The sequence below is a fragment of the Carettochelys insculpta genome, chromosome 2, assembly GCF_033958435.1.
Source record: "Carettochelys insculpta isolate YL-2023 chromosome 2, ASM3395843v1, whole genome shotgun sequence".
Taxonomy (NCBI): Eukaryota; Metazoa; Chordata; order Testudines; family Carettochelyidae; genus Carettochelys; species Carettochelys insculpta.
The window spans coordinates 139,819,149-139,963,327 of record NC_134138.1 but is presented as its reverse complement, the minus strand read 5'-3'; the positions used below and the strand labels follow the sequence as shown (position 1 = coordinate 139,963,327).

General features: G+C 42.3%; 1 protein-coding gene across 3 annotated transcripts; it reads right to left on the bottom strand.

The window, feature by feature from the left end:
* Positions 1 to 35,105: 35,105 nt before the first annotated feature.
* Positions 35,106 to 143,590, bottom strand: CDH10 (cadherin 10). 3 transcript variants are annotated; one of them, XM_074987802.1, is made up of 12 exons: positions 143,360 to 143,590; positions 101,057 to 101,351; positions 87,479 to 87,598; positions 86,851 to 87,018; positions 71,149 to 71,336; positions 64,872 to 65,125; positions 57,817 to 57,953; positions 55,627 to 55,748; positions 51,658 to 51,672; positions 45,959 to 46,067; positions 43,099 to 43,350; positions 35,106 to 36,023 (listed from the first exon to the last, which is right to left on the bottom strand). In XM_074987802.1, the coding sequence occupies exons 1-12, from the start codon at positions 143,588 to 143,590 to the stop codon at positions 35,530 to 35,532; spliced, it is 2,385 nt and encodes a 794-aa protein (XP_074843903.1). In that variant the 3' UTR covers positions 35,106 to 35,529. The 3 variants fall into 3 exon arrangements, with proteins under 3 accessions (XP_074843903.1, XP_074843902.1, XP_074843904.1); XM_074987801.1 differs by lacking the exon at positions 51,658 to 51,672; XM_074987803.1 differs by lacking the exon at positions 51,658 to 51,672 and having other exon boundaries at positions 35,106 to 36,017.
* Between the last annotated feature and the right edge of the window lie 589 nt (positions 143,591 to 144,179).

Below are 144,179 nucleotides of genomic sequence, written 5' to 3'. Positions count from 1 at the left end.
CAATAAATTAGCTGTGCAGACATACCTAAAAGGTGTTTGACAGCATACCTTTTTATTCAGATAAAGTAATGTTAATAAAGAGACTTTTTTTCAAGGAACTCATACCTTTATACTAAAGTGGGAGCCAAGAGCGGAGATTCCCACAGGTCTATCCACAACACATCATTCAATAGAAAGTACTTGCATACTGTATGGCTGCGTCTACACGTGCACGCTACTTCGAAGTAGCGGCAGTAACTTCGAAATAGCGCCCGTCACGTCTACACGTGTTGGGCGCTATTTCGAAGTTGAAATCGACGTTAGGCGGTGAGACGTCGAAGTCGCTAACCCCATGAGCGGATGGGAATAGCGCCCTACTTCGACGTTCAACATCGAAGTAGGGACGTGTAGACGATCCGCGTCCCGCAACATCGAAATAGCGGGGTCCTCCATGGCGGCCATCAGCTGGGGGGTTGAGAGATACTCTCTCTCCAGCCCTTGCGGGGCTCTGTGGTCACCGTGGGCAGCAGCCCTTAGCCCAGGGCTTCTGGCTGCTGCTGCTGCAGCTGGGGGTCCGTGCTGCATATACAGGGTCTGCAACTAGTTGTTGGCTCTGTGTATCTTGCACTGTTTAATGAAAGTGTGTCTGGGAGGGGCCCTTTAAGGGAGCGGCTTGCTGTTGAGTCCGCCCCGTGACCCTGTCTGCAGCTGTGCCTGGCTCCCTTATTTCGATGTGTGCTACTTTGGCGTGTAGACGTTCCCTCGCTGTGCCTATTTCGATGTTGGGCTGAGCAACGTCGAAGTTGAACATCGACGTTGCCAGCCCTGGAGGACGTGTAGACGTTATTCATCGAAATAGCCTATTTCGATGTCGCAACATCGAAATAAGCTATTTCGAAGTTGGGTGCACGTGTAGACGTAGCCTATGTGTTGTTTTTGTATGTTAGAATTTGAATCCAGTCTGGAGTTGAATTAGCAGTGCCACATACATTATCAATGATAATTGAAATAAGTAGACATCTACAGAATGAGAATCTGGTTCTGAAGAAAACTGTAACAGAAATGAACACAGGCTTTGTCTGCATTGCCAATTTAGTGGCAACAGCTTGTCATTCATAGGTGCTCTCTAGGTCCAGCAAAATACATTTGAAATTGGCAGTTTGGATTATACAAGTGCCAGTTCTGCAGGTAATTCTTACATTTGATCTCATCTGTTCAGTTTTGTGCCAAAACATAATAAATGAACAGCAGAAAAAAAAAACAATGAAGTTTACAGGCACTCAACCCTTAATCAAGGCAAGTTGCATTGCAGCTGGCATTTCAGAGTACTATGGAGAGAACTTGTGGTGACTACTTGAATACAATAGAAAAGGCCTGATTCTCAAAGAGGATGTAGTAAAATGATTGATAAACAGGTCTGATGTGACAGATAAACAGGAGGCAAAGTCAACCACAGAAAAAAAAAACAAGGTCAGAGTCCACAGGCTGTCTTTATTGTCAAGAAAAATAAGATAGCAAATCAAGGGACACTACATCTGCTGGTCAACACCTCCTGATACTTAGAAGTCAGGGCTGCATGGATGCCAAGCCCTTCCTGGAGCAACAGCCCAGACCACTCTGGGTTACATTCCCTGCCCATGCTGAGGCTTGCATACCTCTTGGAGAGATAACAAAGCTAGTGGAGGGCTCCCAGGCTTACAGAGAAAGACTTAGGACTTTTCAGTTCACTATGCTGCTGGAGCTCTCCCTGGCCTTGCTCTTGCACACCCATGGCTGCTGCAGCTTCTGAAGCATGTCATCCCTGCCATCCTCCTCCTCGTCCTTTGGAGGAGGGATGAGCCTGACCTCCCCCATGAGGGGGATGCCATCATCATTGCAGCCTTGCTGAAATGGTGCTTATGGCCCTGAGTCTTCAGGTGCGTCTGGCACTATACCATCAGCTCAGACTGGTGGGACCAACTGGTTATATGTGAGTAAGATGACCAGTTTGGGCTCCAGAACTGCCATTTCCCTGGAGAAGCTGGCTACTCCCGAGAACTACCAATCCATTGGGAACCAGTTCGGCATGGGAAAATCCACTGTTGGCGCCATCCTCAGGCAGGTAAGGTTCTTCCGGGCTGCAGGCCCTGCCCAGCAGGGCAAGAAGTCCTGTCCCAGGGGGACCCTTGGGGAGCAGGGGCAGAGGTGTGAGGGGAACAATGGGAAGCGGGGGGAGCTCCATCCCAAGAAGACTGTGCTGTCCCACCTATTCACAGCCTTGCTGCATGAGAGGTGACCTCCCGGGAGGGTGCCTGAAAGGCCTAGGTGGGCCAAAAGGGATGGGGAACACCCTGGGGCCAAGGGACAAACTATCCCAGTCCCTCACCCATGTGCCCAACCTCCTCCCCTGCAGGTCATGAGGACCATCAATTCCCTGCGGCTGTGGAGGCTCATCTGCCTGGACAATGTAGACACTGCAGTGGCTGGATTCAAGGCCCTGGGGGTCCCTAACTTCTTTGGGGCCATCAATAAGACCCACATCCCCGACCACAGTGCATCATGTTTCATCAATAGGAAGGGGTACTACTCAATCATGCTGAAGGCCCAGGTGAACCACTGCAGGCACTTCATCAGCGTGTACATCAGATGGGCCGGCCAGGCACGTGGCAAAAGGGTGTTCCAGAACTTGAGCCTCTTCCGGAGGATGGAGGAGGATACCTGTGTCTCCTGCCAGAGGCTGGCCCTCGGGGACATGGACATGCCTCTCTGCATGGTGGGAGATGACACATACCCTCTAATGCCCTGGCTCATGTGGCCCTATACTGGACATCTGGACCCCACCCAGGCACTCTTTAGCATGCACCTGAACCAGCCCATTTGCTCGTGGAACAGGCTTTCAGCCATCTGAAGGCCTGGTTCTGGTGTTTACTCATGCACCTGGATGTGGGGGAGGGTAAAGTACCCCAAGTTGAGGGGGCCTGCGGTGCCCTCCACAATCTTCTGGAGGGGAAAAGGATGGCCCTGCTCCCACTGGGGGCCCACACTACAGCCACAACTACGAGGAGCCTTGCACAACCCCCCATTTTCCAGGCCCACTGAGATGGACTGCACATCTGAGAGGCCCTGAGGAAGCAATTGTCCCAGAAACCCCAATAACCCACCCATCCCCTCCAGGGCACCTCCTGTGGGGATTTCAGGTCTACTGCTCCACCCTATCCCCATCTTGGCTCCTTCCTTTGCCCACCCATCCCTCCTCTGCCCCTCCCCAATAATTAGAATCCTAGAATCATAGAGTTAGAAGGGACTTCAGGAGGTCATCTAGTCCAGCCCCCTGCTTCAAGCAGGATCAACCCCCACTAAGTCAAATCTCTTGGGATGGAGAATCCACCACCTCTCTAGGTAGCACATTCCAGTGCTTCACTACCCTCCTGGTGAAGTAGTTTTTCCTAATATCGAACCTACACCTCTCCCTATTTAAATTCATGCCATTACTCCTTGTTCTGCCATCTGACACCACTGAGAACAGTTTCTCACCATCCTCTTTAGAGCTCCCCTTCAGGAAGTTGAAGGTTGCTATTAAATCACTGCTCAGTCTTCTCTTCTGTAAACTAAACAAGCCCAAATCCCTCAGCATCTCCTCATAGATCATGTGCTGCAGACCCTTAATCATTTTTGTTGCCCTCCACTGAACCTGCTCCAGCACATCCATATCCTTTTTATACTAGGGACGGGGAACAAAAAAACTGCACACAATATTCCAGATGTGGCCTCACCAGTGTCGAAAAGATGGGAACTACCACTTCTCTAGATCTGCTCAAAATGCTTCTCCTAATGCACCTTAATATGCTGTTAGACTTCTTGGCTACAAGGGCACACTGTTTACTCATACCCAGCCTTTTAACCATCGTAATCCCTAGGTCCCTTTCTGCTGTACTGCTACTTAGCCAGTTAGTTCCCAGGCTATAAGAATGCCTGGTGTTCTTCCGCCCCAAGTGCGGGACTCTACACTTCTCCTTGTTGATCCTCATCAGATATCTTTTGGCTCAATCCTCCAATATATCCAGGTCACTCTGGATCCTATCTCTACCCTCCAACGTACCTACCTCTCTCCCCAGCTTTGTGTCATCTGCAAGTTTGCTGCAGGTGCAATCCAGTCCCTCATCCACGTCATTAATAAAGATTTTGAACATCATCGGCCCCAGAACCGAGCTTTGCAACACTCTGCTTGAAACTAGAGACACATTGGTTGTGAGCAAGCAAACCTTTCCTTTTAACAGATGAACTTGTGTTCAAAACAACAAGAAAAAGAACTAGTTACAAAGTGCAGTTGTGCTGAACTATGTACAGTTTGGTCAGGGCTTGGAACGGGGGGTGGCAGGCTTCATTCTAGGTAAGGGTTGGTGGGCTACCACCCCACAGGAGAGTGGGACCCCTAGCAGCCCCAGCCATGGGATCCCCTACTACCAGGGGCTGGGTAGGGGCTGGTGGCACAGGGAGGGGCTGTGGCAGGGTCAGGCTGTGCTGTGAGGGCCTCAGGGGCTAGGAGGTTGGGCATAGCTGGGAGAGTGGGGGAGCCTACAGGGCAGGGTTGTTGCTGAGGACAGGATCCATCAGGTGAGGTCCAGAACAGCTGGGGGGAGGTTTGGTAGGGGTAGGACAGAGGGAATGGGGCAGTGGGGGGATGGGGAGCAGTGGGAGGGCAAGGGACTGGCCAAACACAATTGGCTGGGCCAGCTGGTCCCACCAGATGGCGGTGGTGATGTCCATGTGGCACATCGGCTGGTCCCATGCCTGCCCCTGCCACTCCCAGCTCCTTGCCCACTGCAACGCATCAGCCTTCAGCCACCGCTCCATTATGTTGGCAACTCACTGACATGCCCCCTGGTCCTCTTCAACCCAGCAACAGGTCCTCCATCCATGGGGCTGCCTGTACCACTGTGGACCTATGCTCCACCCTGGCACTGGCAGTCCTCTGGGTGTGTGCAGCTCCAGCTCCGGCTCTGGATCCAGGTCCTCCTGGGGGCTGGCTGGCCCCAGCAAAAAGGGGGAGCCAACCCGGCCTGCCAATGGTCCAGCTGGAGGAGTTCATCTGTTAAAAGCTGATGAGGTCAGATATAAGTTTTCCCTCCACATGGACCCCTTGGTCCCCACCACTCCCCCTGCCCCTGCAGGCAGTTCCAGGTGCTGTCCATGGGTGTAGGTGCTGCCTGTGTCCTGCAAGCATGCCTGTGAGCATAGGGTCACAGTCCCTGTGGTGTGTCTGGTGTCAGGTCCTTGCCTGTGTGGCTGTCCCAGCCCCAGCTGGGTCAGGGGCAGAAAGACTGTCCCCCAGGGCCCTGGGATCCTGTCACTCTCCCATAGGTCCTGAGGTGTGTGTGTGTGTCCTATGGGGTACTCACCAGCAGAGACCTCAGAAAGGTCCAGTGAGCCTCAAGAAATGCCCTTTTTGGAAGAGGAGCCCAACTCCAGGCTGATGACCAGGGTCCCATTGCTGGCCAAGGATGCAGTGTTGCCCTTATCATCAGGCTGCTTCTCCCCTGGGTGGAACTTCAGCTCTGTGGGGCAGCCTACTGGGATGTGTCCAGTGAGCTAGTGGTGGAAGAGGTGTCCTCCACTGAAAAGAGCTTGAGTAGCTCCCTATAATAGGGGCAGCTGGGTTGTCATGGCCCAGAGTGGTGGACTTTATCTCAAGCCCGCATATTGCCCTTCTAGAGTTCTTCAATTCTTGTCCAGACCTGCTCTATGGTCCAGACGAGGTGTCCTTGCTCAGCCAGGGCTGTTGCAACCCAGCTGTAGCCTGGGATGGCCCTCCTCTTAGCAGCTGGGCCCAGCAGGACTGTCTCCTCAGTCCAGAAGCCGATGAGGTCTCAGATCTCAGGGTCCATCCAGGATGGGGCATGCCTCCTCCTGGCTGAGGGTGTGTCCTGGGGTGTCTCTCCCTGCTTTCTGGTGGGCCAAGCAGCTGCCATTGCTTTGGAGTGGCTTCAGGGAGCTGCCGTACCAGGAAGCTGGGCTTCTCCCATGCTTCCTGCTTCCTGGTATGGCATTTCCAGGACTTCTGTACCTTTAAGGCTGGCTGGAAGACCTGAGCAAAGAGCTCTGCTTGGGGTGAACAGGCATCTTCTGACTCCAGGTGGCTGACTCTACGCAGGACTCCTCTTTCAACAGAAGAGTGTCTACACTATTTTTTTTTTTGCCTACAGAATCTGTCGACAGAGGCACCATGCCTTGTACCATCAAGACAGAGCTGTGCCAGCTAAAATGCTGTGTTTTGCCAACAGATTCTAGACAGAACACATTTGTAGCATGGACAATCGCTAGTTTTGTCAACAGAAGGCCTCTTCTGTCAACAAAACTTTGTAGTGTAGTGCCAGCTTAAGGCTTCCCCAAAAGCCAGAGCCTGGAGAGGAGGAGGAGGACCAGGAGCAGTCCAGGACCCAACACCCACCAGAGCCAGAGTCTGTTTACTAATGAAGTGCTGCCGTGCATAGGCAGTACTTCATTAAGCAAAATCACCCCACCCCCCCACAGCAAAATTTTGAGGAGTAAGGGGACTTCGAAGTTGCCCCGGCACTTCGAAGTACCGGTGGGTGAGGCGCAGCTAGATGCATGCTGGTACTTCGAAGTTTAAAACTTCGAAGTTGCCGTGTGGGGGGGGGCAGCGGGAATTTGCTTAATGAAGTGCTGCCTATGCATGGCAGCACTTCATTAGTAAACTCCCAATACACTTATTACCATCCTTCCTTTGAAGGAAGGTGGTAGTATAGAGAAGCCCAAGGAGTGGTTCATTTTTGTAAATGTATGATTCAATTAATCTTCATTGACAAGTAACATAATATAAAATGTTGATTTTTCTAGGATAATTAACACTAAAGTGCCATCTGCATGGTAAAATACCTTATGTTTCACTTCCCATATTGCAACTCCCATATTTATACAAGAGACTCCAAGGCTGTTTCAACTAATAATTCTGATAATACTCAGCCAGGGCCCCACAGATTGTTGTGGCCCTGGACAAGGTCAGAGACCCTGCTATTCTTCAATAACAATTCCTGCTACGAAAAGGTACTCGAAGAGTTGGGTTTGGAGATCAGGCCTGTGATGCGCCAACCCTGAAGTGGTGGTTTCTGTCCCTCAGGGTTGGCTCTTACTCTGGACTTTGAAGCCTGGTGGATGAGTCATAGTGCCATTTAAATTTGGTCTGGTTTTAACTCGATCATAGCGAGGGACAGCTGGTCCAAATCTGAAAAAGTAACATTGATACCTGACACACAAGGTCACAGTGTCATTTAGGTTCACTGGAGCTTAGGGAGGTATGGAGGTGGTGGGGATGAAGTAGGGATGTGTCAGGGTCTCAGTCAGCAGGGGAGAGGGGGCACTAGGGAGCAGGGGGTGAGCATGTTCTTCAGCCATTGAGGAGGTCCAGGAATCCCACAGGGATTCCTGGAGTGGGCAGGGCTCCAGGGGCAGGGCTGGGGGGAGCAGCAGTGGCAAGGGGTATGGGGGTGGCAGCCATGGGTATCTGGGCCAAAAATCCAACCAGATGCCAGCAGTGGTGTCAAAGTGGGACATTGATTGGTCCCAGGCCTGTAACTACCACTCTTGTTTCTGTAACCGTCACTCCTGGTCATCCTGCAGCCACCCCTCGAGGAAGTTTGTCAGCCTCCAGAGGGCAGCAGTGTGAGTCCTCTGGAGGTCATCATTGGCAGTGGACTGGTTACATCCCCTCTGGCCATGGGCCCATCTTCTCGGTGGGGGTGTGCTGGTTCACCCTGGTGCTGCCTCAGGGCTGGATTGCTCTGGTGACAGCTTTGGGCTGGCTGGCCCTGGTGGGGAGGTGGGGCTGGCTCAGCCCTCACTCAGTGTGGGTCCAGCTTTAAGGAATACGAGGAGGAGAGACAGTGATTCATTCATGCAGTGCATCCCCTAAGGCCTGCCCCGCAACCACCGTGAGCAGCAACCAACGCCCCCTGGGGCACAGGATGAGGATGTCCCAGGACCACAGGCATGTGCAGCCTGCACAGCAGGCCCCTCTGCATAGGGACTTTGCAGTGACTCAGGAACCAGGCTGACCATTGCTGGCCCCCCACCCCGAGCAATGAGCTAACAGCAAAGAGGGTCTGTCCAGCCACAGAGGGTCCCTGCATGGGTGGCAGGTGAGCCAAGCATAGCCTGACCCTCCCAGCAGCCCCTCACACACATATGGCTTGCAACACTGTTCAAGGGAGCAGATGCTGACTCTCAACTGTGAGCATGCCCAAGTGTCATGATCCACACTCCTCAGTGTGTCTGGGGTCAGGCCAGTGACATATCGATAGCCTGCTTCCAGCAGCGGCAGGGGCTGGCAGGTTCCCCCTCTCCCAGGGCATGGGGCTTGTCTGGGCTCCAGGGAGCCTGGCAGCATGCTGGCACCCTTCCCCAGAATCTGTCTGCTGGGTTCAGATGGGACACACTACTTTGCTCATGGTTCCACATAACAGGCCAGAAGCTTGAGTTCCTTCCTGAGCCAGCCTGGTGAGGCTTGCAGCATGCCTCTGTTAGCCGATGGCCAAGGATGTTTGGTGAGGTGCCAGCTAAGCCCGTTTCACACCATCCGTGACTTCAACCGCTAGGACTCACTGTCCCTTCGCGGCGGGCAGTCAGGATTGACTGACAGGTGCCCCAAGAGTTTGCTCCGTGGAGGCGGCACAACTCAATGCTAGGCTCTTAGTACTCTCACCTAATGGCCAGGCTTTATAGCCAAAACGGCTGAGGTTCTTTGATTGTGTTGGCTGCTTTACAGTAACCCAGGGAAACAACAGTCAGGCTTGTGCATAAACGGACACCAACATTTTTTAAACTAGATTCTAATCATGTGGTTACAAAATTGCTAGTGCCTACTTATTTAAATGTATAGATGTTACACACACAAACAAGTTACAAAACTGAAGCCACGATCCCAAAGAAGAGAGAAAAAAAAAACCCAAAGTATAGAGCTCTATTTCAAAATATGTGTACGCTAAAGACAGGAGATCAGGTGTGGGCGCTTCTTACCCTCCTTGCATCTCTCGATTCCAGCGGTGCCAAGCCAGGATCGGTCACTCAATTCCGCGGAAAGATGAATAAGGGACAAGGCTTAGGGACCCCTTTTGCTGCAGAAGCCTTGGGAGGCTGTCACTTATCTGACCAGCAGATAGATAGTGAAAAGCACTCAAAAATCATGGTGCTGTAGGTCCCATACTTATACGTCTGTAGTCCTGTATTCTCTTTCTCCTTTCTTATGCCAAATTGGGGCTGGTCTGTCTGGGTGACACCAGCTCTTGCAAGAGTAGTGTGAACTTAATTTACACTTGCAAGGGAGAGGAGCAATAAGTTTCGACTACTGGACATTCCTTTTTATTAGGGTAAGTATTTCCCACCTGGGATGTTGGTGTGTGTGCATCACGTTATTAGTAGGGGCTAAGAGCCATGTCTGTCACAGCTCCTCTGTCTGTTGTGAGCCTAATCATTGTATATGTTCCCAGAGGCACATTGTAGCAGCACCTGTGCTTTCTCACAGCCTCAAAGGCTGTGCTGGAATTTACGTTAAGTGCCCTGTTGTCTTGGCTCCCTTGTTTTCCCAGCAATGCTGGTCTGAAGTGGGGCTGTCTGTCTGGCTACAGCCTCATGTGCTCCTGACCCCACAGCCTGGTGCATGTGAAGCATGGGGTACCTGCCAGAGGGTCCCTCGATCAGCTCCAGGGATGTCCTGGCTGGAGGGGTCCAAGTCCAGGGCAATGATCAAGGTGCTGCCACTGGCCTTGGACCCCACTTCATTAGTAAACTCCCAACACCCTGATTATCATCCTTACTTCAAAGGAAGGTGGTAGTGTAGACAAGGCCCTTGTGTTTCAATTCTTCCTCAATAGCTTGCCACATAAATAAACTTTATTACCTACAAGAAGGCATGCTGTTAAACAATAGACTAAAATTATAGATAAAGACAATTTATTTCAGACTTACATTCATTCATGCGGAGCATATTAATGCTCTCATATTTGGGGCTGAACCCAAACTGTCAAACTTATAGCAGTTCTGCAGCTGAATTACGTACATAGTATGCTTCATTTAAAATTTCACTGACTGACTTTAAAATAATTCAGCACATGATCAAACCTTTTTATGAGAAAGGAAAAGTTAAAATAGAAAGATCAGAAGCTCATAAAATAAAAGATAGCTTTGGGCTTCCAAATATAGCTGTGTATTGTATTCCAAATTGCCTCCCTGTCTTGTATCTAATGAATCACTTCCTACCTAGAACTATCTGAAAGGTCTAGACATTTTACATTTTAATCCAGTGCTGGTTAATTGCCCCCAAAGGCAGTAGAGATAGGATGCTTATGTGAGTGCATATATGCTGATACACCTTTTGCCCAGAACCAGCATATTGTTCCATCTGAAACTATGCTAAATAAAATTGCACAATACATTTCTTAATTTGGAATTGTTGGGATTATTCACAGATTTGTATCTGGAGGATTTATCAGTTTTCATTGTATTTTTTGAATGATTTCAGCTAGGGAACACATCAACAATGCAAATTTAGTATAATTTTATCTTGTCTTCTGTGTCAAAAGAAATTTTTATTTTTCTCTCCAGCAGCCACAAAATAGTATCGCATTTTTTATTGGCTTATTTCGACTTGTGAATCTCATACTCTGAAATACAGTGTTGGTGTGGGGGAAAAAGGGAAAAAGAAAAACTGCTGTAGGGGTTAAAATTTTTACCTTTTCAACAATAACCAGACCCCACTCTGTGAGAGGAAATTAGGGGTCATCTGCACCTCTTTGAAGTTGTTACCTTGTCACTTAGAGACAATTTACCCTGAAGACTCCTTTGTTTTGGTCATCATGTACCTTTGTAGGGTAAACTGAAGTCAGCAGAGCTGGTGTTTGCAGACAGATCTCAGGATAACTTGGCTGAGACTTTGGTATGTTAAAGAAGACAATTAATTACCAAACTATCTAAACAAACTGTATAAAAAGGCCTGAAAACTGATTCTCAGGGCTCCCACTTCTCTGGAAGCTGGCAGCCTGCATATATGCAAATAAACTTTCCTTTTGGATCTCTCTCTTGCCTCACTGCTTTGACCTCCAGCCTCGGACCTTTGGGGAGTACTGTACCCCAGGGGAAAGTGGCTTCCCCGACATTGGAAATGAAATTAACTGTGTTTTAATGAGAGATCATGTATATTCCAAAATATTGGAAACTATTACAAGATCTGCTTGAGAATCTAAAATCAATATATTATACTCTGGCCCAATTTTTCAGATGAGGGGTACTGAAATATGTTACTAGAAGTGTGCAAATCAAGGTGATAATTTTATCACAGATTATTGGCAATATCCCAGTTAAAAATGTCACTTATTATAGAAATAGTGTGGCATTATCATTTGTAGTAGCCAGTAGAGTTTTTCTTCTGTGAACAGGACTGCCAAGAATTATAAATATAAAAAATAAACAAACAAACAAACAGTACCCTCACACACATTTATAGTTGCCCTTGATCACAGAAAGAGATATTTTGTTCCATTAATTAATAAGTGACATATTGACATGAGGGAGATACACATAGCTGACCAGTCACAATAGTATTTAAGTTTAAAAAGGGGAAAAATGAGTAAGCTAGATCAATGGTTTTCAACTAAGGTGTCAGGAGAACTGTCCATGTGTGTCATAAAATGTCATTATTTTCCCCTCTGCAATTTCCCCAGAGGAAAACTGATGACCCCATGCTAGCTAGAGCTTAAGCAGCAAGACTGCCTGAGGCCCAGCTGGCATTGGGTTCTTCAGTCCACTCACTACCTGCCGTGTCTCTTTGCAGAGCCACCATGAACAGAAATGCTGACCGCACAAGACCCCACTCACACCAGAAGGCAGCTGAAATGGGTGGCTGCTTCCTGGCCCGTATGACCTGGCGGGGAGCCTGTCCCCACTTCCTGCTGTGGCAAAAGGGAGGAAGGGAAAGTGGGCACTGGTTGGCTCTGGGACTCATTTTAATGCTGCAGCTGAGCTCAGATGGGTTCATGGGGAGAAGAGCCTGCCTTCTGGAGTCATCTCCCCAGCCCATGAGTAACCAAGCAGCTACTGAAATTTTCAGTGGTTACTCATTTACTCAACATCCCTAGGATGACATTCAGCAGATTTTGAGAAGGTATCTGTACTCGCTGTCCAAAAAGGACTATTCTGTGGTGGATTTGAAATATTACTGCATATGATCCTTGTTTAGCTTGTTGTATGCACTACTGTGTTGCAGACCTCTCTAGTAGGACTGTAACCACAGTAAATGTAAGCAAATGTGATATTTATGAGCAATTAGTTCAAGGGAAAAAATGGGTGTCTCATGGAGTTGTCTGTCTCATTGAAGTATGAGCTAGCTAACTGGAGAGGTATATATTTAAAAAGGAATAAAAGCAACAAAAATATATCTTTAAAAGTTGGAAGTCAAATCCTAGTGAGGAAAATAGAGCACAATACAAGCTCTGTCAAGTATTAAAGTATTTGGCAGGGTAAAACAGAATTTGAAACACATTAGGAAAATACACAAATACTAACACCTGCCAAAAACATCAGTGGGACCAAGGAGTACCCATGGAAGACAAAACTGTGCAGAAAAGCCAAATGAATTCTTTTCAGTGATCTTCACTGCAGAGAATGTGGACATTCCACATCTCTATCAGCATTTTCATGTAACAATTCTGAAGAACTGTCCCAGATAGACATCTTACTAGAGTAGGTTTTGGAACTAAATGAGCAATTAAACAGTAATAGTGAACAGGAGCGACGGTATGCACCCATGAGTTCTGAAGAAACTTAAATATGAAATTGCAAAACTACCTATTGTGGTATGTAACCTATTGTTTAAATCAGCCTCTGTACCAGATGATGACAGATAGCTAATATAATGCTGCTTTTTGAAAAATGTTTCTGGGGTGATTCTAGCAATTACAGGACAGTAAGACTAATTTCAGTAACAGGGAAATTGGTTGAAACTGTAGAAAGAACAGAATAACTGGACACCTAGATAAGCCTGATATGTTTGTGAAGAATCAACACACCTTTTTAAAAGGGAAATCACACCTCAGCAGTCCTGTCAGAATTATATGAGAATGTGGGGGAGGAGGGTGTCAATAAATAATTAGGCAAGAGTGATCCAATTGACATAGTATATTTGGACTTTCAGAAAGCCTTTGACAAGGCCCTTTACAAAAGGCTCTTAAGCAAAGTAAAGAGATTTTCAGTAAGAGGGAATGTCCATCATGGATCAGTAAGTGGTGAGAGAAAGAGAAACGAAAGGTTGGAAAAAATGGTCACAGTGAAGAAAGAGATAAATAGGGAGTTCCCTAAATATTTGTGCGGGAACCATTGCTGTTTAACAAACTCAAAAATGATCTACTTCAAAGGGTGAATGGTGAGCTGACAGATGATACCATATTACTCAAAGTAGACTGCAAGGAGTTACAAGGAGATCTCACAAACTGGGTGGCTGGACAAGAAAATGTCAGATGAAATTTGGTGTTGATAAATACAAAGTAATGAACATGAGAAAACTTATCCTAACTATACATGAAAAAGAAAGAGATCTTGAAGTGAGTCTGGGTAGTTCTCTTAAAGCATTGCTTAATGTGCACCAAAAAATAAAAAAATAAAAAAATAAGGTCTAACAGAATGTATGCATCCTGTTAGAAGCTAATACTGTATAGCAGTGGATGAATCACTAAATAAATTGCTCTTTTGTGTTCACTCCCTCTGAAGCATCTAGGGCTATCCATCACTGGAAGACAGAATGCTTTGCTAGATGCACCATGGTCTGACCCAGTATGGCCATTCTGACTTTCTTATCTACTATATATTTGAAAGAATTTGTGCAGCTGTCCATCTATTTGTCCATCAGTCCATCTCTCTCTGAGTCTGTTCAAGAGCTCTTCATGAATATTAAGAGCTAGGACCACAAAATTTGGTATGCTGCTTCCTCTTATCCAATCGTAAAGCGAGCTCAGGGTTTGGCTGTGCCATGGCAATGGGCTGTGTGTAGAATGAGATGGTTTCTCATCAGACAGAAGGGGAGGGCTCTGATAGCAGGGCCAGTTATATTCCAGAATGACTATGGGGGCAGAAAGCACATGGGACAGTTCTATTCCAAATTGATTAGAGGAGGAAAGCAAGCACAACCCTGGACAGCCAGCAACTGGGCAGCACAGCCCCTGCCAGCCTGACAGTCCTGGAGAGGCACCACCTGGGCAGCACAGACCCAACTTCTCCAGACAGCCTCAGAGTGCTATGGATCAGCCACCAGTTGGGCAGTGTGGCCCCCACCATCCCACCTAGCCTCAGGGAGCAGCTGTCAGTCAGCTGGCCTTGGCCCCATGCACATCTTCCAATTCCTTGCCCTGATCCTTGCACACCGCTCCTGCCTAGAGTCCACCTGCACACCTGCCTATTTCTTGCCCTGATTCCTGAATGATCAAGTCCCTGATCTGAGCCTGCCACTCCTCCACACCTCCTGCCCTGAGCCCACCACACAGCCAATCTCCTGCCATGACTTCTCTTTCTCCACAGCATTCCCTGGTCCCCACAACCGCACCAACACACTCCCCACTCCTTGCCCTGAACCTTCACAAGGACCCAAGCAATGCTGGGTAAATGCTGTACAGGTTTAACCTCTCTAATCTGGCATCCTTGTGACCTGACTGGTGCCAAAAGAGAGATGTTTCTGGACCAAGGGAGGTCAATAATGTTCAGCAGCATTATCAACACTTCCACTGTTTACTGGGCTCTTAGAAGACATTCAAGGATAAACTACAGCTAAATAACAGCACAGAACACTGAGCACCAGGAAAAACTTTATGGGACTACAGGAAACTTGACGACACCCATGATAAGGGGTCATCCAACCAACTAAAATCATGTCAGATTAAGGATCTTGACAGATGAGAGAGTGCCAGAGTGAGGGCTTTGCCCTGTAATAAAGATATAACATATAATTCATAACTAAACTGTTTTAATTGTAAACTTCCTACATTGCAACTTGAAGGAAATGGGAAGGAAATTTCACAGGCTCCTGTCCTTACTTGCCTCTCCTATCCTCGCTTGTCATCCGTCACTTTGTGAAATACAGGACACCTGGTAAAATCACTTGGAGTTAAGCAAGTTCAATGACAATCCATGTCTATGTCTACACTAGCCAAAAACTTCAAAATGGCCATGCAAATAGCCATTTCAGAGTTTACTCATGAAGCACTGAAATACATATTCAGTGCCTCATTAGCATGCGGGTGGCCGCGGCGCTTCGAAATTGATGCGGCTTGTCTAGTCGGGGCTCCTTTTCAAAAGGACCCCACCTACTTCGAAGTCCCTTTATTCCTATGAGAAGATGGGAATAAGGGGACTTTGAAGTAGCCGGAGTACTTTCAAAAAGGAGCCCCGTCTGGATGAGCCGCGTGGCGGCGAGCCACATCAATATCGAAGTGCCGTGGCCGCCCACATGCTAATGAGACGTTGAATATGTATTTCAGCACTTCATTAGTAAACTTCGAAATGGCCATTTGCATGGTCATTTTGAAGTTTTTGGCTAGTGTAGACATGGCCCATTAGAATTAGGCAGTGCAAACATTCAGTATAACAGTAAGTTGACTGAGCACCCATTTAATGATATACTGCAGTATTATAACAAAAATAGGTAAAAATTAAAAATATGTACCTACAACTAAGTAGTTATTGCTTGATAGAAGTTCCTGCCTTGTCCTCATCTTGCTGTCCTCCAGAGTGTGGGCTGGTAGTATGGAAAGATTCTCACCAACAGTCACAGACTGTATTAAATAAAGCCACAGTAATATGAATCCTGGAACTTTTCCTTGCAACAAACCCTGGTGCCAACTTTGTCCACATATTTATCCTGGGGATACCATTACTGGACCTAACCATGTTAGTTACAAGATCAAAGGCACATTCTCATGTACTTCCAGCAGCATTATATATGCCATTATATGCCAACAGTGCCCTGCCACTATGTACTTTGGACAGACTGGGCAAAACCTTTGCGAAAGAATAAATGGAGACAGAGCAGACATCAAGAAACTCAATACACATAAACCAGTCAGTGAACACTTCAGTGGAGTGAGCCATTCTGTGACAGACCCAAAAATTTGTGTCCTGGAGCAAAAAGAATTTAAAAACAGATTAGAGCAAGAAGTTTGTGAACTGGAATACATATTCAAATTTGACACATTAAAACATGGTATGAACAAAAAAGTCAGTTATCTCACACATTACAAGGACTGCTTCTCTTCCTTTGATGTGTGTAACTATGTCAGAAGGACAATTAACACCCCCCTATACCGCATCCCTTCAGTCCTATGTATTTGATTTGTCAGTTTTCATTGCAATTTTTTTGGTCCTCTGTGCTTATAAATGAAATTCTGTATTGGAAATTAGATTGATCTGATGAAGTGGTTCCATCCCACAAAAGTTGATCAACAGATATACCATTTTGTTACTCTTCAGAGTGCTACATTTCTGCTGTTTTGTTTTGTTGGAGTACAGACTAATATGGCCTCCTCTCCATTTCTATTTGAATCATTCTAGTCAGATTGATTCCTTCTCAGCCTTAAAAGTCCAAGAGTGACCTTGTTATGGACATATTTTGTTCCATAGAGACAAACAGGCATTCATTCTGTCAGTCATGTTCGTTGTTCTGACTAAAGATAAAAATGTTGCTAAGGATAATGGACTCTTGGAAGTAAGAGTGTCAGGAATGCTGAGCCACACCCAGCTGAAGTGAAACTTTCACAGATACAGAAGACGAAAAAGATGACAGGAGGTCATGGCTGAGCATTTGGAAAAGGCACAGAAGAACATGTGCAAATTACTCTGGAGAAACGGCATGTGCAACAATGGAGAGACAAAATGCTTGAAAATCATGAAAAAGTGCTGTCCCTAATAACAAGACAGGGAGAGCTCATGGAGTCAATAATTGAACACAATAGCTCTAGATCCCCCCCTGCTACTATGCCCCATTTCAGACCTTCCTCCTCATATTCAGCCCCCTCCCCTCAACGGGACCACAGAATGAGAGTGAAGAAGGTCATGGGCATCCATACAGCCAACTCCCACAGAATGCCCCCAAGGCAGAAGGCTCACGTTCCACCATTTGTGAGATCATTAGTCCCTTGTATTCCCTTTGCCAACCCCTGTTGCATTAGAGACCCCTGAATAAAAAAAAAAATAGGTCAAAAAAGAAAGTTTCATGTATCAGTTAACATGCTTTGGGTTCCACACTTTGGGGTTGGGTGTGGTGATATGGGGTGGCATACTGTTAAAGGTGGTTTCAAAAAGGATCAGTACACATCATGGTTGGTGGGGAGAACTACTTCAAGGCAGCAGATTCAGGTACCTGCCTGCTCATTCATAAACATGGTTTTCAAAGCATTCCTGATTTGCATTACACCTTTCTGTGCTCTTCTGATTGCCCTTGAGTCCATCTGCTCCTAATTACTGGCTGGGAGATCTGACTCTGCCCACCACACTTGCATGACATTTTCCCCCTTCGCCTCACAACTATTATGAAGAATAAAGCAGGCCCCTACCTCAAGGGGAATGTTATCTTCATTGAGGCCTAAGCAGGTCAGAAGGCACCTGAACGTGGCTTTTAAACCAAGGGCACATTCTACCACCATTCTGCACCTTCTCGGCCTGTAGTGGAAGATCTCCTTACTGGTGTCCAGTGTCCCTGTGTATGACTTCATGAGGCAAGGGAGCAGAGTCACCAAGAATCAGAATGGGCATTTCCCCATCTCCAGTGGTAATTTTCTGGTCTGTGATACAGTATCTCTCTGGAGCTTCTAAACAGACTACAATTCCCAAAGATATGCACATCAAGCACCTTTCCCGACCACTGCACTTTGATGTTGGTGAAACAACCCTTGTGATCAGCCAACACCTGCAACATCATGGAGAAGTACCCCTTGCGGTTTATGCATTCTAATGCCAGAAGGTCCAGTGCTAGGATGGGGGTATGCGTTCCAGCTATGTACCCATTGCAGTTAGGGAACCACATGACAGCAAAGCAGTCCATTATGTTCTTCACATTCCCCAGAGCCACTATCTTGCACAGGAGAAGTTTGTTGATAGCCCCCGGTTTAGATTTGACCACACCAAATTGATTTCTCACTGATTGGTAGCTGTCTGGCATTGTAAACTTTCACAGTGCAATTGCCATATGCTTGTTAACTGTCAAAGCAAGTCTCAGTGGATGAGAAGCTGGACATGAGTCAACAGTGTGCTCTTGTAGCCAAAAAGGCTAATGGCATATTAGGTTGCATCAAGAGGAGCATTGCCAGTAGACCCAAAGAAGTGATGGTTCCTCTTTATTCAGCTTTGGTAAGGCTGCATCTGGAGTACTGTGTCCAGTTCTGGGCCCCCAACTATAGGAAGGATGTGGATGCACTGGAGAAGGTCCAGCAGAGGGCGACCAAAATAATTAGGGGGCTGGAGAATATGACTTATGAAGAAAGGTTGAGGGAATTGGGACTGTTTAGTCTGCAGAAGAGAAGACTGAGGGGGGACTTGATGACAGCCTTCAACTTACTGAAGGGAGGTTGCAAAGAGGCTGGAGAGAGGTTGTTCACAGTGGTCACCGATGGCAGAACACAGAACAATGGTCTCAAGTTGCGATTGGGATGGTCCAGGTTGAACATTAGGAAAAACTTTTTTACTAGGAGGGTGGTGAAGCATTGGAATGGTCTACCCAGGGAAGTAGTGGAGCCTCCATCCCTGGAGGTGTTTAAGTCTTGCCTTGACAAAGCCCTGGCTGGGCTTATCTGATGGGTTTGGTCCTGATTAGGGCAAGGGGCTGGACTTGATGGCTTTTTTAGGTCTCTTCCAGCTCTATTGTTCTATGATTCTATGATTCCGGTCTCGGAGCACTTCGGGGCAGGAGACAGTAATTCACAAAGTTCCATGAAAGTGAGCTTATGAATGTGAAAGTTTGGCATCCACTGTTGATCATCCTATGCCAGCAAAACAATGCGGTTCCACCAGTATGAGCTTGTTTTGCGGGTCCAGAATCTGCATGCCACAATGTACAGTGCATTCAGTATTGCCACCAACTCTTCCTTTCTCCTCTCCAGCTCTTGATATGCAGAAATACACCCACCTCAAGGTACTCATTGTTCAGGCTCTTTAGGTTCAGAAGATACTGCAGCACAGAGTGGGACATCATCATAGAACACTCTGTAAAAGACTGAAGAGTCTCTGGGTGCATGTTATCCTTGTAATGGCAGGTGACAGGCAATATAAACATGACACAAAAATTCCTTTGGCCTTTTTTTTTTTTTTTTGCTGCAGGAAGTGGTAAGTAAGAGAATTGCACATTGGGATGATGACATCAGACACCCAGAACCCCTTGCTGTGACTTTTTTTCCCATAAGACAATGGCAGAGAAATCCAAAATGCAGTCAGACAGATTTTCACAATGCACTGCTATGTCAATCAAGCTGAGGCAATTTAATGGAAACATATTAAGTCAATTTTGTGAGCAGGTATGGACACTCAACTTTGACTTTACAAAATCTGGTGTTAAAAAGTCAACTTTAATAAATTCAAATTTATTCCCAAGTATAAACATACGCTTAGATCTTCATCCCCAAACCTGAGCATTATTGAATTATGAATTATATTGGGTTGTCTTTAAAATAAGAATGTGAACAACCAAAAAGGAGACTTGGTGATTATATAATAGGATAAAGACCCTTGGGGATACCTAGGCCTGGTCTTAGGTCTAATTTAGCTGACTTAAGTCGATTTTCTAAGCATAATACAAGGTCTGTTCCACTGACTTTAAGGTCCCCTAAGGTCAATTTTTGTACTCCTACTTTTCACTAGAGTTAACGTCAACTTCAGCCTTTGTCATTGACTTTAGGACTGTGCAGATGGAGCATTGTGAAAGTCAACGTATCTACTCTTAGTATTGCCAACTCTGATTGAAGCTGTTCTAGGTTTTTCCCCTCAGCATGAAGTAATGCCATTTTCTTAAAATAGCATATGGAAATCCGGCTTGCTTTCAGTAGTCACCTGGAGACTGAGGCTGACTCTGGGAAACTCCAGGCCAACCCTGCAGGGGTGGCAACCAGTTTGTCTGCCTCTGTGCTTCCTAGACTTGGGTGAGAGCAAAGCCTGTGAGTGAAATATCAAGATGAGCAATTGCAAGACAGCCAGATCTGTTGGCATTTCTGACACAACCAAATAAAGGAACTCAGAGAAATCAGCTAAAAGTCAGATCTCTTGATATTTCCAAGCTGCTTTCCTGACTTAGGGCTCTACTTTCTTTAACTTATTCATTGGAATTTCAGAGCACAGAAAAGCTGCAGGATTTGGCCCGAAGGACGTTCAGGTGAGCTGCACATGTAATCCTTCACTCCTTTCTGTGCTTATCAGAACTGAACATTTGAACTGCTCGAGGTTCACTGCTTGAGGTGGAAGGAATGAAATAGGCTTGACAATAAAAGAAACCATCTGCCATTTCTGTCAGTAAGGTAATATGAACTTCTATTGTTATATTATTCTCCAAGTAGATTTATATTTTAATATTTCATACGGCAGTGCACCACACAACCATTCAGTAGAATTCATTAGCCAGCTTGTATAATTTTGTAAAAAAGAATGGTTTGACTCAAGCTGCAGTTGCAGCATGAATTCCTACTTATTAATTTCACAGTGTTTAAGCACTAGGAGAAAACTACAGAGCTACATACTCCTGCCTGATAAGTATCCAGTGCCATAGTCTTCTAAAAATAATTTCTTTGTTTTATTTATTTAGTTACTTACAGGCTGCATTTACACTACCCCTTCCTTTGGGCACGTAAATGTAGTGGATCAGAAATGCTAATAAGGCACTGATATGACTATTCAGTGCCTCATTTGCATAATGGCAGCCATAAGGGAGAAGGGTGCTTTCAAAAGTGGGCTTCCTTTCAAAGAAAACCCCATCTACGCTGTCTGTCTCTGAGCATGGCAGCTTGCAGAACAGCCACAGGAACCCCTGCTGCGAGCATGCCCCACCTTGTGCACTCCAAGTGGTGCAGTCCAGCCAGCGCTTACCAGAGTAGCATCTTACTGTCACCTCTGCACGTTGTGAAAGTGCAGCACAGTACCCAAGAGGGTTGTTAGCCATACAATCTTCATGTGGACTCAATGTCTCCAGGGAACACGCTGTGGATCTTGAAACTGAACAGTGCCTACCACTGTAAGTTTAACTCACACCCTGCAGACCTCTGAAAATGGAATGTAGGCATGTTGCTACAATCTTCCTCTACTGGGGTCCAGGAGGAACTGGTGGCAGCCCAGCGGAGGGGCAATGAGGGCAGCAGTGGAGCTCGTGAGAGATAGGTGGGGGGAGGGTGGTTTGGGGCTCTGAGGGGGTCTAAGCCTGGGGCTGGGAGGAGGGCAGTTTGAGGCTGCAAGGGATTTAAGCTGGGGGGGTGTTAGTCAGTGGCTGGGTAATGTGCGGTGAGGTATTCCCCTGGGTCCTAAACAACCCAGTTTTTTACTGTTAGAGCAGGGAGCTCCTAGCACTCTCACCTGCAGCCAGGCTGTGGTAACCAAACGGTTAAAGTTCTTTTTGTTGTGCCGGCTGTGTTGCAGTGACAAAAGGGTGAACAGCAGTCAGGCTTGGATCTTAACTAGTTACAGGTTTATTAAGCTACTGTTATAAGCGTGTGGTTACAAAAGGCTATTGTCTACTTCTTATATACTAGCAAAGTACAGGTGTTAACAGGTTACTTTACAATCCAATACAAAGATATCTGTTATCGTCTAACACATAATATCTTGATGCAACGACATCTAGTTACAGAGCTCTAATTCTTTAGCTGTGCACAAAAAGAAAGGAGACCTAGCATAGGTATATCTTACCTTCTCTGCGTCTCTCGATACCAACATAGCCAAGCCGGATCGGTCACTCAATTCCGCAGAAAGACGAATACGAGGATGGGCGTCCCCAGTTGTGGACCTTGGGAGGCAATCACCTGACCTGACCAGCAGGTAGTTGGTGGAATGCACTCAAAGTTAGAGTTCTGCTGGACCCATCCTTTAAACCCCTTTTTGGTTACGTATTCTCTTTCTTATCTAAGGTGCCAGTTCATACTGGTCTGTCTTTTGTGACGCCAGTTTGTTACAAGGGCATTTCTTACTTAATTTGCACTTGTAAGACAGGAGATAAGCAATTTAGGAGTACAGGACATTCTTTTTGTGTGGGCGGGGACTTCCTCTTCTGGGATGGTATGTGTGTGTGCATCATATTCATCAATGCCAGCTGGGGTGATTTCTTGAGCTTCCCCCCACCTCTCTTGTTGACAGTTTGGCCTGTTAGCCTTCTATCTGTACTTTCTGTTTCTCAGGGTCACGATAAGCTAGCACATCTGGGCCTCAATGAGGGCATCAAAGACTGTGCTGTCAGCAGCCGTTTCCGTGCCCTGTGTGCTTCTCAGTGGGGGGGGCAGCGAACAAGCTGGCTTGTAAGGGGGAGACTTTGTCTGGCTACAGGGGGGCAGTTTGGGGTTGTAGGGGGAGGTGCTGTTGAAGGCTGCAGGGTATTAAGCCTGGGAATGAGGGATGGGTTGAGGCTGTGAGGAGGTTTAAGTCTGGGGGGTGGTGGGAAGGGGCAAATCACAATTTATATTTTTCCTCCCCCACACCCCACATTTTGAATTCCCTTGGGTCACAACTTCTTACTGAATTGTCAGAATGAGTCACCATCTCGAAAAGGTTGGGGAATGCTGCTCTGGAGATACCATCACTGGACCTAACCACCTCAGTTACACAATCAGGGGCTCTTATTCCTGTAACTCCACTAATGGTATATATGCCATGTTGTGCCAGCAATGCCCATCTGCTATGTATATTGAACAGATTGGACAATCATTTCATCAAAGAATGACTGGACACAAATCAGACATTAGGAATCTGAATACACGTAAACCTGCCAGTGAGTATTTCAAAGGAGCAGCCCATAGTATTAAAGACCTGGATATCTGTGTCCTAAAACAAAGATATTTTAACACCAGATTAAAAAGGGGGACATCTGAACTGGAGTTTACTCTCAATTTTGACACTTTGAGGCTTGCTCTTAATACAGATAGCAATTACCTTACACATTACAAAGGCAGCTTCCCCATCTTTGATATTGATAGTGATTTCAGGCAAGTCACTTAATAGACATGAACAGTAAGTAATTTTCTTCCCCCTCTTCCCCACCTTTCACCCCTCCTGCCTTCTGTCCTTGTAGCTTATTTGTCAGTTTTCATTTCATTTCTTCTATATCTCTGTTATATTTTCATTGTGCCAGAATTTCCAGATCTGAAGAAGTGGGTCTGTCCCATAAAAGCTCATCACCTAATACATCATTTTGTTAGTTTTTAAAGTGCTACATGACTGCTTTTTTGTTGTAGTTGTTTTGTGAAGATACAAGCTAACACAGCTACCTCTCTGTGTCTACTGTGGTAGGGGGAAGAGGTTATTTTTGTGGAAATGTAACATGAGTATAGTGGTAAATTCAAAGGCTACTCAAACAATTTTGAAGGAAGCAATCACACACAGGAATCTTTGATTAGGGAGGTTTAGGGTGTGGAGGGGTGGGGGAGAGCATGTGAAGCTGTGGGAAGAGAATGGGGCTAAGTAGTGCTGAGTTGCAGGGGAGGAGAGAGTTGTTGGGAGGTAAGTCAGAAGGATAAAGGGGAATTGTGGGGAATAGGAAGAGGATTGGAAAACTGGCAAGGATGACAAGAAGATTGGTATCACTCCTGTGTCTTGTCAAAACTAGCTTTCCTTCCCACTGGTACTGCTATTGTCCCCTCTGCATTTTAATCCAACAATCAAATATGGGTAGATTTTCATGAGAGCAGCAAACACCAAACAGGCTCAATATGGTATATGGCTCAATATTTGGATGGTGGTTGGTTTCAAGGGGAGGGCCGCAAGGCTTGGTTCTGGGTCCGGTGTTGTTCAACATCTTTATTAATGACCTGGATGAGGGACTGGATTGCTTGCTCAGCAAGTTTGCAGATGACACAAAGCAAGGGGGGGAGAGGTAGATATGCTGAAGGATAGAGATAGGATCCAGAGTGACCTGGATAAATAGGAGGATTGGGCCAAAAGAAATCTGATGTGGTTCAACAAGGAGAAGTGTAGAGTCCTGCATTGGGGTGAATGAATCACAAGCATTGTTATAACAGCAGTACAGCAGAAAGGGAACTACGGGTTATGGTGAATGAAAGGCTGGATATGAGTAAACATTGTGCCCTTGTAGCCAAGAAGGTGAACAGCATGTTAGGGTGCATTAGGTGGAGCATTTCGAGCAGACCTAGAGAATGGTTCTCCCACTCTGTTTGGCACTATAGTGAGGCCACATCTGCAATATTGTTTTCACTCTTGGGCCCCCCAGTATAGAAAGAATGTGGATGTGCTGGAGCAGGTACAGCGGAGGGAAACAGAAATGATGAAGTGTCTGGAGCACATGACCTACAAGGAGAGGATGAGGAATTTGGGCTTGTTTAGTTTACAGAAGAGAAGACTGAGGGGTGAGTTAAAAGCAGCCTTCAACTTCCTGAAGGGGAGCTCTGAAAAGCATGATGTTCTTAGTGGTGTCAGATAGCAGAACAAGGAGTAACGGCCTGAAGTTAAAGAGGGAGAGGTGTAGGCTGGATGTTAGGAAAAATTATTTCACCAGGAGGGTGGTGAAGCATTGGAATGCATTGCCTAGAAAGGTGGTGGATTTTCCATCCTGAGAGGTTTTAAAGTCTTGTCTTGACAAGGTCCTGTCTGGGATGACTTAGTGGGGGTTGATCCTGCTTGATCCTGCTTGAAGAAGGGTGCTGGACTTGATGACTTCCTGAGGTCCTTTCCAGCCCTATGATTCTAGGAGTCTATGATTCTGGTCATCCATATCTCCCTTGGACTCTGAGTCCCTACCAAGCCACCTGCATTACCAATTGCTCCAAAGAGAATCCTATCATCCCACACATGGATCTTCCTACACTAAGTTTCTCCACAATTGGATCCTGCTTGGCTCAGCCTACTTGCCTACATCTACTTTCTTTGTTTTTCTTTTAAACCTTCTGCCTATTGATTTAATTGGTTAACCTTACTGAGGTTCTGGCTACACTTCTCTCTGATGCTCCTCATTTATGTACACCCCATCAGGACCTCCCCAAAGTCATATGATCTCTTTGTCGTCATTCTTCTTTTTGCTGACCATCCATCATACCTAGAGAGGGAAGGTGACTGGAGTGGTAAAAAGGTGGTCTGTGACTGTGAGGCCTGTTTCTCATGCCTTGTCCAACTATTAGCAGAATTCCTCTGGACAATGTCCACTGACTTCAGAGATATCTTTGAGAAACACTGAGTGCTGTTAGCAGTTCTGTCTTAGCTGTCTTTATCTGAATATTGTATGTTTAAGCTTTGACCTCACTTCTGTCCCCTTTTCTTTCATTCATGATCACCAATATTCAGTTGTGGCCTGGGTCCAACGGCTGCTCCCACTCATTAAAGTGAACAGTCTTCTATCTTTGGGTGGACCTAGACCCACCTGTCTCAATACCGAGAAATAGTAGGCACCCTCCACCCACTGCAGCATCCCAGAGGGAACAGCCTCTTGTATTACACCACCTTGATTCACCCGCCTAGCAGGCAACAAGGCTCCTGATGAAAATGGAATATCTGATTATATAACAGAAGATTATATGATAGTCCATATGCTTAAAGGGATTGAATCATCTTTATGTGGACAACTGCAATTATAGCAATTTCCTGCCTCATGGGTGGTTGACTTTACAACCCTAATGTTCTTCTAGTGTAGAAAATAGAGATAGAAAAGCACATGCCTGTAAGAACTCCAAGGGTGTAGTCTGACTTTTTGGAGAGAAGAAATGACAAAGCACCACAAGAAGTCAGTGTACTCTGCAGCTTCTTAGTCTTTACTGTTTGGTTTTTTAGCTGATGAGAATGAACCTTAGAAAATTCTGCCTTTCTTCAGTGCATGATCCTATCTCTTAAAAGGCTTCCATGAGCATTGTGGGAGAATGTCTTTGGCTTCTCCTTGCCAAGTGTGCAGTACGAACTAAGTTAAGGTGGCTGGTGCACAGTGGGTAAAGCCCAAGGGTTCCTCCCTCCTGCCCCTTTCTTCCTTTGGAGAGGTGAGAAGCTGGAGAGGTAAGAATGGCTGTTATACTCAGCTCATGCACAGATGAGCAAATACAAGAAAAACTTTCCTCAGATCTGCTGCATGCACACAGAGTAAGACAAAAGTAAGCCCTCAGATAACAGAATTCTGCTTTTATAAGAACTATTCCTCCTATGGTGTAATTAAGGGTCAAAAAACAACCTTCAGAGGGGTCCCCACCCTTTTTTTCAGGCTAATTTACACAGAGGCTGTTCAGGTCACTGCTCTGAGAAGGTGATGTTCAGAAGGGTTTCCATATATCTTTGACATAATTGTGCATAGTTCTTGTCAAGAGTTCTTGTGCTGGAACTGTCATCTAAAAAGGTTACTGTGACATTTCCAAAATTCTCTGTTGCAAATGTGAATTAAAAATATTTCTCTATATTTTTGTATAGAAGCTGGTATTTTAACAAAGCTAAACTTTCTATATTATTTTTATTACATTGCTAAGATTAATTATCTGAAGCTAGTCTGAAGGTTGAATGAAAAATAAAGAAATCAACAAATAATAATTTTCAATTCAGACGTAGATTTAATCACAGCAATATATATTTCAAGCTGACATTCCAATTGCTGAGAAAACTTAGTAGTAACTTTGTCTTTCTACTCTAATTCTATTGTCAATGTATCAAACACACAAATCTCCAGATACATGGCATGGATGGGAGGAGCTGTGTATATTAGTATGTTCCCTAGCACTCACTAGCTTCTTTGCAGAAAAGTTCTATCACCTCCTGCCACAAAAGATAAGGTCCTCATAGCAGACTGTACACAACTTCATGTTCCGAGATTCCATCATCTGATGGACTTTAATCATCAGAGAAATAGTGAAAAGGGTTAATATATGTTGTTATACCCCATTTGAAATTTCTCATAGTCTGAGCACATTCACACTATATCTACAACTGTTGTTTTTAGCTATTTGGAGGCATGGACAGTGCTGATTACAAATAACCTGGATCAGTAAACAAAAGCTTTTCTGCATTTACAACTATTTTTTGTGTCCACACTATTTCTCTGCCCAGTGCTGTTTTGTTTTCTTGCTTGTTTGCTTGCACTGATAGAGGGAGATAAAGTGGCTGAGGTAACGTCTTCCATTGGACCCACATCTTTTAGTGAGGGAGGTAAACTTTCAAGCTACACAGGGCTCTTTAAATGTGATCCTGGAAACTACCCCATTTTGATTCAGCAGAAGATTCATGTGATTTAAAAAAATGTGAGTAAATTAAATGACCCTGGTCCTCAATTTCTGTTAAAAGATTAAAGGATTTCTTGTCAAATTCTCCAAATCACCATTAATATTTCATATCCTGGAGATCTTCATGTCACATTAGACTGCTATATCCCCTGTCTTATGGACTCCTGTGCTTGGTAGCCTGGAAACTAACCAGAACAGAAGTACTAATAGAATCATGGTACCTGAGAATAAGAATGAAGCACATGAAGATGTTTATGTGAAATTAAGGACAGTGTTAACTATGCCAGGGTTAAATAGCTGGTGGTACTGTGTTGAAAGTTGTCCCAATTCAAAGTAACAGACATATCATATAGAAGTTTGATGCCAGGAACCATCATGGTCATCTGGTCTGACCTCCTGCAATCACAGGCCATACAATCCCACCCACTCACTCCTGAAGTTGTTCCATAATCTATGACCAAGCCCACTTCTTATTGTCTGTGAGTAGAGCTGGCTGCAGCCTTACAATACAAAACTACTACTGTTGAGAACTTAAATCCCTGCAACAAACAGGTTTCCAAAGTACAACTGAAAACTATGCGAGACTACAGATGACTCCGATCTTAAGGGCTCTTTGGCCTGTTGATATCCACAGTGGGAGATATCGTTGTGGAGGTATGCACTCTCTTAAGAGATGTGCTCAGTAATATGATTGATCACATCAGTGTTCTTGAGGTAACTGAAAGCTCTGGACACATAATCAACAATTCCAAACCCCTGTTAAGGCTATTGACAGAATTCTCTTCCGAGCTCTTGGCTTTAATAAACAGTCCAGGGTTCTATAGTTACATGCTACCTTGTGGTTATGCAGACATGTAGATCACAGAGGATGTTTGCCAGACATGGTTCGTGGTTTGTCAGACAAGGTTCATGATGCAAAACTGTTAAACAATTTTAGCTTGTATGGAAAGAAAGACTGTCTCTACCCTACCCTCACACAAGAGAGCTATTAGCTAAGCTTTTTGAAGTTTAAAGTAAAATAGTAAATAAAATGCAACTAATGAAAATTTCTTGTTTTTGTAAAAGTAAATTTCATTAAATCATTTAATTTATAGTCAGAATAATTATGCTGTATTTTAATATCAAAAAGGCTGTCCTTAAAAATGTTTTGTTCTAGTTTTTCTTTTCATTTAATATTTTTCAGGTAGGTTTAATTGCTATTTCTGAGGGGCTACCATACTAATATGGTAAGATTGAGGGGTTTCTAGTTTAAAAAATCCAACTTTATAAAACCAAATAATTTTAAATTACATACAGAAAATGTTTGAATGAAAACAGGACCAGTTATAAAAAAAAAAAGTGGGACGAAAATACCTTTTAAATTTCTGTTTGAAGATACAGACTAACTCGGCTACCCTTCTGATACTTGTCGCCAAGGAAGGCACTGTATTTAGCTGTATTGAATATCTGTTAGTCTCTAAGGTGCCACAGGAATTCTTGTTGTGTTTGATATAGTAGATTTTAGACATACTTACTGTCTCAGCACCATGATTCTTGAGGCTGTGATCTGTCCTTTTGCTTCCCAGGTTAAGAGACTGCTGATGAAAATACTTCAGCTCTTCCTTGATCATCCAGTTATGTCACTGGGGAACTAGAGAGGTGATAGAGATAGCTACATGGAGCAAAATGCCACAGACCAATAGTCACAGCTGCTTGCTGTGTGCTCTATACAGCATTTCTTAAACTATGTTTTGTGAGCACTGGTATACCATGAACAACTCACAGGTGCGACGCAGTGGTATAGCAACTAGCAATGGTGTGCAGTGCATGTATAAATTTTCTGATATTAAAACCAGACACAACATTACTTCGTAATTGCCATGATACTTACTTAAATTACTTTATTTTGGTTTTACTGTATATGTTGCCCTTTTTTTATTTTGTTCTGACAATTTTTCACATAAAAATATTATTGTTTTGTGGTCCATGGTCTCCAACAGTTCAGGAAACCCTGCTCTATACCAGCTGGAAATAGACAGTATAGTGTCACTTGGACACAGTGATACTGAGCTGCTTACTGTCCATTTTATTTAGCCCTCTGAGAGCTTGGGGCTTATTATTCTGATCAGGTGAGCATGAGTAAGGGTTGCTCTGTACCCATTGAATTTGGAAACATATTTTGTTGACACTGACCCTTATGGAAAGAGGAAAAGAAGCATAATTTCTAGCTAATGTGTTGCTGTCATGTTCCCTTTATTCATTTGCCTTTTAAAAGCGATTGCTTTGATGTCAGGATGTCACTTGCATCTATAAAAGGAAGTATTCAATTAATCGTATGAGCATGTCTTTCCTATAGCCAGCAAAACATTATTAAAGAACATGACTTTTACTAGCAGGTCAAACCAATTTGGAAAATACAAACTGGGGCAAAAAGTGCAGCCATGTTTCTTGTTTCTATGGTGCCAGGACATTGTGGCTGCGTCTGCACGTGTACGCTACTTCGAAGTAGCGGCACTAACTTCGAAATAGCGCCCGTCACGTCTACACGTGTTGGGCGCTATTTCGAAGTTGAAATCGACGTTAGGCGGCGAGACGTCGAAGTCGCTAACCCCATGAGGGGATGGGAATAGCGCCCTACTTCGACGTTCAACATCGAAGTAGGGACGTGTAGACGATCCGCGTCCCGCAACATCGAAATAGCGGGGTCCTCCATGGCGGCCATCAGCTGGGGGGTTGAGAGATACTCTCTCTCCAGCCCTTGCGGGGCTCTGTGGTCACCGTGGGCAGCAGCCCTTAGCCCAGGGCTTCTGGCTGCTGCTGCTGCAGCTGGGGGTCCGTGCTGCATATACAGGGTCTGCAACTAGTTGTTGGCTCTGTGTATCTTGCACTGTTTAATGAAAGTGTGTCTGGGAGGGGCCCTTTAAGGGAGCGACTTGCTGTTGAGTCCGCCCCGTGACCCTGTCTGCAGCTGTGCCTGGCTCCCTTATTTTGATGTGTGCTACTTTGGCGTGTAGACGTTCCCTCGCTGTGCCTATTTCGATGTTGGGCTGAGCAACGTCGAAGTTGAACATCGACGTTGCCAGCCCTGGAGGAGGTGTAGACGTTATTCATCGAAATAGTCTATTTCGATGTCGCAACATCGAAATAAGCTATTTCGAAGTTGGGTGCACGTGTAGACGTAGCCTACATGTAGCACAATTTGTAATTAGTGCAATAAGCATAGGAACTGTACCATCACTGCAAAGGTTTTTGAAGGTATTGTAGAAGTGAGTTCTAATAAAAAGTTATGTAGCAGCTTTGGATATTTTTGTCAGACCTTTTCATGAGGGGTGGCATGAGAGAAAGCACAGGGTTTTGTTGGGAAAATGTGGCAATAGAGACTGTCATTATAGGTGATGATCAGTAAATCAATACGTAGCAAATAATAGGCACAGGGATGGATGAGTAATGAGAAGTAGTGGGTGTTTCATAGACTCATAGAATCATAAGCCTGGAAGGGACTTCAGAAGGTCAAAGAGTCCAGCCCGCTGCTTCGAGCAGGATCAACCCCAACTAAGTCATTCCAGCCAGGACCTTGTCAAGCTGGGACTTAAAAACTTCTAGGGATAGAGAATCCACCACCTCTCTAGAGAATGCATTCCAATGCTTCAACACGCTCTGATGAAGTAGGTTTTCCTAATATCCAACCTACACCTCTCCTTCTGTAACTTCAACCCATTGCTCCTTGTTCTGCTATCCAACACCACTGAGAACAGTGTCTCACCATCCTCTTTAGAGCTCCCCTTCAGGAGGTTGAAGGCTGCTATTAAATTACCCCTCAGTCCTCTCTTCTGTAAACTAAACAAGCCCACATCCCTCAGCCTCTCCTCATAGGTCATGTGCTCCAGCCCCCTAATCATTTTTGTTGCCCCCAGCTGTACTTGCTCCAGCACATCCACAGTAGTAGTAGTGTTTGAACACTATTGCTGAAGAGTCTGTCAACTGAGACAACAGTCTTTTCACAAAAGGGGTAGATAGGTGGTCTGTGGGGTATAGAAATGAGTGGACAAACAAGATAATGATTCAGTACGTGACTGAACGGATTAATTGATATCTGCATGGGGCTGTGAATGAACAGGCTGGAAAAAATTGTTAGTTGTAGCTAGCCCTGTGCAGTGAAGCACAGTCATCTGGGTATTTCATGTGCATTATATTCCCTACCTCTGGTTTATGATCATCCCTTCCTCCTGAAGCCACCCCAGGAAGCATGTGATCAATAAATTTGTAGAACACTGAGGAAAGAAGGTATGCCCATGAGAAGATCATATTTTATGAATTCCACCTTTCCCACCCTATTTCCTGCAATGGAGGGTTTGGTGTCAGGTTAGTTTCAGAACAGGAGCTCAGTGATTGGAGATGGGGGCACAGGTTTACAGAGTTTATATGGCTATTTCTATTCTTGGATACTGAGCTCAACTAAACTGAAAATCTCTTGAAGTTCCAAGTTCACTGTGATCTGCAAATATTTTTCCTGTGTTGGGACTGCTTTCTTGTATGACCATTTATGTCATATTAGACCAAGACAAGAGCCCTCAACAAGAAAACATTTTTTAATGAAATCTGGGCTGTTACTACATTCTTCTGTAAGAATTTTGACCAAATTTGACTTGAGTCTTACCATGACTACTGGTTTCCTGCTTGCTTCTTTGTGTGTGTGTGTGTGTGTGCGCATGTCTTTAGTTCTGCTCCCCTCTCAAATTTTGGTACTCAACAATTGTGTCACATTTTTTGACAGAGAAAGTGTTCTCAATATTTTTGTAATGATGATTTTCTCTGTTAATATTCATCAATATTGAACACACATTTAATTCACTTTTCATGTGTTTGAAGAGTACTTTTTCCTGTTGTTTGATGACTAAATGCTGGATCTCTTTTTGAATGGGCAATACACAGAAGCATGGGCTGCATTTACACTAGTGTGTGTTTGACTTACATTAAAATGTGTTGTTGTGTATGCTATCGTCTTATCTATGCAATACATCCTGATTTTTTCTGTGTTTGTGGCAACTCTCCTTGATATTAAAAAAGGGATAGAGAATAAGATCAAGAATATCTTATTGCCTCTATATAAATCCATGGTTTGCCCACATCTTGACTACTGTGTGCTGACATGATCATCTCATCTCAAAAAAAATGTCTTGATCTTGGAAAAAGCTTAGAAAATGGCACAAAAATGATCAGGTGTTTGGAACGGCTGCCCTATGAGGAGAGATTAAAAAAAGATTGGGACTTTTTAGATCAGAAAAGAGGAGACTAAGGAGGGATATGATAGAAGTCTATAAAGTTATGACTGGTGTTGAGAACACAAATAAGGAAAAGTTAGTTACTTGTTCCCATAACACAAGAACTAGGGGTCACTAAATAAAATTAATAGCTAGCAGGTTTAAAACAAACAAAAGGAAGTATTTCTTCATGCAACACATGGTCAACCTGTGGAACTTATTGCCAGAAGATGTTGTGAAGACCAGGTCTTTATCAGAGTTAAAGAAAGAGCTAGATAAATTCATGGAGGGTAGGTACATCAATGGCTATTGGCCAGAATGGGTAGGAATGGTGTTCCAAGCCTCTCTAAAGCTGGGAATAAGTGATATGGGAGGGATCACTTGATGCCATCTTGTTCTACTCATCCCTCTGGGTTATCTGGCATTGGCAACTGTTGGAAGACAGGATACTAGGCTAGATGGACCTTTATTCTGACCCAGTATGGCCATTCTTATGATTTTAAGTGGAGTACAGCATTTGAACTCAAGCTCTGGGCATTGTGTCTACATGTAGTTACATGTATGGTATACTTACTGTTATCAGGAAAGTTGGAAAATCTGGATTTGAAATAAAAGTTACCTCAAAGAAACTTTACTGAATGAGGAATTTACTTAGTTCTGCAGATGACCTCTGCATACGGTCATATGGATATGAACATTCCCTTAGTGCTCATAAACCATAATTGGGAAGAGAGACTAAAGATCAAACTTCTTCTTTGTTTCAATGATCTAGATAATGCTTTGAATTGATTATTTTGACGTATTTTACATCAGACACAGTAGAAAATGCTATATATCACTCATCATTTTTCATATGCTAAAATGAATTTAAATAATGGAGTGAGAGCGAAGAATATATGTACCTTCTAAAACTGCATTTTTAGCTCCTTTAAAATGTGATCTTTCAACGCTGAAGGAACTATACAGACTGCCCACTCCAATTTTCTCAGTTGCACTCATTTTAAGCACTTCATTAAGGGAAAGAGATTTCTGCTGTAATAAGAATGTTATATTACATCTATCAGAGATATAGCTTTAAAATATTTGTTGGATTTATGGCAAAAAGAAAATCAGACAAAGCTGCACTGCACAAAAGTTAATTTCATCAAATGTGTATGTTTTCCACTTTAGAAAGTCCAGACAATATTTCACTGTCAAATAATCTTTGATTTTCCCCCAAACAAATGTGTACAATCTGAAATCAGAGGGATACTCAGAGAACTAAGATCTCTTGAGTTTCTGCTCTGTCCTGCAATTTTTGACCCTCATTCCTGTTATTAGATTATAATTTGCAAATGTCCTTTTTAGTTTGACCTCTGGAAAATATCAAAACTAAACTGTGGCATATTAGTAAAAATTACAGGGCATATTTGTACTCTGGATAGATTATTTCACTGCTTCTATCTTGTAAAGATTTTGATGAAGAAATAAAGCTTTAAACTGGCAATCCAATAAACTATAGCTTAGTGATCAGTTCATGAATCAACAGGGTTCATGAATCAACAAAAAATAAGTAACTTTCTTTCATCTGAAGAGTTAGTTGAATGGGAGTTTGGACCAGCAGAAGGCAAGTCATGCAATAGGTTTTGAGGCTCCACATGATCCTAATGCATTTGAGTAGTGCTACTGTTTTACAGTCAAAGGTTACGGTTACACTGCAGCATCTGTCAACAGAAGTTACTGTCAGAAGAGATTTCCTGACAAAACTTCTGTCAACAGAGTGGCCAAAGTGCCTGGCTGCTATTTTGACAAAACATGCAGTGGGAAGCACAGCAGACAAGGCTGCCTATTGCTCTGGATGCCCTGTCTGCCACAATAAGCCCCCACCCCCATGCTGAGCACCCACACAACTTTTACGTTGACAGAATCTGACGACAGCAGCATTATGCCTCACGGCTGAGAGTCAGAATGCTGCCAGCAAAAGTGCTGAGTTTTGTTGACAAACTGTCAATGAAACACATTTTGCGTGTGGACGTTCCACCAGTTTTGTCTACAAAAAGGGGTTTTGTCAGCAAAACTCACTAGTCTAGCCATAGCCTTAATGTTCAGTTACATGACTTGAACCTGCATTCTCAAAATAGAACTTCTCACCTTCCTGGTGACAGTTTCCATGTCAAATGAATGCACGTCCCAAACTGATTCTCTCTGAACATAGTCACTTATAAATCTTGAAAGGAAATGCTTGATTAAATATGGACAGCATAAAAATGGATGGAGTAAGAACTTTTTATAGGAGTAATTACATGCTCTCCTTCAGTCTGAGCATGCAGACAGCTACCTTGGAGGTGGGTGGGGGATTCACTATTAATCTTCTAAAACACGCAAAATAGTTGTAAAAACTGGTTTATTTCTTAAAAATAAATACAAAAATATAAATATAAAACATTGGCAGATATAATTTGATGAAATGAAGTTGCACAAACTTTTTTTTTAAACCAGCTGCATATATCACACTTATTAACACCACATGTACATTTTTTAAAAATTTTAATGTACAGAATTGGATATACTTTTTTCTTTGCCTTCTTAAAAGCTGCACTTGCAAGGGTAGGACATGTACCTAACAAAAGCGGCTTGTACATGAGGTTGCTTAAGGGAATATCACCCTGTTCAAACTTCTCAAAGTACTTTTACTTACTAAAATGGACAACACTGAATTTCCATAGCTTTGGCTCCTGGAATGTGATTAAATAAAATGCTTTATATATTCGGTGACAATGTACTAGAAAGAATGAATGACAACGAAAAAATTAAAAAGAAAACCATTGTGCTGAGTGGCAGGAAAATTTTCCTGGATGTTAAATATTGTCAAGTGGAGAAGGTGTCTATAAAGTTACTTCTTCTTAAATGGACCCTAGTGGAGGTTAAGAATTGTCTTTGTCACTTTCTCCTCCACCATACATTTCAGCTAGCTTATTAAAGTGAGGGCCCCATTCTCTGAGGTAATCATAGTTTTGGTCTCCTTCAGTAGTACCTGACTCTAAGGAGCTCAAGGATTCAGCTATAGAATCATTTCCTTCATAGGCGTAGGTTGCAAGAGAATCATATGGTGGTGCAGAGGGATCAACATCATGCTCCTTTAGCCTCTGGTTAATGAAATCTCGGACATCTGTATTATCTGGTGCTGAAGGAGTCCTCCGTGGTATAAATAATGTTTCAGGAATAATATCTCGTCGAAGCTTCTTATCTTCGATAGCTGCAGGATTTCTCAGTGTGCCAATATCAAAGGCTTGAGTGTCTTCCTCTCCACCGCCTTCATCATTATAACTCACAATGTTATCTCTAATGTCCTCTTTAGACAGGATCAGAGGCTCCTTCTTTCTCTGCCTCTTCAGAGCAGCAAATAGTACCACTATAACTTTAAAAAAACAGAAAAAAACCACACACATATACAAGTGTAGATAGATAAACTGATCTCAGTATAACAATTTCTCAGTGGTAAGTTCAGCAGACACAATAGATTTACTTTACTGATGTTTCAGCAGCTAATCTTAAGAATACCAGAAACATTAAGGACTCCATCCTGTTTTCAGTCTGAAAATAGACATCTACTTTAATGGTGAGGGAGAATATTTTTGCAAGTTTCAAGCAGCTTCATCAAATTGTGCTTTAAAAATCATAATATTTGTTGTTCTTTTCCTTCCATGTGAAAATGTTTTTTTCTGCTCACTTTATGTAAAGTTAAACATTTGTGAACAATGCACAGAAGCCAACTTGAAAAAGACCAGCTGTCAAGATAGTGCTGATTGATGTCTGTATTGTACGTGTGACTGCGAGTGAGAAAAAGTGTATTGCTGTTTGATGGCTGGTTGTAGTTAAAGAAAACATAGGGGTCACTTTTTTATTGTTTATAGAGCATGGTTTTAGTATAACAAAGTGGAATGCCTTCTGATTAACCTGAAAACTACCTTCTTTCTGTCTCCCTTATGAAAACACACTCACCTGAAGGCATATTACCAAGTATACATATGTGATATAATTGCTTCAATTAAGGTGTAATCTTTTACTTCAGAAGAAATTAAACTGTTTCCAAAGACATTGATTACTTTTCTCGATGACTTGACAGCTGTAATGAATAATAGGCCATTCAGCCCTTGGTTGCTGTGCCAGATTTAAGCTTAGGTTGTACTAGTACATTTGCCAGATATTCACAAATTAGCTTAAATAAATAATATTCAGTCATTGTTGTGACTGGTTTACCAATAGTTTTATTTTGTCATTTAAATTATGCCAAGTTACCACCATTTGTGAATTTAACTAAACAGGACAAATACTATTGAATAAATTTATTAATGCTAGATTCATTATTAAAATTTTAGAAAATGTCAATTTTTATGTAGAAGAAAAACTCATAGTTAGATGAACTTTTAGGGCCCCATTCAAAGCCCATTGAAACCAGTTCATTCTGTCATCTAATATGAAAAGTATTAACTTCAGTGAGCTTTCACTTAGACTCTTTGGCTGTTTCTACACAGGCCACTTCCTTCAGAAGTGGCATACTAACACACGGAGCAAAAGATGCTAATGAGAAGCGGATGCAAATTTCCTGTGCCTCATTAGCATAATGTCACGTGATTTGTAGTCCGGAAGACCGTTCTTCTAGACTCCAGAGCACCGTGTAGAAATGCTTCCCTGGGGGGGCTTCCAGAAGAAAGTCCTCCTTCCAGAGGCCCCTTCTTCCCAAAAATTTTTGGGAAGAAGGGGCCTCCGAAAGATGGACTTCCTTCCAGAAGCTCCCCAGGGCTGCGCTTCTACTTGGCATTTTGGAGTCCAGAAGACTGCTCTTCCGGACTCCAAATCATGTGACATTATGCTAATGAGGCATGGGGAATTTGCATCCACTCCTCGTTAGCATCTTTCGCTCCATGTATTATTATGCCACTTCTGAAGGAAGTGGCCTGTGTAGAAACAGCCCAATGTACTCATAAATGACATTTTCTAAGGACTGGGAAATTTTGATGAAACTCCTGACCCAGACTGCAGCATTCATAGTCCAGTTGACTACAGGCTTCTTTGTGGTAAACACTGATCCACCATCCTAATAGGTAAAGCTGGTTCAATTACTTCCACAAACACACCCATTCAGAAAGTGTCTCTTCCTGTAACACTATTCTTTTTCCTGCATAAAAATTGTTATTTTTGATAGGAAAAACTATAAATGTTCTGTTTGGAAGAAAATAAATTGGTTTGAATCAGCATTTCAAAATAAAATTAATGTCTTTCTTTCATGTTTAGAAAATAAGCATATTTATTCCATTTTGCTTTGTGTATTTTCCAGGGGTTTCTCTCCCTGTTAAATTCAATGACTGGGATCTTACTCACATTGCTTTAACTTATCATATCACATCATAATGCAGTTACATTATTTATACCTCTGTTGCTGAATAACCTATCAAACAATGAAGAAGTCTTGTTGAATGTAAATGAATAACTTTAACAGAAATGTGCTAATTTCAAAGCAGGTGGTCATTGTGTGTGTGGATGAGAGATCAAAGACTCAAAATGCATAGCTCACTGGCTATCAAAGGAAAAGCCCACATCAGAAGGGACTGTCATCTTGCACTCTATGAAAAGAGTGGTGAGTAAAGATTTAAGAAAAGATCCTGGATCTCTGGCCTGTTTCAATTCTTACAGTGGGGTATGGCAGTTGCAGAGCAGAGTTCCCCACAGACTATCTGAGTACCATGAAAAGACGTTTGAGAAGCCAGTAGGTTTGAGGGGTCATTTTTACATCTCTGACACCATTCGGAATTATGAACCATCTGTACATGTATTTTACTCACTTTATTTTACTCTTTTCCTTTAGAACTGGCTGCCAGCATTGTCTGGTGAAAGATCTAGAATATCAGTTGACCTGAGGTAAATGACTGTTCTCTCAGGACTGGCAGAAACCCAGTGTGACTTTCTGTTTTGTTTGCTTTTGCCCTTCAAATCACAAAGTGCAGTTTGTCTGGATGATAAGACACAATGGAGAGGCAGTCTGGAACTCAGTGGTACGGCTGGTATGGTGATCCTGGAGTTCATATTTGTTACTGGCTTTGTGAAACCTCATTACAGAGTACACCATCAACTTGGGCTGTCCGCCTTGTCTTCTGACAGTCCATACTGAGGTTGTCACTTACATTTGGGAGCTACTCCAGACAGCAGGACACCATGCAAAGTCGTACTTCGGAGAGTCCTGAACTACAATTCTTTAATGGTTCATCTGTGTCAGCTTTGAAATAAGGTCATATCACTGAGCATGTTTTCTTTACTGATGACTATATTTCAGAATTAATCATAGGACTACTTTCATTTCATCTCTCTGGACCAGATCTGGTGCTATAAGTAACATATTTCTGACTCTAAACTCTAACAGCTTCTGTGCTGTGCCATATAAAATTACACACATTTCAAATGAAAATATGGCATCAATAAATATATAATATAGCAACATAATATTAAGTATTTAAAATTATTTCCTTGATTATCATATGGACTAAAATCATCTTTCTAACTTGATCATCCTTGGTATGCTGCCTGGGGGGAGGGTGAACCTCCCTTCTTGCCCCTCTTCAGCAATATTTAGCAGGGAGAGCTGGCCCTAGATATCAGCTTGAATCGTAAACTGAGTCTGTAAATTTACTGAAGCACCAGCTATAGCAGCTCTTTTCACAGGTCCTGCACTGCAGGCCATGCACTACACCTTAACTACTCTCCTCTCCTCCCCAGCAGATCGACAAATGATCCTGGAAAGTCATGTTACATCACGAAGCCTGAGTGTAGGTGAGTTTTGATTCTCAGAAACGGCTAAAAGAGAGGCGATTCTCAGAAAAGTGACTCTAAAATTACATCAAGGGATTGCTAGCATGCCATCTCCAATGACAACAATTTCAAATAAAGCCTATTTTAAAAATGTATAATAAACATTAAAAACAAACTTCACCAACAGTCAAACAAATAGCAATACTAACTCTGTTAGAAATGGAGGCTCCTCTGCGGCTATGAAACCTTAGCTGTACTTTTTTATTCACACCCATTCATCACCCTATGGTGCTCTTAGTTACACCTATGGAACTATGCTGACTTCAGGGAGTCCGTACAAGTGTATCTGTCTGCAACATGGCAGTGCATTCTTACTTGTCCTGCTCTCCAACACCTGAAAGTCCTTAAGTAGTAATAAGACTAAACAATTATTTTAATCAAAACAAGCAGATGTGTCTGAACAAATCAGCTCCCTGAATATAGAATAAAAATTGCTTAGATTTTTTTTTTCTTCAGCGTTACAATATAAATCATACTGTGATTCCTGACTATATACCCATTTAGGGCAGAGTTAGAAATCAGAAGGAGAATAAATGCAGAGAAGAGAAACTTGAAGATAGCCGCTAAAATGTAATATTCTGCCTAATTTAGATAAGTGGTGAGGTCAATCGTGTCTACATATAATCAGAAATAGGCTGTAATTGGAAATGTTCTTTTATTTGTGGAAAGGGGATAGAGACGTAAGAACTATCTAATGAACAGAAAAACACCCTTTCTTTTTTCAGAGGAAAAATAGCAAGTGTCAAGTTGTGGGATGAATCTCATGCTCCAGTCTGTCCAAGGATACTCTTCCCCAAAACTGCTAACTTCATAGCTTACCCCTCTTTTGACTGGGACAAATATATTGCCCCTTTTGCAGCCCCTCTCAAATGCACTCCTCAAGGGCAGCTCTCCTTTTTCCCAAATGTTTTAGCCCAACAGGCCCACATGTTTTTGTTTTGGGAAGCATATCATTAGCAGCTTGTTAAAGCAGCTTAAAATCAGCCTGTTCAAAACAAGTGCATTGCTTGTTCAATGAAAGGTCCTCAGCTAGCAGGACCCATGCTCACTTGCAGGCATTACTCCCATTGGCTGGTAATTATGGCCAGTGGTAGCTGAGAGGGATGAAGTCTGTAGGCCAGGGCAGTGCCAGGACAGAGCTTCCCTGTGCAGTGCTCATCATGGCTCTGGGGTGTAGTGGGGGATGAATGCCATTGCATGAATCCACCTCCTCCCCAGTCAGGCAGAGCCACCCTGGAACAAAGCATGCAGGAGCTTTCATGGCTGCAATCCAGGACCCCAAACTAAACTTCCCCGCCCTCTTAGGCCAGGGCTGCAGAGCTTGATGTCCCTTTATTAATCCAGCCCTGCTCCTCATAGCATATTGTTGCCATTGTTTTGTTTTCCCTTTAACAGCCTTCTTTGATTCAATCCAATGTAGTTAATCTGGAGAATATCGAGTAGATAAACTGAGCTACATATTATATTAATAAAAATAATAGAGAACTCTTTTTGCTTTCTCAGTTACTTACATCATTTCACCAAATTTCATTATGAAAAAAAATTATATTGGGCAATATTTCATTAGACAAACCCCTGCGGTGATCCTAAAAATTCCTGCCCTTTTTTATGACTAAGGCATCTGCTGAGTTTTTTCTCCTGTTTGTAACACAATTACCATGGATAGAGCCAACTACCATAAAAAAATTTCTACTTGCAGACTAGGGTTTTTAGAACTATCAAGACCCTTCACAAGTTTTCCAACATTATTTCACTCTCCTCTATGCCAATTATCTGGCTAGAGAATAATAAAACGCACTTTTAACAATACAGTAAACCCTCAGGCTGTGATGGACCTTCCAGCCCCAGAAGCCCCAGCCGTTCTGATAGCTCCCCCAAACCCAGTGGAGGCTCTGCTGAATCTTCAGCATTTATTTGGATAGATGGGGGGGGGCGGCTGGCGGACAGCATCCGTTATTTCCAAAGTCTGTTATATCAGGGTCTGTTAAATCAAGGGTTTATTGTAAATTCCAGAAATCAAAATCCCACATCTTTAATTGGACTTTGTTTTCTATTTCAAGCTAGCTATTTGAAGGCAGGGGTGGGAAACATGTAACCTACATGCTGGATCATTCCCCCCAGGTTCATTTCATCCAGCCTCTGGAAAGTCTCTGCACCACCAGGACTGGCTTGCCACCATGTCTCTGTGGCTCCTAAGCAGAGTGGTCATCAGGGAAGCTCAATATGCTCCCCCAGAACCCAGTACTGACTATGAAACTCCCATTGGCTGAGAACCACAGCCAAGGGATCTGTGGAGGCAGTGCCTGCAGGCAGCTCCAATCATGTGGAGTGGGTTGGTCCCTCTACCTAAGGACCAGCCATGATGGATGCTTACATTACAGCACAGCTGTGGGGACTAGTTGTCCAGTTTTCACTCAGAACACCTAGTTGGAAAAGGATACTGGTGGCCCTGGTCAGCACAGGTAAGGGAGCTATTGACTGTCTGGTTGGCAGTGACATATAGCAGAGCAGGCAAGTGCTGTGCTGGTTGGCTTCCACAAGTAGGAGCAACCATGGGACTCTGCACACTGCCCGTGCTCCAAGTACCACTGCTGCAGCTCATGGCATCTGTGGACAGGACAGTGGCCAAAGCTGCAGAGAAGTCAGGTTGCTGTTTCTGAAGCCTGCATGCTGTAAGTACTGCCCAGAGCCTGCATACCTGACCCTCTCCTTGAGCCAGCCAGATAAAAGGGAAGGAGGGAAAGGTGGGGTGTAAACCAAGTGTCAGGGGAGGGAGGAAGAGATATTGTGATGGGGGAGGGTAGAGTAATTCAAAATCCTACTAATAACCCTAAGCACGGAAGGAAGCAAGCAGGGAGCTACACTACCAACCGGGAGCCATTTGAAACTAATGGAGTGCTACAGTTATCAATGGTAAATCCAAGGATCTTACACTGGGAACTGGAGGAAGTAAAAAAAAAACTAATAAAGAATTTCCCAAAAACTAAATTGGTTCGGGTAATCAATACCGAAGGGGATAGAGACTGATTTCCAAGACTAGCAAAAAATGGGACACAGACACCCAGAACTCCCTCCTAGACCCTGCATTCCAGTTTGGAGCCCCCTTCTGCCCCAGAACTCCCTCCCAAACTCCCTCTCTTCTTCCCTCTCAGAACCTGCACTCTGAACCTCCTCCCACACCCCAACCCCTCTCTCAACCCCAGTCCCACCCACTCCTGCACGCCAAACTCCTCCTCCCAAATCTGCCTCAGAGCTATTTCTGGCCCCAAGCTGGAGCCCAGGAAAGGTCCTGCGGTTTTAACTCGCCCTGTCCCAAGCATGCCTCTGATTGATTTTATGTGCGTCACAGGCCCCTAACAGAAAAAAGGGTCCCTGCTCCTGTTCAGAGAGAACAATTTCACAGTAAGTATATCTAAATTTGATGAAACAGTTTAATCACATGAGATTTTTCTTTGTTAGTTGCCTAGAAATAAATGTTTTGCTAAATCTAAATTCACCACAGCATAAGCCATTACCCTTGTATTTTTGTGAAATCTTGTCTGATAAAGCACAAAAAAAGCAACTGGCCAGGTCTGTATCTCTGATATATTAGTTCACTGGGGAAAAGATATATTTTTTCCATAACTTACCTAGCAATATAATGATGCAGAGGAGAATGGCAATTAGAGCTCCAGTGCTGAGGCCAGCAGGAAGGAGCAAGGCCTCAGCATTACACGACTGCATGTTCCCCTGGTTGTCACAGGCGCACACTCGAATTGTCAGAGTGCCGGTGCTACTCTGGATTGGGTAGTCATTGTCCGATATCACCACTGGCAGCAAATAAGTGCTTATTTCATGCCTACTGAAGCCATTTCTTCTTGTCAAAATTCTGGCAGTGTTATCTATACCAGTTAAAATAATAACATACATATTACTCATGTGCACTATGTAAGTATACAATTCATTGTTTATGCAATATGCACAAATGTTTTTAATCATCATTTTTGGTTCACTGTATTATTTTGGAAATTGCATTTCCTTAACATCGGAGACCAAGCTTTTTTTTTCCTACTGCTTTTTTGAACTTGAGCAAAAGGCTGCTTCCCTATTCCTTCACCTCCCTCTTCCTCTGAACATACTGTTGTGCAACACATTATATTCCTTGGTATCTCAAGGCTGAAATGTGTCCAGAAGAGAGATTACTTTAGGCATTCTGAAGATCAATATACAGTATTGTATTCCTAAACTGTTTAGAAACGTGAATGTACTCCAGGTGCAGTGGCTGTGTCAAGAAATACAGAGTCTTACTACACTGTTATGAATCTGTAGTGTAAACAGAATAAAATGCTGTTCAAATAACCTCTGTGAAAGCTAGTGCAGACAGGAAGGCTGCTGCTTTTTCTACTAAAAGGACAACAATGCAGAAAAAAAAACAAATAATTGTAACCTATTCACAAAAAGTTTATAACATAATTAGAAATTAAAAACAGCCAGTCCTTTGCATAAGCAGGAGCGAGTCCCCGTAGTATATCCCCTGTTAAAATGCTGTAGATGGTTTGCACTAGACGGCTGAAAATTGAAGAAGAGCCTTTGTAAGAGTTTTTGAATGTCCTTTTTCTGCTTCTACAATATGATGTCACCCTGGTTTCAGACCTTTTTCATAATTCTAACACAAGCCAAACATATTATTGGTGATAAACTAAAAGAAATCCAAGTGGACATCCACTTGGAGTCATTGTCCGCATTCACACACACAAAGGAATAAAATAGAAGCCTGGAAGTACCAAAGCTATGCCATATAGATCTTAGGGGTGGGGGTGTCATGCTAACACGTGCATCCTTTTCCTGTGTTCCCATTGTCCCCTCATTCCCCCCACAGAAAAAAACAAAACAAAACAAAACAAAACAAGCATTAGATTTAGCCTCTGCTATATATCGCCTCTGATCCAAACATCAGTAAGATTTGATGTTTTGTTTAGATCTTGTTATGTTATTCTCTGTTGCTTTCCCATCCCCAGTTGTTACAGCCTCTCCATTGTTTGTACGTGGGCTGGAGGATCTTTTCTCAGTGGTAGTGTCTTGAAGAGAAAGAGGATGTGCAGATTTACTAACCCTGGAACATTCTTCTTTGAGTCTAGGATTCTGTAAGCTTAAACTGAAGCAGAATCAGTGAACTAAGATAGTATAGAGTGAAATCTGCAGTTTGAGGACAGCTGACAATATGGTAAGTATAGGAGGTATCAAAACCATATTTGAGTTAAGATTCTGCCATTTCCAGTTTATGGCTTACCTCTACACAGCATGTGTTAATTGCCAGATAAGGGTCTTAACAATGAGAACATAACAATGCTATTTGTTTTTGAATGTCCATCGATAAAGAAAACCTCCCATGAATACAGGTCTGTATCCGTTATGTAACTTCAGTGAATTTATATTTTGGTTATGTTCTAAATATTCTATATTTTGGTTATGTTCTAATGTTGATAATGGAGAAGATTCCTAACCATGAAAAAAAGGGGGTTTTGACGACTCCAGATGTCAGACTTTGGTGCTGTTTTCAACCAGATTTTGGCATATGGTTGCTGTGAGTTTCAATGCAGTGCAGCTCATCCTCTAGGCACTTTTGAAAATTTCATCTTGAAACTGTAGCATACAGACATCAAACTCTGATATTTTCATGCTTGTCTCAGTGTTCCTTTCGTTCCCCATTGTCACTTCTAATTACACTGTAAGCTTCTTGAGTTAGGAACTGTCTGTCTGTATGGAGTCTAGTCGTGTTTCTCTGGTGTATGATGGAGGCCATGAGGCACTACCATCTTCTTGGGCTAAAACCAAGTGTTGTGTCCACTTTTGAGAAATTGTTCTAAAAACATAAATAAGAGTGCCTCAAGACACAGCAGTCTTGATTCACAGTCTGAATTATTTCTTTTCCTCATTTTAGATAGTTTGGATTAACATGACTCTCCTGATTGCTCCTTGGGGTCCAGTTGGTAATGATCGCCAAACCAAAAATACAACAAAATCACTGTTTTAAAAACATGCAAAGCCACCAAATATACGCGAAATATGGATTCTGATTTACTTTAGCATTAGCTTACATCCTGGGGTTCTAAAAATATTTAAGTCTTTAATTACTGTAATTATTTTAAAATATTTTAAAATAAAGTAAATTATTGCCATTGTATTGTCCCCCACCCACAAACACTTTGCAGTTAATAATGTAAGTTGTAATCACCCAGTTTTCCAACATATAGCCCTTGAAGTGTTGGCATAGACAAGAAGAAGAAAGGATTGTAAGTATAGTAAGGTTATGGGCAAGTCCACAGTTGTAGCATTAATTTTATCTGCTATCTGCATAAGGTTCAGAGACCAATGAATACCCAAGTCCTTTATTCCAAAAATACAAATACAAGTTACATCATTTTAAAAAAATAACTGTAGCATGTTAGGCATTAGAAACAAAAACAAAAAAACCTAAACATTATACCATGGGCAATCTCCATATTTTACCTTCATTATCTTGAACAGTAAAGTTTGGGTTAACAGCAGCTAGACTGAAGAAAAATTTTTGTCCTCCAAGGGGATCATCTTTGTCTACTGCACTTATGGTCTGTATTAGCTGCAGACAAGGAAAAATACAAACAAGCAGGCAGTGTGATACAGTTATCTGGTTACTACAAGGAACAGTGACAGCTTTCATACAATCTATATTTATAAATCAAAATATGGTATGGATAAAACAATGGAATTTCATAACTGAGCAAATAAACATTATATATTGTTTATTTTCCTGACAAAGTACAAAAAATAAAATGGGAAGTAAAGTAGCTCATTGGTTCATTGTTAGGATTCCAAACAGTGCAAAGCAAAGTTTAAACCCAGTGTTTATAAAATGAAAACAACCACCTCCCCCTAAAATTCTGCACTTTTACTACCTTTATCTTTTACATGTTTCCTCCTGTATATTTTAGAAAGCACATGTAATAATCACTGAGATTTAATTAGTATAGTATAGTATAGTAATTTAATGTTAATGACTCTTGTATGTGCTTGCTGAAAATATACAGGGAAAAACAAATAAAAGGCAAAGGTAGTAAAGATGCAGAATTTTAGGGGGAAGCAATTGTTTTCAGTTTATAAATGCGCACACACACATACGCATGGACAAAAAGCTGGTCAATTTTTTTTCAGGAGAGTGTCAATTTCAAAACAAAATTATTCACTGTACTTCAAACAATATTCAAACTATATTTTAAATATTTGAAAACTGAAAATAAAAGTTACGATTTTCTTGTTTCCTTATTTCCCACACCCCAACTTTGCAACCCTTCTTCAGCTTTCAAAAAGTTAGATTAATAAAGGCAAAAATTAAACATTAATTCTGCCACTAAAACTCTTCCAAATTTGAGTAAGTTGCAAGAGAAAGAGGGATCAAAAGAACCCATCCCCCAACCTTCATTTGATTTCACTCAGAGGCAAAATGGTATCAAATGTGGGAAACAAAAACTGTTCAATGTCAAACACTGCAAAATGGAAACTACTCTGAAGCTTCTAAATTTGTAATCAAATTATTTTATCCATTTCTAAACACAGAAAATAATGCAAATTAAGAGGTTGAGGGGAAAAACATTTACGTTACTCTCAAGCATTCTATTCAAAACGTTAAAGCACAATAAGCTCTAACATCCAAAGCAGGAATCATGGGCAGATTTCACAATTCAAGGACCATCAGAGTTTGCAGATTTCCAAAGAAAGCCTCTTATAGGAGCTGCATGAAGTAATGGTGATTCCCTGTCATCCTTCCATTTAAGTATGCAGCAAAAGCTACTGTAGTTTTTCATTGAAACTTACTGGACTTTAGCTGCAAGTGCCATCTCTTACATGTAAGTTTGAGTTTTTGCAGCTTAATTCCAGTGTGATTTCTTTCAGTCACACAGCCTCAGTTACTACTCTCTGCTCTTGATTACCAGAATGTCCTCTCCAAAGACTGACTTGAGTATTCCATCGTCTACTGAAGCTCAACTCAGCAAAAACTGAAGTTCCTTCTAGAACCTTTCCACAAATCCTCCCTCTGCCAATTTACTGTTCTCAGTTCTACAATCCTAAAGGTATCTTAAGCCTGAAATCTACCTGCCTCCATTTAGCTGGAGCCTGCACACACTCACTGGCATGCCTGGGGAGCCTCCCAGAATAAATCAGAACTCATCTGTGAACTGTTTTTTTTCCCTCAAAAGTACCAATTATTAACAAACTATACCTTTATAATACCAAAACACAATTTATTTGTACAATTTAGAGAAAGAAACGACTTAAAACAGATTGAGATTAATTAAAATGTCAATAAATTAACTGACCAATGAAGTTTACAATTTACAAATAAAACCCAACTAATTTACATGTACATTGACTCTTCCCCAGAATGTGAATGCCACAGAGTTCTAGACACTTCCTTGCATGTATGAAGATTTTAAAAGCAGGGATGGCACTCTGTTGGTCCAGTAAATAATCCCCAACAAGGCAACAAGGGGATAATAATTCAAATTTAGGATCATTCCAAGCTGGACTACCCCTCCTGATGCTTTGGAATGGTTATACCCAGAGGTGTATGCCATGGAGTCTAGCTTGACAATAAGACCACTTCTTCTGTTCTCAGAGTTCCAGAAACTCCTTAAAGTATCTTGGCTACCCCATCCCCACCTTTACCTGAAAACACTTTCCAAAATGGAGAAAAAAAAAGTTCTGGTTGTTCTCCCAACCTGCACTGCAGGACAACCTCTTGTCTGTTCTGGTCACAGCTAGTCTCTGTCCTGGCTCCAGTGTAGCCCAAGAATAGCCAAACTTGGCATCCTGCTTTATCAAACACACAAACGTTTCTCAGTTGCAGCTTCTAGATTTCTAACTGTCCTAGACAGAGCTCCACCAAAGAATCTCCTGTCCCCTTAGTAGCTGACTGGTAACTGTCTCAGCTCCCCATGTAATGAGCCCACAACATGCTGCCTTGGCATCCAAGACAAAGCTTTCTTCCTCCCTGCAAGTCTCTCTTTTCCCTAAAACTGAACTTCTGTACTCAGGATCAGTGAATTTTGATGTGCTTTTGCATCTGTAAATGAAATACACCATTGAAAATATATATATGTCACTACAGACACACTCTTTACAATGTAATGTCACAAAATCAGCATACCGGTGGCTTTATTCTTAAGGAACGAGGCACAAGAGATTTAATAAACCTCTTAGAGTATTTGAATAAGGCAAGAAAAGTCCTCATATATTTAAGCATACAATTCAAGCAAATAGGCAAATGACATTGGGCTTAAGATACTTCTGAATATATACTATGTGTTGGGACACTGGTACGTGGACCAATCATAATATTCCTGCAGATTTATGATTTTATGGTCCCTTCATATTACACATACTTCTGCATGTACCCTCTTTCATAGTAAAGAACTCAAAATGTTTTTCTAGAAATCAGGATCACTCAGTGAGGTACAGATATGTCTTGGGTGACATACTGCAAGCATTCCTTGCTAGAACCACTGCTAAACATGGCTTAGGAATGGGAATTAAACCAGATGAAATATTTTGGGAAACTTAAGTGGGCAGCATTCGGAACTAGGCTCAGTTTGCAAAGGACCAACAACTTGACTCTTTTAAAATGGTGATGAGATCTTCTGTGACAAGCAGTTAGGCTCTTGGTTGTACACCTGATCTGAATGACAGTCCTTCCAACAGAAAAAGAGATGTCTAACACCATTCCATGTGGACTTGTGCCATCTGACTCATCAACAGCACCTCTCGTAACAAGTGAATTTTCCTTGGAGCTCTTCTATCCAAGTATTAGTCACACCTTAGCTTTAGCTGCTCATAAAATGGATTATATTACATTGGAATGATAGAAAGCACATGATTACATGACATGGAGACTAGCCTCTTTTCGAAGTAAAGAATGTTTGCTTTGCTAATTCAAAGTTGTTGGTGTTTTAGTGCACTAAACCCCGCTCAGTTCCAAACTGGGTCTATAACAGTCATGAGGAAAGGGACTGGTGAAACACACAATGAAAATAAATGTGATCATATTTAAAGACTATTTGAATACTAAACCCAATTTGCAAACAATAAATTAAAATATAAACACTGGAGCTACGTCTACACGTGAAGCCTACTTCGAAGTAGCCTATTTCGATGTGGAGACATCGAAATAGGCTATTTCGATGAATAACATCTACCCGTCCTTCAGGGCTGGCAACGTCGACGTTCAACATCGACGTTGGGCAGCACCACATCGAAATAGGCGCTGCGAGGGAATGTCTACACACCAAAGTAGCACACATCGAAATAAGGGTGCCAGGCACAGCTGCAGACAGGGTCACAGGGCGGACTCAACAGCAAGCCGCTCCCTTAAAGGGCCCCTCCCAGACACACTTGCACTAAACAACACAAGATCCCCAGAGCCGACAACTGGTTGTAGACCCTGTGCATGCAGCATGGATCCCCAGCTGCAGCAGCAGCAGCCAGAAGCCCTGGGCTAAGGGCTGCTGCACACGGTGACCATAGAGCCCCGCCAGGGCTGGAGAGAGCGCATCTCTCAACCCCTCAGCTGATGGCCACCATGGCGGACCCCGCTATTTCGATTTTGCGGGACGCGGATCATCTACACGTGCCCTACTTCGATGTTCAACTTCGAAGTAGGGTGCTATTCCCATCCCCTCATGGGGTTAGCGGCTTCAATGTCTCGCCGCCTAACGTCAATGTTAACGTCGAAATAGCGCCCAACACGTGTAGCTGTGACGGGCGCTATTTTGAAGTTAGTGCCGCTAGTTCAAAGTAGCGTGCACGTGTAGACACGGCTTACATGTGATTAATTATTTTTGATTATGTGACTCAAATATTCAATTTCTTCCTATTCCTTAAGATTATCTATTCCTTAAAATTATCTGCATAGGTCACTTGGCATTTCTGTAAAATACAATCACTCTGTATTTCAACAGCAACTAGGAAAGACATGGTAGAATAAACTAACATATTTATTAGCATATTTTGTTAAGTAATAAAGGATGCCTTATGGGCTATAACAAATGGCTTAACTCTACACTGTTCTCTAGAGCTAAAATGCATGGGAAGCTCAGTTATCTCTCTCATCAGAAGAAAACTGGTTTTGTTTGTTTTCTTCTAGGACAGACCATTGAAAATCCATCTTGTTCATTATGACTATGGTTTTTTGGAACAAAACCTTAAAAACAGATTTTATTCAATGCTAGAGCACGTACATAAAGTGAGTTTAAACTAATACTTGAGATGCACCAACCATGGGCTAACTGGTTGAACCTATTTTTTCTTACTACAAATATATCAAAGTAACGTGCAATTTTTTCCCTACAATTCTAAATATAAAACAAAATATATATACTGGAATTAGTAGATGTATTAGATTTTCCAGCAACCCCCCCTCCAATATATTTTGTTTACGTTACATGTTTAATACCCAGAAAACAGAAATCCTAACAGTTTATTTGGATGAGTTGAAAGAATTTCTGCACAGCATTTGACAATGTAATGATATTGATGGCAAAATGGGAAAGTACTCTTAAATTTGATGTTAAATGGGTGCCTTTACTCCATAAATATGTACAACTCTTGTGCATTATTAATAAATTATTGACTATATTTCATTCATAATGGCTATGGTCACATTAGCCCCCTCCCTTCGGAAGGTGCATGGTAATGGGGGATTTTGGCAGATGCTAATCAGGTGCTGACATGAATATGCAGCACCTCATTAGCATAATTGCTGCTGCATGCACTTTGAAAGTGCTGTTTTTGAAACACACACTGCCCGTGTAGCCAGGTGCCTTTTGAAAGGACCCCCCTGATTTTGAAAGACCCTTTGTCCCATTTGCTTTTGGGAAGAAGAGTTTTCAAAATCAGGGGGTCCTTTTGAAAGGACTCCCGCTACATGGGTGGCATGTGGTTCAAAAGTGGCACTTTCAAATGGTGCAGCTGCCATTATGCTTATGAGGAGCTGCATATTCATGTTAGCACCTCAATAGCATCTGCCAAAATCTCAAATTATGATGCTCCTTCTGAAAGGAGGGGGCTAGTGTGGCCACAGCAAGCATGTATACTGTGATCTCCAAGAAGCCAACATGGTGGATTCTAGGCATTATCCAAACATACTTTACTGTCCTGGACCCCGCTTCACAATGCACTGGTTGTTTGCTAAGCTTTTGTGTTTTTAATAGAAAAAGCAGAGACTAAACAACATTGCAATAATTTCAATGTTCTACTCATATTTTTGGGTATTGAGTTTTCAAGAAAAATAGAACCCAAGAAGAAAAATAATAGATAGAAGTCTGAAAATTCCACCAGCGATTACCCACCCATATTGTTATACCCTTCATCGACCCATTTTAGTTGGTGGGGTGGCATATAGCAGAGTTCAACCTTTTTCTTCCTGTGTTGCCTTGTAACATGCTATAAAAACTCGATGGTCAACCTCTGCTACAGTGACTGATTTTCTGCATGTAAGTGCCAAGATCAGCATTAGGAGGTTGCAAACAGGGTAGCCATTCCACAGGGATTCTTCAAGGCTACATTGCTCAGGCTTTTGCTTCCAACGTGGGTGACAAGAATAAGGGTACTGGGCTTCAGCCGCATGGCAAGGTTTTAGCTTTCTACCCTGGGCATCAGCAAGACTTTTTAGAAAATGCCCCTGCATGGCAGCCTGTCTCAAATCCCTGGTTGAGAACCATTAGTACATAGCAACTGCAGTGAAGCCAGAAATCTTGAACACTGGGTACAGTTCTGATCACCATCCCTCCAAAGAGGGAGAGAAACACAAAGGGATCTAGAGATGGGTGAGTGAAATAGTTAGAGGAACGGAGAGTCTGTGAAAAGATTGTGAACATTTAGTTAGTAGATTAATCATAAAGATTTAAAATTGTAATGAATGATACAGAGCATCTGGGTACATAAACCAGCCACCAGCTGATCAGTATTAGAAAGGAACTTCCTCTGTGGGCAGTTTACTTTAAAATAGTTCACCCTTAACCCTTCCTCTGAAGTAACTGGTACTGACCATTGTACTGCAGTGCATAGACCACTGGTCTAAACTCTGGTATGCAGCTCCCTGTGCTCCTACATTCTATTCAGGCTATAGAAACTCTAACATGCGATTTAGATGCCTCATCACACACCAGGCTTAACAGAGTACATTGGCATAGCAGGAGTTCATCACTACCATGTAACAATATAGAACAAATGTTCGAGAGTTGTGAAATCACAGTATTGAAAGAAGAAAGGCTAATCTCAATGCAATTTAAAACACATGGGAAATATAAATAGAAGGAAAGGTCACTGAAGGAAATAAAGTAAGAAAAAAATTGGAAGAGATGAGAGATTAATAAGAAAGATGTTTCAATCATTGAGAACTAATGATAGAAAAAAGTAAAGATATGTTAGGTAAGGAATCAAAGGCAATAAGAATGTCCTATAAATACATCCAGAAAAAGAAGAATAATGGCAGAAACTAAAATCTCTACACTTTGAAAAGGCAAGGACTATGAATTTTTAAATAAATCTATTCGATTTTGGCTTATAATAGAAAGACTAATAATAACGAGGACATGGAAGGATTCTAATCAGGGAAACTTTTGGATATGATACTTTAAGATGTCAAGAGCAAAGAATAAAAGAAACAATAAAAGAACCTTTGATAAAACAAAATGGAAATACATATATTCATCTGGATCAATTGCACTGAACAGTTTGTAAATAATTAGTAGAAAAGACCCAGTGTTTGTTAAGCTGCAATATAGTAAAATCGGGAGAGATGCCTTAAGTTACTGAAGAAAAATACATGAATTAGTCAATGAGATAGGTATGTTTTCAAGTATAATATCTGCACATATGATAAGTGATTCAGTCTATATAGATTTGGTAAGGGAGAGTCTAAAAACTGACAAACTGCTTTGGTTTATTGAGCACTAATTATGAAAGCCAATTTTGAAAGCCTTCTCCATGATAAGACAATCTGCTGTTGAACTATGCGTAGGTAAGGCCATGGTGTCTCCTAAATCCTGCTCTGAGAAGCCTGGTGGAGGAAGCAGCCTGCCCACTTTTAATGGGAGGGGAAAGTGGCAAGTCAGCACATGACAGATTTTGCTGTGCTTGCCTGGGAGGGAGTGAGGGACAGATGGGAATTTGACATTCCATGTTTTAAAGAAAGTCTCCGGGGCCTGCGAGCCCAACCCCACTTACCTGCAACCAGTGCCAGGCCTGGAGGAAGGGGCCTGGCTCAGTGTGGAGGCTGACTAGCAGGGAGGAAGAAGGAAGTTCAGCTGCCTTGGCACAAGTACCACAGCCTCTCTGCTCAGCAGCCGCAGGAGCAATTAAGTCCCCTACTCCTCTGGAAAAAGTGGGGGAACCACTGAGAGACACCAACCAAGAGGGAATCTGGACTAGTGGGGCCATGCCCCAAATTTGAGGATTGGATAGGTTCTGTCTCCTTTCCTTATCTACTCACGTAGTCGGTGATCTAGCTACAAAGCTATCCATTCGCCACAGAGACGATAACATTGCCCTAACCCAATTATTTGCTGCCGAATTCAGTCCTCCTTCACAAAGGGTAGAGGTGCTAGAGACCTGCTGTGAGTAGGTGAAAGCATGTTAAGGTTCCAGCATGTCACAGGACAACTGTCATTATACTCTTCCCTTGGCATGCATACCCTCTCAGTGGCTGTATTAGGTTTATTTCTCTGATTACAATGTGGAGAAGTACAGTCAGCTGGAGCTAGTGTGATAAAGGGGAAGTTGCAGGTGTGGAAGAAGAATGGTTTGGAAAATGAGGAAGATACAAGGGCTGGGTCTACATGTACCCCTTCCTTTTGAAAGGGGCACGTTAATAAGCAGGTTCGAAATATGCTAATGAGGCGCTGCAATGAATATGCAGCACCTCATTAGCATAATGACAGCTGCGGTGTTTCGAAAGTGCAGCTTTTCAAATCACACACCGCCTGTGGAGACGGGACCTTCCAAAAGGACCCCCACAGTTTTCGAAAGCTCTTCTTCCTATCTGGTGATCGGAAGAAGGGCTTTTGAAAACTGGGGGGGGGTACTTTCGGAAGGTCCCATCTCCACGGGCGGCGCATGATTTGAAAAGCCGCACTTTCGAATTGCTGCGGCCGCCATTATGCTAATGAGGCACTGCTTATTCATTGCAGCACCTCATTAGCATCTTTTGAACCTGCTCATTAACATGCCCCTTTCGAAAGGAAGGGGCACGTGTAGACCCAGCCAATGAGAACAAGAAATAAACTAGTGTTGGTAAGTCTGCATTCCTCTTCCAAACTTTCAACATTACTGTCATGCTTAACATACCATTCTGGTGCCAGTGCTGCCACTTTAAAGGCATTTTTATTCTTGGATGAATGTGGTCTGGAACAGACAACACAGTAATCAGGAAACTGATTGGTTTCCAGTAAATCTAATGGGCAGTTCCTACCTAGGAACTAGACAGTGGGCAGCAATCATTTCACATTGATCACAGCATATTTTTCTCTATCATATAAAAGTCAAACAACATAGTGTTGCTAGTTCAGATATTACAATCTTCTATGTTTGTGTTTGATTCTTCCCCAAAAAGTGGGAGATACATTTTTATGAAAGTGACCATGAATGACACTGATGTGTCTAAATGCAATAAATAGGAATTCAAAGTAAAATTGAACTCTGTAGTATTGACCTCTCTGGGAAAAAAAGTCAAATTTGATTGCCAATTATTCGATTACCAAGTTGCTTTCTTCTGGAAAGATAACACTGAATCCAATTAATGGATACATATTTGAGGCTTATATGCTTACACATTGAAAACAAAACAAAAACAGACTCACTGATTTAACAGCATAAGAATAACATGAACTCAGATCTTGCAGAAAATGATTTCTGTAAAACTAAAGAAAAGTAAATTTGAAATGTACATGCTGATGATATTGCAAAATATTATAGTACAGGTCTGAACACTCATTTGCTGGCTATTCTTTGCCTTATTCTGTTTTGTAAACTCTCCTAGCAGCATGCTCTCTCAAGCAGCAGGATTAAAAAATGCTTGAGAAAAGAATAACCTACAAACGAGTGCCTTAGCAAAACCAAATAGTTGCAAATATTTACTGCATACATACCTGTCCAGCTCTTGCATTTTCACATACAAAAGTATCATAGAATATGGCAAATTGTGGGGCATTGTCATTAACATCCAAAATTCTAACATAAACAGAAACACGAGTAGTGTCTTTGGGATTGCCTGCCAAAAGAGATGAAAAAAAAAAAAAAAAGAACAAGAACAAAATTTCTTCTTCTCATTTTTATTACTATTTTCTTTAAAAAGCCTCCAGCATTTACAATTCAAGGCCAGATCCTCAGCTGTTGTGCTCTGGCATAGATCCATGCACTTGTAAGGGGAGGGTCAGGCCACTCAGTGCTCAGAGGAGACTTTGTTTAGTACCAGAAACAAATTAATATACTCATATCAAGTGGGTAATCAGACTTGTTACATGAAGATAAACACTACTTCTGTTAATCAAATAAGCCAGAATAATACATACAAACTATTTTCATTAGAATAATCAAATGACAATTGTTATTGTTGGGCTCCAGAGCATTGATCTTCTGGAAGTTTTTTTTTTCTTCTTTTTTTTTTTTAAAGCAAAACACAGTGGTTGTTACTGAATTTGTCTTACACTGATGAGCAGGCATTTGTTGGCAATGAACATAATTCTAGTGATCTGATTTTCCTTTCACTTTCTCTTTTGTAAATCAGGACACATTTCAAAGTTTAAAATATTATACCACTATAAAATGGTGTGATTTGGAACAGAATCAGAGGGTACATGTTTAAATCACTCCAAGAAGAAACAAATGTATAATCTATTTTTAAAGTAACCAAATAAAGATATTAGATTCTCAGTAACTTCTGTGGGGTAGACTGGGTACAAATTTCCAGCACTAAACTGAATAGGCTTCTTTTTTTTTTCAGTTTGTTTGATTCTTTTTAATTTTTCAGGCACTTACGCTGCAGTTCAAATCAAGTCATGCATACTTCATCCATTTCTGAGAATTCCTCCACTAAACTATATTAAACATTTATATGTTTTTTTCTTTGTTTATGGAACTGGATAGAAAGCAGTGAAGATGGATCCAGAATTACTGTGTTAACTGGGAGTACGACATTTCAGAGTATCTTGTGAGCAAACTCTAAAAATTAGACCTCATGGTGCCTTCCAATCAGGAAATACATAATATATCTACTTACTGAATTTCTTAAAAATGTCAAACTGAGCAAAAATCTGAAAGTCACAAAAAACAACATCCTTAGCATTGCAGTTTAAAATTGCCTTTTCTCTTCAAAGAATGTCAGTGATACATTATAAAGAGATGTTAACTCTACAGTCTGGCAGGTGTGAATTTCAAGCAATGATTATGCAGATTGATTGCCCTTAAAGGACCTGAATTTAAAAAAAAAAAAGAAAAATAGGTTACCTCTTTAGAGAGACCTAATTACTACTCCGAGGTTGTGAAGTTAAATCCAGGTGAGCAATAAGTGGACCGTGGGTGGAACACGATTAAATAGGGTTATTCCTGGTGGGTTTCCAGATGCTTTATTTATCTGAGCATCCAGAGGTAGGACAGCTCAGAGCTCCCACTGGATATGGTTTGCCACAGGCTAGGCCACCACTTCCTACAGCTCCCATTGCCTGGGAATGGCAAACTGCAGCCAAAGAGAGCTGCAAGAAGTTGTACCTGCAGGCACTCAGGGAAATAAAGCATTCAGCTGCCTGCTGAGGGTTAACCCTGGCAAACCGTGTCAGGTCTGCAGATAGCTTCTCACCCACCCTGAGTTAAATTCATAGCCCAGTTTAAACACTTTGAATTTAAGTTTAAAGGCTTTGAGTTTCCACTGTATGAAAATATTTTGGGATAGCACAGTTAACACAGTCTGAAGAATGCGGACATCAGTCATGTCTATCATTGGAAACTACTGCTTTTAGTGTTTATCTTAAAATAGAGAATTTCATGATGAATGATCCTCATGACTTGATTTGAAGAATCACAGATTTAATTTGTCCCCCAGAATCTTTGAACTGGAATTAGCTTCAATGACATAATAATCTTAATGTTTCCTTGCATTTATGCTATTTATTTGTTAAGACAAAATAGCTTATTGTAAACGTCTGAGAAGAATGAGAAGGTGCATAATGCACCAGCAGTTGCACTATTAATTTTTTAGCAAATTTATTCTGATAGACTGGGGATTTTAGTGAAGTATTTAAATCACTTTTTAAAGTAAGGGAAACTAAAAAGATTTGGCTTACTGATCTCGGCGGCTATCACACTAAGATTGTGCCACTGTGATATCTCACGGTCAAGTGGTTTGGAAGTATAGATGGATCCATTTCCAGAGTGTATATTAAATATTCTGTCGAGGTCGGTATGACGATCCAAAGAAAATCTAAACATGACAAAGGAAGAAAAAATGTTATGTAAGTGACTGAAAATAAAAAGAAGTAAATTTAACTTACAATGTATCTGTATAATATTCACATTGCATAAACCTATAAAAATCTTACTTTAGAGGAGGTAAATGTTTAGTACATGCAAGTTTAAGCTTCTTAAAATTCTGTGCAGTTCATCTATTAGTTATGTTGATGACTATGCCTGAAATTTAAAAAAAAAAACCCACAAAATAATTCGTATGGTTAATCTAGTAGATTAAAAAATGCAAATTGGACTTAAGATTCCTAAATCTTTCAAAATATGTCAAATACAAATCTTAAGAATGATCTCAATATGGACTTAGCCAGTGTGTTTACTCTGATTATTTACCCTTTAATTTTTATACTCTATTAATGTTTCTTTTTAACTATGTTAAAATATAATTTATTATATGCAGTTGGGGGGATCAATATGTAAATCAGCAATTAAACATTTTTTTCTCTGAGAAAACCTTTTTTTCCATTTGGAAAAAAGAAAGCAAAAAAAAAGAAAAACAAAAATCAAAACCTGACATCCGACTGACAAAACATTTCTCATCTTTTTGAAACACCTGTTAAAGTTTTCATCTCATAGTTTAATGTAGATTTATCAAGTTTTTCAAATCAAATCAAAAATATTAAAAATGTTAACTAGCTGGATTTCCAGTATTAATGAAGCTACTGATCTAAAGGAATCTTTGTATACTATTGCAAATCCTTTGTCTTACAATACTTACAGAGGCAAATCTTCCAGTGCTTCGTAATGAAAATCATTCTGTCATCTGACGATAAACTGATTCTTCCCATTTCAGACCCAAACCCGCATTTCTCATGCAGCAAAAACAGTAGTGAGTTGCAGTAAATGAAGTACTGATGTCTTTCCATGATTATTTCATGGGTTTTCCAAAAGCATTTAGGTTGGTTCTACACTAGAGCCATCTGTCGACAGTAACATCTGTTGACAGAGTTGTACTGACAGAAGTGTTATGCCTCAAATTTTTAAGTGATAACTCTGTCGAGGCAAAAACAGAGTTCTGTTGAGACTCTACTGACAGAAGGCTTTATGAGTGTAGATGATCCCTGATTTCTGTCAACAGAAGGTCCCTTCTGTTGACAGAACTCTCCAGTGTAGACATAGCCTTGGGCTGGGTCTACATGGAGCTCTGCTCAGCACTGCTGCCAGCAGAGCTATGCAAATTGAGCTTCTCAGGATCACAAATGGCTGCTTATGTGCATACTCTTGAAGCTCATTACCATAACCATGTGAGAGTTCAGTGCTGGCAGAAGGGGGTGCTTTCATTGCAGAGGCTGTGTGAATGTGCCTCTGCCAGCTAAGCCCCCCTCTGTCACTGGTCCCTAATGCTTTATATGTTTTTGAAACCCTGTTGAGTAACTCTAATACCTTTCATTTTCCTTGCAGAATCATGAAAGAGTTCGGGTGTTTTCGTGAATGTATATGAATGATCTAGAACCTTCACAAAAACCTATTTTGTACTTCTAATACTTGACTGATTTAACCCGGACTGGAAATATTGTACCATGGGGATAGTGCTTCATGGTTTTTGATGCTTCTAGTCCTGATTAAAACAGGAAGTGTGGATGTATACAAAAATGACAAAATAAACTGACCTGAAAATTTGGAAGACACATAAAAGGTTTGCTACAAAGTTGGGGTAAAAGCTGTGTGTTAGTTCTCAACTAGGTGGCCAAATCCTACAGTTGTAATTAAGGAAAAAGCCTCAGTGCCTGGCAAGTTTGGGGGAAACTTCATTTCAACAATATATCCATAATGCATAGCAATGATTCTGTAGCAATTTAATTTAGAGAAAAGACAAGGTGATAGTACAGATTTTCAACAGGCAAGTGATGCAGTTGTTTGAGGGATAGTCTCAGAGGGGCAGCCATGTTAGACCTTAGTTTTTTGAGGTGCTACAGGACTGCTTGTTTTTGTGGAGTTTTTTGAGTACGTCTCACATCACTGTTCCACAGATGAATAATGATGAAATTCAAGCTGTATAAGCCCCAAATATTTGGTTATGTGTCTCTTATGGAACCATATACCTTCTACATCAACCCAGAGATGTCAAAGGCCTGGAGATGCTACTGATGGTCTTCTAAATCTAGACAATACCTCGGTGGTTACTCTAGTCAGGGGATCAACAACCAAAATAGTAAGATAAGCAATTTTTTTCCAAATTCAGTAAAAAATAATATTTAAAGAGCCACAATACATGTGAATACATGACAGTTCTTAATAAATAATGTCAAACCACACTTTTTGTAACACCAATTTTAAGAACATATGTCACACAATGATTTGTAATGTGGTACGTGTTTACTGCAGGACATTCACAAACTTCTTTACATATTCTATTTCTTCACACTTTACTGCTAACTTCTTGGCTTTCATTCCACATCTTCTCGATCTCTGGAGGACACTAGATTCTGAACAAAACTAGCCACAGGTATACTACTTGATGGTTTCACCCATTTAGCAAACATGTTCTTGCGTAGCAGTTCCTCCAAGGATTTTTTCCTGGCATCTCCAGCTGGATACTGTTTGGCAAAAGTAGTGTGGGGGGTTGTTTTGTTTTGTTTTGTTTTGTTTTGAGAAAAGGCCTCCCAAAGTTACAGATGTTGGTGGAGAATTTCTCATTGCAAATGAGACATAAAGGGAGCCCTGCCGAACTCCATCTAAATGCAAAGGATTGGATTGATTCAGTTTGAAATTCTTGTTTTCATCTTCAGTTTTCCTCTTTTTTGAAGCCACTCCACCCCAACTCTAATTATGCCAATTTTACTTCATGTTTGATTTCAGTTTTCTTTCTTAAAATGTGTGTTACCCTTCTAAGCAGGAGTGCCGCAATCTTTCTTCTCCTTTTCAAAATCAAAACTCAGATACACTATATTATCTCACAGCATACTGCATATATTAATGGGGGAGTTCTCCTACATTTCGTTTGCTATTTAGATATGTTGTTAATTGTTTACTTTCAGATGTTCACCGTTTATCAAAAATAATCAGGAAGGGTGGTTTGGTTTTTTGTTTTTAACTTTGTCAGGAGCCACAAATAAATCCTTAAAGAGACCTCTGATCTAGACTGTTAAAAAATACTGCAAACATCCAGTCCCACAGCTTTAAATCCTTTCATGTGGTATTTGATTTTGATTTTGCCTATGCAGCCTACAGCAGCAAGCCTCTTAGTTCAGATTAACAGACTTAGGTTCACAGGGCGGGCAATACTGTACATTGGCCGCATCTACACGTGCATGCTACTTCGAAGTAGCGGCGCCAACTTCGAAATAGCGCCTGTCAAGGCTACACATGTTGGGCGCTATTTTGAAGTTGAAATCGACGTTAGGTGGCGAGACGTCGAAGTCGCTAACCCCATGAGGGGATGGGAATAGCGCCCTACTTCGAAGTTGAACGTCGAAGTAGGGCACGTGCAGACGATCCGCGTCCCGCAACATCGAAATATTGGGGTCCGCCATGGCGGCCATCAGCTGAGGGGTTGAGAGATGCTCTCTCTCCAGCCCCTGTGGGGCTCTATGGTCACCGTGTGCAGCAGCCCTTAGCCCAGGGCTTCTGGCTGCTGCTGCTGCAGCTGGGGATCCATGCTGCATGCACAGGGTCTGCAACCAGTTGTCGGCTCTGTGGATCTTGTGTTGTTTAGTGCAACTGTGTCTGGGAGGGGCCCTTTAAGGGAGCGGCTTGCTGTTGAGTCCGCCCTGTGACCCTGTCTGCAGCTGTTCCTGGCACCCTTATTTTGATGTGTGCTACTTTGGCATGTAGACGTTCCCTCGCAGCACCTATTTCGATGTGGTGCTGCCCAACGTCGAAGTTGAACGTCGACGTTGCCAGCCCTGGAGGACGTGTAGATGTTATTCATCGAAATAGACTATTTCGATGTCGCTACATCAAAATAAGCTATTTTGATGTAGCGTGCACGTGTAGACGTAGCCATTGTGATTCATGCTGGAACTCAGGGTCAGAAACCTAAGGAGAGTGTTGGGCTTTAGATCCTGAGCTCCAGCTCAAGATGCAATTTGTAAGTGCTGTCTAGACAGCGAGTTTTAGAATGGAGACATAAGCCCAAGGAGCTGGAGGCTTGTTACCATGGCCTGTGCAGACATATCCTTTTAGGGGTAAGGACTGCTTGCAGAATGCTGATCTGGACTGGGTTCAAATTCCATGAAGGTTTGGATGAGGGTGGTTCATACTGCAGTTTACTTTAGGTTCCTCTCTATTAAAAATAAAAACAAACACAGGCAGCCTCAAATTGCCATATTTTCTTATTTTTAAATAGAAAATCTAAGAAAAGCTTTGTACCCCCCAGTTCAACATGATCACAAAATGACACTACCAGTCTAAATAAAAAAGGCAAACCATTAGCTGTTCATTGTCTCCTGTAATACCTGCTATTCTGTAGATGTCTGGAGATGGTTTGGAAATAAGTAAATGTTACACTGCTCATTTTGAAAAGCTGAACTCTCTGAATAAAAGAGTGAGGGAGTTACTGAAATTAATAAGGAGAACACATCCACACTAGAGAGCTGAACTTGACCCCAACTATGGAACTTGTTTCAGTTAGGTTCCTCCCACCTCGAGCAGAAAACAGCAAGAGAAAGAAAGGTTAAAAATCTACATGTGCATCTGTGTTAATACTGCACATATGGAAAGACCTCCCTTTATCTGTTCCTTAAAGGCCTTTAGTCTGTTATGCTATATCAGTGCTGGGCAGTAGCTTATTTTGTTGAAGAGTTCTACTCATCAAATTGTGTAATTGAAATCACCAGAGTTATTCCTTTCAAGATCACAGCACTGAAAGCACAACAGTTTACATGCTCAGTTGTCACATGAAGTTAGAATCAACAAAGTGATATTGAAGTGCATTATCAAAACTAGGTGCTTATATGTTCAAAACTTTCCTCTGCTACCTTACTTTTCTACTCAGAGTAGTCATAATAAATAGAGCCCTCTAGAGATACAAAATTTGTATCCTCATCCTGTTCGCAACCTTCTAGGGATGTCCATGCATATTCGTGTTTGCAGATATGTGAAGCTTTGCTGGGCTCTGCTAATAGCTCCACAAGTCACTGCACAGCAGTGACACAGTGCTGCACGACCTCCTCACCCCCAACTGCCCTCCACTTATCCACAAAGGCCTGTCCTGTCATCTCCTCTGCCCTCACTGTACCTCCTTCCCCACCACAGCTAGGGATGCTGCATTCCTGGGTCCACATAGGCAGTGCCTCCTTCCCAGTGAGGGGACATCTGTACTCAGCTGCGTCACCTTTAGGGCATGGAGAACCAACCAGAACAGACAGAGGCAGTAACTACTCCCTGCACAGTATCTGCCATTGCCACCCACTAGTTTGAAGTACAAACCACTTCTCTTTCAAACTAGTACAGCTGCTTTGGGGAGCTGTAGTTCACCTCTTCTATGTGAGCAAGCTGGGGACTATACCCCCCAAAATGCCTTGCAGGCTGTTGGCAACATGTCACAGGTTGCTGCAGCATGATTCAGAGAGCTGAGCTGGAGGGCCAGGTGACAGCTGCTCTGTTCAGGTGAGTGTGTGCCACAGAGCTGTGGGTGGATACAAAATCTGTATCTGCATCTGAGCTGTGATCTGGAAAAATGGACCACAGATACAAAGTGAATATCTGTGGAGTTTCAGGAGTCTAAACGTAAGTAAGGCTGCAATTCATTTTCCTTTGCATGCCCATCCCCAAAATCTATAAATAAATGAGTATTGATCTTACAGACAGTAAACGATGATATGTGGCCAATACAAAATTTGTCCACTACGTTTTCGGTAAAACAGACAAGACATTCACGTATTGTGACACCGTTTAGTCCTGGGGGAGTTCTGCAATTGTTGCATTTACAGCCACAATAAAATTACAAAGTTCCCCCAAGACTGAACTTTGTCAATTGTGACCAATGTCCAGATAGTCTTTAAAAGCTTAGTGCTCAGTTTAGTCTGAGGTTCCTGCATGGACTCCAGGTAGGCTTCCTGATTTTCTCTAGTATGTGGATGTATGTTGCAATGTCTTGTTTGGAGTGGTCCATTCCAGAATATGTAAGGTGAAGGAGGTAGTTCCTTAGTTTTCTAGGGGCCTGTTTGCAGAGCTGTTCATCATATTTGCAGTAGTATGCAGTGATCAGAGAAACATTAGATCCACCACAGTCACTCTATCACAGAAATAATTTAACCAAAGAAGCAGATGACAGGGTGTCCTCAGTAGGGATAACATCTGGAAGTAAGTCTTTCCTCAACACCCTCTTATGGCCTTCGATCTTCACCTATGATTAAACAACTATCACAGACAATCACGCCACACCTAACCTTGCAGACTTCATTCTGAAAGGACACCTGCATAATATTTTCAATACCTGCTTAATACCTAATACCTTCAGCAGTCCATTGTAGGAATATAAATTCATAAATCTCCAAGACACTAAAACATACGGAGTTAAGAGAGACAAGGATTTTATTACAACATACCCTGCTATCGTTTCACACTTACTTGTGCATTCATTTATAAGCATTCTCCTTCAGCATGTGTGAATCCTGTATGTGTATCAGTCTGTTTTGACTTGTAATTAATTCAGCATCATGGTTACCTTCTCCAGACCTGAGGAACACCTCTGTGAAGCTTGTCTCTTGTACCAACAGAAACTGGCCCAATAAAGTATATTACCTCACCTACCTTTCCAATTCCCAGTGCCTGAGTGGAAAAGCTTCCTCAATGTACAAAAGTTTAATCAATCATGATTTGAAAGGGAAACCATTTTATCTGCATATTTTCTTGTTCACTTATGGTTTGTTTGTTTGTTTGTTTGTTTGTTTGTTTTTAAATCATGAGGTATATAGAAAGATCATGACGCTACCTGATAGGGCTTGAAGCAGAATCGGGATCTCGTGCCATCACAGTTCCTATGATTGTCCCCACCTCAATATCTTCATGCACCTCAAAAAGGTAAGAGGATCTGCTGAAGACAGGTGGTTCATCCACATCTTCCACAGAGATTTTTACAATTGCAGTATCTTTAAAAGGCCCAAGATAATAAAACCGTGGATCCACATGGGTATTCTCAGCCTCTACCTTCAGTGTATAAAGCCTTCTGGTCTCATAGTCCAGGGGCTGTGGGAGAGGGAAAAAAGAGAAACTTTATTAAATTATACTTTGTGTGTTGGATACAAAGAGAAGGTAAAGACATAATGGGTCAAATCATCAGTTGATGCACAATGGTGTGCATCCATCATGATTAATGTTAGCTAATGGCACTTGACACCTGCAAAAATCCAGAGTCATTTTCCACATGTCTACAGAATAGGGACATAGGTCCTTGAGTAACCAAAATTCCATATGAATCACAATGTATTATTACTTGTATTACAGATGCACCTGCAGAACTGCATAGTGTAAATGTGAGAAAAGAGATTTTCTGTGCAAACCTTTACTACAAATTTAGAACCTGTTTGATGAATTTTGCTGATGTTTCACAATTACAGGCTTAAAACCAACAAACATTCCACATGCAGACCTTCCCTCTGAAGTGAATGGGAATGTGCTTGTGAAACAATTGCCAAATCAGGGCCATGATAGCATATTTCTAAAGGAAACGTTTGCAGGAAGATGAACATAGATGAACATGACATATCGGAAAAGAGTAAGTCATTTTTGTAAAGAGGAACCATGCCACATCGGTCCATGAGAATTCTTTGAGGAGTGTCAACAAACATGAACAATGGTGATCCAGTGGATGCAGCTTCTCTGGACTTTCAGAAAGTCTTTGACAGAGATGCTTACTGAAGGCTGTTAAGCAAAGTAAGCAGTGTTGGGCTAAGAGGGAGTGCTTCCTCATGAGCTAGTAACTAATTAGAAGAGATTAAACAAAGGTTAACAATACATACTCATTTTTCACAGTGGAGAGAGGTAAACAGTGCCATCAATCAAATATCTGCACTGTGACCAGAGCTATTTCACATACTGGTAAATGATCTGGAAATGGGGTATGCAATGAGGTTGCAAAGTTTGCAGATGGTATAAAATTACAAAAGTTAGTTAAGTTCAAAGCTGAGTGTGCACAATCCCAAAGGCATATCACAAAACTGGTGACTGCAAAAGAAACTGGTAGGTGAAATTCAATATCGATAAATGGAAACTAATGTACATCAGATGCATAATCTTACTTATATAGACGATATGAGGAGGTTTACTCAGGAAAGATCTTGGAGTCACTGTGAATAGTTCATGTGCAGCAGCCAACAAAAAAGTTAACACAATGGCATAAGTCATGAATAGTGTAAGTAATTAATGGCATGAAGCAAACAAAGGAAGGGGTGTCATTTAGCCATTCACATAACAGAAGAACATGACGCTGCCCAGTGAAATTAATTGCAAGCATTTTAAAATAAACATTAGGAAATAATACTTCACACAGCAGCACACAGTCAACATGTGGAACTCAGGACCAGCACAAAGTGTAAAGTATAATTGGGACAAAAAAGGAATTAGGTAAATTTACAGAGGATAGGTCCATTGGTGGCAATTGGTAAAGATGGTCATGGATTTCCAGTGCTCTGCATGTCCCTGCCTGCTAGAAGCTGGAACTTGGGCAATGGGGAAGGATAACTTGTTAATTGCCCTATTCTGTTCATACCCTTTAAGACATCTGGCATCATCCAGTGTTAGAAGACAGAACAAATGGTCTAGATTGACCATTTGTCTGACTAAGTGTGGCTATTTTCATGTGGAAGAAACAGGTATATACAATTGTCTGTATTCCTCTGTTCAAGCAGAAACACATTTAAACAAGCTTCCAACTGTCATTTTGTGGAAAAATAATTTGAAAGAGTCCAAGATTTAAAACTTTGGTAAGAAAAAAAATCAGTGCTTAATTCAACTCATTTTCATTGAATTTCATGAATCCTAGATCAGAGAATTTTTTTGCAAAATATTTTTGACATTTTGTCAGCAGCCACTTTTAAAATGAAAAGAGAAGGGTTCAGGGTTATAATTAGACTCCATTTTGGGCAGACAAGAAACTCCATTCCCAATTTCTCTGCACCTGTCACAGATGAAAAGTGGTAGCTAATTAATGATATATAGAAAATGAGGAAGCTGAGAATTTACCTGTCTGACAGCAGAGCAGACTTCATTAGCTTACACGAAACAACAGGAAGATATCAAACTCATGGTTTTCACTTATTCAAATGGATTCTAGGGATACATTCAAAATTTTCCCCCCAAAACTTATAAAATAAGTGTTCACGAAATGTGACAGATTGACAACTTTAGGGACATAAATATTCTATGTATCAGCAAAAGTGGTAGAGCACAGGTAATGGAAAGTTGCCTTCTCCTCCTTGGTTCCACCTTGTTATTAAAAGAAATCAGAGTAGAAGGAAGAGTAATTATTTGTGCAAAACCATCCTCAATTCTGTTTCATTGAGGCTACCACTGATGATAACAAATAAAATGCAGTGATTTGTGGACTTGAAACTAAAACTCAGAAATGGCTATCTGATAGAAATAATTTGCAGCATATGATGATGCAAACTGGGCATGAATCTACTAACTAGATATGAAAGGCTTTGCAGCTTATTACCAAATCCTCTGGGCAATGTAGTCCACCACATGTGTGATTTGAACCCCAAGTCAACAATGCAGCTTTCAGAACCTAAGGCCAAATCTACACTGTAGATCTATATTGGTGTAGCAATGTTACACAGGCATGAAAAATTCCCTCTGTAAGAGATGAACTAACCTTTCTATCTTCCCACATAGAAAGCATTATATCGGTGGGAGAGCTTCTGCCATCAACATACCTGCTGGGTCTCCAGGGAATAGATTACATTGACAAGAGATGCTCTCATCAGCATACTACCATCTTCACTGCAACATTTTACCACTGTACATGAACACAAGTCCTAAATTATTCCATTCCTATTGAGGAAGGCACTTAGGAGTGTACTAACATCTCATTATAATTAAAGCTGAATGGGGTCCTTAATCAACATTTTGAGTGGAGGAGTAGAAGTTCAATTGGTTGTTAGTTGTTCACTACTGGCAGGTACACTGGAAATACTGTCTCTTTTGCTGTATAATACAAAGCTTGCCTCTGGCTAAATATTACAAAAATTGGCTTGGGAATAATTTCATACATTTACATAGTGTTTGGTTCTCTGTGATGAGCCTGAGCCCTTACCATTCCAAAAACTTTACCACAAATAATTATTAGTCCACAAATGTGTTCTTTGTTGTGAGATACGTGTGATGGATTTAGCAACCTCATTGCATACTCCATTTCCAGATCATTTATTTAGAACTGCTCTGTAATAGTTTATAATGTAGGCTTGTTTACGGGGTGTTTTCTGTTAAAACTACCATGGTTTCACAAGAATCTGTCTGGGAGAAAAAACAATCAGAAAGGAAATGAATTGCTCAAAGTAAGCCATATCTCAGCAAGTACTTTAAGAGTTAAGAAACAATGCTGGGACTGGGAATTTGAATAGTTTTGTCTCCTCTCGAGACAGCCTACAAAAATGGTTATGATCAGAACACAGTAAGGCCTATGAACACAAAAGATTAAAAGGAAGATTAAAAGGAGCCTTCTTTCAAGAGAAAGATGGCAGTTACCCAGGTAAAGCAGACTCAGTCATATGACCCCCTGTGAGGTCTGAAGAAGTTAGCCCTCTTTAGGTTACCATCAGGGAATTTTAAGATTCTAGGTGAGATAGACATGGATGCAGACTGTTTGTTGTTTTAAAATTCCCTTTTTTTCTATAATTTTTGTTCCTATTGCTACAGTAAACAAAACTTTGGTGTTAAAAAGGCCATCTTTCTGATCACAGACTCCTAAAGGGAAAAAAAAGAACTGCAAGTACCTGAGTCCAGCTAGCCCTGGACCTGCTCTAAGACTCGGAGAAATTATGAAATTCCACCCTGCCCGTGTCTACACTGCAAAATAACTTCAAAGTTGCTTACTTTGAAGTAACAGACTTCGAAGTTGAGAGTCTACACGCAAAAAGCTGCCACCCTTACTTCAAGGTAGGGTCCCGGTACTTCAAAAGGAAGCATCTACACAACAGTAGCCCCTACTTCAACTAAAGAGGCCAGGAAATGATGTGGACAGGGGTCGCATGGCCATTGCAGACTTCCTACATTGAAGTAGTGGGTGCAGAGCATCTACATACGCCCTATGTCAAAGTTAAACTTTGAAGCAGGGAGACACTCCATTCCTGGGAATAGAGTAAGGACTTTGAAGCTGGGCTCCCTTACTTCGAAGTTAACTTTTAAGTAACAGAAAAGGTGCGTAGATGTTCCTCAGGCTACTTCAAAGTAACTCCTAAATTTCAAGTTAACTTTGAAGTAAGATCCTATTATATATGCGCCCTCTGTGATATGTAGAGGAAAGATGCCTAATATCTTAGGGGATGCACTCAGAGACAAAATGAGGACAGAGCTAGCCCTGTAACCATAATTCATTATTCTTCTGTTTGAATAGTTGGAGTGGTCTAATCAGAGAGCCTACACAAAACCACAAAACTGTGTTGCTTGGGTGATTAAAATGTATCATGAATATTCAACAGCAAATAATCAAATTCAACAGGGATTAAATTTGTTCCCATAAACTCACAGGCCATTTCTACACAGGCCACTTTCTGCACAGGCCACAGGCCATGGTAATACACTGCCCAAAATATGTTAATGAGGTGTGGATGCAAATTCTCTGCACCTCATTAGCATACCGTCACGTGATTTGGAGTCCAGAAGACCGTTCTTCCGGACTCCAAAACGCCGTTTAGAAGCGTGGCCCCTGGGGGGTCTTCCGGAAGGAAGTCCTTCTTCCAGAGTCCCCTTCTTTCCAAAAATTGTCAGGAAAAGGGGCCTTAAGCTCCCCCGGGGCCACACTTCTACACTGCGCTTTGGAGTCTGGAAGAACGGTCTTCCAGACTGCAAATCACGTGACCATATGCTAATGAGGCACGGGGAATTTGCATCCATGCCTTATTAGCATATTTTGGGCCGTGTATTACCATGCCACTTTAGAAGAAAGTGGCTGGTGTAGAAACAGCCATAATGAATATTTCTATGTAAAACAAATATATTCACAGGAACTAGGTGGAGCTCGCGAGCACTTCTGAAGCAAGTGGAAAAAATGAGCTACTATGTCGGGTAAATTATATGTAACAAGTTAATATAAACCAGACAAATTTAGGACTGATCCATAATGCACACACTAGGGTACTATGATCTGTTATCATAAGCCTTGTTGACAGAGCCCACAAACTCCAATAAAAACTTGCACTGGTTTCATTAAAAGCAAAATTTGTTTGGCTCATTTTTAAATGTATGTGCTCTGCAGCACTGGAGGAAGAGGAATATGCAAGAAGTATAGAATTCAAAATACCTCCAGAGGTTTGGGGGAAATGGTGTTTAGTGATACTTTTGTTTGGAAGTTTGCAGGAGTGATCATAAAACTGGACTGAATAAAGTATGTGATCATGTACCCTACACCTTCTATATGTTTTCACTGTGAAAATGACACACGGCTAACACAAAGAGTATTTCTGGGAAATGCATTGAAACGTCAAGTATACCTGTACTCAGGAATATTAGGAGCAGTATATTGGGGTGATATTTCAAACACAAATTATTGAAGCACAGGGAAACAGTACCAGCTCTAAGACACGGCTGTGAGGTACTTCATGTAAATATTGAGTTTCTAAGGGTGGTCATAACATAATCTGGGTTTTTTTTTTCTATTGTGTCTGATGTCCAGTGTGACTGACAGATACTGCAGGGCCTGGGGCAAGGTGGGACGTGGGTCAAGGGAGAAAGGGGCAGGTGCAAGGGCAGTTAGGCCTCAGCATCGCTTGGATAGTGGTACTTTCCCCTCCTACCCCCTGGTCCCCCCAGGCACACAGGGAGGTGGAACAGCACTGCCACTTCAATTCAAAGAGGCTAGGAGCTCCATCTGCTGCTGCTGTCAAAGTAGTGGCAGCAGTGGCAGGAGATCTGGGCCCCTTTGAAACACTGGAACCCTGTGAAACTGCCACTTTGCCACCCTGTCAGAGGGCCTGCTGATGTACAATATTGGCATTTACATCAGTCCTCTACACCAAAACCATGCAGTCGTTGTAAGAGATTATATTCACCTTTCGCACAGTTATGATGCCTTCCTGTGTGTCCTCCTGTGTCACGATGTCAAACATATCTGTCCCATCGCCATCAACAATTCTGTATTCCACTTCAGCATTCTTCCCAGCGTCAGCATCAGTGGCTTTTACACTGCCAATTGAAGTGCCAACTGGGGAAGATTCTGGAATACGGAGATGGATAGTGTCTGCAAAGAAAAGAAGCAGAACAAGCTAAGAGACACACAGCAACTTGTAGAAACAGTGCATTATGGTACAGCTGTTAACTGTATTACCACATATACTATTTGTTCTGATGCAACTCTGCTTCATTTAGGACAGAGGATGGACAATGAATGAGGCAGAGAACTGGAAGAAGGGTAAGATGAAAGTAGAGAGGAGAACAGGATTCTGTTCCTAGTTTGCCATGGACTTCCTGCAATACATGATGTAAATCTACATAAATGCATGACGAAGGGCACAAATTAAAGTGGTGCAGACAAACTTGATTCTGTCATATTCTAGCATGTGTGCTTGACTTTGCAATCTTGGTACTAAAAAGATACTAAAAAGGACTCTCTTCTATATGACTAAATATATAAAATACTCAATTATGATACTTAGGAGACGTGTTTATCATAGGTACACAGGTGTCCCACTCTCATTTTATTTCACTTACTTCTGTGGCCATAGTTACAACCTTTGAAACTCTCACTTGTAATTCTTTCCTTTGATTCATCAGATGATATGTTATCCTAAAAGCTTCCATAGCTCATTGTCTAAACATTTCTATTCATTTTAGACATTAACACTGTGACAAACAGTGTTCACATACTAAATATTGAGGTGGTTATCCTGACTGAGCTCCTGGAAGAAAGTACCTTTTTTAGTTATTTTTTTAAAATCTACCTTGACACTACAGAAAAATTAAAAAAGCATCAGCCCCATTTATTTAGTGAATAGTACAAAGAATATTCATTTGTACTTTTAAAGTAAATCTATTAGCAATAAGTCAGGTGCATTCCATTTCTTATTCTACAGTAAACTCTCAATAGAACAGACTAATAGGGGGAAAGCGGTGTCTGTTAAAGCTGAAAGTCCATGATACTCAGGGATTTACTATATTTGCCCTAGCATCCCCCCAGTCAGGCTTCCTCAGAACCCTCCCTCTCAAAAAAGGGCAACTCACCAAGAACTGTTGGAGCCACTACCGTCAGAGAAGCCACAACTGCAGGAGATGCCTGCCATGGCCAGTCCCAGTGCTGCTCATGGCTAGAGCTGCCCCTCTGCCATGCAGCTGCAGGGGAGCCCAAGCCCCAAAGCTGCAGGGAGCCCCGAGCCACACAGCTGCAGCTGCCCTCATGCCATGCGGCTGCAGGGAGCCCCAAGCTGTGTGGCTGGAGCTTTCCGAGCTCATCGCATGGCAACGGGAGCTGCTGTTGCTGCCACTGGTGCTGCCATACTCTTTTCCCACCAGGGTGGAAGCATGTTCAAGAGCCGTCTCCTCCCATATGGACCCCACCCCAGTGGAAGGAGTGCATGGTGGCTTCGGCAGCAGCGACTGTCCAGAGAGTGACAGCTCCAGTGGCTGGGGTAAGTTCTTCCTTTCATCTTTTTTTTTTGGGAGTTAGGGGAGGCGAGGGAGCGGCATTTAGGATTTTATGGATCTGACTAAGTGGACTTCAGGAACAAAGGGGATGTGGCAGAAATCCGTTGTTCCTGAAGTCTGCTAAATCGTGGTCCATAAAATTGAGGGTTTACTGTAGTTATAAAACTTTGGGGGCATACATATTTGCAAAAAAAGATATTTGTATGACAAATGCATAACTTTGCACAGAAACCAGATTTTGAATTCTCACATGCATATGTTTGCATGAGAAGAACATTCAGGTTCATTCTGTCAGGGAACAAAAAAAGAACAATCTGACTTCTTTGCTCAATCATATGTAAGTGACTGTTTGAAATTCAAGTATTTATTATCAGTCCATTAGGCAAAACATTCAAGAAGATATGCCAAGTAAATCTGAATACAAGTTCCAGGAAACTGCTCGTAAACATTCCAAGAGAAAGAGGGTAAATAGCTTTATTAAATCAATTTTATAGATAATTATACATTCCACACTATTGTTAAAATTGTATGCATGAAAACCAGCTTTCTGAAGTGGTTTTGTGCTGGGGCTTAAACCATTCAATGTTAGCAAACGTTAAGAATAAACAGGAAGCTAAAACAGTAAAACAACAACAACTGGAAATTCTGGAAATAAAACAAGTGCTTAACTGTACAGTTCAGTATTCCTGTTACTATCCATGCCATTAATGTATAAGTGTGGGAACCTGTTCATTGTCCTCATCTACCTCTTACCTTAATGAGGAAAAACACTTTAGCCACACACTTTAGCCATTGTATTTTAAGCAGCATTGGACTTTTCTGTTTTTTTTTTTAAGTTTTTTAAAGTGATACAGATGCTGCCATGACAATACTGTACTTCAGATAAGAAATCAAAGATAGCTACACAATATATAAAAATAGGTCATCCATTAAAAAACAAAACACAAAAAACTAACTAAGTAATTTTACCTCCATATTTTCTAGGCAGTCTCTATGCTAACTATGGTGAACAAGAGGGAAGAACAAGGTTACATTATCTGAGCCGAAACTTCTGTTCAAGGAAATGAGATGAACATCTCACCCAGAAAATGGTATGTCCAGTAACTCAGTGATGACATACAACATAGTAGGGCATGGTTTCAATATTGATGTAGAGGAGTCTCTTGATGGGATATACCACAGTAAATTAGCAAACCCACTTTCTGAAAAACTTTGGATCTTCGTGCAGGCTTGTCACGCAAATACAAACATTTCCTAATTTAAATGTTCTGACAGGATTAGTAACAAATATTTTATTGCTTGTTTTGTCTATATGGCTGCGTCTACACTAGCCTGCTACTTCAAAGTAGCCGACACAACGTCGAAATAGCACGCATCACGTCTACACGCGCCGTGTGCTATTTCAACGATCAAATAGACGTTAAGTGGCAAGACTTCGAAATTGCTATTCCCATCAGAAGATGGGACTAGCGCCCAACTTCGATGTTGAATGTCGAAGAAGGGTGTGTGTAGACGATCTGCATCCTGCTACATCAGAATAGTGGGGTCCGCTATGGCGGCAATCAGCTGAGGGGTTGAGACGTGCTGGCCAGCCCCTGCAGGGCTCTATGATCTCTGCGCCCAGTGGTTCTTAAAGCCACACAGACCCGGAAACCCCATAACAGGAAGCTGACAGCGTGTGCGCAGCAACCGTGCCATGAGGCACCCCTGCACAGCCCAGAGGGACACCATGGCAGCCAGCCAGCCTCCTGAGCACCCCCAGAGCTCCCCCTCCAGGCCATCCCAGGGATCCCAGGCCTCCAGGCGGTGGGGTAGGAAGCAGGGCCCCTCCTGTACTGACCCTGAGCTCCGTGACCTGCTGGGGCTCTGGGGGGAGGAGGAGGTGCTGCACATCATGGGGAGTAAGCGGCAGAATGTGGAGGCGTTCGCCCGGCTGGCTGAGGGCCTGGCTGCCCGGGGTCACCCTGCCCACACCTGACCATGTCAGGAGTAAGGTCAAGGAGTTGCGGCAGGGTTATGCCCGGGCCTGGGACTCAGCCAGCTGGTCTGGGGCTGCCCCCACCACTTGCCCCTGTTACCGGGAGCTAAGGGCTATCCTGGGCCCCCAGGGCACCTCCTCCCCCCCAGCCACCCTTGACACCATGGCCGACGAGCCCCAGCCAGCCTTGGAGCCAGGGTCAGGTCTGGAGGCCAGCCCTGCCCCCCGCAGGGCTAGAGCCGGAACCCTCCACCCCAGCCACTGAGTGGTCCAGCGAGGAGGGGGAGCCCATGCTGGACATCCCATCCCTCAGCTCCAGCCGGGTGTCCGCTAGATGGGCATCTCCTGATCCTGGCAGTGCACCGTCAGGTACGTACCCCACAGGGCACAGACTCCCTGTGCATGGGGTGGGGGTACCACTTGACCGGGGGCCCCACACATCCCCATAACACCCCAGCCTGCCATGGCCTGGGCACATCATGGCACAGGGATTGTGCCACAGCCACCAGTGCCCAGCAGCACCTCCACCCATGGACAGTGCCGTGCCCCACCCCCAGTGGGAGGGGAGGGGGCGGACCACTGGAAGGGGCCACGGCTGTCGATCATGGCCTGCAGGACCACAGAGTGGTAGCCCTTCCTTGGTGTAGTGGCCACCACTGTGGTCTGCAATGCAGATGGGGATGTGGGTCCCATCAAGGGCTGCAAAGCAGTTGGGGAATCCCATGGCAGCAAATCCCTCGATGGCCACGTCCAGGTCCCCAACTCAGACGACCCTCTTCAGCAGCAGGGCATTGAGTGCATGCACCACCTGTGGGGAGGGAACATGGGTGCCTGTGAGGGTTTGCAGAGTGGGACCCCCTCACCCAGGTCCCCCTCACCCAGGCCCCCCTCCTCAGCCCCCCTCCCCAGGTCCCCCTCACCCGGGGGTTCAGCCCCAGGCCTCCTTACCTCCATGAGGACAGTCCCGACTGTGGCCTTTCCCACTCCAAACTGCTGTCCCACAGAGCGGTAGCTGTCTGGAATGGCCAGCTTCCAGACAGCTATTGCGACCCTCTTCTTGATGGTGAGGGCGTGCCACATCCAGGTGTTCTAGTGTCTGAGTGCGGGGGTGAGCCACTGGCAAAGCTCCATGAAGGTCTGCCAGCTCATGCGGAAGTTCTGCAGCCACTGGTCATCATTCCATTCCCCCATAACCAGGTGCTCCCACCACTCGGTGCTGGAGGGGTAGCTCCAGAGTCGGTGGGGCACCTGGCGGGGGGTGGGAGGAGGGCCCAATGGCCGGGGATGTCTCCTGGTGCTCCTGGGGAGGGCTCCCATTCCTGAAGCTGCCGGGCAGCTGCCCAGGCAGCATCTAGAAGGGCACCTGCTCCACGGGAGGCAGCTTGTAGGGCTTCCAGCTGCTGCTGGATGTCCATGTCTGTGGGCTTGAGGTCTGCGAGGCTTGTACCACCAATGCAGGGCTACTTGTGCAGTGCAGGCTGAGTGTGTCTGGGAGGGGCCCTTTAAGGGAGAGGCTTGCAGCAGCCCCGGAAGGGCTAGTGTGCTCTGTGACCCAGTCCATGGACTTTCCTGGACCCTTATTTCGAAAGAGGGGGCTTGTGTGTGTGGACGCTCCGCGTTTCCTTCCGGGGCGGCTCTTTTCGATGTTCCCCGGCACTACTTCGATGTTGAACGTCGATGTTGCCAGCCCTGGAGGATGTGTAGACAATAATCATCGAAGTAGCCTATTTTGATGTTCTAACTTCGAAATAGGCTACTTCAACATAGGCTACGTCTACACGTGAAGCCTACATCAAAGTAGCTTATTTCGATGTAGCGACATTGAAATAGGCTATTTCGATGAATAACGTCTACACGTCCTCCAGGGCTGGCAACGTCGACATTCAACATCGACGTTGTGCAGCACCACATCGAAATAGGCGCTGCGAGGGAACGTCTACACGCCAAAGTATCACACATCGAAATAAGGGTGCCAGGCACAGCTGCAGACAGGGTCACAGGGTGGACTCAACAGCAAGCCACTCCCTTAAAGGGCCCCTCCCAGACACACTTGCACTAAACAACACAAGATCCACAGAGCCGACAACTGATTGTAGACCCTGTGCATGCAGCATGGATCCCCAGCTGCAGCAGCAGCAGCCAGAAGCCCTGGGCTAAGGGCTGCTGCACACGGTGACCATAGAGCCACGCAGGGGCTGGAGAGAGAGCATCTCTCAACCCCTCAGCTGATGGCCACCATGGCGGACCCCGCTATTTCAATGTTGCGGGACGCGGATCGTCTACACGTACCCTACTTTGACGTTCAACTTCGAAGCAGGGCGCTATTCCCATCCCCTCATGGGGTTAGAGGCTTCGACGTCTCGCCGCCTAACGTCGATGTTAACATCGAAATAGCGCCCAACACATGTAGCCGTGATGGGCGCTATTTCGAAGTTAGCGCCGCTACTTCGAAGTAGCGTGCATGTGTAGACACGGCTATAGTGTCCTAGTGTAGACGTAGCCTATGTGTCTTACATTAATTAAAATGGGGAAACGACCAGAGTTTGATGCTTCAGTGCAAAAAAGCGTACAAAAGTTCAGATGATCATCCAAACCTGTTGAAATCTCAAACTCTCACTGAAAAGGAGTCCATAGCTCTCTCCTTCCCTTAATCTTGTCCCCTCTAGATCCACTCTTCTTTGGCTAGTACAATTGGAAAAAATGTCAGCACCCTAAAATAGGAAAAAATTTTGGCCCAACATACTAGAAATCTGCATAACTATGGAATGGTGATTTACCTCCCTGCAGCAAGCAGAATTATTAAGGGAATCCAGTGTTGGACATACTTCCCTAAAGAAAGGCATAAGATGATTTGGGAAGTGCCCATTGATAAACTTCTTTTGTCCATACAGCTGCAGGAAGATCTTGGCAAGTCACTTGGGTTGGGGCTACACTGTAGCCCTACCTCAAAATAACTGACACAATTAGCATTGCATAAATTGCTTAAGTCGTTTTGAGGTAACTTATTTTGAACTTGTTGTCAGCCACATGGCACCAAAGTTCAAAATCAGTGCCTACTTCAAACTTCCGGCTACCCCTTTCACAACAAGAGGAAGCAGGAGCAAAATACCGTTCTCGAAATAGCTCTGCTATTTCTAGTTTGGTATATGGCTGTGGGGTTTCTATTCTGGGATACAAATGTATACTGATTTTGTTGTTGTTGTTCTCGTTTTTCTTTACTACTGATACCTAACAGAATGGTAGAAAGATTGAGTGAAAAAAAGTGTTGCTATTGAGACCCATAATAAGAAAACCATCTATTTCATTGTGGGGATAGTGCAGATTATTCCAGATTATTCTAGTTTATTCCAGATTTTATATAGTGTTTGTGCAATCTAATTGAAACTTTGACTTATTAAATTGATTTTAAATTGTGTCCACTTAGGCTACATCTACACTTGCATTCCTCTTTCAAAAGAGGAATGCAAATAGGGGAAATTGAAAATGAAAATAAGGCACTGATTTACATATCCTGTACCTCATTTGCATAATTTATTTTTGAAAGAGATTATTTCAAAAGAACAAGAGCAGGGTAGACAGGGCTCTTTGAAAAAAAAGAAAAAAAAGAAAACACCTTCAAAAGAACCCTTCTTCCTGAAACAAAACAGGAAGAAGGGTTCTTTCGAAGATGGGGTTTATTTTCGAAAGAACACCATCTACCCATCTACACTGCTTTTTTTTTGAGCGAATCTCTTCTGAAAAGAGATTATGCAAATGAAGCACAAGATACATAAATCAGTGCATAATTTGCATTTGCAATTCTCCTCACTTGCATTCCTCTTTCAAAAGAATAAAAGAACATAAACCACCTCCCCAGAAAAGAGGGAACAGTAAGTCAAATTACATTTATAATATATTCTTCGGATTTGGGACAACTCCCTGTAATAGAACACACGGTAGTGAGTGAATATTATATCATCAAAGTGTACTTAGTTCTGTTTATTAATATGAGTTTCTTGACATTCTTGTATCTCAGTGTTTCCAGCTCCATGATTTAGCTCATATTTACTGTTACTTTCATTACCCTTCTGTGATGTTTAAATCTGTGTGCTTTGCTACATTAGTACATAATCTCTATAATCTGTTAATCGTTCAAAAATGACAACAAAATCCCACTGCTCATATTTATACAATAAATATTTATTCAGTGCTATGAGAGACCGTGAGGGAACACCATATGTCCCACAACATTTCATGAGACAGTACACATGAAGAGGAAGACTTAAGGGTGCCATGGCAACATTTAGTCTCATTTTCCATATTCTTATGTGTTTAAAGCACACTGTAGAAGTTACTTTGATTTTTTCAATGAATACTGGCATGTTCTAATTGTTTTTCATTTTAAAATTTGAAAATGCTTTCTGGTGCATGCAGAACTCTCTGAACTTTGCTCTGAATTGCCCTAACACATGGAACATCATCTCCAGAGACTGATCGTGAGCCAATACTTTGAATGCCTCTTCAAGAGCCACTTTGAATGTTTGTAGTACATTTGACAACAGATAATGGACTGCTTGAAGAGGGATTGAATGTGGGGGTGGCAAATGGAACTGACAAGATATTGGTGTATCATCATCCTGACCCCTTTGCTTTTGTGATCTGTCTAGGTACTCCTCCATCACTCTTCACCATAGTTTCAGACAATTCCCCTCTTTCTGTTATTTGTTTGTTTTGTCTTGGTGTATGCCTACATGGCCAAGTCATCTCGAAATACAGCACTTATTCTAAAATAACTTTGGCAGTGTCTAAATGATGCACATGCTATTTAGAGATAAATTTGACATAATGTGTGCACAATTTCAATTGTCGTATTCCTGAGGAATAAAGCCTATTTCAACATAGGCCACAATGGGCTCCAATGGCACTATTTCAAAATAGCACTAAGGACCCAGAAATGGTATTTTCAACTAGCTGAGTGTTATTTCAAAATGCGTATTTCAAAATAACCATTGTATCTTATTTTGCAATAGGTCTGTCATGTAGCCATAGCCTTTCAGTCTAAATTCTTTGGGGCACAAACTCAGTATAAGTTAGATTGTAACTTTAAGCAAAACTCTGAGTAAAAGTTAGTGCATAAATGATTATACTCAGACCTATATAGCCCTGTCACTCCCTCAGAAACCCCGCATCTGCTCAGCTGAGTGAGCCAGTATGTTTAGAAGTGAGAAGGGGAGGGAATGGGAGAAGCCATAGGGAAAAACTAGGGCTCCATGAACTCCTTGTCCATCTACTTTGGAGGACGTATGCAGGAAGGAGAAATAGTGGAAAGGACACACTCACAGACTCTTGTGCATCCAGGCCCAATTACTGTAAAGCCACCTAGCTGGACATTTTGTCAACATACAATAATTCTCATTTTCCTACCTTCCCCTTGCTGTGCCGGCTTATAGTCCAAAGGTAATGCTTTCCAAAATAACTGTTGAAAATGGGGCTTAAGAATACTGAATCACTCCAGTGCATTTGAAATTTATAGCCCAACACATATACCTTTATGTTTTTGAACAGCATCTAGAACAATGAGACCCTAACCTCCAAATAAAGAAAATGAGCATGTACTATGCAATACAATAATTGTGGGGAAAACAAAGTTACATGGGTCAGCCACCAGATTTGCTGTGATAATATCAGTCTGGTTTCTATATTCAATGCTTCTGAAACTGTGCACAGACTGACATTGTACACAAACAACAGCAAGTGTCATACAATCTCAGCCATGATGAACACCATGCTGTCCAGATTCTCAAAAGTAACTCTGACATTGTAATCAAACTGTATGACAAAGGGGTTTCTGTAGTCATCATGAATAAGTTGGACTATGAACAGGAGCCAGCTAGACAACTATCCAACACCTCATTTTACAGACCTTCCCTTTGATCCCACTCTAAAATACACTTTAGAATCTGGTGGCTGACCTATGTAACTTTGTTCTCAGCCACAGTTATATCCAATTTGCGGTCAACTTATACCTCCAGATCAGTGGCACTGCTATGAGCACCCGCATGGCTCCACAGTATGCTAACATTTTTATGGCTGACTTAGAACATTTCCTCAGCTCTCATCCTCTATTAAGCCTCCTTTACTTACACTACATTGATGATACCCTTCACATTTGGACCCACGGTAAAAAGATTCTGGCAGGATTCCACAGAGATTTCAACAACTACATCCCGCCATCAATCTCAGCCTTGACCATTCCACAAGAGCAATCCATTTCCTGGCCATCAGAGTACAAATCACTGATGACCAGATCAATACCACTCTCCACCAGAAACTCACTGACTGCTGCACTTACCTACATGCCTACAGCTTCCATCCAGGACACAAGACCTTAAATAAAATTGCATCTGCTCCTATCCTACTGACACAAACCAAAAATTTCAATATTTCTACTGTGCATTCATAAAACTTAATTATCCACCAGGAGAAGTAAAAAAGAGAGAGATTGACAGGGCTAGATGAATACCGAGAAATCAACTACTTCAAGACAGGACCAAGATGGTCAATAACAGAACACCACTTGTCATTACCTATAGCCCCCAGCTCAAATCCCTGCAGCGCATAATCTAAAACCTACAACCTATACTAGAACGTGATGCTACATTCCAAGAGGCTCTGGGGCAGAGGCTTGTTCTCTCCTATAGACAACTACCTAACCTCAGGAACATTCTCATTAGCAACCAGAGGCCATACCGTAGTAATACTAATCCAGGAATTTTTCCTTGCAACAACCCGCATTGCCAAATTTGTCCACATATTTATTCCAGAGACACCATCACTGGACCTAACCATGTTAATTACAGGATTCCCTAATCCTGTACTAATCATACTCCTGCACCTCAATCAATGTTATACATGCCATCATATGTCAGCAATGTTCCTCTGCTATGTATATCAGACAAACTGAACAATCACCTGCCAAAGAATGAATGGACACAAAGTAGACATTAGGACTCTGAATAGACATAAAACTGTCAGTGAGCATTTCAGTGGAGTGGGCCATACAGTTAAAAACCTGAGAATATGCATTTTACAACGAAGAGACTTTAACAGCAGATTACAAAGGGAAACATCTGAACTGCAATTTATGCACAAATTCAATACTTGCAGACAAGGTCTCAATAGAAATAGCAAATACCTTATGCATTACAAGGACAGCTTCCCCATCTATAATATTCGTAGTAATCTCAGGAAGGACACTTAGTAATTCTCTCCCCTCCTCCCACCTCTTTTGCGCCCCCTTGTCACTTCTGCCCTATGTATCTGATTTATCAGTTTTATTTATTTATTTATTGAATTTCTGGCTACGTCTACACGTGCAGCCAACATTGAAATAGCTTATTTCGATGTTGCGACATCGAAATAGTCTATTTCGATGAATAACGTCTACACGTCCTCCAGGGCCAGCAACATCGATGTTCAACTTCGACTTTGCTCAGCCCAACATCGAAATAGGCGCAGCGAGGGAACGTCTACACGTCAAAGTAGCACTCATCGAAATAGGGATGCCAGGCACAGCTGTAGACAGGGTCACAGGGCGGACTCAACAGCAAGCCGCTCCCTTAAAGGGCCCCTCCCAGACACAGTTGCACTAAACAACACAAGATACACAGAGCTGACAACTGGTTGCAGACCCTGTGCCTGCAGCATAGATCCCCAGCTGCCGCAGAAGCAGCCAGAAGCCCTGGGCTAAGGGCTGCTGCCCACGGTGACCATAGAGCCCCTCAGGGGCTGGAGAGAGAGCATCTCTCAACCCCCCAGCTGATGGCCGCCATGGAGGACCCAGCAATTTCGACGTTGCGGGACGCGGATCGTCTACACGGTCCCTACTTCGACGTTGAACGTCGAAGTAGGGCGCTATTCCTATCTCCTCATGAGGTTAGCGACTTCGATGTCTCGCCGCCTAACGTCGAAGTTAACTTCGAAATAGCGCCCGACGCGTGTAGACACGACGGGCGCTATTTCGAAGTTGGTGCCGCTACTTCGAAGTAGCGTGCACGTGTAGACGCATCTTCTGTGTTACAAAACCATCATGCCATTTCTGGTATAGAACTATCTGCAGATCTAAAGAAGTAGGTCTGTCTCAAGAAAGCTCATCACCTAATAAATTCCTTTGTTTGCTACATGACTTCTGTTTTGTTTTCTTATGTGAGCAGTTTATTAGTGACACATACTGATAACTAAATAAAGCTTAAATAATTTGCTGGGATATGCAAAGACCGTGCATTATCATCAAATACTGCTTAGTCATATAACAATCAAAACAACACAAAAACTGAAATTATGCATTTCATTTTTCACAGTTCTCTACTTCGTTGTATTCTCTGCATGTAGCTATTCTAAGATATCTTTCTTTTTCTATCACAAAATGCATGTTTTCCATGTCAAAATCACCAGTGGATTGACATGCTGACTCCAAACCTTATCTGTCCTTATGTAATGTCATTTTGCTAACACAATGTGACCATAAAGCCACATAGCTGGCCATTTTGCCAGCATATGGTAATCCTCATACTCTTATTCAACCCTCCTCCCCTGCAGATGAGAAAAATAGGTGTGGCCAGAGCATTCCAGTCCACTGGTGTTCCCCACCAGCCAGATCAGTTCCTTATGGTTGTTATCAGGTTGCTCTAAAATTATACCCTTGGACCAGCATCTGGATGGTCTAGGCCCAGGCTACCCTCTGTTCTCCGAACTGAACTCCACCAAATGCCTCGTGCCTGCCACTGACGGTTTAGCTCGCTAGGTATTAACAATGATATGTTCTCTGAAGTATGCTCAGTAAACTCTCCATAGCCGTGTCTACACGTGCACGCTACTTCGAAGTAGCGGCACTAACTTCGAAATAGCGCCCATCACGGCTACATGTGTTGGGCGCTATTTCGACGTTAACATCGATGTTAGGCGGCGAGATGTCAAAGCCGCTAACCCCATGAGTGGATGGGAATAGCACCCTACTTCGAAGTTGAACATCGAAGTAGGGCACGTGTAGATGATCCGCGTCCTGCAACATCGAAATAGCGGGGTCCGCCATGGTGGCCATCAGCTGAGGGGTTGAGAGATGCTCTCTCTCCAGCCCCTGCGGGGCTCTATGGTCACCGTGGGCAGCAGCCCTTAGCCCAGGGCTTCTGGCTGCTGCTGCTGCAGCTGGGGATCCATGCTGCATGCACAGGGTCTGTAACCAGTTGTCGGCTCCGTGGATCTTGTGTTGTTTAGTGCAAGTGTGTCTGGGAGGGGCCCTTTAAGGGAGCGGCTTGCTGTTGAGTGCGCCCTGTGACCCTGTCTGCAGCTGTGCCTGGCACCCTTATTTCGATGTGTGCTACTTTGGCGTGTAGACGTTCCCTCGCAGCGCCTATTTCGATGTGGTGCTGCGCAACGTCGATCTTGAACGTCGACATTACCAGCCCTGGAGCATGTGTAGACGTTATTCATCGAAATAGCCTATTTCGATGTCGCTACATCAAAATAAGCTACTTCGATGTAGGCTTCACGTGTAGACGTAGCCCATAAGTGAGATCAGTGTTGTCTTAACTGTTTTCAGAAAGCAGATGTTTATGTAATACATTTATTGTGAATCTAGTGACTGTCCAAATCATGAATCTGAAAATTGTCTGATTAATATGAAAGATTTAGAACTACATATTCATTAACATAGTAAGAGAATGTCAATTTCATTAAGCTCATCGACATATGATTAAGTCAAGATCATTCTAATGTTTATTTGCAAGTTTTAGATTAAATTTAAAGTTTTTTTAATACATCAATTCTACTTTAGTAGCACCATGAATCAGGTAACTTTTCTATCACTGTCGTAAACCTTTTGTGTGTGTGTGCTATAATTTATCCCACATCCCATAAAACTAGTGGGTGTGTCAGCAGAAAGGGGAAGCTGCCCATAAATTATCCTCAACAGTAGTACAGTAAAACTCTGCTGTAGCAGAAGGAACACACAACCACTTCCATTTGGAATCAGTGGAAAGATGCCCACTGACTTTCCTGGGAGCTGAGTCAGGTCCCACATGAATACAATGAAATAAAATGTAGAAAGCCATAGGTATTCAATGAAGAATTCATTTATAGCAGTTGTATAATAAAGTTCACTCAGACAATCAAACCAACAGTCTGGCCCCTGCTTAAAAAACAACCCCCCCCCAAAAAAAAATAATAAAATACTGCATTTATATTGTACTAAATAAACCTTCTGGAGCTAATGTGAGGATTTTGCAGAGAGTACCTAGAACAGTCTTCTGCAATAGTTTGCAAAATTGCTGAGAGCACTACACAGAACTGCCCTGATTTATCTATTTTGAATTTACAGATTGAGTTATTTTTTCCTATAGTCACACTTTATTGAAGACAGACAGTAGACAAAATACTACATTATAACTGAAGTATTAGGAAAGAATTTAGAAGAATATGTCACATTACTCCATAATGAACATACAAAAGTTGGAGGTAATGGGCCTGATTCTCTGGTGTCAGCAGAGAATTTAGGTGAAACACCTGCAGTCTCAAAATACAGGGAGCTTTAACTGGAGTGGCAGGAAAAAAAGAGCAGTGGTTCTTTTATGGGTTCCATCTCCCTTAAGGGTGGAGAGGAGAGTGGTCAGCATGGGTAGAGGGAAGGAATCCCCAGGTGGTAGGTGAGTAAAGTGGGGGTCAAGTAAGTCAATGGTTCCTATGCATGAGCAGTTGGAGAAGTCAAATTAATTGCAGCCTCTCTTTGTGTCTGGTATTTAGTGTAGGTGCTGATTGTACAGGGAATACAATTCCCTGATCAACCAGAGCTGGAAATGAACTAAAGGAAAGATTCCCTGAAGAAGCTGGAGAACCAGATTGGGGCCCCTAACATCAGGGACCGTGAAGAGACACCCTCCTTTGACCAGCCTCACCAGTGAAGTGCCAACAAGAGGCTGGGAACAAGCTGTAGAAGGGTGGAGAGGACTAATGACAGCCTGAATGGCATGCAAATGATGAAGGCAGCAATCATGATTTCCACATTGAAAGTTATTGCTGGGCTATTCCAAGGAGAAGTAGCTAATAAAATTGGGCTCTTTCTTCTGGTATATTCAGGACAATTATGCATGGCCTGCTCTTTTATAATGAACTTGCTGAAGTCAGAAATATTGGACCTGACTCTCCTCTGTTTTTCACCAGTGCAACATGAGGAATAAAATGTCATTGATTTCAAAGGAGGTGAAACCAGGTAAAAGCAGTGAGAGAATGGATTAGGGACTATTTGCTGCTACAGAATCTTGAGACTGTTATAAATTTCTGGATGCAACGTATATAAAATGTTTTAACTACAGGTAGTAAAATGTTCACCTAAGTGAATCATCCAACCACAAACATTACTCAAGAAACTGGCAACAGTTTCCCCAACTGTTTAAATTCTAACAAGTTTGCATATGAAAAAGTCTAACAATTCTAGATTACATAAATAGCGGCTAATAATGGTTTCCTATTCTAGTTCAAGGCAATGAAGGCTTGAAAGATGTAATATCAGAAAAAAAGTTTAAAAAGCAGTATAAAAATGCTTTGATAAGCTTAAGCTGTCAAACACAGTGATGTTAAATGCCATTCACATTCACTTTGGAAGGTTCTCTGCATATCAGCTTTTTATAGCACTGTGTCTATACAAAAACAGATCTGTCTGGATTTTCCTCAGGTAATTCCTCCACAGAAGTGGGGTCTTTATGATTAAATATTTAAGCAGGGACTACAGGGCACCGATTTCCCCCTTGTTAAAATTAATGAATGTTTTGTTTTCCAGTAAGGACAAAAAATTTTAATCTGCAGGTAACAGGAAAGAAAGAATTTCTCTAATGCTCTTATGGTCCTGCCCCACTCTCCCAAATAATCCTGAAAGGTATCCCAGGTTTTCTTTGTTATATTTGAACATGTAACCATTTCCCTGGATAATGGAGTACTGTAACATTTAATTTTCTACTTTAATAACATTCAGTAAATCTGTACATAAGCCTTTTGTTCATGTGTGCCCCATAATCTAGATTTACTTTAAATTAAACCAGATGGTGATTGCTTAACTCTTTAATTCTGAAGCTTCTGTAGCACAGGAGGACTATTAAATGTAGCTTACTCTGGGGGAATCGCGGGGGATTGTCGTTGACATCAGTCAGTGTGATGTTCACTGTGGTGGTTCCTGATAATCCACCCATCTGGCCTCCCATGTCTTTTGCCTGGATAACTACTTGGTACTGCTCCCTGTTTTCTCTGTTCATGTTTGGCAAAGCAGTCCTGATGATGCCTTTAGGAAAACATGTAAGCAATTGTTAGCCATCCCCTTATTTTGACACGCACTATACCATGACAGAGTTTTTTTTTTCCAATTTGTCTTTAAAACATATTTAAAGTACATGTCCACTAACGATAAAATCAAATTATTTGTGTATCTCTGTGAAGAGTGTTCAATATTGCTTCTCTCTTTCTATGTAAAATTATAGAAACAAAATGTTACTACAACATTATACTTCTCTAATTCCTACCAAAAATACAAGTTACTTATGCTTTATTTAGCTAGCTATGATACAGATAATTTTCACATTTATTACAATGATTTTAAGTTATTAAAACACAGCAAGTAAGTAATACTGTAGCCCTTCATTGCTTGCCTTTATACAATTCTACCTCACTTTTGGTGATTTTTATAGAAGAAGAAAGAAAACAAACACATTTGAGGTAGATGAAAACAATACGATTTTCCTGACCTGTTTCTGGCTCCACAGAAAAATATGGCTGTCCCTGAAGTATGCTGTAGATGACACGGGCACTGTTTCCATAGGAAGGGTCATCAGCATCAGTAGCCGTGACTTGCACCACAGAAGTACCTGAAGTATCCAAAACCAGATTAGTTTTCCATAGCACCAGAAGAAGGAGCAAAAGCACTAGTTTCCAGTCAAGTAAACCCCGCTGAAATCTTCATTGACTCTTCCATCACCGGGACATCAGTTTAATCATCTATGCATAAACTTGGGGTCAATTTTTAAAATGTGTTTACTTAAGATTTAGGCTCTAGTATTAAGCATTTAGGAACTAGTTTATTTAAATCTGAATAGACGATCAGAGCCAATTAATAAAGTCAAGCCAGAACAGAAGCATAGTTTAACATATATCCTTATATGAATATTGTTGGCCAATACCCATTATTTTCTTTCAGGTTCTTGGATATAAAATGTGTCCATGTTTCAATGACACCAGATTGTCTCATAAATCTGTCTGTGTCTTGATGTCAGTGCATTATATAAATTAAAATCCAGGAATTTTAAATGGGCTGCTGCTACACTACCATTGTTCCGTCGCAAGGACCTGGTAATGAAGCAACTCAAAGAAAGGTAATGAGGTGTTGACAGGCATATTCAGCACCTCATTAGCATAATTGCAGCCAAACAGATGCTGATTTTCAGATTGATAGTGAAGATGGGGGCAGCTTCGAAATAAGTGCCCCGCTTTGACATTCTCTTACTCCATTTTAGTTCTGTGTTCTGTTCTAGTTTTGTGCTGGTATATGCTGGTACTAAGTACTGGCACCTTGGCAGCCCTAGCCATGGTGTTGGCTGGGGGAAGGGGACAGGGACCTGGCTGAGTACCAGTACCTCTTTTTTTACGTTAAAGGCACTGTGCATTTGTGTGTGTGTGCACACACACACACACAAACATGAATGCATTCATAAAATATAAAAACCAAGGATATTTTCCTAAAAACATTTCAAATGATATTGTCTATATTTAAAGGAACAGTATGGCCATTACAATAAAATTTTTCTATGAAACATACCTTACCAAAACTCTTCAACCAACCTCACATTATTATTATTATTATTAGGCAGCAGTGCAGGCTCCCCATCAGGCTGAACTCATATGCTATGTCTACACAAGAGAGTTTTGTTGACAACTGGTGTTTTGTTGACAAAACCCAATAAACATCCACATTCCCAAGGCGTTCAGTTGAAAGTAAATTGACAGAATTGGCACTTCTGTCGACAGCATTCTGCAGCTCCCACAGGAGGTAGAATGCCTCTGTCAACATAAGACCAGTTTGGACATTCTGTGAGGCCTTCTGTCAACAGACAGGGCTCCTGGGACACCAGGCTATGCTTCTGGATGGCTGTTGTGTCAAGAGAGTGTCTGGGCAGTCCAGCTGCTCTCTGTTGACACAGCAGATCGCTCTTTTGATCTGCTTGGCAGCCTAGCTGTGATTTGTCAACAGAAGTTTTGTCAGAAGACATCTTCTGACAGAAACTTGTTTTGACAGATTGCTCTACTGGAGACGTAGCGTAAATGATGTCACTTACAGTGATGGGGGTATCATCCTATTTATTAAAATTCTATATACTGCATGTACACACACACACACACACACACACACACACACAATTTTGCTTCTCTTGTTCTGTATTCTTTAAAATCACTATGGCTAAAGATTTGATGTCCTTGAAATACATTTCTTCCCCAGTTCCATTTATCTTCCCTCTGTTGCATACCCTCAACCACATTGATACATAATCTATAACAAAAGCAACCAGAACTTTTTTTCTCCCTCTTCTAGTCTGATCTACACTCACCACTGATTCTAAAATCAATTGTCATGAAAGGATGCATGGACTATAGGGTACACTGTTACTCTACTTGCAGCAGTACCTTCTAAAGGTCCCAAGCACTCTGGTCCTGACCCAGAAAATTAATATATGATTAACTTTAAGCATGTGAGTAGTCCTGCTGACATCAATGGAACCATATACAAGCTAAAAGCTAAGTGCATCCATAAGTGCTTTGCTGGAACAGAGCTAGACAGCTCAGCATCTTGAAGAATTCAGTCCCTACAAAGCAGCCAAGAGATGACTGTTTCAGGAATACCTCTAAAATAAGGCAAGAGCAGATTGTGGGGACAGGACAAATTCAAAGTACTCCACTTATGAAGGAACAATTAGTTTCTCATACACAAAACGGGAAGTGACTGCTAGAGAGGTGTACTGCAGAAAGGGATCTGGGGCTCAAAGTGAATAACAAGCTAATTGAGAGTTTTTATTTTTTTTTTAAAAAAAGCAAATGTGATTCTGGAATGTATTAACAGGAGTGTTGTAAGCAAGACATAAGAAGTCTTCCATTCTACTCTGCACTGATTAAACTTCAGTTGGAGTATTGTATCCAGTTCTGGGCATTACAAGAAAGATGTAGAGAAATTGGAGAGGGTCCAGAGAAGAGCAATTAAAATGATTACAGGTCTGAAAAACATACTGTATGAGGGAAGACTGAAAGGATGGGGTTTCTTTAGTTTGTTTAGTTTGAAAAACAGGAGCGTGAGAGCAGTTTTCAAGGGTGTTAAAAGGAGAAGGGTGAAACATTATTTTCTTTGGCCTTTGATGACAAGACAAGAAGCTTAAGCGCAGCAAGGGAGGCTTAGCTTGGATATTAGGAAAAACTTCCACGCTGTCAGGGAAGTTAAGCACTGGAATAAATCACATAGGGAAGTTGTGGAATCTCCGTCGCTGGAGATTTAAGAGCAGGTTAGATATCAGGATGATCTATGTAGCATCTGCTCCTGCCATGAGGGCAGGGAACTGGTCTTGATGTCTTCTCAAGGACTCTTCCAGTTCTAGTATTCTATGATTCCATCATTCCTCCTTTTTCATGTTGATGGTCATCTGAGCACTTAAAAATACAATGTAGAATTCATTTAAGAAGATTAAATTAGTAATAGAATTCATAGGAAAATGGCTGCACATGAAGACTGGACAAACACATGACAAAAGTTTGGAATACATTCTGTTATACTAAAGATTGCTAAAGGCAATATATATGCAAAGCAGAAAACTGAAAATCTAGACAATACTTTGAAACATATTAACTTTACAGATTTCCTTAGTGACAACAAAGAACCATATTGGGAACTGATAAAAGGTAGCACTCTTCTTTTAGAGAAGGTACATTTTTATTTCTATAAATCAAGAAGGGAGCCATATGTACATCTAGATGATGGGAGTCATCAGAGCAGAAATGGACTAAGCTATTTGTGCTTATAATTTTTGTTCCTGAATCTGAAATTAAGTTTTGAGATTATGGTCTACTAATTAATAGTGTGTGGATGGACTGCAGAATCTGCTTGCAACACATTTAAAGATCAGGTCTTGGGCTCCTGATTCCAGACAGTACCGTTGTGGAGTATCGTACATCCAGGGCAAAGTTAAAAAACGATGAGTACCATAGCATGAATGTGAGTGATAGAAATTTTAAAAAGGAGTCATCCAGGCTGAGAGGAAATGCATAGCTAAGTTTCTGATCAGCATGATAAAGATTTCTCTTTAGACCATTTCTCCTTATATATTTTCATTGTCTATTCTAGGCTTGCTCCCTTTCTTACTCTGTCCATTCACAAAAAGGGAGTGGTTTTAAAAGAGGCTCACATATACTACCACCAAGCATGGAAGCCCCTAACTAATGCTTAAATTTGTGCTGAAGCACATTGCTGCAAATTCCTTCATACACAACAGAAGGAACTACAAAATTAAATCATACATCAGGGTAAGCAAACTTTTTATATAGAGCCCCACTTTTCCCCCCTGAAATTAGCAGCTCCCCCTCCCCCACCCTGTCTAATGTAATCCAAACTGACAGAAATTTCAGTTATGTTCATACCAAAAAGGAAAAAAAATCTTTTGGCATGTCTAAGAAAATAAAAGTCTTGAGTGTAAAAACTCTACTGATTGGTATATGGATGTTAATACACACACACACATACACACATATACATAAATAAACGATAGCATGCTTCAACATTTGTAATGAGATGCATGAGCCTGAGACCTTGTAGCCAATTGTGCTGTGCCCCCACTTGAAATTTCACATCTTCCCCCACTGCATTGCAAACCGCTGTCCCACACGACTACGATGCAGCACAATATTAAGTGGAAAAAATATCTTTAAACTCTCAATTCAGATAATATGATATCTATGCCTCCTCTTAAAGCCATGTATAGGGGTCAGCAACCCCTGGCACTTGTGCCATTCTTGACACACCAGCTACTTTTCAGCAGCATGCACTTGGAGCTCATTCCTGCTCCTCCCCCATCTCCCATCCCCATGCAGCACGAGGCACTGGGAGGTTTGGATTCAAAGGGAAATTAATGTGGGAGTGTTTTGTTGTTGATATTTTAATTAAAAATAAGTGGTTTATAAAGAAATTAAATATTTGTGTTTTTGTATAAAGACATTCAGTCAAAGACAGCCTAAAGAGCACAGTGAAAGACTCCTTTCTTTTCCTTTTCCCCAATCATAAATTTACATTTTTGCTAACAAAACTGAATTATTTGACCTCATTGTTCCAAAGCCCTAATTATTGTTGTGTATTTTTATGGCATTAGTCATAAGAATTATAGAGCAAACTGACATGTATGTCACTGAGAGACTGTCGTAAGTAGGACTATTAGTGAGTTCAAAAAGTATCACTGGCACTCGGGCCATACACATGGGTCAAAATCTGAAATTTTGGCACTCCATTTCAGAAAGGTTGCCGACCCCTGGTTTATAGACTTACTAGTTGAACTCTCTCCATTTCTTTCTAAATGAAATAGGAGGGGCTCTTAAACAGATGCACTTTATACAGACCAGTTAGCAGCATTTCTTAAAAGGAAGTCAAATGTGGTGAGTTCTACCAAGACTAAAATAGATCAGTCAAAGTTTTCTTTGTAGGGTAGTTTGGAGGAAAAAAAATGGAGAATATGCTTATATTTTCTGACTCCTCAGTGGAACTGGAACTTTGAATGTTATTTGATTGAATTTTGAAGGGTACTAAGACTCTGGATATTGGGTAATATTTCTTTCTTCTATATATTGATCTATTTTTCTTTGGTTTTATGGTTTGAATGCTGACGAAAGGATTAAATTAATGGATATTGAAATGAAATTACAGTAAAACTGTCCACTCCTCTTTCTGCATTTTTCCTTTCAGTTGCATATGCATGGCCTACATACTTCTTCAAGACTTTGCACCCTTAATGAATGAAGGGAAAGTTGATGCTCCGTGCTTTTTTACAAATAAAAGCAATATAGTAAAACAAAATGAATTATGCTTTTCCTTATCAATATTTTCAAAAGTTAACGAATAGCCTTAAAGATGTAAAAATACAAATATTTGAAAGTGCCAGCTTGTCTACATTTTAGCAATGCGTCTTAAGAAACAGAGCTTTCTAAGTAATAGGACATGTATTGCTGTAATTCCACTTTTGATTGTATTATGTTAGATTGTTAACTCTTTGAAGTTTGTAAAATTTTCCGAAGTTAAGAATGCATGCCTTTCAGAAAGACATGTTTTAGTTTAACATCTGTTGTTCAGCTCAATACAGAACTGAATGGGTGAAACTCTATCACATGTACTATACAGGAGCTCAGACTAAATAATCTATTGGTCCCTTCTGAATTTAAGAAAGCAATCTACTTCTTGTCTTCTGAATCTTATACTGTGCCTCTCTGAGAACTATTATATTCCTCCTGTTGTGTTTCTCAATGTGCGCATCCAATATCCAACACCATTTTCATTTGAAGCCAAACCGTACACTAAGCATGAATTAAATTATTCTGGATATGCTTCCCTGTACTTTTACCATTTCTCTACCTGCAGTGATCACTATTGCCAAATGTTTTTCTGTGCAGTTTCACAGGGTAAGGCTATGCTGCAGCTCTGAGCCAGTGTCCCAGTTCAGGTAGATATATGCTATTTCAGCTTATGCACTAAAAATAGCTTTGTGACACCAGCTGGATCAGGTTAGTCATCTGAGTTCAGATCCAGGGGGTCAAATGGGCTTCAGAACCTGAGCTGCTACTTGAACTGTAATGTCCACGCTGCTATTTTTAGCACACTGGTTTGAGCCAAGCTAGCACAAACCAATTTCTCAGGTCAGGAAGCAGGCTCCCACCTGCAGCTTAGACAAACATGCACACATTTTCCTTCTGGGGAAAGCCACAGATCTGATTCTGCTTCCACTCAAATTAACAGGATCATCAATTATCACCAGATGATGCCATGTTCAGGTCAATGTGGAGTCATATCATCTATGGTGGGCGGGCTTGGTGGAGGGATTGTACTTTTCAGGGCTGCATCATCTCTGTGAATTATGCAGCCTGTTTCCCTCTGTTGAGCCTGGCCAGTGACTGCATGTTGGTTGCGGAGCAAAGCAAAGACCCTGCTAAACTTGCTAGACTTTTGTCTCCTACAGAAGTCAAAGATGCAGCTGGGAATCTGGCCCTTGCGTGGGATGAAGGCTGGGACAAAAAAGTAAAGCAAAGTTCCTTGCATGTATCCAGACATGTCACCCAGAATAGGAGCTTTGAGAATAACTAAGGAGGAAAAAAAAAGATTAGAACAGCCAGTAAATAATTCTACCAGCTCAAATTATGTCCTATCTTGCAGCCTTTTTGCCTTCTGTTTGGCTATGCCGAATTGCAGGTGTCTAATCAGCCCAGAAAATTAATTTATTTAAATCAGTTTGAATGTGTTAGCTGTTTTCTTTCTGCTTTGTCTACACACTTAGCCATATTTTATTTTAAACTAAACCCTCTTTCAGGCCATTCAAGTTATGCAAAAGTGGACCTTGACTGCCCTTTCCAAATGCTACTTAGCCATTACCTCTCTGCAAAATTATAGGTACCTTTTAGTAAGCCATTTGTTTCACGTCTGGTAGCCAGTTTTAATACATTTCAATAGCTCTCCCATATACCAGTCTTTATAGATCAAATTGTTGTGAATCAGTCTTCTGTGGGGAACAGTATCAAAAGCTTTTTGGAAATCCGAGCAAAATGAATGCAACCTTTCATTTCTCCTTTGTTTGCCAGTTCAGTAATGTACTGAAAAATACTGAATCAAATGCATCAGATGTCTTAGTGATGCACAATCTTTCATTAATCTTTCCTTTTTATATGAAGGCAGGCTTAGATAAAGCGTGAAAACATGATGCTTTTCTCATGTTCTGTCATATATTACGGTATTTTAGATGGTTAAGCACTTCATTGTATTACAGAAATAAATACTACATCTGAATCTCCTCCTTTAACTTACAGTTGGTGTAAATCAGGAATGACTATAAAACAAAAAGCAAATTTCCAAGAGAGGAATCAGTGCACTTAAGAGACATTTACTGGTGAAGGGAGATCTGCAAATACTCTGCTCCATACAGCCCTACAGTGAGTTTCTGTGCTTAGGATGCGCACACATAAGTGCTGAAGAAATTGGGAAGAGGCAGAGTAACACACTGAGATCAGGATGCGCACCATAAGTCCTGAAGAAATTGGAGGAGGCAGAGTAACACATTGAGATAAAACTTGGGCCTTTACGGAGCTGAAAATACCTTTTTGTGGTAGGACATAAAAGGGACAAGATTAAGCAAATACAGTCCAGCTACTGTGTTAACATGACAAAATAGCTGGAATAAACTGGTGAATTTGGTTCATAACATGTAATGTATAGCCCCATTGTATTGATCTAGTTTTATGCTGGGGTAAATCCTAGTTTTATGCCATTCAGTGGACTAATGCACTGGTAATTAGGCCCATAGTATTTACATAATGCAACTAAACAGTCACTTGGTGGATACTGTAGCTCTCACAAGGCATGACTGAAAATAACTATAATTATACTTTTTGAATAACCCTAAAGTCTGACCTAAATTGGGCATAATATTAATATACTTTTTATGCTTTACAAGTAAGCATCTTAAAACACTTAACAAATAATCATGACTTTAGCCTTTAAGGTAAGGATCAGGCAGAACAATTAACTAGCAGTAAGTCATATAGAAAATGTGTGGCAGAGCACGGATTAACTCCACATGAAGCTCCTTTCTGCTCCGTTCTCCTATCTGCTGTTTCTAGAGCAAAGGAAGAGAAATCATTGCATATGGTTTCCAGTGTGTTAATTTTTGAAATACAAGTGCTATATTACCTACAACAAATTAAACGGTGAAATTAGTAAAAATAATATTAGAAATATTATTATTGTTATTATAAATAATATTCGAAAGGGCTTCTAGGTATATGGCATTCCAGTAAAGTGTACAAAAATGAAGCTGAGACAAGCATAGCATTAGAGATTTATTCAAATGTTTTTGGGTGGTTTATTTAAAAAAAACCAACATAATAATCATGCTTCCTTGGATTTTTATGTAGCTGACTGTGGATTTTATTTTAGTGAGCAGTGGAGGGAAAAAAATTTGGTGAGAAATGTGAAGATGCAATGCAATCATATGAGCCATTAAATCCTGTCATTTTGAGATTCTAGCAGAGCAGATGCAGGACGGCTTTGCTGGGAAATTAACAGGAGGAAATAAAGAAAAAAAGAAGACTACCCAAAGGGTTAGTAAGGTGAGTGACTTAAATAAGATGGGCATGCTATAGAAAACAATTATTGCTCTGATACTCTCGCAGTGAGAAAAGGGGACATATCATACTAATGAGAGAGGGAGCAAAACTGCAAGTAGAGCAGCAGCAGTTATAAATAGTCCCTATTAGTCTTCTAAAGAGAAAGACAAAAGGAAAACTATGTCTGAAGATGACAGGCTAACTGTGGGATGTCCAAGTTGCAGTCCACATGTAAACCCAGAGGGAGGCTACACCTGTGGAAAGTGCACTTTTATATCCATAATGCAGGAGGGCAGAAAAGATTACTGGGTAGAAGAAAAACTAGGAAGGATGACAGCCATCAGAGATACAAAGAAAATCATAGCCTGGGGAATTCATAGGCTATGCTGTTAAACCCTGTAGATATAAGGTGAGATAAGGCTAAGGGAGTGATTAAAGAACAGAATAGTGAGGCTGGAAGAAATGAACAGAGAAACATAACTGAAAGGAAAGAAAGGGTGAAATCATAAAATGAATCATCGGGTTTAAAGTCAGAAACTTCTATTCTTGCCTGAAGGAAATGCGCAGAATTGCCACAGGCAAAAAGCACAGGAAAGAAAATGGATTTATCTGCAGCCATGAGAAGAAAACCACAGCAAAACAAGCGAAATGCCAAGAGGACAGGAAAGAACAAAGAAGAAAGTTATACAGGATAGTCCTTTGGAACTCAGTGAAGAAAAGAATAAAAGAGGAGGATATGTTCAGTAATCTACACAAAAACATCATGGAAGCAATCTGCCTTACTGGGCTACTGAGCTAAATGCCCAATCCTCATCTTTGACCATGACAAGCAAAGGAAAAATGAACAAGATAATAAATATCTTGACCAAGAGATGAAAGTAGATAATACAGCAGGGTGACATTCTAAGACATTTTTTCTCATATGACAACCAGAGGCAGAAGTCCTAAATGCCTAGCTACCACTTCCCACCTAAGCCAGAGCAGCATATTGCTGCATGCATGTCCAGGCAGCTCCTCTGACTGATGGACTGAGGGAATAATCCTGAGTGGTTTCCTATTCTCTTTGGAGTATTTAATGATCAAAAGGGGACAGTGCCTGTACTCTAGAGATAAGGCGACCAGTAGCAAGTGTGAAAAATCAGGATTTACTGGGGATGGTGGACAGGAAACGAAATAAGCTGCCTATATAAGGCAAAGCTCCTAAAATCTGGACAGTCCCCATTTTTGACTCTATGACCATTTGTGCGGCTGCTGGACACTTCCTTCTGTGAAGAAAGGCAGACTATTTGGTATTGACACTCTTTGCTTCTGCAAATTGTGGAAAATCTTGGGGAGGAAGGTAAAACTGACAGGCTTGCTTGGGAGATATTAAATCAGAAAGCAATGGAAAGGGAACTGTTAAGTGATTATTGTTTGGGCTAAACTGTCCGTGGAAACTGCAGAGCAGTTATTGGCTGTTTTTTAAGAATTCTTGGGAAAGAAGATGAGGCCTCATGGAGAAATAGTGCAGATTCCAATAGGGCTAAATGTAATAGGAATCCATAAAACTCAAGAAACTTATAGAATTTTCCATTAAATTCTAACAGATGTTTTAGAGAGCACATAGAAAGGATGTAATTTTCTATTAAATTCTATAGGCCTTTCTCATAAGGGCAATTATTGCAGAAGAGAGGTAAAAGGATACCATGTGATATTATGGTTATGGCTCAGAAAGCACTTTCAGTCTGAGTTCAGTGGTTTATAACTTCATTTGAGAAAAGAATGGACCTTATTCTTCTCAGGGTGCAAAGAGATCTGAAAAAGGTTTGGTGGGTAAATACTAATCAGAGAACAGAAGCTCTGATAAGACCGCTGAAGTGCACCTTTGAATCAGGGTGAAATTTTTAACTTTTTTGTAATTGCTTTGTTTTTACTTTTGATTGCCTCTGCAACCACTCCCTATTCTAAGCACCATCACATGGCATCTTGTGTAATTTTCTATGTTTGTGCTGACTAGGCACAACATTCTATAGTTATGGGGTCAGTTAAACCTCTGTGACATTAATCATATCTGCCTTTCACTACCAATACATGTGAGAAACAATTAAACTGGAAGCAGATATACAAAACAATAGCTACCTTGACCAAAAAAACATAGGCAAAGGCATGGCATAATAGCAAAGGGCTTTGCCTGGGTATATTTGATGTTGTCTCTAAAAGAATTAGCAGAAAATGAAGGACACGGCCGGGGCAAGCACTGTGAATGCTGCCTTGAGAAGTGCCTGGGGAGAGCTTTGGGTCTAGGTGTTGACTGGACAGGCCCTTGGAAGACATTGGAGACCCTTCTGCTTTTTGATTCCTGCTGTGCTCATGCAAACAACAGTCTAGATAGTCACAGTAAAGAAGCACAACTGCATCAGCATCAGATCCTGTTCCTAATGAAACAAACAAAATGAAACAAAAGTACTAGACCCCAAATTTTGGCTAAGTAGTTGGGGCACAAAGGGGCAACATTATTATAGTGAATATGAGTGCAGAATCCTCATCTGGCAGCACTCACCATCCACTTTGCCTAGGTATATGACTGTAAAAGGTGGAAGGCAGTAGAAAGACAAGCCCTATGCTTTCAGCTGAAAACCTTATGAATGCCACATAGCAAACTGTCCTTTATTTACAGACTATTCTTTTGAGTCACTTTTGATTTATATTGCCTGTAGCCTGATAAAAGTCCTGCTGGCAACTCATAAACAGAAAAAGAAAAGGCTATGTGTATGAAATAAAATTGTTCACAATTAATTGTTTGAGTATCTGTACTTATAACCAAGCTAAAACAGTGATGCAAATTTTGTTCTTTACTCCCAGAAGATAGTCCGGTTAACTTCAAAGGGACTACATGTATAAGTAAAAGGGACAGGATTTGGCTCATTATATTGGGAATACACAAATGTTGCTTTCTTTAATAACTACTGCTTCTTTTTAGGTATTCCAGGTATATGAGTTTTAGTTATCCACCTTCGGAATTTGCATTGGAATGGTCCTAGATGCATCAATCTTGTTGGTTTGTTTTAACAACATAATGGCACTGGAAAGGGCGCTTTTGTAGTTTGGAATTTAATAGTAAGTACAATCAAGTTGAAACCCAACATGGAATCATTCACATTAAGTACTTTACATTAGGAAGATACTTTAATGGAAGGCATTGAATCATTTGCATTAAAAGTATCCAACATACTTTTATATACAGTCTAGTGAGATTTTTTAAGAGGACGGTTGTGAGAATGGTTCTGATTATCTGGGATATCTTTTCCAATCCCAGCTGCTGACATATGCCTTCCTTGCCATATGACACAGAACTGTTTTGTCAAAACCTTTCCTTACCTGAAGGGGCATGACAGTTGCCAAGGCTTGCAGTAGTAGAAAAGCTGTAATTTATATATAGTCCATGTTACTTTTGGGTTCCATTTTAAAAACACTGAAGCTAGATAACTGTGTTGTGATCTCATTATTATTCAGACTAGATTTGTAGGGTCTCAGTATAAATAACCCTGTGCAGTGCCTTCTGGAAAATGCATTACTTTTTAAATTAAAATGGTTTGGGTCAGTGTTGAAACTTTGCGATGGTCAAAGGTTTATACTATATAGTAGATACTTCTAGTTAACAATTCAGTTGAAGTTCCATGGGGTTCTTATCTTTTAGTATTCATGTCTTATTCTATTAGTTGCAAATACTAAACAGGGTCAGTGAGGTTTCTCAAAACATTATGTGATATAATTCATACATTCATAGCCACTAAAAAGGAAGCATAACCACAGAGTTACCAAGTTATTTCATTTTCTAAATATAGTAGAAATCTAGTATCACATATACAGCTGTATGCTGACTTCATAAATAGTGATTTTTGTTTTAACATTGACAACTTTTTACCATAAAAATACCTTACAGGATCCTTTCGGAAAAAAATGTTTTTAACATACAGAGAGCTGTTCTATAGTTTGAAGAGGTTAGCTGATATGATATGACCAGAATTATGCAGTTTGCTTACACCAATACCAACTGAACTCAGCAGCATGTGAGCGAATTGGGATTCTTCATGTTGTTTGTCCTGGCTTACAATTACCACAACATCATTGTCAACATGTAGGACAGTGTGTAACACTGATTTTATTTCTTTCCCTGAGATTCTGCATATCAACAGCTCCTATCCACCTCATGTACCAGCCCTGAGGGTTAAAAAAAAAAAAAAAAAGAAGGGGAATTGGTGAAGCCCTCGTTTAAAAACCAGAATAGAAGGTGAAATGAAGTGTAAAGAACAGGTAAACTCCTCCTCATTCTGACTGCCACCAGCAAGTTGAGGGACAGGTAAAAGGGTAACAACCAAGTGCACACCTCTCAAGAGGAGAAGAAAGGCAGAAAATGAAAAAAAAGCTTCTTCGGGGTGCCTGCTGTCAATGCACCAACATTATAAGACAGGAGAAAGGGAGTATAGTCCCTTAGCCATACAACTCATGAGAAAAAAAAAGGCAGATTAGAGGAGCTGCTGTTTATGAAAAAGAAAGGGAATGCTGCACGGGAAGTTTTGTTGTTGAGGTTTTTTTCATAGACTTCAGGAATGGATAAAATTCACCTGGACCAAACCATGATATATGAATAATATATTTTCATTCCGTTTCCAACAGAGTTTAAAATGTATTTAAATCATAAATAGACAAAAGCTCCAACCATAAAAATTGGATCTGGATCTGGATCTGGCTGCAGAATTTGAATCCTGAATTCCAGCACTCTGCACCAGATGTAAGGTTTTATCTTCAACCCATTTATAATTCTCAGTGAAGAAATATACGAATATTATTTACACTCTGAATAAAAAAAACATGACAACTGATTTTATAATGTCTGGGGAAATGATTACTTTAAAGATCATAGTTAAAAGTATTCCCTTACACTAGAAATCACTACTCACCAACTACTGACATTTCAGGAACACTTGCAGTATAAATTTCTTCTGGAAACGTTGGTTCATTGTCATTGATGTCATGGATTTTGATGACAAACTCTGACTCAGGCTCCACTGGCCTCAGAGTTCTTCTGTTAATAGCCTGAGCACGGAGAGTGTAAAAGGCTTTCTCCTCCCTATCAATTCTCCTAGTGGCATGAATATCACCTGTTTTCTCATCAATAATAAAAAGAGTACCAGCCCCATCTCCTGATAAAATGTATTTGAGAGACCCGTCTCCCTTGTCCTGGTCAGAGTGAAGCTAGAGGAGAAAGAGAGAAAGAAAATCTTTTACTTTAAAAAAGGGGTCAGGTTTTTTTTTTTATATTGATCATGAAATCATTCTACATGCAATAAACCAAGATTAGTACAGAAAACACAGTCATTTTCTATTTACATTGACTTGGCACATTGCAATCATTGTGCTGTATTAAAGCATTCACATCTTTCTTCCTTAACACAAAGAATCTTTTTGCTTGACTGTTGTAGCAGATTTTAGTTTTCCAGCAACACCTGTTCTCTGCTGTGAAACATTTGTGCCACAAATCTTAAAGAAGAATTTTATGTTAATGTTGACCTTTTCTTTCCCTGAAGAGAGCCTATTAAAAATTCACAACCTGCTGTGTTAGTTGTAAATTCACTAAGCAGATAAAGGACATGTCAGGATACATCACAATTAAGGAAAACAGAACAACTGGTGGTGTGTCACACAATTTTTTTTTCTTATTAGTTATGTTTCCTTCTTCTGAACTGGAGTACATTTCAGTCGACATCATTATCACTTTTAAGCTTGTCAAACAGTTTAAATGATTTGAAGTAAAAAGCAACAGATGTATTAAGCAATCAGTATTGATTTAAATCATATTATCTAGATATCTTTCTTCACTAATGGTTTCTGACTTTGAAACAGCTATAATATCAAATGTTTTACTATACAGGTTGAACCTGTCTAATCCCTCACTCCTCCAGCAATATCTGTGGTCTGGCATGATTTAGTTATCTGTATGTCCACTTATCATGAGAGCATAAGTGTGGCCAAGTTTCCCATATTTTTTTTTCCTCAGCCACCAGTCTTGGCTCTCAGTGTTCTGTGCCAGTATTTGGAGATATATATGTCTCCTTGAACTGGAAGGGACCTTAAGAGGTCAGCAAGTCCAGTCCCTGACAGATATATTTTTTTAAAAATCTATTTGCCCCAGATCCCTAAATGGCCTTCTCAAGGATTGCGCTCACAACCCTGGGTTTACCACACAGTGTTCAAACCACTGAGTTTACCCCTACATGTTTTCTAACAGCCCAGTAAGCAATGGAAGTGTTGGCAGTGCTGTTTTTCTAGAAAAAAAGGGCAGCTGAACTCAAGCTCCAAATCCGTGTCCAAGCTGCCCCTTGGCAGGGCCCAAACCACCCAGGGAAAGCCCAAGCTGCCTCCCAGCAGGGCCCAAGCTGCCCCTGGAGGCTTAAGTGCCCCCTCATGTGGGGCCCAAGCTCTATCCCCCAGTGGGGCTGATGATGCTGTCCTTGGGGGGCTCCAACCCCCCAGCAGCTTGCCCCCTCCAGACACCCAGCCCCCCCAGAAACATGACCTCCCATACAGCTCCAGAGCCACCTCTCCTGCTACTTCAACCCCCTCGGTGGCTCAACCCCTCACGTGGTCCCAACCCGCCCCCATCAGCTTAACATTCCCCCCCACGTGGCCACAACCTATCCCCCAGCTTAAACTGCACACTCATCCAAGCTGATGCCCCCCACCCCCTGATTCACCCACCCACCTTACTTCACCCTCTACATCTGGTTCCTAGTGGCTGCCCCCTCCATGTGGCTCCCCTCTGCTGGCATTTCAAGGCAGGGAGGGAGCAGAGGAAGAGTCAGCCACAGGTGGCTGTATCCAAAGCTGTAAATGGCTCTTAAAGAGCCACATGCGGCTTGGATGGAGCATCCCAGCCAGCTTTTGAAAAAAGGTGCCAGAACACCATTCTGGGGCCTTCTGGCAGAAAAAAAGCCCTGAGTGTTGTAATGCTGCTTGACAATGTTGACCTCACATGGTTTGGTAAATGTTCTTGTTCAGCACCAGTCAGGTCCCGAAGGTGCCAGACGAGAGAGGTTCAACCTGTATCATACTATACTAAAACATAATTGGCTATGATAAACTTACTTCAATATCACTTTCCCTGCTTCCTGTTACACAGCTCCCTATCTCATTTAGTCCACTAGGTTTGATTTGAAGAACTGAATTATTCAATATTTTTCATACTGAAATGTATATTTTACCATATACATTCAATAAAATATGGTATATTTTAAATGCTTTTAAGTTTTCAATATGTGTCATATCTGATAAAGGCTCTCACTATGCCTTACACCCATCATCTCGCTGGAGCATTTCTCTGCCAGGTTTCCCTATTGTTCCAGCTCTTGGGCTACGTCTACACGTGCAGCCAACATCGAAATAGCTTATTTCGATGAATAACGTCTACACGTCCTCCAGGGCCGGCAACGTCGATGTTCAACTTCGACGTTGCTCAGCCCAACATCGAAATAGGCGCAGCGAGGGAACGTCTACACTTCAAAGTAGCACACATCGAAATAGGGATGCCAGGCACAGCTGCAGACAGGGTCACAGGGTGGACTCAACAGCCAGCCGCTCCCTCAAAGGGCCCCTCCCAGACACACTTGCACTAAACAACACAAGATACACAGAGCTGACAACTGTTTGCAGACCCTGTGCCTGTAGCATAGATCCCCAGCTGCCGCAGAAGCAGCCAGAAGCCCTGGGCTAAGGGCTGCTGCCCACGGTGACCATAGAGCCCCGCAGGGGCTGGAGAGAGAGCATCTCTCAACCCCCCAGCTGATGGCCGCCATGGAGGACCCAGCAATTTCGACGTTGCGGGACGCGGATCGTCTACACGGTCCCTACTTCGACGTTGAACGTCGAAGTAGGGCGCTATTCCTATCTCCTGATGAGGTTAGCGACTTCGACGTCTCGCCGCCTAACGTCGAAGTTGGTGCCGCTACTTCGAAGTAGCGTGCACGTGTAGACGCAGCTTTGGGCTCACCTCTGTATTATTCCCTGATTTCAGTCCTTTGGCTTCAATCCTTCAGCTCAGAGATTCAGAAAGTCTCTCTCTGTGCTACTCTCAGCCTTCATTCCTCTCCTGTCTTCTCTGACACTGGCTCTATAGCCTGGGAAAGTTTGGAGGTGAACCCCCTCTTTCCCTCAAACACCTCCTATTTTCACTCAGCTGATCTGGTTTGTTGCTCTCTAGAAAACTTTCACTGCTCCCTCCTTTGGAGCACCCCCTTTCTGAAGCTCTTATTCCAAATCTTCCCATCTTCTGAGCTCTCTTTTCTCTGAATTCTTGATTTTGAATTCTGTTGCCTTTGGACATCACTCATTTATAACTCCCAGAGGGCACTAGGGTTGCCATATTTGAACCTTCAAAAAAGAGGACACCACTGAGAGGGAGTGTATCAGAATCAGCATCCACCAACTCACATTGTATTAATGTGCTTTAGTATATATACTACATTAACACAACATGAGTTGGTAGATACTGATACAGATACACTCCCTCTTATGGGTGTCCTCTTTTCTGAAAGTTCAAATATGGTAACCCTACCAGAGGCAGACCTGCCCTCCCTGTTAAACCAACTAAGGTGCACCAGGACTGCAAAAATTTCATTTAAGGAGCCATCTACAGGAGTGCCCACCGGCAGGAAGTGGGGTTGGTCAGGCACCCTTCCTCCAGTTTCTGCAAGGCCACAAATGGTGGCACTTCCATAAATCCACCTTCAAGTCAGGCTTATAAGGAAACTGGGCTCCCTCTGGAATGACTATTTCTACTAAGCATTTGCCACCTACTAAGCTGTGACAAATGACAGCTGATCCTATCCCATCAGATCCTGAAGCTGCTGTGGGATAGGTGAAAAAAACTTCTTACCTGCCCCAGCCAATCTGTCTATAAGGGAAAAATTCCTCCTCAGTCCCAAGAAGATGAGTACTGCAATTCCCCCAACAGCCTAAAAACCTGGTTCCATGCTAACCCCATTTGGGGAGAAAAGAGGAATAGCAGGTCTATAAATAGTAACAGAGAAGTAGCTGTGTTAGTCTGTATACCTTCTTTCTCTTAAGTGCTCAGGGACCCAAAGGCCTTTTGGAAAACCCCCATCTCAAGGCAATCTCTATCCCCCAAAATAAGTATATTGTCTAAAGGAACTACAACCTGTTCATCACTAGCTGAACAAACAAAGCCAAAGTCACAGTTGCAGGGACCCCCATTTTTAGAAGCTTTTGATGGATTCTCCCATAAATGGAATATTCTGTGTATGTGATATATTACCTGTGTACAAATATATATGTTCAGTATTTAAAATATTTTAGAATTCATTTCCAATTGCAAAATCCTGAGTCAATAATACTGTCATTTTAAATACCAAATTATTGCATGGAGTCACAGGTTATCCCACTTTCTTAATACTATAGCAAAGTCAAATATTTCAGAACTACAATGTTATCTTTTTAGATCACAGAGGCTGTGTCTACACGTGCTGCTTCTTCCAGAAGAAGCGGCTCGCTAATCAGCTATCCGCAAGATGCTAATGAGGAGCATAAGTAAATTTTGCACACCTCATTAGCATATCAGCATGTGGTATGCTAAAGCTCTTCCGGACTCCAAAGTACACGTGCAGATGTGAGGCCCACAGGGACCTTCCAGAAGGAGGGAAATTTTGGGGAAGAAGGGATTTTTGAAGGAGGGTTTCCTTCTGGAAGATCTCCAAGGGCTGTACTTCTTCCAGAGTCCGACCCACATGCTGATATGCTAATGAAGCATCAAAAATTTGCATCCATGCCTGCTTAGCATTGTCTGGATAGCTCATTGGTGTGCCACTTCCAGAGAAAGCGGCACGTGAAGACACAGCCAGAGCGGTTACATGTAGTGGTGACAGGCTAATTTAAAACGGACATTTTCTTTGCCAAATTATTGTAGTGATGAAGGGAATATCTGTTCTCCATCCGCATGGGGAATTTCTAACAACTTCAATGGGAGTTGCACATGCAGAATGAATTAACTTCACCTGCATTAGAGATGTGCTTGCACAAGATTCTTGGGTTTATCATAAGAAGCTTACCATATCATTGTAAGATTCACTCCAAATATTCAGTGTCACCAAAAGGTACTTACACAATCCTGATAAGCACTGAATTTCTAGAAGTCTCCCAATGCTAAGGGTGCTGGGAGCACACATCACAATTGCAGATAGGCAAAGATTACAGATGAAGAATCACAGGTATAAAGCGATGAGTGATGTTGTATTCAAGAATAAATGTAACTGCATTAAAGGTGGGAGACACTGAAACAATGTCAGGGTTTAACGTGGGGTTATAGACTCACTTTCAACTCTCATTCATTTGTGAATTAGATTACATCTCTTGCTGAAAAATAAGCTTTCTTAGGTTTTCTCATTTGTAGGCAGCCAGCAAATAAAGGTGATGCAAAACTGTAATGAGAGAAGAGTGGAGTCCCCTTCCCTTCCTGCAAAAACTCAAATGATAATTCCAGTTTGAGGGGTGAAGGAAAGTCTGAGTTGGTTATTATTTTATTGAGAACCATCTTAAACAACTATTCAACTTACTTGTATAGTAATTTGGGGAATCTATTTCCTTCATGTCCATAAGATATGTTGAATAAATGCATGGATCCATTCTTGGCAGATAATTTTAGTATTTATATATTTACTAGGGTGAATCCTGAAAATTTTCCAAGACTAAACAAAGTTTTAGTTGACTGACTCCATGATGCTTGCCTGCTTTATGTAACTTGGATGGTTTCCATTTGTCATATAATGAGTGTAGCATATCTAGACATTCTGAATGAAGGCAGTGCAGAATGGAGACAGACATAGGAGTCCCTATTTTTGCTGTAGTACTGTGCATAACAATTACAATATTTTAGATTAGTTTGTTATGAATTTTAAATGGAACTGTATATCTCAAAAAGGGATCATGAACCTGTGCTGAGCTTCAGAGATTTGTCATATTTTGAACCATCTGTCACCTGCTATGTAGGTACACAAAAGTGTTTAATAAACTGCTGGTGGAAATTTAACTGTTCCTCGTCATCCACTGCATTTGGAACAGTTACAACATGTAGTCAGTAAAGAGTATCTTCCTCTACAACAGGGGTGGGGAATAACTTTAATTGGGAGGCACTCTAAGAATTTAGTAAGTGGTCAAGGCCCACAGTCTTCCATGATATTAATGCAGGAGGTGTGGTGTCTGGGATAGAGGTTGAGTGCAGATGGGAGCTTAGGTTTTGTAGTGCAGGAGGGGTGTGTGGAATCTGAGAGGGAGTTAGGTAAAAGGGAGGTGAAGGAGAGGCATTGGTAGTGGACTGGGGTGCAGGGTCCAGAAGCAAGTAGGAGGGTTCTGACTGGTGAAGGGACATAGGAAGGGGTGCAGGGATTGGGGTTATGAGTGGGGATAGAACATAGAAGTCTGGGTGAGGACTGTGACCTGGAGAAGGAGTATAAGAGGGTATGCAAGGACTGGGAGGATGTAAGGGGTACAGGAGCAGAGGGTACAGAGTGTTCGGGTTATGTTGGGTAAGGGAGCAGGAATCACGGTGGGGAGGGGGGAGCTGGGGTGCCAGAGAGAGGCTCCGACTGGGAGGCACTTATCTGGGTGGCTCCTGGCCAGCAGCTCAGAAAGGTCCTTAGCCAAGGACCATGCCTTCCATGTCCTTGCTTAGAGCAGCTGCATGGCCCATGTGTGCTGCTCTGAGCTGAACACTGCAAGCCCAGGGGGAGAGAGGAGGAGCGCTTCAAATGCTGCCTGCCCTGCAAACAGGCAGCTCTTACAGGTCAGAAACTGGCCAATAGGAGCTGCATGATTTTCCTTTGGAAGGGGGCAGAGTGAGAAGCTTCCACCAGGCTCAAAGAATTCACAGAGCCCCACAGATGGTTTTTCAGAGCAGTTAGCAGAGGTGGGGCATGCAGAGAGAGGGTGAATGCTCCCACACACAGGATCCAGAGGCTCAGCATGATGGATCTAGCCCAGTGGCTGTATTTAGCACAGCCTTGCTCCAGAGCATCCAAATGAAAAAGAAGTAATTAAATATAAGACTTTGGGAACACGCTTTTTTTTGTGCTGTCTGACTGCCCGACGGCAAAGCAGAATGTTTAGAAGGAGTCTGCAGTTTCCACACTTAGCACATAAAGACTTCAGAAGAACTCACAGGAGGACATATTACCATGGTGTCACAGACATTGCAGGGGCAGGATCATGGTGCCCAGTCCTCCTTAAACAGAACACACATACTGCAGTAAGACACTCACTCTTTCCTTAACCTGCAAGGTCTGTATGTCAGCCTACAATGGCAACTGAAGGAATGAAACAGTAAAACACATGGGACGGAAGTTAGGAGGTAGACAGTATTCCAGCTTATACTCAAAGCACTGTTACATTTCATTTCTGTGTGTCAGAAATGAAATAACTTCTGTAATATGTCCCAGCCTTACTCTATTGTGAGACTGAAAGCTTGTCCTCTGACATTGACTTCAAACACAGAATTATCCCAATGGGGCAAAATAAACTTTATAGCAAAATAGCCACATGGAGTACTAATATCAGAAACATGTAATACTATATTATTTAAAATATTTCTGTTAAAACATAGGTATATTGTACTAGATGAAATGTGATTTGTCTTTCCTGATTAGCTGGGTAGCTGGCATAAATAAATAAATAAATAATAAGCTGGTGGATTTTTTTTTCCAGTATATTACTTTAAGCATAAAACATTTCACGTAGCTCTTTTGGCTAATGGGCATCTGTGTTTCATGACAGCCAAGCTGAGAAAGAAAGAAACATCTGTTTCACTTAGCAATTTTTCTCACAAAACCATCAGCTGTGAAGACATGGTTTTGTGTTTCTATTCATACCTGATATTTTGCAGACCAATGAATTTTGTGTTTCTACCTTCCATTAGAACAGTTCATTTTTCATTGGGCATCACTATATCCTTTATTTTACTTGACAAAACTAGAATATCTCCTGTCTTTTTCCCCCACCAGGTGTGATTCACTATACAGTAACTATAATTATAATATGTCCCAGCCCTGTACATTTCCTTATCAATCTACACTGAAATTAAAAAAAAAAATGTTTATCCAAAACCACGTTCCGAGTACTGTCACTTACTATGATCATAGAGTCTGATGAAAATGAAGATAGTATAATAAATAATGGATAATATTTGGAAAGAGACCTGGCTGCAAGCCTATTTCATAGAATCATAGAACACTAGGACTGGAAGGGACCTCAAGAGGCCATTGAGTCCAGCCCCCTGCCCCAATGGCAGGACCAAGTACTATCTAAACCATCCCTGATAGACATCTATCTAACCTGTTCTTAAATATCTCCAGCGATGGAGATTCCACAACCTCCCTTGGCAATTTATTCCACTGTTTGACCGCCCTGACAGTTAGGAACTTTTTCCTAATGTCCAACCTAAATCTCCCTTGCTGCAGTTTAAGCCTTTTGCCTCTTGTTCTATTCTCAGAGGCCAAGAAGAACAAGTTCTCTCCTTCCTCCTTATGACTCCCTTTTAGATGCCTGAAAACCACTGTCATGTCTCCCCTCAATCTTCTCTTTTCCAAACTAAACAAGCCCAATTCTTTCAACCTTTTTTCATAGGTCACATTGTCTAGACCTTTAATCATTCTTTTCACTCTTTTCTGGACCCTCTCTAGTTTCTCCACATCTTTTTTGAACTGTGGTGCCCAGAACTGGACACAATACTCCAGCTGAGGCCTAACCAGCGCAGAGTAGAGCGGAAGAATGACTTTTCGTGTCTTGTTCACAACACACCTCTTAATGCATCCCAGAATCATGTTTGCTTTTTTTGCAACAGCATCACACTGTTGACTCATATTTAGCTTGTGGTCCACTATAATCCCTAGAGCCCTTTCTGCTGTAGTCGTTCCTAGACAGTCTTTCCCCATTCTGTATGTGTGAAACGGATTGTTCCTTCCCAAGTAGAGCACTTTGCATTTGTCCTTATTAAACTTCATCCTGTTTACCTCAGACCATTTCTCCAATTTATCCAGATCATTTTGAATTATGACCCTATCCTCCAAAGCAGTTGCAACCCCTCCCAACTTGGTATCAGCTGCGAACTTAATAAGCGTACTTTCTATGCCAATATCTAAATCATTGATGAAGACATTGAACAGAACTGGTTGACTTTTATGGAAACATCTTTAGCTGTAAAATAGGGAAAGGTGCATGCAATTGAGTGACATGAAATGGAGCTAACTCAGGTTTAGTCCCCTCTCCCATCATGAAAAAAGACATACATAAAAATGACAGATTAATAAAGCTCTAGAGCAATTTCCATTCAGTTATACTACTAAGCTGTGTCTACACTTGCATTTCTCTTTCAAAAGAGTCACACAAATGAAGGAATTTGAACATGCAAACGATACACTAATTTACATAACTGACACCTCATTTGCATATTCTACTTTCAAAAGTATTTTGAAAGAAAAATCTCAGTGTAGATGGCATTCTTTCGAAAATAAACCCCAACAACAAAAGAACCCTTCTTCCTGAAACAAAAGAGGAAGAAGGATTCTTTCAAAGATGGGGTTTCTTTTTGAAAGCCTCCTGTCTACGCTGCTTTTTTTCTTCCGAAAGAAGCTCTTTTGAAAGGATAATATGCAAATGAGGCACCATATATGTAAATCAGTGTGTCATGTGCATTTTGATTTCCTTCATTTGCATGCCTTTTTCACAAGAGGAATGCAAGTGTAGACACAGCTCTTGAGATTAACATTATATTTATTTAAGACTATATAATTACTCTTGATTTATACCAGTGTAGCTCTAATTTGAAAGTTGACTTGAAAATTACACTGAGGCTGTATCTACACAGGCCACTTCCTTCGGCATGCTAATGCAGGGAGCAAAAGATGCTAATGAGTACGGATGCAAATTCCCCACACCTCATTAGCATAACATCACATGATTTGGAGTCCAGAACACCGTTCTTCTGTACTCCAAAATGCCATGTAGAAGCGCAGCCCCGGGAGTGGCTTCCGGAAGGAAGTCCTCCTTCCAGAGGCCCCTTTTTCCCACAAATTTTCAGGAAGAAGGGGCCCCTGGAAGAAGGGCTTCCTTCCAGAAACACCCCTCCCCCGGGGTGGCCGCGCTTCTACACGGCGTTTTGGAGTCCAGAAGAACGGTGTTCTGGACTCTAAATCATGTGATGTTATGCTGATGAGGTGAGGGGAATTTGCATCTGTGACTCATTAGCATCTTTCACTCCCTGTATTAGCATGCCACTTCCAAAGGAAGTGCCTGTGTAGAAACGGCCTGGAGGTTTACACCTTTATTTCTTTTCAAAAATCCAGATCATATCTGCTCACTTAATAATGCTACATCTATACTACAGAGATCTTTTGAAAGAAGCCCTTCCAGAAGCTCTCGTCTGTAAGAACTTCTTTCGAAAGAGTGCATACACACACAAAAAAAGTTGATCAAAAGAATGATCTGCTCTTTCAAAACAACATCCACACAACCCCCACTGTTTTGAAAGAACAGGCAAGGGACCAAAATATTAGGCCCCATGAGGACTGCTCTTTCAGTAAAAGGGGCCTGCGGTGCATCTACACACATTTTCTTTCTCCTCCCTGAAACAGGAAACGAAGAGCACTTTCAGAAGTCTTGCTTCATTCTTTGAATTTACTTTAGAAAAAACACTTTTTGTCTGTGTCTACACTAGCCCCACCCTTTCAGAAGATGCATAGTAATGAGTGAGTTGGGAAGATGGTAATGAGGTACTGCTATGAATATGCAGTGCTTCATTAGCATAATGGTAGCCACGCGCGATGTGAAAGCGCAGCTTTTGAATCACGCACCACCCCGTAGATGGAGGCTTTTTGAAATGACCCACCAAGACTTCGAAAGCCCCTTCTTGCTAAAATCAAATAGGAAGAAGGAGCTTTCGAAGTCCGGACGACCCTTTCGAAAAGCCGGTCTACATGAGTGGCGCACAATTTGAAAGCGGTGCTTTCGAATTGCGTGTGGCCACCATTATGCTAATGAGGCACTGCATATTCATAGCAGCACCTCTTTAGCATCTTCCCAACTTGCTCATTACTATTCCAAAAGGAAGGGACTAATGTAGATATAGCCTTTGTGTGTAGACACTCCATGGGATCTTTTGAAAGAGCTCCATTATTTCAAAAAAATTTTTGAAAGTATTTGCTAGTGTAGATGCAGCCTAAGTGAAGATTTTTCTTCCAAAATTGCCAGTCCTCCAAGCTCCATAAGAAATTTGAAAGTTGGATTCTTTCTGCAGTACTAACAGAAATAAAAAGTTTCGAACATGCTCTCATCAGAAAAGCCAGAAAATATTATTTTGAATAACATAAGGAGCAGATACCCTTTTATATGCAATATATATATATATATATATATATATATATATATATATAGTAGTAGGCATCCTTCAGTCTGCATAGACTATGGATCGCGCCCTTTAAAGTTTCAGTTGAGGACTTCATTTACAGCATCTATTGTGACTATGAAGACCCACACGAGAGTGACAGTCCTTGTGCATCTCTTGCAGATGTAGTGGGTGTTTGGCAAGTCCTTATTGTGCTTTCTGTGCGCTCGCTTCTCCTCTGCTACCTGTCTGATCTTCATCTCACCCTTCTGAAGGCCCTTGTGTAACCCCTGCCTCCATCTGCTGCGGTCGTCTGCTAGTTCTTCCCAGTTGTCCAGCTCAATGTCTACCTCTCTGAGGTCTCTCTTGCAGACATCTTTGTAGCGCAACTGGGGGCATCCGGGAGGTCTTTTGCCAGAGGCTAGCTCACCATACAGGATGTCTTTTGGAATCCTTCCATCACTCATCCTGTGGACGTGGCCAAGCCAGCAGAGCCAACGCTGCCTGAGGAGGGTGTGCATAGTTGGGATTCCAGCTTGCTCGAGGATGGCGGTGTTGGTCACTCTGTCCTTCCATGATATTCCAAGGATGCGCCTGAGGCAGCACAAGTGGAAGACGTTCAGCCTCTTTTCCTGGCGGGCATACAGGGTCCAACTCTCGCTGCCATAAAGGAGGGTGCTGAGGATGCAGGCTCTGTAGACTTGCATTTTGGTGTGAGTGTAGAGCTTGTTGTTATTCCACACTCTCTTGCTGAGTCTGGACAGAGTTGTGGCTGCTTTTCCGATCCTCCTATTTAGCTCAGTGTCCAACGACAGGGTGTTAGTGATGGTGGACCCGAGGTAAACGAACTCGTGGATGACCTCTAACGTACAGTTGTCAATGCTGATTGATGGGGATTCAGCAACATCCTGACCAAGTACGTTTGTCTTCTTTAGGCTGATGGTAAGCCCAAAGTCCTTGCACGCTTTGGAGAACTGATCCAGCAGTTTTTGAAGCTGGTCTTCTGTGTGAGACACTACAGCAGCATCGTCTACAAACAGCATGTCTCTGATAAGGACTTCTTGCACCTTAGACTTAGCTTTCAGCCTTGCAAGGTTAAACAGTTTCCCATCAGATCTTGTGTGCAGCAAGATGCCCTCTGTTGAAGATCCAGAGGCATGCTTCAGGAGGAGTGTGAAGAAGATCCCGAACAGTATCGGAGCAAGCACGCATCCTTGTTTGACGCCGCTCCTGATTCTGAAAGCATCCGATAATGCGCCGTCATATTGGATGGTTCCTCTCATGTCTTCGTGGAATGACTGGATCATCTTGAGTAACAGTGGAGGACAACCTATCTTGTGGAGCAGTTTGAACAGACCATCCCTGCTGATCAAGTCAAAGGCCTTGGTCAGGTCAATGAAGGCTATGTAGAGTGCTTTCCCTGCTCCCTGCACTTCTCCTGCAGCTGCCTTAGAGAGAAGACCATGTCAATGGTAGACCTCTCTGCGCGGAATCCGCACTGCGATTCGGGGTACACCCTCTCAGCAATCTTCTGGAGTCTGCCAAGGATGACGCGAGTGAACAGTTTACCAGTGACGCTTAGGAGGGAGATTCCACGGTAGTTGTTGCAGTCGCTTCTGTCTCCTTTGTTCTTATACAACGTTACAATGTTAGCGTCGCGCATATCCTGTGGAACCTCACCCTCTTTCCAGCACAGGCACAGTAGCTCATGTAGGGGTTCCAGGAGTGTGTCCGCGGCACATTTGATTACCTCTGGTGGTATACCATCCTGGCCAGGGGCCTTTCCTGCTGCAATGCTGTCGATGGCTCTCTTCAGTTCATCCACAGTCGGTTCTTGATCCAGTTCGTCCATTACTGGTAGGAGCTCGACAGCATCGAGGGCTGCGTCAACCACAACGTTCTCGCGTGAGTACAGCTCGGAGTAGTGCTCAACCCAGTGCTCCATCTGTTTGGCTTTGTCAGCGATGACTTCACCAGATTTGGATTTCAGAGGTGCCATCTTGTTCTGGGTGGGTCCTAATGCCTTCCTCATACCCTCGTACATTCCTCTGAGATTACCAAAGTCAGTACAGGTCTGGATGCCGCTGCATAGCTGGAGCTAGTGGTTGTTGGCACAGTGCCTGGCTGTCTGCTGTACAGTTCTTCTGGCCTCTCTAAGTGCTTGCTGGGTACTCTGGCTCGGTGAGCATTTGCACTGCAGAGCTGTGTCTACACGTGCACGCTACTTCGAAGTAGCGGCACTAACTTCGAAATAGCGCCCGTCGCAGCTACACGCGTCGGGCGCTATTTCGAAGTTAACTTCGACGTTAGGCGGCGAGACGTCGAAGTCGCTAACCTCATGAAGGGATCGGAATAGCGCCCTACTTCGACGTTCAACGTCGAAGTAGGGACCGTGTAGACGATCCGTGTCCTGCAACGTTGAAATTGCCGGGTCCTCCATGGCGGCCATCAGCTGGGGGGTTGAGAGATGCTCTCTCTCCAGCCCCTGCGGGGCTCTATGGTCACCGTGGGCAGCAGCACTTAGCCCAGGGCTTCTGGCTGCTGCTGCAGCAGCTGGGGATCCATGCTGCAGGCACAGAGTCTGCAACCAGTTGTCAACTCTGTGTATCTTGTGTTGTTTAGTGCAACTGTGTCTGGGAGGGGCCCTTTAAGGGAGCGGCTGGCTGTTGAGTCCGCCCTGTGACCCTGTCTGCAGCTGTGCCTGGCACCCTTATTTCGATGTGTGCTACTTTGGCATGTAGACGTACCCTCGCAGCGCCTATTTCGATGTGGTGCTGCGCAACGTCGAAGTTGAACATCGACGTTGCCAGCCCTGGAGGACGTGTAGACGTTATTCATCGAAATAGCCTATAAGCTATTTCGATGTTGGCTTCACGTGTAGACGTAGCCCAGGAGTGCAGCGCGCTTCTTTTCAATGACTGGAATCATCTCATCGGAGTTAGCTTCGAACCAGTCGTTCGTGTTTCTAGCTCTTCTTCCAAACACCGACAAGGCCATGTTGTAAACTGTATCCCTCAGATGTTGCCATTTGGATGTCGCATCATCGCTCCCAGGGCCCCTGCGCAGATTTTCCTGGAGGGTCTCTCTCAACTTTTCAGCTTTCTCCGAGTTTGCCGTCTTTCTGGCATCAATGCGGGGCCTTCCAGCAGGTTTAGAGTGATGCAGCTTCTTGGGTCTCAGCTTGAGCTTGGAGCAAACTAGTGAGTGATCTGTATCACAGTCAGCACTATGATAGCTGCGTGTCAGAAGGATGTTTTTGAGGTTATTACGCCTAGTGATGACCACATCTAGTTGATGCCAGTGCTTCGAGCGTGGGTGTCTCCACGACACTCTGTGCTGTGGTTTCGTTCGGAAGAATGTGTTTGTGATGCACAGATTGTGGTACGTGTACAGTTCAAGGAGACTCTGTCCATTGTCATTCATTTTTCCCACACCGAAGTGTCCTAAGCAGGAAGGCCATGAGGCCCAATATATATATATATATATATATATATATATATATATATATCTTTAATGAGGGAGAGACAGGCAGTGGGTTATCCCAAATCCCAAAGGATGCACATTGCCCTGCCCAACAGCAATATAAAAATGCCTCAGAGTTGATTCTATCTTGAGTTTGCTTTACATTTACCAGCAAAACCCCTCAGTTTGTTTTGGAAGGTACTACAGCAGCCCTGGTCACGGCAGGGACTGGTCGAAGCTTCTGAGGAGTAGGAAACAGAGTCTGGGCTTCAGAGCCAATGAAGAAGTAGTCATTTTCTAGATAGCTCTTGCCTTTTATTAATCAGCTGGGTCTGTGTGTCATCCCTGTGGCTCAGTGCATGCAAGCACAACTACCCTGCCAAAATATTGAGAAGGATTACCATGTCTGACCTTTAAAAAACAGAAGACACTCATTAGGGGTAATGTATCTGTATTGGTATATAGGCTCATGTTGTATTAATGTATTACATATACTATAACATTAACTATTCAATTCTACCATCCTAAATATTTTTTCTTCATGTACCTTGCAATAATATCATTATGATTTTGTCTCCCAGCTTTCTACTTATGCTTTTTCTGCACTTGCCTTTGAAGGAGACATGGTAATCAGGGCCACTGGAGATTACTGATGAAGTGCTGCAGTGAATGCAGTGAATAGTGCCTGCACTACTTTGAAGTCCCTTTACTCCTCAGAATTTTGAAGAGTAAAGGGAATACGAAGTAGCACGAGCACGTCGAAGCGCCCACGGCTACATGCATGCCAGCACTTTGAGGTTTGAAAATTCAAAGTTGCTGAAGTGGAAAATTAGCCTGATAAAGTGCTGCGTATTCACCACAGATCTGCATTAGTTTAATCTCCCATGGCCCTGATTACTATGTCCCCTTTGAAGCTGAGGGCAAGTGTAGACACAGCCTTAATTTCCTAAATCGGCAGACATGTATTGGCAATACCTAGATGTGAAATTCAGATACAGAAAACATCCTGAATTTTCTGCAGCTTTGAACAATAGTTTCAGGTAAAATGCTGAACTCCATTCTTATGTGTCAGCTTTGTTCTATTGTATTGACGATAAGCTTTAAATGAAATTTTTGAGGAAGAGTTGTCGTATCTACTGTAGTTCTTTGTGCTTGGCATTGATCTTTAAACATAAAAAAGCTGCAGCAAATCCTTATTTTTTCATTCATCTCTTTTCTAAATACTCCACAGGCACCATAGTACTCTCCTTACAATGCATTCTTACAGAGAGGCTTATATATTAGAATTAGGGTGTGTTTTTCCACTGTATAATTATGGTATTGAAGAACCATTTTTCCCCTAAATTTCAACACATAAAGCGTTAAAACTCTGTCAGTTAAGTTCTATTTCAACCAGACTAGAAGATGAGATCTACACCAGATGTGGCAAAAGCAGTTCCACTTTTCCCTTTTCTCTGTCTAGAGTATCTATCTTGCACAATTTTTTCCCTAACTGCCGAGTTTTAAGTGACACTGCTTGGTGCCAAATCTCATTCATTTGTAATGAGACTCACTTATTTTGACTTATTCTGAAGGTAGTGTTTAAAAGTAATTCTCTTGCCTGATAAAGGATTTTGCACTGTGTTTCAATGAGACACTTACAGTCTCACTATTAATCTCCTGAAATCTCGCTCATTTATGTTGTCACAGCTTGCAAGTCCTGTGCTATAGCACATTGTTTAAAAGAGGTGAGAAACAGAGAAGAAAAATTGCATATCCGAAAGAACAATTTTGTGGAATTGGGAAGGATGAAAAAAGAACGAAGTTAAAAGAAGATACAGCAACTGCATATTGGCTGGGAGTTGACAAAAGCTGGTCAGTTTTCCAGGTCCTGCAAGTGGCAGGGAGCTGGGAACCAGGCAGCAGCCTGGCTCCCGGCTCCCCTCTGTTTGCAGAGAGGGGAAACAGAGCACAGCAACAGCCTTGGTCAGTTTCCTGGTGCCAGCCAGTGGAGGGAAGCCACAAACCAGGGGCTCCCTGACTGCCGGTTCCCCTCCACTCCTTAGAGCCAGGAAACTAACCAAGGCTGTTGCCCTTCTCCGTTTCCAGGCTCTGCAAGTGGAGGGGAGCCAGGAGTCAGGCTGCTAACTGGTTCTCGGCTCCCCACCACTGTGGGGACCAGGAAATCGCTCCTCTGAGAGGTGACAGCTTGATTGTGCATATGTTGAGGGTATACTGTATCGGTATCAACGAAATCACATTATATTAATGTTATAGTATGTATAGTACATTAATACAACATGAGCCCATATACCAATACAGATACATTGCCCCTAATGGGTGTCTTCTCTTTTTTTGAAGGTCAAACGTGGTAATCCTTCTCAATATTTTGGCAGGGTAGTTGTGCTTGCATGGACTGAGCTGCAGGGATGTCACACAGACCCTGCTGATTTACAAAAGGCAAGAGCTATCCAGAAAATAACTACTTCTTCATTGGCTCTGAAGCTCAGACTCTGTTTCCTACTCCTCAGAAGTTTCGACCAGTCCCTGCCGTGACCAGGGCTGCTGCAGTACCTTCCAAAACAAGCTGAGGGGTTTTGCTGGTAAATGTAAAGCAAACTCAAGATAGAATCAACTCTGAGGTGTTTTTACATTGCTGTTGGGCAGGGCAATATGCATCCTTTGGGATTTGGGATAACCAACTGCCTGTCTCTCCCTCATTAAGGATATCAGCACACTGTGTAGGGGGCCTCACAGAATGGCCGTGTGCGTTTGAAACATATGACTGGGATTTTAAGTTTCCTTAGACTTATTACTATTCAGTATGTATAGTATACATTCATCCCTCGTTAAACGAGTACTTCACTTACGAGTACTCTCTTAAACGAGGGACACACGTCCTTAACATAGTTCACTCTACGAGTGAATTCCCCCCACTAATACGAGGCTAATTCCCTCCCTCTGGTTCCAACCTGCCCTAGTCTGACACCCCCACCTTCCAGCCCCGCAGCCCCTACCCACGGCAGCTTGACCCACCACACCTCTACCAGCTCCACAGCAGCTTGATCAGCTTGATTCCCACCCCACCACTGCCCCGCAGTGCCTACCCACAGCAGCCTGACACCTCCCCCACCACTGGCCCTGCAGCAGCCTGACTCCTGCCCTCTGCCAGCACCGCAGCAGCCTGATCCCCCTCCCCAGCCTCTAGCCCCGCAGACCGGCCCCGCGGCAGTCTGACACCTGTGCCGGGCCTACGGCCCCAACCCATGGCAGTCTTACCCTGCCCCCGCTGGCCTCGCAGACTGGCCCCACGACAGCCTGATGCCTGCCTTTCCCCCACGCCCCCGCCGGACCGCACACCCAACCTTCAGCAGCCTGAACCCCCCACCCACCCCACAGACCCAACCAGCCACCAGGTTTTAACCCTCCTTCCCACTCATGGCCCTAAACTGCTCCCAGCCTTTAAACTCCTTCCCCCACCAAATCCAAGGTTCACTTACCTTCGAAAAGAAGCGCCATATGCTGCCACTCCTTCCAGAGCTCTAGGAACCAATCAGAAACTTTTACGTGTATTCTAATGAGAATTTAGTGTCCCTCTTATGAGTTTTCACCTGTGAGCACAAAGTTGGGAATCACTTGTGCTCATAGAGCGAAGGATGAGTGTATATGTTTCAAGATTGGAATGCTTCTTTTTGCTGCTAAAAACTGTCATGGTGCATAACTGGAAATTGTCCATTTATGCATGTTGAAAAGAATTGACCAGGTTTCAAGAGCATACACTTACTCAGCCAAACTTCAACAACAATCTGTATAAACTGCTCTGAGGTGAACTAAGAAACTAAATGTGCTAAAAACTAAAGCAGCCCTTCCTTTTAGGGCACTGGAAACTCCATAAACATAGCAAATAAAAATATTAATCTACTCGGGCTATTCAATAAGGACAGCAATCAAAGAGGTAATTAAGCAACAGTTTGAGGAGACCTTCATGACTACAATAGGCAACGTGTTTTTATTAGATAGCTTAAATATTACCTTATAAAGCAGCTTAAGTAGTAACCAAATAACCACTAAAATAGCATTAGCCTTCGTATGTCTTATTGCACAATTTGCATTATGTATAAACACCATTAAGTCCTTTTCTTTTTAAATGAATGCAAAACTTCATTAACATCAATGCTTCTTAGTTCTTTTGGCTATTGCTGGAGGCTCACTGAAGACAGAGAACACATGATTTTCTTTGTTTCCAAACAGAGTAACTGTAAAATGTAAATTGTTAAGGGCTGGGGAGAAAAACTACCTATGTCAATTTTCTGTTCAACGATGTCTTGGAATCCAGCTTATCATGGCACAGTGGCACAGGCAGGGTGTGTGACAGACTTGCACGGCCCTTGAGGGAGGCATGGGGGGAGTGTTCTCCAGGCTTCAGGAAGGAGAGTGTCTTCACACAAAAGAGGTGGGGTGGGGCAGGGGCAGCCCACCCTCAGAGTTGCTCAGAGCATGATGCATGCACATCTGTTGTCAATTTAAAGGCCCAGGGCTCCTGCTGCTGTTGCTGAATCACTGGGGGCAGGTACCCCCCTTGCTGCTTTCCCCCGATTGGTGGGCCTGGCACCAAGCCTGCCAATAAACCCCAGACTTCTTACATCCTGCAAGAGTCACTGCAGCCCCCCGCAACCTGCAAGCTCTTCACAAATCCCTCTTGTGAAAGGTTGCATCACAGAGGTTCCCTGGAAATTGTCACCCAATGTGCTGATCATATCACTGAGCCTACCCACCTGCCCTTGGGGCCACACACCCCCATCCTGTCCTGCTGGGCCAGAAGCTCTGGTCTCCCCCAGCACAGGCACAAATTTGGGGTAAATACCCCCCAGCACAGTGTAAAAGACACTTTTTAAAGCTCTGATAGGGCTAAACTATAGGGACTTGACAGCACCCAGAAGCACAGCCACAAATACGACCAAAACCAAAAATAAATCCATCTTAGTCCATATAAAAAATTTACCCTGAAAAACCTCAAATGTTTTGCTCCCTTTATTAATGAAAGGGAGATATGCACAGCTATTGCTCCCTCCTTCCAGTAATAATTAGTTATACTGTATTTGATATTAACAAAAGTGTTTTATTACATATATTAAAAGTAGGATTTAAGTGACTGCCAACATATGGATGCAGTGCGGCTCTTGGATCATGAGAGTGCAGGAGCTGGTGAGAGAAAGGGGTACATCATGACATGGAAACTACTGAACACTGGCTGATTTGGAGGAAAAGAATGGACCTGCCTTAGCATAATTTGCCTTCATTGCAGCATCTGACTTGTGGGTTGAGTCTGTTCTGGTCTGGCTATGGTCTGAAGAAGTGGGTTTGTCCCACGAAAGCTCACCTAATAAACTATTTTGCTAGGCTTTAAAGTGCTACTTGACTGCTTTTTGTTTTGACAGTGTATAGACTAGCACGGCTTCCTCTTTGTTACTATAATCCTTACTGTTGAACTAGATGAAGAACATGAAGGCATGTTGAGTTTTTAAATTTTAAATTTTTAAATTTTAAATCTGTGATATTAACTATTAACTATGAACTATTAAACCTACTGTCTGGGATGCAGTGCTGTCCTAATGTAACCAAATTACTGTACTGGCTTAGTCTCTGTATGGTTGTAGCCACACTAGCCACTCCTTGCGGAGGGGCTATGGTAATGTGGCACTTTAGAATATGCTAATGAGGTGCTTCTGTGAATAACTGCCAATTTTGAAATTCACAGCACCTGTGTAGCTGGGGGCCTTTCGAAACAACCCCCGCCAATTTTGAAAGCCCCTTCTTTGCAAAACCAAATGTGTCAATTTAACTAAGTGATTTATGATACTAATTTTATTTTTATTTTAATTTAAATCAGCAAATGGGAAATCTAGATTTAAACAATCGATTTTAATTGTTTTTAACATTTGAGGTTTTTATTTTCTTTAAAAAAGCTTGATTCTCACTTCTTGGTAGCCATTAAAACATGTTGATTTAAAAATGCAACACTTAGACAATATGTGGAGAGTTTTGTTTTTTTTGCTTTTAATTTTTGCTAGCCAGGAACATATTGTGTAAGTACAAATTATATAATTGTTCAAATAAAAGTATATAAAACATATTAAGATTTAAATTCTTATGTCAGAATGGTGCATTTCCTACTTATAGGGTGCGTCTACACTAGACAGCTACTTCGAAGTAGCTGGCACAACGTCAAAATAGCACACATCGTGTCTACATGCGCCGTGCACTATTTCGATGTTGAAATAGACATTAGGTGGAGAGATGTCGAAATCGCTATTCCTATCCCAAGATAGGAATAGTGCCCTACTTTGATGATCAACATCGAAGTAGGGCATGTGTAGATGACCCGCGTCCTACTACATCAAAATAGCGGGGTCCTCCATGGCAGCCATCAGCTGAGGGGTAGAGAGACACTCTGTCCAGCCCCTGCAGGACTCTATGGTTGCTGCCTACAGCAGCCCTTAGCCCAGGGCTTCTGGCTGCTGCTGCTGCAGCTGCTGCACCTGCGGGTCCATGCTGTGTGCACGGGGTCTGCAACTGGTTGTGGGCTCTGTGGACCTTGTGCTGTCCAGGCCGAGTGTGTCTGGGAGGGGCCCTTTAAGAGAGAGGCTTGCTCTTGCCCCAGAAGGGCTAGTCCAGCCTGTGACCCCATTCGCAGGCTTAGCTGGCTCCTTATTTAGACTAAGAGTGCTTGTGTGTGTGGATGCTCCGCATTTCCTTCCGGAGTAGCTCCTTTTGACATTCCCCAGCACTACTTCGACGTCGAACCTTGATGGCACCAGCCCTGGAGGACGCATAGGTGATACACGTTGAAGTAGCCTATTTCATTGTTCTTACTTCAAAATAGGCTACTTCAACGTAGTGTGCTAGTGTAGACGTAGACATAATGTGTTCATGAATTATTTCTTTTTACTTCTGAAGCTGCGTCTACACGTGCACGCTACTTCGAAGTAGCGGCAGTAACTTCGAAATAGCGCCCGTCACATCTACACGTGTTGGGCGCTATTTCGAAGTTGAAATCGACGTTAGGCGGCGAGACGTCGAAGTCGCTAACCCCATGAGGGGATGGGAATAGCGCCCTACTTCGACGTTCAACATCGAAGTAGGGACATGTAGACGATCCGCGTCCCGCAACATCGAAATAGCGGGGTCCTCCATGGCGGCCATCAGCTGGGGGGTTGAGAGATACTCTCTCTCCAGCCCTTGCGGGGCTCTGTGGTCACCGTGGGCAGCAGCCCTTAGCCCAGGGCTTCTGGCTGCTGCTGCTGCAGCTGGGGGTCCGTGCTGCATATACAGGGTCTGCAACTAGTTGTTGGCTCTGTGTATCTTGCACTGTTTAATGAAAGTGTGTCTGGGAGGGGCCCTTTAAGGGAGCGACTTGCTGTTGAGTCCGCCCCGTGACCCTGTCTGCAGCTGTGCCTGGCTCCCTTATTTCGATGTGTGCTACTTTGCCGTGTAGACGTTCCCTCGCTGTGCCTATTTCGATGTTGGGCTGAGCAACGTCGAAGTTGAACATCGACGTTGCCAGCCCTGGAGGACGTGTAGACGTTATTCATCGAAATAGCCTATTTCGAAGTTGGGTGCACGTGTAGACGTAGCCTGAGTGTGTTACCAAGCTCTATTTTAATGAATATCAATAGAAAAGACATAAAAATAGGATTTTAATAGTATGATTATTAAATTATTTAATAGCATTATTATAAAAATTAGCTTACATGTGTTTGATAAATAGAAATAAAGTTTATCAAATGTATCTGCAACTGATATATTAAAGGAAGCACTAGCTATAGTTAATGAACTGAAATTTCAGAAGTAATAGACCTCATCCTCTTACTTCTATTTTTTATTCATTGTTTGGAAGAGGAAAAGAAGCTTATCAGCTTCTTCATCTCCCAGTTGATTCCTTAACTTGCAATGAATTGGTCATTGAACTGAGCTAGTTGAAAAAAACTGAAATGGGGAAAATATTTTTTCTGTACCCACAGAAGTCATTTTTGACTGTGTCTACACAGAGCTCTAGTGCCGACAGTTCGAAAATATAAACTAGATGCTCATTTACATATTTGTGCAGCCAATGTGCATACTTATGGGGCTAATTTGCATTTTTGCAGAGGAAATCAAGCAGTGTAGACATGGTTCTGCTGGCAAAAGAACCCCTTTGTCTGCAGCCCCATATGCCTAGAAAAAAATCAGGCATAAGGGGTTGCCAACAAAAGGGGTTTTTTGCCAGCAGAACTATTCTACACTGCTTGATTTCTGCTGTAAAATGCAAATTACCCTCATGAATATGCAAATTAGTTACATGGCTACGCAAGAGTCTCCAATTTGCATTTTGAGACTGCTCATTTGCATCAAACTGTCAGCACTAGGACTCAGTGTAGACCGCGGCCATTGTGTTTAAAGTTGGTATTTCAACAACTTTGGTGCCTACCTCATGACTTCCACCAGTTCAGTATTTGACTTCCTTTAAAATTTGTCAATAAACATGTACTGCATTATTTCTAAAGGACTTGAATAGACTATAATAAAATTAGGCCTTAAGGTAAATCATCAATTTCAAATTTAATTTTATATATGCATTTTTTTTAAAAAAGTAAGCCTGTGTTGAAACATAACTGGCATGTATAATCCTTTAGCATCTTCTTTTGGCAAAAACAATGGGCTCTGCAACCAGCCACAGCTTCCAGCTGTAAAGTCTCAGCAGTATGGTACTTTTGAAACAAAATCATTTAGGCCGTTTCTACACGGGCCATTTCCTTCAGAAGTGGCATGCTAATGCACGGAGCTAAATATGCTAATAAGGTGCAGATGCAAATTCCCCACACCTCATTTTCATAATGTCACATGCTTTGGAGTCCTGAAGACCGTTCTTCTGGACTCCAAAACGCTGTGTAGAAGCACGGCCCTGGGGACTTCAAATCGTGTGATGTTATGCTAATGAGGCACAGGGAATTTGCATACGTGCCTTATTAGCATCTTTCGCTCCGTGTATTAGCATGCCACTTCCAAAGGAAGTGGCCTGTGAAGAAACGGTCTTAAAGAACACAGTAACTGGGGATAAAGGCTGGCTCAGAAGTCACAGAAAATAATTTTAAAGAAAAGAGAACATCATGCTCTCAAAATTCACAACGTGGAGCCCCATATGCCTGGCTCAGCCTCTGTCACAATACCACTATGCCTTGCTAGTGAGATATGTCATGGAAAAGTTCAGGGAAAAAGCTGGGCTGGGGAAAAGGAGTGGAAACCATTCGCTTTAGTAGGGCAAAGGTATGAAACACTTGACTCCTCTGTCTGCGTGAAGCAGAACCAAGAAAATGTAATAGGAGTCTGGTTCCATACTACTTTTTCAACAGAGCCCTTTTATGAAACAAAATCTTTTGTGGGTGAGCCCTGAAGTCAACAGGAGGTGGAGGTAGCACAGTACTTGCAGGATTTGATAGACTCAAAAAAGTGAAAGGAACCTCAAGAGGATATTAGCTCTGGTTCCCTGCACTCATAACAGGACCAAGCACCATCTAGAGACCATACATGACAGATCATGCGTCTGATGAAGCAGGTCTTTGACGATGAAAGCCTATGCTCCAAACTATCTTTTAGTCTGTAAGGTGCCACAGGACTTCTTGTTACTCTTGAAGACACAGACTAACACAGCTACCTCTCTCACACATTACAGATGTTTGACTAAATCACGTTTTAAAAAAAAATCCTATTATAGAGATTCCACAACCTTTTGAGGAAAATTATTTCAGGGATTAACCACCTTCAGAGTTAGGAAGTTTTTACCAATGTACAACCTAAACATCAATTGCTTCAATTTAAGCCCATTGATTCTCGTCTTCTCAGCAGAAGTTAAGGAGAATATTTTTCCTCCCTCTCCCTTGTAAAAATCTTTTAGATACTTGTAAATTGCTATCATATCTCCTCTCAGTCTCCTCTTTTCCAAATTAAACAACCCCAATTTTATAATCTTCCCTCACGGGATAGATTTTCTAGACTTTTAATAATTTTTGTCACTCTTCTTGGGACTTTTTTTTTTTTTTTCATTTTTCCTCATCTCTCCTGGAATAAGGCCTCCAGTTGAGGCCTAATGAGTGCACAAGAGAGCAGAAGACACTTCTTGTGTCTTGCTTACAACACTCCTATCAATACATCCTAGAGTAACGTTTGCTTTTTTGCAACGGTGTCACGCTGTGGTCTCATATGTAGCTTGTGACGTTATGACGTTAGGCTTCTTTTCTTCAGGACTCCTTCCTAAGTAGTAATTTTTCATTTTGTGTGTGGGGAACTGATTGCCCTTTCCTGAGCAGAGTACATTGCATTTGTCCTTGCTGAATTTCTCCAATTTGTCCAGATTATTTTGAATTATAACCCGATCCTCCAAAGCACCTGCAGTCCCTCCCATCTTGGTATCATCTTCAAACTTTATGATTGTCCTCTCCGTGCCATCTTCTAAATTGTTGAAGATATTGAACAGAACCGGACCCCAAAATGATCCCTGTGGAACTCCACTCATTATGTAACCTCTTAGCATCACTGAACCACTGGATAACCATTCTCAGACAGGAGTCATCAAACAGTTACTCACTCAGTTCAAGGTAGTCGCATCTAGCTTGTATTTCCCTAGTATTTTTAATGAGAAAGTCATGCAAGACAGTATCACATGCTTTAATAAAGTCTACATATACCAGGTCCACCACTTCCCCTTGTTATCAATGAAAGCCATAAGGTGGGTTTGACACGATTTGCTCTTTAGAAATCCATATTGACTGTTACTTATAACCTTATTATCTTCTATATGTTTGCAAATTAATCCCTTAATTATATAATGCTTCAAAAACTCACAAGGGCCCTGTTTAATGCAGAATTTTATGTTCAAACACTTTCGTCAACTGCAGAGATAAAAAGCGGATATAAAGAAAAGACAAGACTTCCAGCAGAGACACATATTTTTAAAATAAACAGTTATTTGAAACTTTTGAGGTACATTCCCCATGGGTATTTTATTGTAAGTGCCTGATTTTCTCTTACCAACACCCACCATTCCTCATTGTTATCTGTGTATATAGGGTTTTTAAAAGGTCATCTGCATTTGATAAAAGAAATGTCCCTAAAGCACCAGACTTTAAATTGCTGTTGAAACTGCAGGGTTTTCAGCTATTTATAACTTCAAATAAGGTATAGGTCAAACATTTTTGAAGCTTCCTGTTATTATGCTTTTAATTCCTGGAGTGAATGACTGTATTGTGATGAAGTAGACTCTGCTTTTCCACAGCTACAGCTATGAATACAAATCATCTCCGTTTAATCAGTTCTCTACTTTTTAGCAAATCCTTTTGTGACAGGCAGACTTCACTTTGAAAAGAAAGAAAGAAAAAAAATCTAACACATTGTTCTAAAAGCAAGAATATTGTTTTACACAGACTTTTTAAAAAGGGATGAAAGCCAGCCTATAGAAGCATACTACAGTTTACTAATCCTTGGTTGGAAGCCACCCAACAGGATTTCAAGTCTGCAGCATGATGGCAACTAAGTACATCTCACTGATGATTAATTCCCTTGTATGTCTGGTGGAAGATTGCCCACTATCTACACTGTCAATTCTCCCTGCCAGCTGATCAATGGAATCACATTTTTGTGCTGGCACTAAACTGAACTGATCATCTCTTTTAGAAATGAGATGCTGCAATGCCAAATGAACACTACTGGTGTGTTATGAAGAAAAATTTTATAAAAACATTTTTTCTTTTAAGATTGAATGAGGCAAATGACAGAAAACCTAGAATAACAGTCAGGCTGCATCTACACTACACCACAGTTTCAAAAGGACTTCTTAAAAATGCACTTTTTGAAAGAACAGCATTTGAAATGGTGTGTCCACATTCACAAAGCCAGGATTCCCCATTTTGAAAGATCAGCTCAGCATTTTGAAAGGGAGCCTCTACACAGCCATGGCCCCTATTTCAAAATAACGGGCCAGGAAATGCCAGGGATGGGGGTCACATGGCTGCCAAGTCCTTTCAGGACCTGCAGCCAGCCACTCCTTTAAAAGGCCCCTCCCAACACTCTCACCCTGCACGTGCTCTGGGCTGCAAGGCTTATCACAGTAGTGCAGAACCTGTGTCGGGACCTGGCTCTACCAGGAGCACCATGCCTCCCCAGCACCTCCCTGAGGGGGAGTTCATCAGAGCTGTGGCCAGCCTGCTGGCTGTGCTGCTTGCGGCTCTCCTCCAGCAGCACTGGAGGGCCAGTTGCATGGGCACCCTTCTGTGGGCTGTGTGTCATGGGCTACTTCAGCACCACCTGATCCTGCTGATTTGGTGACACTGGGTGTACTCCACCAGCACCAAGTGGTGGGACTGCTTCATGCTGGGGGAATGAAGCAACAGCCAGTGGCTGCAAAACTTTAGAATGACCAGGCAGACCTACAAGGAGCTGTGCTACTGGCTCACCCCAGCCCTCCAGCACTTTGACACCAGGATGCAGCCTGCACATCCTTTGCGTATGAGATTACAATCTGGAAGCTGGCCACCACAGACAACCACTGATCTGTTAGCCACCAGTCTGAGGTAGGCAATGCCACTGTCGGGGCAGTGCTGCTTGAGGTAGGCCTTGGGCCACACACCCACCACGGGGAGTGGACCTCTGGGCAGATGGCAGGGAGCGGAGTCCTGTAGGGGGCCAGGGTGGAGGCTCCTGGGCAAGGGGCCAGGGAGCACATGGCCACGCACTGACGGACATGTCTGTCTTGCACCCCATGCAGATCATCCAGCCAATAAACACCCTCCTCCTGCTCCAGGTCATCGCTGTCGGGGACCTGGATGTCGGTTGGGCCCCAGGAGGGCCTCAGCTTCGCGGAACTGGGCTTCCCAAACTGTTTTAGCACACTGGGTGGGATACAGATAGTAATTTGTACCCTAGACCACAGTGCAGGCTCTTTTGTGAACAGAAAGGGGTATCACTCTGTGATCCTGAATGCCCTTGCTGATGCCTGGGGACAGTTCATGGATGTGGGGGGTGGGGTTGGGCAGGGCCCATGATGCCCAGGTGTTTAAGAACTCACGGCTGGGGTGTTGGCCACAGGAGCTCACCTACCTCCTGCTGTGGGAGCTCCCAGTGAGGGATATCACCATGCCTCCCTGCATCATGGCTGACGCCGCATACCCCCTACACCCGTCCATCCCAAGACTTGTTCAACACACTCCTGAACCAGGCCAGAAACACTGTCAAACAAGTATTCAGCCATTTCAAGGGGTGCTTTCACTGCCTCCTGATGAGGTTGGAGGTCAGCCTCCCTAATGTGCCCACAGTTGTTGCTGTCTGCTATGCTCTCCACAATATTGTAGAGAGAAAACAGGAGCCTTTAATCCAGGGCTGGGCTGCAGAGACCAGCACTGGCTACAAGCAGCCGCCTGCTGCCCCAAACCACCAGGCACAAAGGGATGGGGTGCGGGTCATGGAGGACCTGCATGAGGCTTTTGCCCGGTGCCCAAAGTAACCTCCCACCCCAGTCACTCTCCCCCAACACCCCCCCCCACTCCCACCCACCCCTCACTGCTCCCACATCACACGATAGGAACACAAGAATAGGGGTTGAAATTTTACTATGGGAACTAAACTGTATTAAAAATAAACATTAGATTATAACCTTCCAAACATCTGCTGTCAACTATATACAAGTGGAGGGAACTATTATGCAAGAGGGGTGGCACTGGGGGAGGGTCTGAACTTGGAGGAAGGCACCAGGGTGGGGGCGGGAACTCAGTCATCCACTGGGGTGGGGGGCCAGGAGCTATGGTGGCCGTGGTTGCCTCCACTGCCCCAGGTCCAGGGCCCCTGTAGGGATGGGATGGGGTCAGGGCCACAGGGAGGTAGGGGTGGGGTGCGGGGTGCTGCAGCCTTGGCCTCACTGGGATATGCAGGGGGCTGGTACCAGTGGGCCTGCACTGGCCACTAGCCACCATGCAAGTTCAAACTGGTTGGCTGGGGAGAGGTCTGTTGGGATCAGGGCAGCACCAGTGGGAGGCTGCAGGTGGACTGCAAGGTGGGCTGGTGAGGGAGTGGGAGATTGGGTGATGCAGGTGGCCACAGCCTGTGTGAGGGTTTCCAGGCAACTGGCCACCCACATCCACACCTCCTGCTCTGTCGCCAGCCAGTCCCAGATCACAGCCATCATGTCCTGTATGTTTGCCCAGTTTGCTGCTGCCTCCTCATCACCCTGGTGGTGACAGTGTCCAGCCTGGTGGAGACTCCAAACTGCCTTGAAATGGGATGAGGTGCCAGCCTTCTGTCCTTTGGCTGTTGTAAGTGGCAGACTTGTCTAGACAGAAGGGGACAGACGGACAGCCCATTAGCCCTGTGTCCTGACCATGAGGGTTGGGGCCTCTGCACCTATGTTCCCCACCCTATGCCCCCACTCCCTGATGACCTGGAGGGCCCCATAGGACACCGGATGTGGATGGGGCCCCACATGGTGGGGCTCATCCTGGGATAGGCCACTGACCTCTTCCCTCCCTGGTTATGCAGACTATGGGGCCGTGCACAGGGACAGGCACTGAGCATCAGGTGGGTGAGTGGCCACCTGCCAGCTGTGACAGGGATGGGGCACCCCCTTCCAAGCCCCTGAAGCATCTCAAAGGCCCAGTACCTACCTGCTGCTCCCTCCATGAAGGCTGGAGATGCCCATCTGGAGGGGTCCTGGCTTGATGATCCAGAGAGGATAGTGATGATGAGGGTCCCATTGCTGGCCTTTTGGTCCTGGTCCCTCAGGCAGGGTGTGGTAACACCTAAGGGTCCTGGCTCCTCCTCCTCTGAGGCTTCCTCAGGCTTCGTCTTGGTGTGGGAGGCAGCCATGTCCAGGATGTGCTTGGGGACAGAACCTGCTTGAGCCTCAGGAGGTGATCCAGCCCTTCATAGTGGGGGCACCAGGTGGAAGATACCCCCAAACTACTAGTGGTGTCTCAGCTGTGGCAGTACACCTGCCTCAGCTCTTTCACTTTGGACCACACCTAGTCCCCGGTGCAACTAAGGTGACCCCGGCACTGAGGCCCCTGGAGATCCAGCTGAAGGTGTCCACATTGCAGTGATGCATCCCAGTCCAGAGGAGGCCTTCCTCTTCCCCCAAGAGGCTGGAGATGTTCTTGAGCTCCTCCTCCGACCAGGAGGGGCCCCTTCTGGCTTGCCACTGGCTCAGCTCCTGGGAGCCCTTGGGGGGCACAGGGCCCCTGGCTAGTTGCCGTTGGTGCAGGGAGGGGGGGTGACGATCTCTGCCCTGTCATCAGGGGAAGGGCATGCTGCTGAGAGCTCGGAATCCCCCTGCTGCTAGCACACTCTCAGCTTCCTGCCATGGGTTGCTGGGGGTGTATTTCCTTAAACATGGCCTTCAGAGAACACAGAGGCCTGCCTGGGTTAGCTAGAGCATCTCTGCACTCCTGTGGGCTCCTGCCATGGTGTACCCACTACTTCAAAAGAGCAGAATGTGGTGCGTCTACACACATCCTACTTCAAAAGTTACGCTTCAAAACAGGGCGCTATTCCCAATACGGGACTGGAAGAATGACTTTGAAATGCGGCCCCGTTATTTCAATGCTAATTTCGAAGTAGCACATAATGGCTACATCTACACAAGCCCCAAACTTCGAAATGGCCACGCAAATGGCCATTTCGAAGTTTACTAATGAAGCGCTGAAATGCATATTCAGCGCTTCATTAGCATGCGGGCGGCCGCGGCACTTCGAAATTGACGTGCCTCACCGCCGCGCGTCTCGTCCAGACGGGGCTCCTTTTCGAAAGGACGCCGCCTACTTCGAAGTCCCCTTATTCCCATCAGCTCATGGGAATAAAGGGACTTCAAAGTAGGCGGCGTCCTTTCGAAGAGGAGCCCCGTCTGGACGAGACGCGCGGCGGCGAGGCACGTCTATCTCGAAGTGCTGCGGCCGCCCGCATGCTAATGAAGCGCTGAATATGCATTTCAGCGCTTCATTAGTAAACTTCGAAATGGCCATTTGCGTGGCCATTTCGAAGTTTGGGGCTCGTGTAGACACGGCCAACGTGTGTAGACGATCTGCTGGGCTTTTCGAAAGGATACCTTATTTTGAAGTTATTTTTGAAAAAAATTGCTAGTGTAGACACTGCTTTAGGGTGACTATGACAATATCTCTATTTCATTATCATAATAACATACACAATTCTATATTTAGCAGGTTTATTTGTAACTAACATCTCTGCTATTGCAAACATGTCCTCACAGTTCAACTAAAACCACTGATTATTTATACTGTGCTCACCACCATAGTCTGACTGCCCTCAAGATTTCTCTCTGACATATGCTGCCTGTAGGAGTTTGGAATTTCAGGATCTGATACTGCAATGTCCTCAGAATCTATTGCTTGCTTTCTTTAAAAGAAATAAGCAAAGCTTGCACTACCAACTATATAAAATATGAAAAACATACAAAATTTGAGGGCCAAGTCAGTTTAAATAAACTCTCCCTCACCTAACCATCAAAACTGACAACTCCCTGTTCAACCCGCTTACACTTCCTTCACAGCCTGGATCAATATTAGCTTATAGCATCCACCCAAGATTGGTAGATTCAGATTCAGAAAGCCTGCTAAACAATTAACAGGGCCACTTTGTGATCAAAATACTAAAGGAGCACTGGAGCACATGGCAACTGAAGAGAATTGAAATGGATTCTTCACATCTGTCCTCACTGCAAAAGATGTGAGGGAGATTACTACACCTGAGCCATTGCTTTTAAGTGACAAAAATCTAATGAACTATCGTAGATTGAAGTAACACTAGAAGAGTTTTTTGGAACAATCTGATAAGCTAAACAGTTATGAGCCACCAGGACCAGATGGTATTGTGAGTTATGATGATAGGCTCAAATACAAAATTGCAGAACTAGTAAATCAACCTCTGTACCAGATGACTGCAATACTGCAGAGCTCCAGATGTAGTCTTGGCTACTACAGGCCAATGAGACTAACTTCCATATCAGAAATAACAGTGGTTGAAACTACAGGAAAGAACAGAAGTATTAGACACATAGATGAATATGATATGTTAGGGATGAGTGGAACTATTAGACTTCTGAGGAGAACAACAGACATGCGCAGGAGTGACCCATTCAATATAGTGTGATTGGTGGCCTGTTCCCCCATCCTATTTTTCCAAGTGCAGGGTGAGGGATTAGACCAGGACATCCAACCTTTTTTCATGGGGAACCACACGGCAATTGTTTACATTTTCTGGGGGCCAAACATAAAATAGCCCTGAACAACCACCACCCTGCGCCCCAGGCTTAAACCCCTCACAGCACCAAATTACCCCCCAAACAGGGGCAGCTCCCTGCCACACTGAAAGAATAGGACTCAATGTATTTGGTTTAATGGCCAGATCTCAAACCGTTAAACTAATTAAATTGAGTTTTACTCCAATGTTTCTCAACCCTATTTTAAAAAGTACTCCTTTTTCCATAAAAAAAAGAAGTACCCCCAATACCTGCATTTTGGTTGCCTTAGTACTTAGATAATTTTTCCCTCATGCTTGTAGGCTAGGGTATAAGTTGCAAAATTCAGAATTGTAGCCAAACTAACTCAGATTTTGAGGGCTTTGGGGATGTTTTTTGCTCTTTTTTTGTTTGCATTTCATCCCCGGATTATTATTATATTATGACCCACATTCTATAATTTTGTTTTCAGTTGCTAAAAATGGTATTAATGGACTTCATGAATGTCTGTCTCAACAAAATACAATTATGGACTTTCATACGACTGTTGCATTCCCCCTTTCTACACATTTTGGGAGTAAGGGCACTTAGACGTTGAGCAGGTTCTTCAAAGTGCCTGTGGCTACATGGCATGCTGCAAACTTCAAAGTTGCCTCAGGGAGCATTAACCTAATGAGGTGCTGCATATTCATTGCATGACTTCATTATTATTCCCCACTCAAGTGGATCACCATGCCTTCTTCAAAGAAAGGGGCTAGTGTACACACAGTCATTATATCGTTTATGCTCTGTGATATTCTCTTTACTGACGCTTGCTTTCTTTGTCATGTATTGAAAACAGTGTGAAAATTACAAGCTGCTTTATTTAACTTCCTGTGGTATGTCATGAAATAACATCTTCAGTTCTTGTATTACTACTACAGAGTTGCTAATAGTCCCATGTTTTAAGGACGTCCTTTATGTCTTCACCCATGCATAACAAGGTTAGGAGTTGCTGACTGCTGCAAAAGGCAACAAGCCATAGCTCTGGCAAATATAGGTGAGTGCTGCTTACTGTTATTGTTGTTGTTATTATTAAATAAAATAACATAAGGTGGAAGGTTAGGGTAACCATGGTAATAAACAGTCCATTATTTTGGAAATGCAACATTAACAACCCTACCTACTGGCTTAGTCCGATTTTTCGTATGTGACATACTGAATATATAAACATGCCAAAGTGTGACATAACTAGTCCACTGGGAGGTATTTTGCCAAATCCTGGTTATTTTACTGATTTGGATAATTTCTATTGACTTGAATGGTGACTAGTTGTGTGAAAACACCTTTGCCACTGGAAAAGGATGCTATGTACAACATCGTGGAAAAATGTCCAGTAGTCTGTTGGGGGAAAAATTAAGAAATTGAGGTACTGTATCCAAATTTCCATGATTTTTCTCAGTATTTTTGCTTTGCGAAAATTTTCAAGCTTTCTCCTGACATAATTTTGTCAAAACTTTTAATTTCATGCAAGGTTTGCATCTGCCTTTTCCTTATAGGTACATATGTACTTATTTTTTAAAATAACACCATATCTAAAATGGTGACATTTCACTCAACTACATTTACGAAATTCTCTCTCCCTCTCTCTCTCTTTTATCTTTTGTTGTTTTTGTTTTTGTTTGTTTGATTTTGTTTTTTGCATATGGGAATTCATGAAGGAAAATCAGTTATTTTGGGGTAGTCCTATTATGAAACATATACAACAAGGTAAAGTTTGCTGAATTATCAATGTATTATGTGATCCTATAACACCAACTCTCATTTACACATGAAGGCTATGGCTATATGGTGAGTTTTGACAACAAAACTCTGGTTTGGTTGAGAAAACTGGTGAAACATCCACACACAAAATGTGTTTTGTCAACAGCATGTAGACAAAAGTCGGCACTCCGCCAACAACCTTCTGCCTCTCCCAGATGAGGAAAAACCTCTTTTGTTGATGGGTACTGTTGACAAAAAAAAAAAAGCTGTGTGTACACTCTAAGGGGCCTTCTCTCAACAGACAGGGCATCCAGAAAAATGGGCACCCCTTTCTTCTGTGCTCCCAAGTACCTCTTTTGTCGCGACAACAGCCAGGCAGTCCAGCTGCTCTGTTGACAGAGCAGAGAACTCTTCCAATTGGCTTTTGTGTGTGTGGCCACACTCTGTTACAGAAGTTTTTTTTAAGAAATCTCTTCCAACAGTGACTTCTGTTGACAGATGGCTGTAGTACAACCGTAGCCGAAGAGAATGGGGTAATGGATCTTTTAGCTATATCAGAACAAAATAGTCTATTTTGTGCTGTAAAGTTTGGCTCATATGTTCAGCAGCAGTGTGAGTCAGAGAGAGATGACATAATATTGCGCCTTTTGAATACTTGCCTCAAAAACTGAGGACATCTATTTATCAACAATGTGAAATCTCTTCTGAAAACTCCCTTCCAAAAAAAAACAAAAAACCCTTAGCTTTAAATTAGGTTAATCTGGAAACTTTTAAACATCACCTTTTTAACTCTATTCAGCAGAATTAAGATAAAAAGTGCTTAAGATTTATTTCAATAAACTACACCCAATAGACTGCACTCCCTTAATGTAAATTGGATTTTAAGTGAATTAATTTAATTCTACATTTATGATTGACATTAGAGCTGATGTAAGCAAAGGACAGATTAAATCAAGCATCATGCTAGAAAGGCTCCCATTAATGCCCTATTCCACTCCTTCATATCTTGTACAAAAAAACTGCCAAGTCAATCTTGTAGCTTGTTTTTCTACAGACTAAGGAAAAGTATGATTAGACTATCAAACTGATCTTCTCTTGAGATGGGAACAAGATATGAACCTACACCTGTAGAGATGAATTATCATCCACTTACTCAATGTAACCCAATTAGGCACAAAAACTTTATGAAGTCAATCTAACTGCATAGTAAAGTTGAAGCACAGAAAAAGCTCCTATCCTGAATCTGTAGTTTTTTTCCCCTGTGTATTCTTCTGTGTATGCTAATTTTTCTTTTGGGGTACAGTGTTCATACAGTAGAAGGAAAAAATAGAGATTTCAAATAATTTTAGAACAGTAGCTATAGTTATTCCTTTATATATCTAATTGTTATGAACAGCTTGCAGCATGCCGAAAAAAGTTATTGCAGCTTTCTCTCTCTCTCTCTCTCTCTCTCTCTCTCTCACACACACACACACACACACGCACGCATACCAGCCCTTGAAAATGGGTGTGTGGGAAAGTATGATATTTTTGACACAAAATGGTGTTTTCTTAAGATGATAATTGATGGAACAGCATTTTTCATTTTATAGAAAAAAGTCATTTTTTCTTCAAGTATATTTAGAATTAATCCAATTTTTCAGAACAAGCTCAAGAGTGGGTCATATCTCATAACAATACCTCTTTCTTAAAAACAAATAAATAAATTCTACCTGGGACCTGACACTAGAACAAAAGAGGTAACAATGTAATAAGTAATGTTTAGGTCCAGCAAAAGGCTATTTTTAGGTTATGTTACCCTTTCACCATGGCTAAAGCAGGATGGAATTCTTAATCACTAGTATAAGACACCAAAATCAGAGAAAATATCCTTGTGTCTGTTAGAATTTGAAACTTGAGTTGGATTAATCCCTGGAATTAGGAAAAGCTGATTTGTTGAAGGTTATTATCTTCTCTGTTAGTATTACAAAGATATTCCAGTAGATTCCACAATCCATATAGAAATAATGTATTCCTACAATGCCTCATTTTTATGGGTCTAATTTTCTCCATTTTGCTGGGTAAGAGAGTGTCTGATAGTATAAAATATAGCTTTGTCATAAACAAGCCATACTTTAGGATTACCATTATGTCAAACAGCACCTACAACTTATGAGATGCTATAGAAGCAAAGGAAGGCCTGCCCCCTTTCACAGAGGTTACAATATGCAGCACAATTGTAATGGGAAAATAATACAATTATTGAGGTGTTTTTAATTTAGCCCTTGTTAAAAGTCACTTTATATATATTTTTAGTACAACGCAAAATCACTGCAATACATTCAAAGTTGTTGTGTCTATTACAACAGGTCACAAAACAGTTTGAATAGCATTAACTGGTGACATTGTGATTCCTACTGAGTTAGGAAATACCTTGTGACTTGCTCATGATAACATCAGTGATATTCCTATAACATTCGTCTGTCTCTATTTTTTGGAACGGGCTTAAATAAAAAAGACAACAAATCAAGCAATGTGCATACTGAACACTGAATGTCACTCACAGGTTGGAATAGTTTTATTGGACATTGTGATATTTAGATGTCTTGTGTTTCCATCTCACATGCTAGAGATGCATGCCTAGGCACGTGATTTGCTACAGAGAATTTCATCCATGATCTTAGGAAGCTAACAGCTCTAAAATCACAACCCGGAAGAGTCTGATACTCAGAGTTTGCATTTCTGCTGAGCATCTCATTGCTGCAGGACTCATATTATCAGCATTTTGCTTTATTGAAAATAGGGTTATGTTAAGCACTTATTTTGAATTTGACATTCTGTCCTTGGCAAATGTTTTCCCTACATTATTAGCCCATCTTAACTGAATGATGCCTTGTTTTCTTTACATACAAGCTTCCTACCCACACTCCACTCAAACTCTGGGAAACTTGCACCCAAGGGGTGTTCCCTCTGTGGTTTTGGGGGAAAACAGCTAACAGGAAGCTGCCAGTGACCCCAGCAACAGAATCTGCTTCAGATACTCAGAAATCTTTCTACAGAATAGAGTGGACTATTTTTATTCTGTGTGACTTGCTATTTGCTCCAGCCTACATTCTTACCATCTCCTTCTCTCAGCATCACTCCACACATGACTCTCTTTCCTGCCATGTCCCCCTCACTTTTCTTTTCTTCAACTTCCCATCTCCATCCACTTTTCTCTCCATTTTCCTTCACACTTCCTAATTGCCCATCCCCATATTTTGAGCAACATTTCATTGCTCAGTCTGCTTGTCTGTTCTACCCCTTCCCCCATCCTCCGTCTAGTCTACTTAGATTAAAAACTTTCTGGGGCAGGAACACTCAACTACAGAGACTAACACCAGAGGGCTTCAGTTTAAGCTGGTCCTGCAATAGCATAATAAAGATGACTAAACACTATTACTGAAAGAATGGGGCTTCATTCCTCCTCTTCTCAGCCTCACCATTGAACTTTGGAAAGCAGATATGAAAATAACTTATAAAGCATTTTTGTCAAGACTTCAAAGAGATCTAAAGTGTTTATTCATTGACTGTGTTTTAGCAATAGGGGTTAAATATTTAACACTTCTCTTATTCTTCTGTCCAGCAGACTGCATGTGCTGTAGAGAAGGTGGTTTTTCAGAAATGTGCTTTGATACATTTGCACTGCCTTTCAGGTTGGATGTGCTGAATGTTCAGAAGGGATTTATCTGTTTCAGAAAGTACGTATAACAAACATGAAATGATGATCTAATATTTAACCCCACCCCTTCAAATATCTTCTCAGTTCTGACCCTCTACTTATTTTTTCTGGTCTCTTACCATTTCTCGTCTGTCTCCTTTGATACTCCAGCAATTCCCACCTCAGGAAACTGTTTCCATCTCCCCTGACAACTACCTTTTTCACCTTCCTTCACATGGAAAACTCTTTGGCCGTGTCTACACATGCCCCAAACTTCGAAATGGCCACGCAAATGGCTATTTCGAAGTTTACTAATGAAGCGCTGAAATGCATATTCAGCGCTTCATTAGCATGTGGGCGGCCGCAGCACTTTGAAATTGACACGCCTCGCCGCCGCGCGTCTCGTCCAGACGGGGCTCCTTTTTGAAAGGACCCTGCCTACTTCGAAGTCCCCTTGTTCCCATGAGCTGATGGGAATAAGGGGACTTTGAAGTAGGCGGCGTCCTTTCGAAAAGGAGCCCTGTCTGGACGAGATGCACGGTGGCGAGGCATGTCAATTTCGAAGTGCCGTGGCCGCCCGCATGCTAATGAAGCGCTGAATATGCATTTCAGCGCTTCATTAGTAAACTTCAAAATGGCCATTTGCGTGGCCATTTCGAAGTTTGGGGCACGTGTAGATGTAGCCTTTGAGTGCATCTAAACTGAGAACAAACTTCGATGTTAACTTCAAAGTTAGGCACTACGTCGAAGTAGCCAGCAGAGAGTTTACACATATTTTCCCTTACTTCGATGTTAACTTTGCCCAACTTCGAAGTACTTATTGCATTCCTAGGAATGGAGTAGTGCCCTACTTCAAAGTTTAACTTCAAAGTAGGGTATGTGTAGACACTCAACTTCGAAGTTGCTTACTTTGAAGTAGTAAGCAACTTCAAAGTTATTTTTGTAGTGTAGACACAGCCTTTCTGAACCAGGCTGTAAGGCCATTGATTATCATCCCCTTCAAATCTCTCCTCAAGACCCATTTTTATCATTGCGTCCCTAAAACAATTAATAATGCCCAAGGCAAGTGGCAGTTTCTCAAGGTAGTTTTCATTGGGTAGGGGTGTTTCTTTAACTTTGTATTTTATCCCCCCCACCACCTCACCCTCCAACTCCGTATGTGGCTTGTTATGTCCAGTTGTGAACACCTCAGAGCAAGGATTGTGTCCATTTCTCTCCCTTCTCCTCAATACTATACTGCCCTAGTTGTGGTCACTGAAGGTACCAGAATTCAAAATGCCTTCATGTAGAAACGAGGGAGCTACTGGCAAGGCTTTCTCTGTGAGGTGCTCCTAACTTTGAAATGTACAACATGCTTTCATCTGCAATAGTCCAGAGCAGTTGGTTTTTAGGCCATGCTGCTGACCTCTTTATTTCTCCAGGCCCTTTGGGAAATAAAAAAATGATGTCTGCTCTTTGTAAATTATGTGGGGGTAATGTGCAGAACTGTTTTAGAATCATGGAATCATAGAACTGGAAGGGATGTCTAGCCACCTGCTTCAAGCAGGGGCAAGCCCAACTAAGTCATCCTAGCCAGGACGTTGTCACGCTGGGACTTAAAAACCTCTAGGGATGGAGAATCCACCACCTCTCTAGGCAACGCATTCCAACACTTTAACAACTTCCTGGTGAAGTAGTTTTTCCTAATATCCAACCTACTTTTCTCCTTCTGTAACTTCAGACCATTGTTCCTGGTTCTGCCATCTGTCACCACGGAGAACTTTTTCTCTCCATCCTCTTTTTAGATCTCCCCTTCAGGAAGCTGAAGGCTGCTATTAAACAACCCCTCAGTTTTTTCTTCTGTAAACTTGATAAGCCCAAATCCCTCAGCCTCTCCTCATAGGTCATGTGCTCCAACCCCTTAATCATTTTTGTTGCCCTCCACTGTTTTCATCACCAATTATTTACATTTCACTAGCAATGAGGGCATGCTGCTATCTTGCATTGCAATTGTATTTTTAATTCATGGCAAGAGTGTCTTGTGGTTGCATAGAGACTTTTGAAAGATGGGGAAACAGAAATAAATATAAAAATTATCTGATTGGCACCCAGCAAATTTTTGGTTCTACTGTAAATACAAATGTCAGCATTGAAACTAAATCTAGACAAAGAAATAAATGAAATTAGTGTCTGACAAAGGCAATTTAATCACATTTAAACTTCTATCATTCTTGAACTCCTACTTGCCACTTACATTTCCCAGAAATTTTAAAAAGCCTCCATTACCGAAAAAAAAAACAGTTTGCATTTCAGTATATTCCCACCCTTTAAATAAATCAGGGCTATTTTCTCTTCTTTTTTCCCCCCATGAGCTGTATTCTTTTTCCATAGGTGCAACAATTATACTTCCTTGGAGAACTAAAATAGAAATACTGAAAAAAAAAAAAACTATCAGCAATGTACCCAACAAGCCAAAGTCCTTCCCAACATTATTTTCCAAAAATAAAGTACTTCAGATGTGAATTTTAATAGAATGTAGGACTAAAAAAAGTGGAATGAGGCTACATAGCTACCAGCTAAAAGGTGTTAATCAGAATCTTGATGATTAACACCAAGTTCCACTTACAGATAAGCTACTCTCTGTCCTGACAATTTTATCACCTCTGAGCACCACTCTCTTTGGGTGTTAATAAGGAAGAAACACTTTGCTTTCTTCCTTGAGTGCCACCACCTCATTATCCCTTTGTCCATTTACAATTAATTTTTCTATCTATTTCCAAGCAAAATATGATTTGTTATAAATATTTTGAACTGACATTTCCAGATATTATGAGCCAAGTCCTGCAATACTTATATGAGTAGTTCTGCTGTCTTCAGCTGAATGAACCAAATGAGTATAGCCTGTGAGACTAGAACTTGTGTAAAAATTTCCAAAATATCATTACCGATGCTCCTGAAACCGTTTTGAAAATGGGACTGAAGCATTTTTGAAAACTTTACACCCCTTTGCTTTCTGGTCAGTTTCCATCACTATAGTTTCTGGGAGTTTTAACATACACAATCTCAGGGGGATAGCCATGTTACTCTGTAGCTTTACAAAAAACAACGAGTCCTGTATCACCTTAAAAAACTAACAAATTTATTTATTAGGTAATAAGCTTTTGTGAGTGGATCTTACCCAAGAAAGCTTGTTACCTAATTAAATACATTCATTAGTTATTTAAGATGCTACAGGACTGCTTGTTTTTTTGTTTTGTTTTGTGAACAGACACAATTTATACTTTCAAAGCACAGATTCTGTCTGGAGGCCCATTTTTTTTCCTACTCCATGTTCACTGCACTATTGTTAGTAAATTGGGTGATTTAAATGCATCTGGACTTGTCTGCAATGATATACAAAGGAGCAGAGCTGTGTAAAAGTTTTATATAGCAATAGAAAACTAAGGCGAGATTTAAAAAAATAATAAAATAGGAAGTTAAGGAACCTGAGCCTATTTGCAGCTTCTCATGGAAGTACATATCTCTTATAAAACAATACAATAGAAGTTAATAGCAAAATGCTATATAATTTTATAGAGAGACTGTGAAAGTCAATGATAAGGCTTTACACTCTCTACTAAACGATAGAAGTCTGCAAGAATAACTCACATAAAACCCTTTTGGTTTCATCCCTGTTACATGTGAAAGGATTGTTCCATAAGAATGTGCTTTTTGACTAAAATCAGCCAAAAATATTTCATGTGTTGGGTTCCGTAAGACTCAGGCTCAAAATAAAACTCTGGGTTCAAAAAAAGTCACCATTTTCAATTGGTACCTGCATCCATTGAAAGTGCCAGTGGCATCCATAGACCCCCAAACAAGCACAGCTGATCCCATTGCAAGGCTGTTTAAATCTCTTGAGTTTTGCAGATCTCCTTAATCCAAGTAAATGAAAATAATAGAGTCTGTGTTGTCAGAGCTTGTGTATAGATATAGAATGTTCAGTTTGTCACGGGAGTCTGCAGCACAAAAGCCCAGTGACTTATATTCAAAGGGAGAATCGGGACTATTTGAATTAATAAAATCAATGTAATCCAGCATGTGATATTGTATTACATGTGGTTATTTGAACCTTAATCTGAGCAAGGCAACATATCATGAAGTGAATGTTGCCCAACGTAATGTGGTGAAATTAAATCTTTTCAGAACAGGCACCCACTGTCACATAAAATAGTGATTCTAAAAGGCTGGTTGCTTCTCAGTGAGTCTGTTTAACAAAAGTGTAAACTGTAATGGCTCAGATGGTGCATTCTGGGAGCAGAGAATTCTTTTCTTGGTAGTGTTAAATTTACTGTTTCATTCCTCATATTTATTTTCCATTGTATTTGTTAATAATGTTCCCTTTTTTTCAATTTATTGAGGCATAAAAATCACTGGAAGAGGAAGTACATTTTGCGTCCAGAAATAGGAATCGTGGTGGTGCTAGAAATGATATGAAGATTTCACAATTATTTGTGGAATATACCTTAGCTTGTTTCAAACATTTGTAAGTTTCTAAACAGTTTTAAGCATTATTGCTTTTCGAGACTTCCAACAGATAAACAACTTGTACAGTGTTGTTTGGAAAGCCCACCATTAAGCTAGGAAAAAGTAGTGGAAATAACTTGAGAACAGGAATAGGACAAATGTATAAGTAAGGAATGGAGAAATATCAAAGCTTAACAGAGACCTACCTTGCCTACATATTGATAATCAGAACCTGTATATTCCTCCAGCAAGAAGAACTGGTTCCACATCCAGCCCCGTTTCTGGCGGTGAAATGCTTTCCCGTCACTCCCTGATATACGTGACACAAAGCCTTTTGGTTGGTGGTCGGCAGTTCTTGTGAAGAGCATTTCTGCATAGCAGGGATGTGGCAGGCACATCCACAGCAGCAAAATCAGTAAGATTTGTTGTACAATCATAGTTCTCCACTGCTGACTGTCCTCCAAGACAGATGGCTGTAGGAGCAGTAGCGTTGCTTCCCTGGATTACCTTTCCGTGTCTCTTTAGTTGGCAATGCTGCCAAATGTTTTCCCGTAGCTCATCTCTCTTCTGCACATATCCACCAAATCCTCAAAATAAACAGAAAAGACACAGAGTAAGTTGAAAATATTCCATTTGCCTTTGACTGTCTTCTCTTTGTACTTGATAATATAGCTGGAAAGTCTGAGAGGGGGTGAAAAAGCAACTAGTTATTTCCCATGTGCACGTAACTGATGACAGATGTGGTGATCATAAAAGGTTTTCTGCTAACCTTCTCCAAGTGGGAGGGCTGCAAATATAGTAGGTAACTGGTTTCAAAACATAGCATGAGAAATATAGCCAGAGGACATTTTTTTTTACCTTTATCAGTTTAAGAACTTCAAGGATTTTTTTTTCATGTAGACAAGGGGATTAATACTATTAGCACTTACTTACTAAATACTCCAGCCTTTACTTCCAATGTTTTTCACCCGATTTGATTTACAAGTAACCCAGTGTTTTATCAATCTTGCTACCCAGAGGCCTGAA

Excerpts from the sequence above, each read along its gene's own strand:
- CDH10 (XM_074987802.1), bottom strand. The coding sequence starts at position 143,590 with ATGATTGTACAACAAATCTTACTGATTTTGCTGCTGTGGATGTGCCTG. Across the intron at positions 101,352-143,359 it reads ATTATCAATATGTAGGCAAG|CTTCACTCTGACCAGGACAA; the intron begins GTAGGTCTCTGT and ends TTTCTCCTCTAG. Across the intron at positions 65,126-71,148 it reads GCATCATAACTGTGCGAAAG|CCCCTGGACTATGAGACCAG; the intron begins GTGAATATAATC and ends CCTCTCCCACAG.